This window comes from Rhipicephalus microplus, chromosome X (assembly GCF_043290135.1).
Source record: "Rhipicephalus microplus isolate Deutch F79 chromosome X, USDA_Rmic, whole genome shotgun sequence".
Classification (NCBI taxonomy): Eukaryota; Metazoa; Arthropoda; class Arachnida; order Ixodida; family Ixodidae; genus Rhipicephalus; species Rhipicephalus microplus.
The window spans coordinates 28,155,450-28,299,628 of NC_134710.1; the positions used below are offsets into that span (position 1 = coordinate 28,155,450).

General features: G+C 45.9%; 3 protein-coding genes across 4 annotated transcripts in view; 1 reads left to right on the forward strand and 2 right to left on the reverse strand.

Moving 5' to 3' along the window:
• Positions 1 to 26,536: 26,536 nt before the first annotated feature.
• On the forward strand, positions 26,537 to 90,064 carry LOC142774964 (uncharacterized). The gene is made up of 9 exons (XM_075876099.1): positions 26,537 to 28,122; positions 28,718 to 28,774; positions 29,441 to 29,484; positions 31,728 to 31,788; positions 34,308 to 34,360; positions 41,002 to 41,077; positions 57,941 to 58,132; positions 79,684 to 79,791; positions 89,779 to 90,064. Exons 1-9 carry the CDS (start codon positions 27,850 to 27,852, stop codon positions 89,788 to 89,790), a joined length of 876 nt encoding a protein of 291 aa, XP_075732214.1. The 5' UTR covers positions 26,537 to 27,849; the 3' UTR covers positions 89,791 to 90,064.
• A 4,189-nt stretch (positions 90,065 to 94,253) lies between these two features.
• Positions 94,254 to 103,546, reverse strand: LOC142775021 (uncharacterized). Its single transcript, XM_075876307.1, has 4 exons — positions 103,286 to 103,546; positions 102,706 to 102,844; positions 97,456 to 97,520; positions 94,254 to 94,421 (listed from the first exon to the last, which is right to left on the reverse strand). The coding sequence occupies exons 1-4, from the start codon at positions 103,544 to 103,546 to the stop codon at positions 94,254 to 94,256; spliced, it is 633 nt and encodes a 210-aa protein (XP_075732422.1).
• Positions 103,547 to 112,587: 9,041 nt separating this feature from the next.
• LOC119176597 (cell adhesion molecule Dscam1-like) overlaps positions 112,588 to 144,179 on the reverse strand; it is a 716,521-nt gene continuing 684,929 nt past the window's right edge. Inside the window, exons 22-26 of one of the 2 annotated variants that reach the window (XM_075876100.1) lie at positions 142,569 to 142,665; positions 126,356 to 126,395; positions 126,077 to 126,201; positions 123,156 to 123,242; positions 112,588 to 119,264 (exon numbers count right to left, since the gene is read on the reverse strand). In XM_075876100.1, coding sequence (XP_075732215.1) covers positions 123,178 to 123,242; positions 126,077 to 126,201; positions 126,356 to 126,395; positions 142,569 to 142,665 — 327 coding nt within the window. In that variant the 3' untranslated portion in view covers positions 112,588 to 119,264; positions 123,156 to 123,177. The remainder of the gene's footprint in view (positions 119,265 to 123,155; positions 123,243 to 126,076; positions 126,202 to 126,355; positions 126,396 to 142,568; positions 142,666 to 144,179) is intronic. The other variant, XM_075876101.1, reaches the window with a different exon arrangement.

Here is a 144,179-nt window from a genome sequence, read left to right on the forward strand (position 1 = left end):
GGCTTCAGTCGACGATAGATGATAAAAAAACAACAATAATTGCGTAATGATTCGAGACAGGAGGAAAAGAAAACTTGAAGTACAGAAACATTGAAAAAAAACTGAACTGCACACATTCTTACAAGGGCCATCACACCGACATAGAAGGCGTACCTAAACCGAGGAAAAGATCGTAGAAAGAACCTGCGTGGCTTTGTAATGGCTCGGGTGCTCGAACGGTCGGTAATCGAATTCCGGCCGCAGTGGCCCCACTTCGATGGCGATAAGATGCCGGAGTTCTTAAAGTTACATAAAAACACATGTTCAAAATTTCCGAAGTCCTCTCATGTATACCACCTCTCTCATGATAATATGGTGATTTCGGGACGTACACGCTCTTCAAGCTTCATTGGGTACGACACCGCCGCTGCGCAAAGCTTAATTCCCACAAATGCATGTTACGAAAAAAAACAAGGATATCATCTGCAGAGAAACACGTGTAATGTATATTTCATGATAAAGTTCTCATCGCAAACAGCGAAACCAAGAATGAAGGGCAGATACAGTACCAACCAAGAGCAGCAAGCAATGTTTACGAAGTAAAATACGCGATTCATGCACCCGAGAATCAAGCATACAGCCGACAGCGTGTCCGTTGCTTACACAAAATTGGTGCCGGCACATGTTGTGCATGCGGAATACCGGCTGGAAACTTAAGCGGCGAATGGATGATCTGCTTGTCGCATGCCACTTGTCATGTTTGATTTTCACTGTTGAAAAGGCCGTCATCTCGGGTCTCTTGGGAAACGATACAGCTTCCGGAGTTTCTGCAATGATTAGTGCAGCAGAAAGGGGGGTTGTATTGGGGCATTCATTCATAAAAGTACAGACTGGCAAAGGGTCAAGCAGGAGTGCAAGGAACATTTATGGCTAAAAGGGAAAGTGGCAGGGCAAATGACACTCCTTGGTTTCGTGTACTTGTGGACGGGAACAAAGGCTAGAGAAGAAAGCCAGGCTATGGTAGAGTGTATATTAAATGGCATTGAGGAGTTAGGAGGAGAGTGCGAGATAATTATACTAGGAGAGATGAATGCGCACATAGAAGATATAGATGGGTATACCGATCCAACAGGCAAACTGATTATGGATATGTGTGAAAGGCTTCATTTGATAATTTGCAAGTGTACCGAGAAGTGTGAAGGGCAAATAACATGGGAGGTAGGAAGGCTGCAGTCGACGATAGATTACGCACTGATGTCACATAAGATGTATGATATGCTCAGGGGAATGCACATAAATGAATGTGGCTCCAGAAGTCTGGGTAGTGATCACAAACGTATAGAGCTAAGTATTGGAAAAGCAGGGAATGGGGGAAGGAGACAAGATAAGCAACTGCAGGAAAATTTTTATTCAGAAAAGGAAATAGAAATAGCTACTAAAGAAATTGAGAAAGTAATCACTGAGGATAATGATACAGTGTGGACATACACAAATCTAATTAGACTGCTTGAGCTAGATCTTGCTAAGGCACGTGACAAGTCACCCCGGAAAAGAAGACACAAACCCAAGAGTTGGTGGGATGAGGAAGTTAAGAAAGCCATAGAAAAACGTCAGGAAGACTCCAGGGAACACAGACATGCTAAGCAGCGGGGTGAACCGACACATGATGTTAAAGGAAAATGGCAAATCTTTCTAAGCTGTAGAAAGGATGCATCCATTTTGATCAACGAAAAAAATTAGAAGAAAGGGAGCTCAGTGGCTGGCAGAAGTACATAAAAAAGATAAAAAGGCAGCTGCGAAATTTTGGATTCATCTAAACTCCCTAAGAAATGAGACGAGCCTAGAGCAGAGATTTATAACTACAGCCCAAGTTGCTAGGCTAGAAGGGGACGAAGCTATTGAATATATAAGAACAAAAGTGACAGAAAAATTTCAACAAAGAAGTACTTTATGCACCACAATAGACGAGGACGAATCAAGTGGTGCAATGGCTCCATTTTCACAACAAGAGTGGGAAAGGGCTGAGAAAAGGGTTCCTAGTAGTACATGAACAGGCCCAGATGGCATTCCAATTAGGCTGATAAAGACATTAGGTCCGAAGTCTAAGCAGGCTTTGAGAGAGGCAGTGAGCACAATAATAATCGATGGTGAAGTTGCCGATGGATGGAAACTTAGCAGGATGAGCATGATCTATAAAGGAAAGGGGGACAAAGCTGACATAAACAACTACCGTCCTATAACAGTGACATCAGTGGTCTACAGGCTGGCGATGCAGATTATAAAGGAAAGACTGCAGGCGTGGATAGAGGATGAGGGGGTGCTGGGGGAACTGCAGAATGGGTTTCGGAAACACAGGAGGTTGGAAGACAATCTGTTCTCACTGACGCAGTGCATCGAAATAGCAGAAAAGGAACACAGGCCCCTGTGGCTAGCATTTTTGGATATCAAGGGAGCGTACGATAGCGTGGTTCAAGAGGAATTGTGGGGAATACTGGACACACTAGGCGTTGAACATGTAGTCACTAATCTTTTAAAGGGTATCTATAAAGGTAACAAGGTAGTTATAAAGTGGAAAAAACAGGTATCCAAGCCTGCAGAGGTAAAACGGGGGCTTAGGCAGGGATGCCCCCTGTCACCCTTATTATTCATGATGTACCTACAAGGATTAGAGGCAAAATTAGAGGGAAGTGGACTGGGCTTCAACTTCTCTTTAGTCAAACAAGAAAAACTTATTGATCAGGCACTACCAGCATTAATGTACGCAGATGATATAGTGCTAATGGCCAACAACAAGGAAGATTTGCAGAGATTGATGGACATCTGCGGTAATGAGGGAGATAGGTTAGATTTTAGATTCAGTAAGGAAAAATCAGCAGTCATGATTTTCAATGACAACTAAGGTAGTGAGCTTAGAATACAGGAGGTCACGCTAGAGATAACAGATAAATACAAATATCTGGGCGTATGGATAAGCAATGGGACCGAGTATCTGAGGGAACACGAAATATACGTGACGACTAAAGGTAACAGGAATGCAGCAGTCATGAAAAATAGGGCACTGTGGAATTACAATAGGTATGATGTTGTGAGAGGAATATGGAAAGGGGTCAGGGTTCCTGGGCTTACGTTCGGCAATGCGGTCTTGTGCATGAGATCAGAAGTTCAAGCAAGATTAGAAATTAAGCAACGTGGAATAGGTAGGCTTGCTTTAGGAGCTCACGGGAATACATCAAATCAGGGAGTACAAGGTGATATGGGATGGACATCATTTGAGGGCAGGGAAGCTAGCAGCAAGATAAAATTTGAGAAGCGATTGAGAAAAATGGGGGAAGAGCGTTGGGCTAGGCAGGTTTTCAGCTACTTGTACATGAAGAATGTCGATACAAAATGGAGGAAGCGAACCAGGAAGTTGACTGGTAAATACTTAGAAAACAGCAGGTGGCCAAACCAAAAAGAACTATCAGTTAAGAAGAAAGTGAAGGAAACGGAGACTGACATGTGGAGAATGGGCATGATAAAGAAGTCCGCACTAGAGATCTATCGAACGTTTAAGCAGGAAATCGCCAAGGAAAGGATCTATGATAATACTCGGGGTAGTTCTCTACTGTTTGAGGCCAGAACGGGAGTACTGCGAACCAAGACATATCGAGCCAAATACGAAGGGGTAGACACAGTATGCAGTGCGTGTGGAGAGGAAGAAGAAACTGCCGAACACTTGATAATGTTCTGTAAAGGGCTTCACCCTATAGTTCAGGATGACGGCACAGAGTTTTTCAAAGCACTGGGGTTTAGGGACCGGGAGGGCAATATAAACTTTAAGCGGGTAGACTTAACTAGAAGAAGGTTATCTGGTTGGTGGCTAAAGTCAAGGCACGAGTGAAAATTAAACTCTTCACTGCAAAGTACGAATCCTCAAACTCTTTTTTTAAGGAAAAAAAATACAGTTTTTGGTTCATTAGGTATTACGGCTTGGTGGCGCTAGCCACCGCCCGATCTAAAGGGTACAGCCATATCCATCCATCCATCCATGTAGACTGGAAGTCGGAATGTGACATTCCGTTTGTGGTATTCCAACGGAAGATCAGTCGTAGATGAGAGGCTTTCTAGGGCGGTCTCCAGGTACGCCGGCTTGAGTCGGTCCAAGCTGACTGTCTCTTCACGGCCGTTCTGAAGTAGAGTGGCAGTTTTGGGGGTGCGGTGAAGGAAGCGGAATGGTCCGTCGTAGGCTGGTGTTAAAGGTGGTCTGACCGCGTCGTGGCGCACGAAAACATGCGTTGCAGTGGCCAGATCAGGGTGGGCAAATATGGTCTTGTGTTCGGAAGGTCTTGGTGGAGTGGGCCGGAGGTCTTGAACGCAGTCGAGGAGGCGTTGTAGGGATTGCTGTGGCTGGTCTGGTAGCTTCGTTGACGTGAAGAAGTCTCCCGGAAGCCGTAGAGAAGTGCCATACACCAGTTCTGCTGTTGAGCACTGCAGGTCTGCCCGGATGACAGCTCGTAAACCTAAGAGCACCAGTGGCAAGGCATCAACCCAGGTGGCTCTATTGAGGTGGGTAGTCAAGGCGGTCTTCAGTTGTCGGTGAAGGCGTTCCACCATGCCGTTGGCGCAGGGATGATAAGCCGTGGTACGGCAATGTCTGGCTCCGAGGATGCGATTAGGGCAAGTAAACAGCGAGGACTCAAACTGACGTCCACGGTCTGTTGTCACGGTGCCAGGACAGCCAAAACGGGATACCCACGTAGAAATGAAAACGCGGGCAACTGTTTCGGCTGTGATATCTTGAATTGGAACAGCCTCTGGCCAGCGTGTGAAGCGATCGACCATGGTCAATATATAACGGTACCCCTGAGACACTGGTAGAGGGCCCACAATGTCTAGATGAACATGGTCGAAACGACGGCCGGGTGGAAGGATAGGTTGGGGCGGCGTTTTAGTATGACGGGAGACCTTTGTCATCTGGCAGGGCAGGCACATGCACGTCCAAGCGCGCACATCACCGTTGATTCCGGGCCAGCGCTGGGTGAGAAGACGTTGAGTAGCCCGAATGCCAGGGTGACAGATGTCGTGTAAGGAGTGGAAAACGGTGCGTCGTAATGAAGCGGGAACGAAAGGGCGGGGAAGGTCAGCTGAGACATCACACCACAAGCGCTCAGATGATAATGGATGAGGCACCAGGCGTAGTCGGAGAGAACGGGGGTTCTCCCGAAAAGCGACAAGCTCTCTATCATCCTGCTGTGCCGAGGAGAATGAGGCCCAGTCGATGGTTGGCGGTGGAGAGTCAACCGCGGCTATACGAGAAAGGGCATCTGCGGCGGTGTTGTCAGCTCCTTTCACGTGGCGGATGTCAGTCGTGAACTCCGATATATAAGCCAGATGGCGTAGTTCACGGGGCACGTACTTGGATGAGTTAGTGCGGAAAACATACGCCAGTGGCTTATGGTCAGTCAGCACGTAAAACAAGCATCCTTTTTGGAAATGGCGAAAGTGCTGTATTGCAGCGTAGATGGCTAGTAATTCCTGGCCAAAGACGCTGTAGCGGGTCTCAGCAGGAAGTAGCTTCCGAGAGTAAAACGACAAGGGTCTCCACTCGGAGTTAATGCACTGCTGCAAGACAGCTCCGACGGCCACGCTGGATGCGTCCACCATCAACCGAGTAGGGGCGTTGCTGCGTGGATGAATGAGAAGCACGGCGTTAGCGACCGCTTGCTTAGCAGCAGCAAAGGCGGCCTGGGCCTCTGACGACCAAGGAATGGCGGAGGACGGGCCGGCGGTCGACCGAAGGAGGTCGGTGAGCGGTCGTAGCAGTTCGGCACAGTGTGGTATGAAGCGCCTGGAAAAATTCACAAGCCCCAGGAATTGGCGCAATTGGCGCAGTGTTGTAGGCTGAGGATAATCCTGAATTGCTTTAGCGTGGGACCGGAGAGGGCGTATTCCTTTGGATGACATGTGATGGCCCAAGAACTCGAGCTCAGATGCGCCGAAAGTACACTTAGAGGCGTTCACAACGAGGCCGTACTGCTGAAGACGTTGGAACAAAGCGCGTAGATGGTGCTCATGATCTTCAGGTGTGCGGCTGGCGATGAAGACATCGTCAAGGTACGCAAACACAGTAGGAAGATTCCGTGTGACCTCAGAAATGAACCGCTGGAAAGTTTGAGCCGAATTGCGGAGTTCAAAAGGCATCCGCACGTATTCAAACAACCCAAAGGGCGTCGTGATGGCGGTCTTAGGTATGTCGGCGGGCTCGACAGGAATCTGGTGGTACGCCTTAACAAGGTCCACTTTGCTGAAACTTGTGCAGCCGTCGAGGCGCGATGTAAAATCCTGAATGTGAGGTAGAGGGTACCTGTCGTGGACAGTCTTGGCGTTCAACGCTCGATAGTCACCACAAGGACGCCAGTCACCAGGATCACGCATTAGCGCCAAATGCAGCGGGGAAGCCCAAGCGCTTGACGACGGGCGGATAATGCCGAGCTGCAGCATGTGGTCAAACTCCCGTTTAGCAATAGCTAGGCGGTCTCCGAACAGGCGGCGTGGTCGAGCGGCTGTCGGTGGACCCCGGGTGACGATGTGGTGTGTCACCGTATGTGTAGGCGGCTGAATGAGGTTGCACGGTTTAGTTAACTCCGGGAAACTCGCCAAGATTTTTTCGAACGGTGAGGAGGGTATCAGCATGCGGATGGCCATTGGAGCGATGTCGGACAGGACTCCCGAGATGGAGAGACGAGTCTTACCATCTATGAGGCGGCGCCGCCGTACGCTGACGTCCAAATCGAAGTATGAGAGGAAGTCCGAGCCGATGATCGGTTGAACCACGTCTGCGATGACGAAAACACACCGGAAAATGCAGCGAAGGCCGAAGTCGAGGGTGAGAGATCGGAGCCCATACGTTACTATAGACGAGGCGTTGGCAGCACGAAGCACTTGCCCCTGTGACTTTGAAAGATCAGCCTTAGTCGGGGGCACAACGCTAATTTCCGCGCCCGTATCTATAAGGAACCTGGCGCCCGATAGCTGGTCCGTGACCATGAAAAGGCGGCTGGGACGAGAAGGGAGATCACACGCCGCCGTCAGTGATCCCGGCAGGCGTTTCCCTGTCACGAACATGGGGGTGTACACTTCGTGGCTCGGTGTCGGAAACGCCGGTGGTCCCAGCAGAGGGGTGGAGGGCTGGGACTCCGAGCATCTCGTGTGCGTGGAAGAGCTCGACGACCGGAACGAGGCGAACGAGTCTCCTGCAGGGGGCTCCGGAGTGCGGCAATGGAGGCGGCGAGTTCGTCGATGTGGGCCTCAAGGCGCGAAATCGCTGTGTCTGCTGGTGGTAAGACAGCGTTGACAGATGGGGAGGTCACTTCATGAACCTGATCGGCGAGCTCCGCCAGGCGGTCGAGATTGACGTCGCCGGCCGCCGCGAGGACGAGGCGGATTGGCTAAAAAGGCGTTGGAGGAAGAGCTCGCGAAGCAACGCTGAGTGGGTAGAGACGTCGTGTTTCCCAAGAAGCTGTCGCATTCGACGCAGTAGTTGGGAGGGGCGCCTGTCGCCAAGGTTCCCCTCTGCAAGGAGCTGCTGTAGGCGGACGCGTTCCGAAGGCATGAATCGTTGCAGCACCTTGGTTTTAAGGTGCTGATATGGCGTAGTGTCCGAGGGGTTGGAGAGGACGTCGGAGAGCTCGCTGGCAACGTCAGGAGGAAGGACGGAGGCTACGTGGTAGTAGCGTGTCGCTTCCGAGGCGATGCGGTACAGGGAGAATTGCGCCTCGACCTGATGAAACCAAACTTGCGGGTCCTGTGGCCAGAAAGATGGGAGACGCAGTTGCACGGCCGAGATGTCCTGCGGACGTGAGGCTTGTTCGGTTGAGGGTGCATTCGAGTCAGTCATTGTCTTCGTCCGAGGTCACCACTTGTAGGCTTATGCCACAGGAGCGAAAGAGAGACACGCCTGAACGATAACCGATGCCAGCCCGGAACGTGAGCCGTGGCTTCACGTGCCACGGCCTAGCGCCTTCTTTATTTTCTTCTGTCGCCATCGCGCGCTCTCCGGTTTGCGCGCCGCCCGAACGAGGGCGCTACAATATATATATATATATATATATATATATATATATATATATATATATATATATATATATATATATATATATATATATATATATATATATATGTGTGTGTGTGTGTGTGTGTGTGTGTGTGTGTGTGTGTGTGTGTGTGTGTGTGTGTTAGGACGGCGGCAGTGGCGGCGACGGCAAAAACCAGCCGAGACTGTTCATATAATTGCTATCAGAATAAAACGAACCCATGAACGGCTGTGGATGTCTCAGGCTGACGCAAAACATCGTCACCATAAAAATTTAGGCTAAGCTGTTGTAGTCTTTGGACTCTAAGCACAACCTCATTCAGTCCAGGTGCAGTTACAAGCAGCGTGTGTTTTTCGCAGCGCAGGTGCGCACTTATGGGTCTGTGATCGTGACTAGTGGAGCGACTAGTGACACAAGATGCGGCCTGGTGTCAGATATAATGATACAAGCGAAACTAAAGCAGCTGAAGACTGGCTGAAAGGGACATCTCAACACTTTATATATGCGGTGGACTATCTGAAATATTTTTTGTACAATAACTTTCTTTTGACTCCTAGCAACGGCTCTCTAGTGAATAGCTGGCATAAATTTCTGACAAATATTGCTGTTCAACACAGACTGTGAGGCTGGCTCTTTTCATTGCAAATCTAGATATCTGATTTGCAAAAGTCCTTTAGATTACCGAATTTCGATGTCACTGTAGCATAACCACTAGGGGCATGCACTTCTGTCAAGCTCGCGAGCCAAGTTCATTTTCCCAACACACGCACATTGGTTCGCGCAGAGGTCTCTTCAAAATCACCACGTGGACGAAATGGGCCAGTTCAAACTGATCCTGAAGGTAGAGTGGCCGGACTAATTACTAGAAAATGCTGGGTGTGCGTGAAATAAATTCGGCATTCCGAAATCAACGATCCAAAGCATCGCTCACCGGCAATAGGTTTGATTAGGCGTGGTAAAGAAATAGTTACATAGTTTCGCAGCACTGCACCTACAGTTGATATTGCCTAGTGATTACTATACAGTAATCATTACTGTATAGTGCATTTCTCCAAAGCAGTTTTATCTACGTGTATTCATATGGCTCTGTGATATACGTGACTGGCACGCAGACTGCTTTGGTTTGATTACAACTGCAACGGCGATTTCTATTCTTTGCCTCTATCGAGGTTTCCTCTGACATGGGCCTTTGAACGCTATCGTGTGAATATTCTCAAAGTCCATCTTTGCTATTGCTGTGTTCCTTTAGACGGTATAAATCGTGTCGGCGCATACCCGCATTTCCTGGGCTGCCATGCAAGGCGGGTATATGCCACACATAACTGAGGAAAAGTGTTTAATTACGTACGCGAAAAGCATGTCTTGATGACAATTTCATAATCTGTTGATTTCCTTCGTCATACACGAATGTCCTCTCTTGCTAATTTAGGTTTGTACCAAGTTAAGGCAACCACCATGAGAGCACGCAGACATCACACCCCAGACTCTCAATGTTCCATGTCCCAGCGTGAGCTAGTGTGAACTAGTGCTTCTTGCTCCTGAATTATCACTGTACACACCGTTATAACGCAGCCTTATGCATGATTACGCCATTTTTTTATCAACGAGAAACAGGAATGCATGTAGTACTAGTGTACTCTCCATCAATCTGCATTTTTGTATGTTTTCTTATTACCTGGGGACTTGTAAGGTGTAGCATTACGCATGTTTGTAGACATGACGTATGGGTCTTCGCATCCTTGTTTAGCCCAACGAACTTCCTCATTAGCTTTCATTCCAACATTCATTTAGGTAGTATACGCATCTTTACTCAGTGTTTTCTTTTAGCAAGACTAATGAATGATTGAATGAATGAATGAATGAATGAATGGATGAATGGATGAATGGATGGATGGATGAATGAATGAATGAATGAATGAATGGGTAAATGAATGGGTGGGTGGGTGGGTGGGTGGGTGGACGGATTGACGGATGGATGAATGAAAGAACTCATTTAAGGTCCAGTATGTCGCTATGGCGTCCTAGGCCTAAGCGGGCTGGTCACACGTTGAGACCGAGAGACCTAGCCTTTCGGCCGCTTCGCCAACCCTTTGAACTGCCAATAAATGTCCCTCTAATGTCCGAATGTGTAGAGCTTCCTCAAACCGTTCTCAAGAGTTTTCTTTGTCGCTGCGTAACGCACAGCAAATACAGACAGAGCATACAAGTGAGATCTAAGAAAGGAAAAATCGACAGCAGCCTTCCACCACCTTGCCGTTCTCCGCAAAACCAACTTGTATAAGTCAGATCTGTGTGTCGTGGCATCTATATCATGTTGTATGAGGGTATCTCTAGATAAATCTGGCTAATTAACAGCGGGCTTGCGTAGATTTTTGTTTGTAGGAGCTTTAGCGCCATGGCCTGAGATCTACTCTTTCTGGGCTGGTTGAGGAGAACATGCGTGGACGTGTCTTAGCTGGTCCTCACCGCCGCCATATCCGGCGACAAACCGAATTCACCGGCAGCGTTTATCAGCAAGCATAGCTCGGCCTCGCGGGAGTCACGCCCAAACTCGAGCTTAGGTTTCATATATGCAAACGACTATAAAACAGTGCTCGTACTTGTAATTTATTTATTTTCTCCCGTTACAAGTGCTATTTTTTGCATAAGTACGTACAACCGGCCTATATTAGCGCACAGCTCATGGAAAGGCGCTATACGACATTGGGTTGCGTATGGACGGAATCGTAGCCTTGCTCTATATAGCCAGCACGTCTACCTTTCGTATCGCTGTCGATATAGTGTTGATGTAACGGTGACAAAACTGCTGAGAATCTAAAGTACTGACAAAAATAAGCGCTTTGTGGCCGGCGGCGTTTTCATTGCAAAGTGCGACAGTTACACGGCATCGGCCCCGCTCCCATTGATCCCGGCGCGTGTCAACAAAAGTCGGCGGGCCGCGGGCGGGTGCACCGTTTTGAGAACTTCTCTGTGCGCCAGCATTGCTCGTGTGCGGCAGAAGGGAATTCTTTCAGTAATATTTGTCTAGTCGCCACGGCTCTTCGTTGCAAACGATGAATTCGCAAAGTAAACTGTGCGCCCTTCTCTCGACCATGCGTGCTGACGCAGATAGAGCCGGCATTGCTCGATGTCTGTCCAGCGTGGTCGTAGCTGCCGGCGCTTTCGAAGAGGCCACCGCTAGCAATTAAATATAATCTCTCAACGAATGTGATTTGCATCAAAAGAAACAGAACTCATCCTCTCGATGCTGTCACAACTAGTACTATATCTGATGCGACCCACGTATATGACCAGCTTAAATCCTTGGGTTCTACGTGCCCACAATGACAATGTACCACTGAGACATTCCGTAGTTTGGGATTCCGGGTTAATTTTGACCAACTGGGGTTCTTTGACTTTCACCTTTAGTACTGCTGTTTTCCGTTTTTCTTTCATCGAAGTGCAGTCGCAATTTCCAGTAATCGAACCTGTACCATAATGCTTAGCAGCACAGCGTCATAGCCCCTAGGCTACCATAGAAGGTGACTATTTGTACGCACGTACGTACGTATGTATGTACGTATGTATGTATGTATGTATGTATGTATGTATGTATGTATGTATGTATGTATGTATGTATGTATGTATGTATGTATGTATGTATGTATGTATGTATGTATGTATGTATGTATGTATGTATGTATGTATGTATGTATGTATGTTGGCATGCATTTCTGATCATGAAACAAAAAACGAGGGCTTCTTACACTATTGCTTGCATCAACTTGAAGGTGAAAGCCTCAACAGCAACGCATTAAAGAGCAAACCGTTACAACAGCACCCATGGCGCTCTAGGGGTAGTGAAGTACTCTGCAACAGAGCTAGGCCGGTGCTTGAAACTTTGCAGAAGTACCCTATACAGGCGTCACGTCGGGTGAATAATTGCGTAAGCAGATGTAATATTGCGTAACTGAAGATCAGAATCACACAAAGCGTCCCTACCACTACACAAGGCTAAACAATAGTCATTTTCATATTCATCCACAGAATCAACAAGATGTGGAGGTATGTGAGTGCGCGTATCTCTACACGGACGTAGTGGGTGGTGCCCTGATTCGCATAATTATTATCAATATGGCGTAGTGGGTGTTTCGCAATCGCCACCTTAGGAGAAACGTGTGTTAAGCGTATTCAGCACGGTACAGCGAGGACAGAGATCAAGAAGGAACACGCGAACACGAGCGCTCGCCTCACAACTTTATTAGCGCTGAAACACATATATCCAAGCACAACCTATAACCACGTGAAGACACGCCGATGATGTCAACAGAGGATTTAAAAAAAAGCTAGAATAAGAGCGGACTAAACATAACTGTATGAGGTGACAAAACTATTAAGGAAAAATTTCGCTGTCATGCAAGGCAATACACCGAGCTTACACAACTAGAGCCTTTTTTTTTGTGGATGTAAAAAGCTTCCATAATTTATAGCGTGGCCTGATCCGCATGCGAAAAAATACACGCAGTGTCTGCAAATATCGGCGTATATCAATGTTCATTACAATGTATTGCCAGATGCGAGTAAGTATTTCCTGCTATAGTGAGCGCTTATGTTTAACAACATCTTTAATTGCATCCCTCTCGCCCAAATGTCAGTAAGTCAACTCTGAGGGAATTTGCAACAGACGGCTCTATGAAAACCGCTCCTCCAGCTCACGCTTTAAGGCCGTTCCACGCGCTTCCCGCACAGCCGCAATGCACGTGCCGGGAGCCCTGTCGCACGCAAGCGAGAAACAAATAAGCCGATTGGCGACGCTCCTTCACCCTCTGCTTGGGTACGGCAGCTGTGCCGGCACATGCGCTGCGGCTGTGCGGGAAGCGCGTGAAACGGGCTGTTTCATTCCACGCGCTACCCGCACAGCAGTTGTGCACGTGTGGGGAACCCTGCCACACGCAAGGGGGGGGGGAAGTAAGTCAATGGGTGACGCTCTTTCACCCTCCGTTGGGTGCGGCAGGTGCGCCGGCACGTGCGTGGCGGCTGTGCGGCTAGCGCGTGGAACGGCCCTTACGGCGTGTGCCGCTCAAGCCTGGATGAAACACGTTTTGTGTGTACGTGCGTGTGTGTGTTCTCTCTGTGGATTTCACTAAATTCCTTCTTAGATTACTTACTAATGCCCTTCCACCGATGGGCCAGAGAAAGTGGGTTCAGTTCTCTGGTTTAGAAAACGCGTCATCAAAACTCGTGGCTATATTGAGTACTCATCTCGCCTATATGACTGTGTATTGGTCTTGCGTCATTAAACGCCATACATTATCATCAATGGTTTTCCAAACAAGCTGAAACGGACTGCGTCATTTTCTGTGAAGTGCTGCAACTCATCCTCAATGAGAGATGTTCGCTTGATATAATTTCGCACATGACGAAAACATCAAAAGCTCAGTCGTCGTTGTCGAGACAGTATATTTACTCGCTCATTTTGCGTCTCTTTTCAGCAAAATGGCACGGATGCTTCAAATGAGCAATGTGCTCAGTTGTGGACCAGCTCAAGACACCCCTCGCTTACAGGAGGCACAGAAGAGGACTTTGATGGTATGTAGATGATTTCTCACTTTTTCCCTCTCATAATTAAAATACGTCTCATTCGGCTCACAGTGAAAACTTCTTACGGGTGATAATTTTCACCTCCGGTACACCATAGTCACGACAGATGAAATTTTTTGTAAGAAAATAGGAGCTATATGGTAGCCTAAAAAGTGTTCTACTAATTCTTGAAAGCTGTCTTAAAACTATAAACATACACCTCATGATCGAGAGGAAATATTATTGTTACGATGCTGATGATGGTGGGGATGACGTTAATCTCAAGAGGAAATATTATTGTGACGATACTGATGGTGGTGGTGGTGGTTACACATGATATAGTGACACAGCTACTACCTCACAATCTAAAGGATATAATCTCTAGCGAGAATCCTATTTTTTGTTAAAAGTGCACGCATCAAACGTCAGGTATGACAGTCCTAAACTATATCCATGCAGAAATGAACCCAACCACCCACACCCCCACCCCCGTAACATCCAGCGCTCTTGAAAGTTAGCCTGCAAGTCAATTCACACGCGGTGTGCATTCAGGTGAGCTGAACTCTCGGCATCTGTTATTTATTCATCATTGTTGTTAGTTTCAAAGTGGCCGGTATGGTCTCGACACCACAAAAGCGTCGCACATAGCGTGCCAGCTTATTAGAAAGAACAATGCAGTACTCTAGGCACATGTCTTTCATTTGCGATTGCGATAATGACATCACTGTTGAAACCCAGCTTATTATAAAGCGCAAACAAGCTTATTTAGCGTTTCCCCATCTCACCTTCAGCTCCTGAGCTTACGCTGGAGCATTTAATATTGTCACGAACAAAACAAGACCTGCACCAGGAGTTCACTTGAACCAGAGCAACGAAGATGTTCTCTTCTTCTTCGCGCCCAAAAACGCGTATGAGCCACAGTGGCTCGTTCATCAATGGTGGCATTACCCCCTCTCCCAAGAAGCATCGTCTCGATGCTGTACATGAAGGCAAAAAAAAGAAAAGAAAATTAGATGAAAATTAGCATGCGAGCGAAATGAATGGCGTAAGGCGGAATAACGTAGTTGGTTGTGGGGACAAAAGTTAGAGAAATAAGAAAAATAGGAAAAATGTAAGGAAAAGACGAAATAAAAAGAAAGACGCGAAGTTACTAATAAAGTCAGTCACTCCCTGGGGATTCACAGCGCGAAAAGTATGGTTTGAGACGTGAAACGTGAATGACTTCAGTTTGCGGGGTGAAACGGGAACGTCTCGAATTGCCTTGTGGGAGAACCTCATAAGTGACGTCACTGAGACGTCGCACAACCTTGTAAGGGCCGAAGTAGTGGCGAAGAAGCTTTTCGGAACGTCCACGCTGTCGGATAGGGGTCCACACCCAGACTTCATCACCTGGCTTAAAAATATCTTCATGGTGGCGAAGATTGTAGCGGCGCGCGTCTGCGGTTTGGTGACGTTGAATGCGGTGAAGAGCAAGTTGACGGGCCTCTTCTGCGCACTGCGCGAATTTGGCGGCATCCGTGTGGTATATTCCTAAGTTGTCGGGCAGGAGCATGGCGTCGAGCATCGTCGTGACGTCACGACCGTGGACTAAGCGAAAAGGCGTGAAACCGGTACTTTCTTGAACAGCAGTGTTATATGCAAAAGTTACGTAGGGAAGTATGGTGTCGCCGTTCTTGTGATCGATGTCCACATACATTGAGAGCATGTCTGCAATTGTCTTATTGAGTCGTTCAGTCAGCCCATTTGTTTGCGGGTGGTAAGCCGTTGTTTTACGATGTTCCGTGCCACTTAATCGCAAGACTTCCTGCAGCATCTCTGCGGTGAAAGCTGTCCCACGATCAGTTATGACGACAGCTGGAGCACCGTGACGTAAGACGATGCTGTTAACAAAGAATTGGGCGACATCTGCTGCGGTGGCTTTTGGAAGTGCCTTGGTTTCACAGTAGCGTGTTAAGTAGTCTGTAGCGATGACAATCCACCGGTTTCCAGACGAAGACGTGGGGAATGACCCCAGCAAGTCCATGCCAATCTGATGAAAGGGCGCCTTTGGTGGGCCAATTGGGTGCAGTAGTCCCGCTGGTCGTAAAGGTGGAATCTTACGTCGCTGACAGTCGCGACATGTGCGAACGTAGTGCTTCACAGTCTTCGCGAGACGTGGCCAGTAGTAGGAGCGTTGAATCCGTTGTAGCGTGCGCGTAAGCCGAGGTGTCCGGATGATGGCTCATCGTGACACGCACGTAAAATGTCACCACGAAGCGTAGTTGGCACAACAAGCAGATACATAGCTTGTGTAGGATGAAAGCTCTTTTTATAAAGCACTCTATCACGGAAACAAAAGGAAGATAGTGAGCGCGCAAAGCTTCGAGGAAGGTGGGAATTGCGTCATTCCAGGTAGTCGATGAGCGGGATGAGCTCCGAGTCATGACGCTGTTGCTCCGCTAAGCTGGTCGCTGATACGGCAGAAAGAAAAGTGTCGTCTTCAAGGTCAGTGTTGGCATTTTCGACCGGCGCACGTGAGAGACAGTCGGCGTCGGTGTGTTTCCGCCCAGATTTGTGGACGATGGTGACATCGAAATCTTGTAGCCGAAAGCTCCATCGTGCTAGACGATCTGAGGGATCTTTGAGATTCGCGAGCCAACAAAGGGAATGGTGGTCGCTAACTACCCTGAATGGGCGGCCATGCAAGTATGGGCGGAACTTTGTTATGGCCCAGACAACAGCGAGGCATTCCTTTTCGGTTGCAGAATAGTTTTTCTCCACTGGGGATAACGTTCTGCTCGCATAAGCGATCACGCGCTCTATGCCATTTTGCCACTGAACTAATACCGCTCCTAGTCCAACGTTCCTGGCGTCAGTGTGTAATTCCGTGTCAGCGCTTTCGTCAAAATGACCTAGTACAGGCGGAGCCTGGAGGAGGTTTCGGAAGGTGTCGAACGCATGGCACTGATCGGGACCCCAAACAAACGAGACACCGTCTTTTGTAAGCTTGTTGAGGGGTTCAGCAATCTTCGAGAAGTTTTTGACAAAGCGCCTGTAATACGCACAGAGCCCCAGAAATCGGCGTAGGTCGCGCTTATTTGTGGGCACGGGAAAGGTGGCAGCGGCGCGGGTTTTCTCGGGATCTGGGCGGATGCCAGCATGGCTCACAACGTGACCAAGGAACTTCAGTTCTTCATATCCAAAATGACATTTGTCGGGTTTGAGAGACAACCCCGCTGTTCTAATTGCCTGAAGAACTGCATAAAGGCGTTGGACGTGTTGTTCAAACGCGTCTGCAAAGACCACGACGTCATCAAGGTAAACAAGGCATGATTGCCATTTGAGCCCCGTGAGAACCGTATCCATCATTCTTTGAAAAGTAGCTGGCGCTGAGCATAGACCGAAAGGCAACACTTTAAACTCGTACAGACCGTCGGGAGTAATAAACGCCGTCTTTTCGCGGTCGCGCTCGTCCACTGCGATTTGCCAGTAGCCGCTACGCAAATCCATGGAGGAAAAATATTTAGCGTTGCGTATACGGTCTAACGAGTCATCTATCCGGGGTAGAGGATAAACGTCCTTTTTGGTGACCTTGTTCAGTTTACGGTAATCAACGCAAAAACGCAACGTACCACCCTTCTTCTTTACTAGCACAACTGGCGAAGCCCAGGGACTGGTCGATGGCTGAATGACGTCGTCTTGAAGCATCTGCTGGACTTGGTCACGTATAGCATCTTGCTCTTTTTGCGACACCCTATAGGCATGCTGTCAGATGGGTCTCTCAGTAGGTTCCGTGATGATACGATGTTGAGCAAGTGGTGTCTGTTTAACCTTTGACGTAGTGGCAAAGCAGTCTTGAAATGAGCCGAGTATACGCAAAAGACTTTCTCGTTGAGCCGAAGGTAGTCTCTCGTTTACGTCGAGAGTGCTCACAAAGGCCTCGTCAGCGTGGCCATTCGATGAAAATGAAGCTAACGTAGATGAACCATCGGCATCGGCCAGTTCTTCACAATATGCAATGGCAGTGTGTCTCGTTAGGTGGCGATATTCGTCGCTGAAGTTCGTGACCAGCAGGAGAGCATGCCTATTGCTAGGCTGAATGATTCCTCGGGCAACACAGATTTGTTGTGAAATAAGGAGAGACAAATTGGCCTCTGCAATTACCGCGTCAGAAAAGTCCTGTCCCAATTCTACTTTGACAAAGAGGCTGCTTCGAGGTGGGAGAGTCAGAGAATCGTCGGTAACACGGAGCGCTCTTTTCCGGAATTGCATACTGTCAGTTGCAGCGCAAAAAGGATCCTCGAACGACACAAGTAATTCACGGAGGTCGATGACGGCGCCGTATTCACGAAGGAAGTCCATTCCTAGAATGACTGGCCGAGAGCACACGCGCGATACGAGGAAATAGCCCGCAAATGTTGACGTACGTATTCGAATGCGTGCCATGCACATACCAGTAGGCGTCACCAGATGGTCACCTGCCGTGCGCAACTGAGGTCCTTGCCAAGGCGTCGTAACCTTCCTCAGTTCAGATGCCAGTGTTGCGCTCATTACGGAATAGTCGGCACCGGTGTCGACGAGGGCGTTAACAGCATGATTGTCGACGAAGACGGCAATTTCAGCAGAAACAATCTTTTTGCTGTCGGGGAACACTGCAAAACCGGAATCGCCCTCGTCTGGTCGTTGCGTCAAAGGAGGGTCTTTTACAGTTTGCCGGGCCGCGACTTCACCCCCAGAAGTCGCCGTTCCTAGTTTCCCCTGTGGGGACTTGGTGACCGGCTCCTGAAAGGAGCGGAAGACGATGAAGGCAAACTGGGTGACGTAGACCGGCGAGGCGATGGTGATCTCGACTGGTGGTGCCGAATAGTCGAAGGAGTACGTTGGCCCGTGAGATAGGCTTCAATTTCGCGGGGGCGCTCACTGTAGCGCGGGCATCGAGCATCAGGGTGGAAGCCGCGGAGACCTAGTTGCCGGTATTGACAGTTCCGGTATACTTGAACCGCTTCGCCACAGTGATAGCAGAGCGGACGGTTATCCGGGGTGTGCCACGTGCTTGCCTTGCTACCACTTTGTCTTGAGATGGACGGCGGATAGGTGGGTGGGCTCGAAAATCTTGAGCCGAGAGGTGGGCTTGAAGCAGTGTCGTGAAATGGCTGCATAGCCTGGTACCTTGGCCGCATAACAGTATCTGTAGCCGGTGGCGCAGGGGATCGCAATGCCGCTGCGTATGTCAGGACTGGGGCCTCGGGAATCGGCGGTGCGATTGGGGCTAGGGGTGTGACGGCCTGCCGGACTTCTTGTCTGATTACATCCGCGAGGACTGACACGGGTGGATGGGATCCCACTGCCTGCAGCTGTCGCAATTCGTCCCGAACGATACTTCGAATGAAGACTGCGAGGGTCTGTCTCTCGCTGTCAGAGCCGACAGAGCATGTGGTGGCCGGGATCTGGCGTTCGTATTGTGACGACCGCTGCTGCAGCGTACGTTCCATCGTAGCAGCCTCACTGATGAACTCGGCGACTGTCGTCGGTGGATTGCGCACGAGCCCAGCGAAAAGCTGTTCTTTTACTCCGCGCATCAAATGGCGCACCTTCTTTTCCTCAGGCATGGCAGGGTCCGCGCGCTTGAAGAGTCGAAGCATGTCCTCGACAAACATGGATACACGTTCGTTCGGCCGTTGGTTTCTGTTGGATATGGCTTGTTCGGCCCTCTTCTTCCTTTCAGTGTTGCGATAGGCGTCACGAAGCTCTCGGCTAAACTCTTGCCATGTTGCAAAGGAGCCCTCGTGGTTCTCGTGCCACGTCTTCGCAGAATCCTCCAAGTAGAAATAAACTCGGCGCAGCTTGCGAACATCGTCCCATTCGTTGATACTGGCAACCCGTTCAAAGTGGTCTAGCCAGTCATCAACATCCTCGAAGATGTCTCAATGGAACGGCTTTGGTGTCTGTGGCACGTGAAAAACATGGCCGAGAAGCGAATCATGGCCATCGCTGGTTTGGACCGCCTGGCTTGTCGTCGCAGTTGCCATCATTCTGGGTGTCGATGCCAAGGGACCAAATTCAGGGGGTAACCCACGCAGGCGGCGGCTGATTCTTGCTCTGGGAGATGTAGCTGTCTCCACGATGGCCGACACAGCCGAAGTACACGTACCCAGCACCTCCACCAGTAATGTCACGAACAAAACAAGACCTGCAGCCAGGAGTTCACTTGATGCTGATGCTGATGACCTTTGATGGATGGCGCTTACCCACAAAGGGGGATTGGCCAAGAACCGGGCGGCAGGATACTTAAATGAAACTAAACTGAAAATGAAGCCAATCTGAAAAAGTAGCTTAAAATAATACTACCAAAAAACAAAAATGTGTGCTGAGCAAGCGGTCAAACCATCTTTTGTTTTTGAAAGACATAACTACGAATCATAAACTAAAGATCTGAAAAGGTAGTGGTTCACTAGCATGGTAATCTTTTAGTTGCGTTGATGTAATCAAACACAGCGGAGCATACATCCCTGTGGCAGTAACCAAATGAAGTTCCGCCAAGTGATAAAATTACTGGTAAATTTACTTGTATTCCGAGCTTTTGTAATGGGGCTACTAAAAATCTTTTTCTCTGATAAGAATAACAATGACAGAATAAAAAGAAATGTTCAATTGTTTCAACTTCGTTGCACCAAATGCATAGCGGTGACGCCTTGAGCTGAGCTTTATTAAGGTAATAATTTAGTTGTGGAACTGCACAGCGCAATCTGGTATAAGTGACCTCTAACTGGCGAGATACACACCACTGTTTATTCCAGCAATAGCTCAAATGCTCGAAATCTTTAAATTTATCCAAATTACCTTTTCCCCATTGCAGGCAAGCATTTCGGAACCTTAGCGCGGTTACGTACGCCGTATCTGGCAAAACTGGGACGGTGGGCCCACCCAGAGATACTGCTGCTAAAGAGTCCGCCATTTCGTTCAAATATAATCCGCGGTGGCTTGGTACCCATAGCAAATGCAGTTTTTTTACGTTTTTCGGTACTAAATGCCGAAACGTATTCATCAGCTCTGAATTTACTGCCGTAGAAAGTGCATTACAAACTGATAACGAATCTGTAATGATAACTGCTAATGATTCGCTTGAGGGTAATTTGCGTAGGGCAAGAACAATGGCCAATAACTCTGCCACGAATACCGGGGTATAATTTGGTAGTCGAATCGAAAAAGACCAGTCCAAAGAAGGAGAGAAGATGCCAACCCCAGCCTTTTCTTTTGACACAGATGCATCAGTCGCTATGATGTTGCTTATCTCTAGGTGGGCTAGATGATCTGCTAACTGGTCATTTAAATACCTATATGCCAATTGTTTCGCGTTATGAGGAAATATATCATCGAATTGTATGCTAAGCATTGACTTTAGGTTGTGTATTGGACCAATATGTCTAATTTTTACATTCAGTTGCTTTAGTAGCGCTTGTGCAAATACTATTTGCGGGGTGTGTAGTCGCGCCCAAAAACGCGTATGAGCCACAGTGGCTCGTTCATCAATGGTGGCAATATTGTCATTGCCTTCACACACTCGACACTTTTCCGCTATAGGTGCTGCAAGTGACAAGTGCGCGGGGCCCGGACAGTAAACAAAACAGAGAAAAATCATCTAGCGCGCAATCAAGCCGACAGACGAAACTCCCAGGCCAGACCCTTCAATCTGTCTAAGTTGCGAAATGTTCAACGTTTGCTTCTGACATGCAACGGAGCGTGCATTTTTTTGTACAGCTCGCATCGACAGAGCCCCTGAGCCCCAAAAGTATTTTCTCAAGCACTGTGCACTGCGTTCGTGAAGTAAGGAGAGGGGTAGGGGGGGAGGGGAGAAACTAATCAACGCTTCTGCCACGCGAGCCTTTCCACATAGACGCTCAATGAAATTTCTAGATTGTGAACCCTCGCGTTTGTGATTTGTCTTGTGCTCCTTATTCATGCTTCTTCACGACCCATTGCCCGACGCTGCTTTCAACAAACGTCACTGTGTTTGTGACGCGAGTATGTGCATCTGAAAGTGATATGTGGAGTTTAGCGTCCCAAAACCACCATAACATTATGAGAGATGCCGTAGTGGAGGGCTCCGAAAATTTCGACCACCTGGGGCTCTTTAACGGGCACCCAAATCTGAGCACACGGGCATACAGCATTATCGCCTCCATCGAAAATGCAGTTGCTGCAGCCGGGATTCGTTTCCGCGACCTGCGGATCAGCAGCCGAGTACCTTAGCCACTAGACCACCATTGCGGGACGCGCTTCTAAAAGTGATAGTTAGAACCAAACGGCATATATGCTTAATGCTGTGAGAACGGCGTGTTGCATTATTTTATACGCGGGGCATATTCAGACATGCTGAAGTTTCAGCGCTGTGACCTCTCAATTGACTTTTTCACGCCGTCACTTTTCCAACTATGTTATATACCTCTTCCTTCATTTTTTATTTTAATTGGTTTTACTGATCTTGAGCGACAAGCTTTATAACTGAGACATGATATAGCCCCGAATTAAACGACACAAAATGCCTTTGTTGAAACACTGCCTTTGTTGCGATATTTTGGCTGATTCTTGCCGTTGTCGTTACCGTCATGTTCAGAATATGCATATGTGTCAATAGATAATAAAATGCACAAAGAAAAAAATTCACGGCACCCCACCGGGGACTTGAACCAATGACTCCCCCCTCTGCTCCACAGCGCGCCACAGGCTATGCAGGCGCCGGCATAAAAACGGAAAGCTATTTATAGTTACCATTCACCACTGGTGGTGTGCAGATATTGGAAGAGCTTGATCGTATTTTCTACCAAGCAGCGCTTTTACATTTTTTTTTTTACAATTTGAAACCGGTCTTATAGACGCGCACAAAAAAGGTGACCCTTTCTGCAGCCATTTGTGATGTGAAACGGAGAAAACAAAATTAGCCCCGTATGTGCATGTTTCACTGCAAATGTCGTCGAAAGACGATAATCTTGCTTGTGGAGAGAGTAAACAAAACGTTTATTTTACGTTCTGTGCGAAAAAAAATGTGAATTGTATTCTAGAAGCGCTGCGTTAGAGAGTCGCAATCTGTGAGGCGCAGGTAGAAGGTATAGAAGTAGCGAAGGCGAACGAGCACATAAAGGCACGTTAGACACGAGCGCTATCTGGCAGTAACAGTCAAAAACGAAGGAAGACGTGCGCTCCCACACGGAGAAAGATGCGCGCATGTCTCGGAGGCGATAAGGTGTAGAACGCAAAGCGACGGGCAGGTGCCACCACCGTGTCGTCTTAGCGAAGCGTTGGAAACGCCTTGTTGAGGCATCGCGTTGAGCGCTCAGCGCAGCGTGGTAAACGCTACGGTCTTTAGAGTTATTTATGTGTGCCTTCTCTAGTATAAAGCCACACATACAAAATATTGATGTGTTGTTATGGTGCTTCAGATATGCGCATTAATTGTTTTTTTTTAATTGACAATCACGCAAGTATGAACGCTGAAACTTGAGCAATATTGGTGGTCGCTTCGAATGGGGTTGGCAGTTTGGCGTATCGCTTCGTGCCGTTTGAGTATCGTTACGGTGGACAAACAGACAAACGTACAAACAGACACAGACCAAAATTTTTGTTTTGAAGTACCCCAAGAAAGACTATATTGTCTTTGAAAAAAAAAGAACGTATTGTCTCAGACGCCAACACATGACAGAAAACGCAGAGGGGTCATTCTGCGCACCGCACTTTAAAATAAAAGAAAACATCAAAGAGCGTCGGGTTCTCCGTTGTCGACACCTGCACGCGCTGCTCAAACGCAACGGCGTAACAACTGTTCTAGTTACTTCGCGCTTGTCCTGTGTATACCTTCACGTCCTTTTGGAGCATCTTTCTTTGTTTTTCAGCGGAAAACTACAAGTATTGAGAATCTCGTCGATCTTCGTGTGGCACTTCACTTTCTGGCTATTGCATTCATTGCTTCACCCTTGCAGTGACACTGTGACTTCTTTGCGTGTGTTTTAATTTGAGGCTAAATTATGTCATTGAGGAAGTAGGCTACCAACTAGGCCAGCAGACAGTCTTATTAAAAACCTAATGACGTGGCAGTAATATATCCACGCCCCAGTTGCAACGCCAAGCTCGGCCTTGTTTCATATTTTATTGAAAAAAAAAACAGCAATTATACTTGAGGTCTCGTCATGAAGTTGTTCTTTTTTTGCACTGTTTATAACTCTAAGGCGCATTATTCGATATAATAAACGTGAACCACATTTTTTCGTTCTTTCTGATTACCTTCTATGTTTAAGGGGCACTAACGAGAAAACCTATTAGTAAATTACCATTTCAGTATATCTCGCGGTAAGGCACTTGGTAAACGAGAAAGCAGGCAAGAATATAATGCAAGTGGCAACGCCACCTTCAAATTTTTGCACAAATTTTGGGGGCATCACAGGCTTTGTCAGCATCTACTAGAGGTCTGTGTAGTTCTCATTCGCTAAAATTAAGCCCTGCATTGTCCTTGATGGGGCCAGAGATGTTTTAAAGAGACATTAAATTGAAAAGGTCAATCAGTTTATACAAATCGGTTATTCTTTCAGAACTCTATTGTGACTAATTTCGCATTCACGGGTAAATAACGAGAATATGAAAGGAAGGCAAAAAGTTACATTTTTGAAGTCTGTAATGGTAATGGCGTATGTACATGATTATCGAATATATGAAACTGATATAAAGAGTGGGAAGGGTGTGCAAAGGAAAAAATGAACACAGTTTATACAATATTGGTATTTTCTTATATGTAGATAGTGCTTCATGTATATGTTTATGCCAGTTTAATTGACTGTCCAGATGAACACCCAGAAATTTCGTGTGATTAACTTGTTCCAAAGGAAGGCTGTTGAAGTTCAATAATGTAGTGTTCATTAGTCGGGTGTTTTTGCACTGAAGATCATATAGTTGCTTTTTGTTGTGTTTGCATGAAGGTGATTTGTTTGGAGCAAGTTAGGTAGCTTTAGCAGGACATTATTACCTTTTTTTCCATTTCAGCTATGAGAAAGATATTAGTACTGTCCTCGTGTAAAATGCAGTCTTCTCAGATATAGTCGGGTAAATCATTCGTGTATACCAGAAAAAGGAAAGGGCCTAAAGTGGAACCCTGAGGAATTCCTTTATCATTTGGGATGATGTCGTATGATTCACAACCACATACTCTTGCCATTTTCTGAGATACATGATAATTAGGCTTAATGGTGCTTCACAAATACCATACTTGTCAAGTTTTTGCAGGAATATGTCATGGTCAACAAGATTGAAAGCATTCATTAAGTCCATGAAGATACCCATAGTTATTAGTTCTCTTTCTAAATTTATTAATATTTTTTTCACAATCTTAGTTAACATAGGAAAATTAAAAGAAATATTTTCTGTTGCTGTCATGGTTGTCTTCTGTGGGAGAAATTTGGGATAAAATTAAGATTTTATACAACAGACATCTAGTATATTTGTATAACATTCATCTATTTTATTTATTTATTTATTTTATCTAATTTATTACTCTACAGTACTGTATAGATGTGTATGTGTTTCATCCATGAGATGGTTCCAAGTTATGGCACTACAATAATACTTAATTTATAGCATTATACCTGTTTAAATTGTGTCTCACCTGTGTTGCCATGAGGCAAAGTGTTAGTTCCTAAACATTTTCTAAACATCTTATATATGTGCAAATCTATAAATATGTTGATGCGTTCAGTATGCCTAAAGGGACAATGAAGAGCAAAATGATTTTCTGCTAATTAGTGAACTATAACTTCACAATTCCAGAAACTCCACTGTTACTGCGACATGATGCTTGCTGAGCTAGAAAATGCACTAAAACCTTGAGATTCCCTCGCCAAACACCGCGACGTCATGGATTTTCAGGCGTCTACTGGAGCCTACGTAGCATCTAATCGAACCAGAGACCTTGCATACGGTCTTTCCGAAAATTTAATGGAGCGAATGTCTCAAAAATATGAAAAATACATTTTGAAATTTTCTACGTCACACACAGAAATTTAGAATGAAACTTCAACCTGAATTTTTGCCGTTAATAATCCACTTATGATAGGGAAGCATATGACATTAGAGTTCTCAGAGTGCAGTTTGTAAATCTAAACCAAGTCATTGTTTCTCTTTAGTGTCCCTTGAAGATGTAATGGTGGGCTAGTTGGTTAGCCATTACAGCTTATAGCAGTGAACATCAAAAACAAGGACTGCTCAGAAACATAAGAATAGACAGGTGGCACTGTCTGTCTGACAAAGAAATGATTTTGTTACTGAATGTGGAAATGTTACTGACCTGTATATCATCCATGTTTGCTCATGTGTGATGAATTTCTGTATATATCTTAAATTTTGTAATCTGTGCATCTTATCATGTCTAGGTTTATCACAAAGTAATTCAACACGTGTTTAAGAGAGTATTTGAGCTTGTTCGAAAGTAACAAACATTATTCAGGTAAAAAATTGCGCTGAAATAGAAAGGACACCACAAAGAAGGAACACTTAAACAGGTCGAGCGCAAACTACCAACTGTTTTTTATTGACTGTAGAACGTCGGTAAAATAGGGAACCCGTACATAGCTGCGCCGACGCGTCGAGGATCAACACGTGCTACTTAACGCACCTTATCAATCAAAAAGGACACTTCTGCACCGTAGAGCGATACCGAGGCCTCACTTACACAGCTATCACCTTTCATGTTGATGAAGAATGCTTCCAACACCTCACGAGCACACGTATCTCTGCTATGTCCCAGTATCTTATAAAAAAAAACAAAAAAAACAGTTGGTAGTTTGCGCTCGACCTGTTTAAGTGTTCCTTCTTTGTGGTGTCCTTTCTATTTCAGCGCAATTTTTTACCTGAATAGAATGAACCAACTAGCCCCTCAAGACGTCCTGATCGGTTAACAAACATTAGCACTTGCGTTGTTTGTCTATTCTTATGTTCCTGTATCGTCCTTGTTTTTGATGCACATTGCTATAAGTTATCATGCTTTGAAGCTCCGTTGCTGACCCGCAGGTCGCCAGATCGAATCCCAGCTGTGACGGCTGCATTTCCGATGGAGGCGGAAATCTTGTAGATGTTGCTCAGATTTTGGTGCACGTTAAAGAACCCCAGGTGGTCGAAATTTCCGGAGCCCTCCACTACGGCGTCTCGCATAATCATAGGGTGGTTTCGAATCATTAAACCCCACATATCAATAGATCAATCAGCGAACTTACCTGCATTTTATAAGTGCCCTGCTGGCCCTTTAACTCTTTCTGTGCTAACCTTTTTTTTCTAATTTTGACTGATTTATTGTGAACAATGTGCATTATTTTAATATCAATTGTTACTATGTTATTTCTCATTGTCATTTGCTGTCAGTTATTTTTCATATTTACGTGTTGCTGATAAAGCAGGGACACAGAAGCAGTCTGTATGAAATGTGATATTTCTTGAAATAAAAATTAGCGTTTTTTTGTTATCTTCACAGTGTGGAAAGGATGTTGCAGAGGTGCTGACATGGGGTGAAGCATGTTAGTTGAACAGTGAAAATAATGAGCATGGTATTAGCATGTGCAGGTAAACGCAAACTCATCTCACTGGATCACTGTGGTTACTGGTTTCACAACACTATTGCAGAATGAGCTGCACAAACGATGTGAGCAAACACATCAAGCTTCTTCTTGTTTCTGTTTCATATAATTTGAGCTGCAACATCAGGTGTGGAGAGATGTGGAAAGCAGTCACACAAAGTGACCGGCAATCCTGGCTTGCTAAACCTTTGGAACTACTGTAAATACTTGCAAACAAGTGTGGACCATTAACTTTTCAAGCTTGCTACTCTTTACAACTTTGATGCCTTGTGCCGAGCTGACTTGAGGAGAGACACTCATTTCACCTGCATCTAAAGCATTGTATCGCGTTTCATCGGCAATATTTTGAAGGTGCCTTGATGCACCTGAAAGTTAGCACAATGAATTTTATTCAAATTGGCTGTATAAACGTTTCTGATGACACAGTGGGCTTCTTTCACTTCAGTGATTTGTGGTGAATAGACAATAATTTAATCTTAGGCTTTAGTAAGTGGAGATGAAATATAGTTTATGTTATGTGTGTTATTTCTGTGGCTCAAGCACTTGCTAAATGGGGGCACATGTGTAGCTTCTTTTTTAAAATAATTAATTAGATGATTAAAAGTTAGTGCTCATGAGTTTTTGTTGTTGCCAGTGAAGATAACAGCCCTGGAATGATTATTTGCGTTGGTTTTTTGAACTTGCAGGCTTCTGAAAATGTTAGCAATAACACGCTTCTGGAGTACGTAATGATGAACTGTGTTTTTGAAGCCATTCTACAGGTACAGTTGTCATCATTTTTTCTTGAGCCAATTTTTACTTTCTTATTTCTGTTCAACAGCAATGCTTTCTTATTGCAGCTGCTCGCAGACAAACACTCTCGAGCACATTGCGGCTACGATGCTGTTTTAGTATTGACAATCTTTGTGAGCTACAGAAAATATGAGGTGAGCACTTTTTTGCCATGAAAATTTTGGTTTATCCAATAAGTGGGTATTATGGTTGACTTGCAGTCTGGGGCAGCCCTAAGGTGCCCTAAGTTTTTTTTGGCCAGGCCTCACCCACTTTTTATCTTTTTTTAATAGGTCCATGCCCTATACAAAATTATATTGTTTGCAGATCCAGAGTAGTTGCTTAATGCGAGTGTTTTGTCAGTTACGAATCTCGTTGCTTGAGAATATAGGCTCGGGATGTGTGCTACACTGAACTAAAGAAATCTAAAAATGCTTTGGGGTGCACAGGGTGCCCCCTTATTGATTGTGCCCTGGGTGACTACCCAGCTGGTTAACCCAGAAGGCTGGTTATAGTAGTTGCAAAGCAAAGGGCATTGTAGTGCACTCTGGTATTTACCCAAACCTAGCCTGGCCTAGAAAGCTACTTGTCCAACAAATAGTTTGAGATAACTATGCAGTCTGCGAAATAAATTAGGACATGAAAACATTGTGAGGATTTGTGCAAATATCAAAATATTTTATGATAAAAGGGAGAACACAAATCTGATTGGTTTGCCCATTTGGAGTGACTTGTTCTTTTTATGTGCAGGCAGCCAACCCGTACATTGTAAAGCTGTCTATTGTGGACAATGAACTGGCATTGAATGTGAGTAAGGCTGATGTCTGCAAGACATTTCCAGCTTACAAAAGGAACATTTCTTAGATTGTTCTTTCGTGCTTGGAAATCTGTTGTTGGTGTTGTTCTAATGATTTATCAGGTTGCACAGGCTATAATCTTAACCTAAGGGCTTTATCATCTTCAGACCGCCTAACTAGCATGCTTTAGTGAACTCACTAACTTCCGTCATGGAAGATTTAATGTGATTGTTGAAGCCACCATGAAGGGTTGGAAGAGGATTATATTGCTATAAGCAACATATCAGGTTGTCAGCTACTGTGGAAGTGCTTTGCCATCTAGTTTTTGTTTTGCCAGACAATTAGCCCTTGATTTAGTGGTTTGGGTGGTGAATTTGCTAATAGCCTAAACTTCTGACCAAAACTTGGGGATCACATCATACACTTACGTGTGTAACCTATTGCATCTAGCTGCCTGAACATTGTGATGTTTCAAATAGTTTGTGCCCGAATCCAGTTTTTTATTTGCTGGTATGATCTAAAATTTCTCTCAAGTGCCCATTTGTATATTTCACGGCATAATATCAGTATTCAAGGATTCTCAAAATGTGAGCTAAAGTTATGGAAGTCTTGCTAGATTCTTCTGTAGATGTAAATTCTTGTGCTTTTTTTAAAAATTGATTACTGTTTATTACAGGGATATGGAATGGTTGTATCCACAGCTCTCGCCGAATTTAATAGGTGAGACAAGTTGCCATGAAATAATTATTTTTCTAGTGCCTCATTGTGAAAGATGGTAAACATATTTTTGGTTGTAGACATATTTCCAATGATGATGTTGGCTGAAGACTAGCGGGTCTATTGAATTTTGCCTTTCAATTCAGCATAGATGGAAGCAGATGCACACGTGCAGTACATATAGCACAGACAAATTTTTCTGTAATACGTAGTAGGCTTGGGCGAGTAATTAAATGTTTTTATATATTGAATCAAGTTTTACGAAATATGTGGTTTTGGGACGTTAAACCCCACAAATAAATCAATCAAGTTTTACGAAATATGAGATCATTGGTATTCTTTTCAGTTATAATTTTAGTGTCAGAGCTTTTGAAGTATTGAAACGAACTAATATAAGTATTTTTCACAAAGAATGTACCTGGAAAGATGGCTCACATCAGTGTGGTGTGCGCTGCCGTCAGACTACTTCTTCAAGCAAAATTCTTGACTTCGTGAAGCCTCACTTAAATGCACAGTTTATGTATTACTCGCCAACTTTATTTTCAGGTGTGGCTTCCCAGCAGTGCAAATTCTTTTTGAAAACATAAAAAAAAAATGTTTTTATTACGCCTAAACAGTGGCAAGTTTTAAACTGGATTGCATTTTGCCGTGCATAATTTTCACTCCCAATAATAGGATGGAATAAAACGATCTCTGCTTTTCTAAATAACTGATGTTAACGACCGTATACATCTTGAAATATTTGCGCAGGCACATGGGGACAGAGAAGAGACACACAAATGGGTTCAACACAAACTGTATATAGTCACATTGCATTTGGCAAGCATTTTCAAATCATGAATGGTAATCTACCACAAACCCTCAAGAGGAAGGTATATATAAGACCTGCATCTTGCTGGTACATACGTACGAAACAGAAATCTGGACGCTTGCAAAGAGGGTTCAGCTTAAATTATGGACACTGCAGTGAGCGATTGAAATAAAAGTGATAGGTGTAACTTTAAGAGACAAGAAGAGGTCAGAGTGGGTCAGGGAACAAACTGGGGTTGAGGATATCATAGTTGAAATCAAGAAGAAGAAATGGACATGGGCCGGGCAGGTAGCACGTAGGTAGGATAACAGGTGGTCATTAAGGGTAACTGACTGGATTCCCAGAGAAGGCAAACACACGAGGTAACTGACTGGATTTCCAGAAATGGCAAACGCACGAGGGGGTGACAGAAAGTTAGGTTGGCCGATGAGATTAAAAAGTTCACGGGTATAACGTGGCAGGAGAAGGTGCAAAACCGGGTTGATTAGTGGATTATGGAAGAAACCTTTGCCCTGCAGTGGGCGTAGTCAGGCTGATGATGACGATGACAGTCGAATTTCTTATGCTGTACTTCACTTGATTTTTCAAACATTTCTGCATAGGACATGAAATTTTTTAATTTTTAGTCTAATTTCACTGAACAAGCTATTCACCTCAAATTTATTTTGAACCAAAAACTGATGTTTGCACAAGTCAAGTGAAGTGTTTTTTTTTTTTTTACTCTGCTGCTACCACACCTGCTTGTCACCTTGCAATCAAGCAGTTATATGCAGTCAACTGTACCATATCTTGTAGTATACTGGATTATAGTCATTATTTGATGTTATTTTGCTTGCTTTTTTCTTTATTTTTTCCCCCATGTCTGGATATTCATAGATAGAACCATGAGCTTATAATCAACTTGAGTTGCTGAACAGTCAGGAGGATAGCGTAACACAGTACAGTCACACTGTTATAAGCACTTTGTACAAAATGCATTTTCTCTCATTTTGCTCCTAGTGTGGTACAGATTGAACGACAGGTTGAGCACCTAATAAACAGTTAGAAGCTTACAATGTTGTGTAGATGCCTGCAAACGTCTAGAGGACACAGGTTCCATGAAAAATACTTAAATTAGACTCATTTAAGATGCGGTGCCTTCAATGTGATTACTATCCATGTTCAGGTTTCAAAAACTACTACAGATTACAGCTTAAAAATTGACCCTGTGTGCCCCATACTAGTGAGAATTCAGTTTTTTAGTCTATAATATTTTGGTACAATAGTACCATGTGATTTCTACTCATTCATCTTGGATGATTGGCATTTGTTCATAAGGGAATTTGCTTAATGTTTTGCATGTGGTTGTACCGTTGTGAATCATTGCTAATGTTATGCTAGCTGTCTTCAGAACCTTTTTGAAACTGTGACGTTTGTTGACTAATGTGCATTTCAGGCAGTTTGTGCAAGAACAAGCTGAACCTCAAGCTGGTCTTTTGTCTACAGTGACCAACTTTGTAAGTTGAGAGCTTTCTATTGAAGTGGCCAACAATACTTGATGAATTTAGTCCGAAAATGCCGCCAATGAGTAGTAAAAGCTCTTGCGAACATGTAAGCCAAATTTTATGGCACTGCACACGACAGGAGATTTGCCATTTTGTTGCAAAATTAGCCAAAAGTAGCTCACTCTCCTCTCGGCTGACTAGGTACATAGATGAAGGGACCGACTATTTTTTACTTATTATTTATTTGAATATACTGCAGCCTTAATGCAGGGCTATAGCAGGAGTGGATGAGTTATACAAAACTAATACAAACAGAGCAACGACAATAAAACAACAATAAAACAACAATAAAACTGAAATACATTACGGCAATACATAAGAAAACATCACTATGGTATTGCAAACACGATCTTTACTAATTTTCTAAATGGGCAATAGTGGCATCAATGAAATTTTGTAATGATAGTGAACGAATACTGCCCAGTAGGGAACTCCAGAGGTGTATAGTACGTGGGAAAAAACTAAATTTGAATGTGTTAGTACGAGCAAATAACTGCTTTATGTTCAAGAAGTGGGAGCTGCGGGTTCAAGATTCTTCCATAAGTGCGATGTAGTTACCACCAAAGATGCCAGGAGAGGAGTTGATGACTGTATATAATAGTTTTAGAGATTCGATGCAATGACGAGAATGTAATGGTGCAATGTTCACTGATTGCAGAGCCTGTGTTGGTGAGAAGTTGTGGCTGTAGTTACGGCATATGAACCGGATGGCCTTACGTTGAACGCTATCAAAGATTTTTAGGTCACCTTGTTTGTCAGGGTATCAAACAACAGATGCGTATTCTAGAATAGGGCAAATCAACTATGTAGTCATCAGGACATGCAGTCATTGGCTGTTGTCATTATTGCAAAAAGATCCCTTTATAATATTTGTGTTGCTTGTTTTAGGCTCAGTAATAAGAAAAATATATACAGTATGACCTCATTACAACAGACCTCCATAGTGAAGAGAATTTAGGTATGCTGTAGAAGGAGTATGTAAAGTCCATGTACTGTTTGTTACAACAGACTTTACACTAATGCGGAATGGGTCTGTTATAACCGTAGAGAATCAAGAGTCATAGAGGAATTTATTCTCAACGGGGCATAAAAAAGTTGTTTTTGGAAATCATTCTTCAGTGTCTGTACCATTTTTTCTACCCGATTCTAAAATAGTTTCTCTGAAAACTATATAGAAGTGCTGTAAAAAAGCTTTTTGCCCCCGCTGAGGTGGTGAAAATCATCGTAAAAGTAAAAAAAAAATGGCCCCGTATCTGCATGTTACACTGTAAATGTCATCGAAAGACGATAGTCATGTGTTTAGAGAGAGTGAACAAAATGTTTATTTCATGTTCTGTACAAGAAAATAGGTGAATGGTATTCTGGAGGCGCTGCGTTAGAGTGCCTCGAGCATGCAGCGGAGGCGAACGAGCGCATCAAGTCACGTCACACATGAGACATGAGCGCCGTCTGGCAGTTATCTTGGAAAACGAAGCGGGCGGCGTGCGCACCCTTCTCGTATGCGATAAAGTGTAGAACGCAAGGCGACGGGTAGGTGCCACCACCGTGTCGTCTCAGCAAAGCGGTGGAAACACTTGCCTTTTTGTGCAAGCGTTGCATCGTCAGCTCAGCGTGATAAGCGCTACGGTCCTTAGAATTACCTATTGATGCCTTTTCTAGTAAAAAGACACACATACAGAATATTGGCGCGATGTTGCGGTACCTCAGACATTCGCAATAATGGCTTTTTAATTTACAGTCGATCAAGTGTGAATGCTAAATCTTGAGCAATATTGGTGGGCGCTGCGCATGGGGTCGGCCGTTTGGAGTATAGTCTGGTACCGTTTAGGTCTTGGAGTATCGTTAATGGCGGACAAACAGACAAATATACAGACAGACCAACATTTTTGCGTCGAACATCCTCAAGAAAGACTATTGTCTTTAAAAAGGCGTTTTTCAGAAATTTATAGCTTCACGACGGCACAATTGCCCACCACCATTTTGGGCTCGTCTGTTTTTGTGCACGTGTACATCAAGTTTGTTTCACTCAAGGATATCAGTGTTACATTAAATGGCAATGCATGCCGAAGACTCAACATAGCCTCTGTTCAATATTTATTTCGTCTGTTGTTATTCCCCTCTGCCCCCCCCCCCCCTTAAAAGCTGTTTTATTTTCCGGCGAATGGTGGTAACCTTAGGCGTGATGTTAGCACATAAAAGTTGCTGTGTCCTTTCGGACCTGCTCACTAGATAGTTCAGAAAAAGACGAAGGCTACCTTTTAACTGCTTTATTTCGAAAGGCAATTCAAAGAAAAGTTCGAACAATCTACGTATTTATTTGCTTGAGTGCTCGTGATGTAAAGACATGAAGCCCTAACTATGAAGCATAAAGCTCCCGCATTGTAATGCCTCTTTGTATAGCATTACCTGTGTTTTTTCTTTCGTACAAAGAAATTTTTTTGTTATTGTAACCATTCACATTCATGTTTCAGGTTGGCACCATGTTTCTTGCTGATGAAGCAACTCCCAGGAAGGACTCAGGAAGGTTGGTTGATATTCCTTCTATGCTACCTTACATTTGCCTATAAACATGTGCAAGGTCAGCTACATCTAATGTGAACACCTCATTAGTAGAGGCAGGATATTTAGGCACTAAGGAAGTGTGGTTCAAGCGCCGAAAGTAGGCAGGCAAGATAGGTTTCAAGCCTGCGGTGTTGTAAATGTAGATGCGATATACTATACTTGCACACACAAAAATGATTTCAAAAGAAATATGTGCATGAACTGCATCTACCGCAGGGAAGCAAAAAAATTTTTATTAATGATGCCACAAAGATGGTAACAGTGAAACCTAGCCGTGCGATTGCGGCGTTCATCTTCGGAAGGAGCCAATATGAGAACGTGAAACTAAGTTTCATGAAAACAAAAAACACGCCTTAGTATCTTTCACACTTGGCATTTGTAATCAAAAGTGAGAAACTCCTGATTGTAATGAGGACTCAAAGAAGCAGTTTTGATTTAAAATTACCCTGATCCTGTGCCTGTTTAAATCAATCTGAGTTATATTCATGAAAACGGAGCGCGTAGACAACTGTTATCAATCCGCCGCGGTGGCGCACTGGTTATGTCGCTCGGCTGCCCAGCGAAAAATGCGAGTTCGATCCCAGTTGCAGTATTTTCATTTCTATAGAGGCGTAATGCTAGAGGCCCGTGTACTGTGCATGACCGGATGATCAAAACTTCAGAGCTGTTTACTACCGGATCCGTCAAAATCATTTAGGTGTTTTGGGATGTAAAACCCTAGATGTTAATTAACAATCGTTGCCAAAACAACTATTGTGATTTCATCCAGTCTGTTTCATTGGTGACCTTGTAGCTTCGTTAGCGTGCTTTCGCTCTAAATTTGATTTTTGGGGGCAAGCTTGTGCTTACTGAAAGACATGGTATTGTAGGGCAAAACTCAATTGGGAAAAAGTAGGAGGCCAACTTTGGTACTTCTGCCTGTTTGTTAGCATTTCTTTTCGAGGTTTGCACTAATGTACCATATCCATGTTTTGCTCAAAGATGGTATACAGTAGACTCTTGGTAATTCAAACTGATAATTCATACTTTCGGTTAATTCAAACAAAAATAATTCAAACTGCATCATTTGGTTAACTCATACTTTTTGCGGTTCTATACCAAAAAAATAACTGCTACTTTCCCACTGCTGTTTGAAAACTTGCATACTATTAATCCTAACAGTCTAAAAATGAAAAATAAGCACCTCAGGCTATAAAAAAAAGGCTTCGCTAGTAAACAAATGCTTGTGGAAGACTGCAGCAATGAAGTTCTTATTGGGCACCAATATAACAATTGAAGAAGAAGCCATTCTAAATGGCACATTGTAAATCCAGCTTAGAAACAGCTAATAAGCAATACACTAAGTGAGGCATGTCAAGGACAAAATAGTTCTCCTGTTGCCTGGAAAGAACCACTCGCTCTTCAAGTGTGTTCATTGACATTATGCCCATAAAACAAAGAATGACTCCCACAGAAGCGCAAAATTGTGTCAAATTTGTCACAAAATATTGCTACATCGTTCATGATTGACGCAGCACTACAAACAAGGACAAAAGGAACACAGAGTGCACAGGACGAGCACTGTCTTGCAGCTGAATTATTTATTTCGAAAAATGAAAAGGGGAAAACAATTCCAGGCATAGCAGACATGCACATAAGTCACACAGTAAAGCTAATCATTTAAGAACAATCAGACAAGTCACCTATTTCATGAACCAAGCAGATAAGCAAACTCCACGTCTGTCTAGAAATTCGATGCATGATAGACAAGGAGTCTCCTTATATGCTTGGCTCATGTAATATTAGGTGGCATGTTCGAATTTTTTTTAAGGATGCGCACATCTTGTTGCTAAGTGATTATTTGCTTTTACTGTATATTACTTGAGTGCATTTCTGCTACGTGCCTTGTTACTTAGGTGCATTTCTACTTCTGTTTTCCCGTTTTTGTTTTTCAAAATCTTTCAGTTGCGAGACAGCACTCATGTGCACTCTGGGTTCTTTTTCTCTTCCTTTCAAGTGATGCATCATTCATGCAAGCATTCCAACTAGCCCAACTTTCCATTCTACTACATGGCACATTCGCTGTCATCTAAGAATACTTTTTCAAAGCCATTTTTAACCCAAATGAAATGTCTCAGTCTATGACAGCCATATAAAAATTTTATTTCTGAATACAATTCATAGTTCACTATGTAGATTTTTGCTGCAATATAGGTTTCAAATTCATTGGTGACAGGAGCACACTGGAAAAAAATTGTTCGAGCAAGCCCGACTGTATTGTCAGAACTAAACAACAACCTCGTTTTTCTGATAATATATGGTAGCGCAGACAAAGGACACGGACAGGAGAAGGCACATTCATTGTCCGTGTCCTTAGTCTGCGCTCCCATATATATTATTATGCTACCATACCAACAAGCTCAAACCACCACCCTCATTGACCCATTTTTTCTGTTTCACTTTAAATGGACCTGGGTTAAAAAAAAAGAAAATGCCACAAATCTCTTTATCCTCCCAAAGTTCACAGAATCTGATTTATTCCTTTATTCGCTAGCATGGCCAGTCAACTCTTAGCTGTCGAATCAGCACACTCCTGCGTATCGTTCTTTTTGGGTATGGCTGAGAAGGGCAGTATATTTAGCAGGTGGCCAGACCACTAAAAACAAAAGTCATGTGCAAATGACATTTTTCTTTTAATATTTAGTCTCCTCTCCCGTGACAGCCCACCACGGTTTTGTATTCGCCATCTACTCACGTCATTGTTGCACGGCAGCATGTTGTGGCCAGCGCGTCGCAATTTGACCCGTGCAAGCATTTTTCCAGAAGTTGAATGAATTGAAAAACTAGTGTCAACTTCACAGATATCTGAATAGTCAGTGTTGCCTAGTAAAATGAACAACGGCGTCCAACTGCACTCAAAAACGAAATTTGAAGTTAAATAGTGTCCATATAGGCGCCGATGTCGGAAATAAGCATTTATAGGCACTTACGGGCATTTAGGCATTAACGCCAAAAGTGGGCATTAATAGGCACTATAAAAACACTAGCGTTACTTAACCTTTAATTTGTGCTCGTATGTCATAATGGGGCGATAGGAACGCAAGGAACAAAATAGGCATTTGTCTAAAATTCAGTCTCTATTCATTAATATTGGGGCTTGTAAAACTAAAAAGTATTTCATGTATAGTAAAACCTTATTAATTCAGACTAAGTTATTTCTAAATTCCACTTAATTAGAAGTATTGTGTGTATTTGTATTTGAAGAATTGTTGTGTATTCATTAGCTAAACAGATCTGTAAAATCATATCTGCCTGCCAGAATAGACATACGTATAGGGGCACTAAAGCAAAATATTGAGTTAATATCATTCCAGAAACCTTGCTGCACTGGTTAGTGCCAGAGAGGTGCTAAATTTAAGTGGATATTACATTTGAAGTATCCACATACCCTTAGCGTAAGCCAGATTACTTGCCCCAATGCGAAAAGAATAATGTCACATCCACCATCACTGCCCTTTACTGCATCACAGTGCTATGGTTTCTTGCTAAAATGCAAAAGTGTAATTGAAATTCGTGCCAGCAACATCGCGTGGATGCGGCATTTTCTTTTACAGTTAGAGTTCACTACCGAGCACGGTGATTGAAGCACGCCACGTTAATAAACTAAATGGGAGTGCATGGGCGATGAAGCATTATGCCCACCTGTGTCGCTTTATCGTTGCCGAAAAAATGGGGCCTTAAACTGGGGCCAATGACGTGTTTTTTGCTCACGCTATTAAATCTGACACTCACAGTACCCAAAAGAAGAGCCTTTGAGATTGGTGCTAGTTACTTGAATGAAATCATCACTGGGATGAGAGTTTGTGCACCACTTATGCTTAGTTGGGAAAGGTACTTACACCCAAAAATCGAATAGATATTCATAGCCAGCAATTTATGCCATTTTACAGTGTGCTGCCATGATTTTTTATTATGAGTGGTTGCATACTGGTGACAGAATTATAAGTAGCATGTGCTACATCATCAGGCTTGTACTGTGATGTCTTGCTGCAGTCTCATTTCGTATGGTACAGTTGCTTTAAAATTTGTTAGTGAAGCACTTTCCAAAAGAATTTTGATGTTTAAGACATTCTCAAGCATATAAATGTTATCAGTCAAGCCTAAATTGTTATTTGCCTTGGTTGTTCTTTCAATGCATTATGCAATGGCCTGCTTTCCTCAATCATTGCAGCAGTAGTTACAGTCACTGAGGCTAGAGTTACGCTTACTTTGAGTCATGTTCACTCACAGGAAGCGTGCTTGCATAAGCTGAAATCGTTGTTTAAAAACTCACCAAAACATTAGCATAGTTTGTCATGCTTTGGTAGATTTGCTGTTTTTTAGATAGTTAAGTAGCCATTTCTGTATTTTACAAACTACTAAATCAATAAGTAATGTCTTCAATATATTTTGGACATTCCTAAGAATTCCAGACATTGCAGCCTAGCTGTGTCCGATTCTCATAAGCTAACATTTGTTTGTTGTCATTATGAACCGAGGTAATATTTGCTTGCATCATTCTTTCTTTCAGAAGTGATGATGCTGTTCTGCTTGCCCTGTATGAGGCTGTTCACTTAAACAGAAACTTCATTACGATCCTGACAAATGTTAGATGCTGTGCTTCCTAGCTTTTTATTTAGTGGTCGTTGAAATGTTTTTTTTTAACTTGGGGTGGAACTTTTGTGAGACGGGCCAGACCATCTTGCAGACCCCCCTACCGCCTCTCTCTGACATCCACTCTATCTTCTATATTGATAGATTACCACCCTTAGACGTGTTAATGTTCAATGAAAAGTAATAGGTCATCATAAAATGTATCAATAATCATTACTGATCATAATTGTACATAGCTGCGTGCTAGGCAGTTGTGCATTGTGTACAGCAACCGTGTGCGAGGTACTATGATAGCAGCTGGGGCAAAGCTATATTGGACCTGTTTTTTTTTTCTTACAAGAAAATCTATGCGGCCTTAATTGTTGTACACTCTTAAACTTCAGTTTTTTTTTGCATCAGGTCTGTCATTAGCATAAACAAAGATGCTTAAAAATTGCGCTTTTCAAAGGATTAGGCAATAATAACCAAGGATGCTAACAAATGTGGATAGTCTTAGTAAAGGCTCTTACATGTGCACATCATGTCTTCACCTATTTAAAAGCACGCATTTTTTTGACCACTGCTGAATGATTAAACAAGGGATGTGTGAATAGTAAAGTTTAGGTTTGAAGGAAATAGTGATTTGGTCAAATAATTTCGAATCGAATAGTTTGAATAGTATATAACACATATTGTAAAGAAAAATGGACTTACTTGTTGTGACCCCATGAACTTGCATAATATTTTTTTTAATTGTGACAAAGTATGTGAAAATACTATTTTTCTTTGTTCAAAGTGAAGTTGACGCAACTTGAAATAGTAACAGAAATTGAATTTCCTTAGGATGCAAGTAAAAACTCATAGAATGCGTTAAGTTTTACAGTGAAAGCTGTTATGAGATCACAACAAAGGTCGATTCTGGCGCCGTAGTTGTTCTCTGCTGCTGCTGTTGCTGCCACCGGTGTCTGTAACCACTATATCACACAAGATAAGAAAAACCTAAATAAATAAAAAATTCCAAGGACACAGTGGGAGCCGAACCCAGGTTCTCTGTGCGGCAGCTCAGTACTCTAACACAGAGCTATGCTGGTGCTTGAAGCACCGTGGCAAATTGACCCTGTGCAGGCTTCACGTTGGGTAAGGAATTGCATTGACATGTGTAATGAAGCATTTTAGGACATTAAAGTAGCAACTAGGTGTCACGAAATTTGGATTAGATAAAAAGTGGGTGGTTGAATGCTCCAACCCATTATAGTGCCTCAGGCACAATTCGTCATCATCAGCCGCAGCATCAACAAAGTGCATATATTGCCTTACAAGTGCCTAGCGAGTACCACGCTGTTCCAAAGGATGATGAATAATGGCATTGTAGGCGCTTTCTTATTACACAAACGTTTTGACAATTTACGGTGAAGTAGGTACCTGCACGTGTGCTTGCAAAAGTTGCTCCAAGAGGTCGCTCTTTCAGCTTTCATTGTGACTGTGCTGCATGTTATGCACTGGCCTGGCGTTTTTTTTAAAAGTTTATTACACTTATAGCATATAAGCTCCATAACAAGCTTTTATAAGCTTAAATGTTGATTAATCATTTTGAGATAACATGCCTATTTAACCTTGAAGTGGGGCTTCACGGCTGTGAAGATTTTTTTCAATAGGTGTTTTTACATCACAGCACTTTCATGCTGCAGTGAAATCACTTTTACCGTGTGGCAAGGGGGGGAGGTTTACATGCAGTCTAATATTGCTCATTTGTCCGCACTTTAGTCATTTTGAATAATTTAAATTTGTGTAGAAGTGAATTTGAATACTGTAATATTCGCACTTTGAATATTCATACATGCCTGAATCAAACCTTTGCTCTGCTTAACAAAAGTCAATAGGAACCAATGGTTTACTGCACTCATATTATGGTTCCTTTCTTTAGTAGGCTGGAGGGGCCTTTGTGCGTCTTGCTTTTCATCTATCCTTGCAACTGTTGCCTTGTTCTCTCAGTCTCAGACAGAATCCTGTGCAACTGCAACTGCCCCAACCAGTGGTGCTGCATCTCCGACTGAACACTCTCCGCATGGTGAGCCAGTTACTAGTAATGTAGTATTCTGGCTACTCTTCTCGCTTGAGGACAGCACATGTTGCGTTTTATGATTGCATGTTTAGTATTTGTTTTGATGACTGTGCAGCCAAGTGCAACGATATATAGAACCTATTGGCATCAAGGTATTCATTATATAGAAAAACCTCTCAACATTGGTCAACTATAAAGATAATACATTGCAAAATATACAGATATGGGAAGTGAAAATAGTATCCACACCACACAATTCAAACCTGTGAAGTAACGAATGGCCTTTGTATGTGCAGGCGTCTACTATGCTCGCCATTGAGAAAAAAACAACAAACAACCTAATTTTTCTTATAGTACTCATTGTGCATGAATTACTCACAGAACAGCAGTTCACTTGGGCATGCTCTGTGGGGCAGGTAAAAAAAAAAGATGGACTTTGGGACCAGTAGGACAAGCTTGATTTATCTTCATTGACAATGCTATCTCACTCTCTGTAGAACAGTGACCTCTTTTAGCTCTTTCTTTTAAGCTTCACTAGTTTCTTGAGCTCTAAGTGAATGTTTGGCACTTGAATGAATAAAGAATTTTTGTGATGTAATTTACTGAGGGAATCACAAAATTTTGACACAAGATAAAGTAACACAAGGAGTCAGACAACGTATTAAATAGTTTGACATCTTGAACCTGCACAATAGGGTGTAAAAATGCAATAATGAAGGCCTTTGGATTAGCTTAAAGGGACATTAAAGAGCAAAATGATTTTTCTCGTAATAGTTAAGTACCATTTCACAATCCACAAAACGCCGCTCTTACCATGACACGATGCTGGATAAGCGAGAAAACGTGCGAAATGAAAATGCTCGTGGAGACGCCTCCATAAAATTCCCGCACCAAACTCCGTGACGTCATGCATTTTGAAGGCGCGTGTTGGGTTCTACATAACTTATAATCAATAAAATTGAAGTACATTGTCATATGTGGGTGCCAAAGACTTAGCATACGAAGTTTGAGAAAATTTCATCGCGCTAATGTTGTAAAGTATGACAAATACATTTTGAAATTTCTTACATCATGCACGAAGACTTGGCTGTGAAATTCAAAAATGAAACTTCAACCTTGATTTTTTCTACTAATAATGAACTTATGACGGGGGAAATGAATTGCTTTAGAGCTTTCAAAGTGCAGTTTATCAATTCAAACCGAGTCATTGTTTCTCTCTAGTGTCCCTCACGTAGCCTCACTTAGTAAACACAACATCTCAATGGTTAAAGGGACTCTAAAAGGGACTCTAAAGTCAAATAACAATTTACGGCAGAGTGAAATCTCAATGTATTACAGCATCTAAAACTACAATGTTATCAACAGCAGTGCCCCACTTACCGAGAAACTAAGGTAAATGCACAAGTACACAAGCACCGCAGTAGGACATTGTCAAAATGATCCTGATGACATCAGACGGAGCGCTTACAATTCTTCACTAGTAATCGATCTAACTGCACTAAATGAAGAACCCTTTGTGCATAAAGAGACGCAATAAAATGCTGCTTGTTTGTTTCTGTTTGATTCAAGAAAAAAAGAAGCGCCGGACGTTACTATGGGGAATGGCGCGAGTTGTTCAAAAATTCAATTTTTGCGCGTTTACACGGGACAGGTAATGCCTTCTAGTGGGGCACAATTGAAACATAGGCGTCTGCAATCTCAAAGCCAATGGTGGGAAATTGATCAAGTATAGCGGCTAGAAAGGTTTTTCTAGTATTGTGAACGAGGCGGCAAAGCTGAAAGATTTTACGATACAGCATCCAGAGGGTGCAACCGTTCGCTGGCGTGCGGCATATTGTCACGGGGTCGTGACGTGGCCGAAGACAGGAGACTTCTTGTTGGGATTTAACTGTTTATTTGGGCGAACCTGTGCCCGGTAAACAGAAAGTCCAATTACAGCAGCAGTCTCGCACAGATAGCAGTCTCAGACTGATAGCGGCGAACGGAGCGTCGGCCTTCGATCAACAACTCACTAGCGGCGAAGCGCGTCGGCATTTATACTCCCGCCGTCGAATGTTCTAGCGCTATCGCTGGCGGCGGCGTACGTTCCAGAACAATCTGTACCATTCGCACAGTGGGCGTGATCTTATCGAAATGATCTACTACAGTCCGGAACCCTCTCGAAAACTGCAGGCGCGGTTTGCGCTGAGAATCGTGTGGTGTTTTGGGACGATAAGAAAAACTTGGGAAATGGAGCGTGGCATTGCCCCCCTCTGAAAAAGGCATCGTCTCGATGCTTTAACTAAAGATGAAGGTACAATAATAATGCAAGAAAGTACAATGAATAAATACGATACAACAATAATACAAAAAAACACTGTTTCAGTTTGTTAACGCGCATGAAACGGCTTGAGGCGTGCGACATGGACGACTTCAGGTCGCGATCGGCGTCGTTGAGAGTTCGTGATGCCGTCGGGGACAACCTCGTAATCAAGTGGGCCGAAACGTCGAACCACCCTGTACGGTCCGAAGTACCGTCGCAGAAGCTTTTCACTTAGTCCACGTCGGCGTATCGGCGTCCACACCCAAACACGTTCACCGGGCTGGTATTCCACGAAGCGTCGTCGAAGATTGTAACGGTGGCTGTCGGTCGTCTGTTGATTCTTGATACGGAGCCGCGCAAGTTGTCGGGCTTCTTCGGCGCGATGAAGGTACTCGCTCACATCGAGGTTTTCTTCGTCGGTGACGTTGGGTAACATGGCATCGAGCGTCGTTGCCGGGCTCCATCCGTAGACCAATTTGTATGGAGATATCTGCGTCGTCTCCTGCACTGCCGTGTTGTATGCGAAGGTCACATACGGAAGAATGGCATCCCACGTCTTGTGTTCGACATCGACGTACATTGACAGCATGTCGGCGATCGTCTTGTTAAGCCGCTCGGTGAGGCCGTTGGTCTGTGGGTGGTACGCTGTTGTCCGGCGGTGGTTTGTTTGGCTGTATGCCAAGATCGCTTGAGTTAAGTCGGCAGTGAATGCCGTTCCTCTGTCGGTGATAAGGACCTCCGGGGCGCCGTGACGTAGGACGATATTTTCGACGAATAACTTAGCTACCTCGGATGCACTGCCTTTTGGCAGGGCTTTTGTCTCGGCGTATCGGGTGAGGTAGTCGGTAGCTACCACGATCCACTTGTTTCCGAGAGCCGACGTCGGGAACGGCCCCAGTAAGTCCATACCAATCTGCTGGAAAGGTCGGCAAGGTGGATCAATTGGCTGCAGAAGTCCCGCTGGCCTTGTCGGCGGTGTCTTGCGTCGCTGACAGTCCCGACATGTCCTCACATAACGAGCGACGTCGGTGGTAAGACGCGGCCAGTAGTACCTTTCTTGTATCCTCGCGAGCGTGCCAGAAACACCGAGGTGCCCTGCCGTCGGATCGTCGTGCAGGGCCTGCAGGAGTTCTGGTCGCAGAGCTGAAGGCACCACAAGGAGATACTTAGCCCGAAGCGGTGAAAAGTTTTTCTTTTGTAGAAGACCGTTTTGTAGAAGAAACGACGCAAGTGCGCGCTTGAATACCTTCGGGACTTCGGCGGTCCTGCCTTCGAGGTATTCTATTAGGGCCTTAAGTTCCGGGTCGGCCCGCTGTCGTTCAGCGAAGTCGTCGGTAGTTATCGTTCCCAAGAAGTAGTCGTCATCCGGGTTGTCGGGTAGCGGTTGGTCGACAGGCGCACGAGAGAGACAGTCGGCGTCGGAGTGTTTTTTGCCGGACTTGTAAATGACAGTAATGTCATATTCTTGAAGTCTCAGGCTCCATCGTGCGAGGCAACCTGAAGGGTCCTTCAAAGTGGCTAGCCAACACAAGGCGTGGTGGTCGCTCACAACTTTGAAGGGCCTGCCGTAGAGGTATGGGCGAAATTTCGACGTAGCCCAGATGATGGCGAGGCACTCCTTTTCTGTTGTGGAATAATTTGCTTCTGCTTTAGATAGCGATCGGCTGGCGTAACTAATAACCCTTTCAAGTCCGTCAGCCCTCTGCACAAGAACGGCGCCAAGACCTACGCTGCTTGCGTCAGTATGTATTTCTGTCTCGGCGAATTCGTCAAAATGGGCAAGTAACGGAGGCGTCTGGAGGCGATGTTTAAGCTCCTGGAAAGCGTGTTCCTGTGGCGTTTCCCACTTGAACTCCACGTCGGCCTTGGTAAGGTTAGTGAGAGGATCGGCGATGCGGGCGAAGTTTTTCACGAACCGCCTATAATAGGCGCACAGGCCCAGAAATCGGCGCACGGCTTTCTTGTCAGTGGGCGGCGGGAATTCGGCGATGGCGGCTGTTTTCCGTGGATCAGGACGAACTCCAGACTTGTTGATAACGTGCCCCAGAAACAAGAGCTCTTCATACGCAAATCTGCACTTTTCTGGCTTCAGTGTGAGTCCGGAAGTCTTGATGGCTTGAAGTACCGCTTCAAGGCGCCGAAGATGCTCGTCGAAACTCGAGGAATACACAACGATGTGGTCCAAGTACACAAGGCAAGTCTGCCACTTCAATCCTGCCAGTACTGTATCCATAACGCGTTGAAAAGTTGCAGGCGCTGAGCAAAGGCCGAAGGGCATCACCTTAAACTCGAAGAGGCCGTCCGGTGTTATAAACGCCGTCTTCTCTCGGTCTCTTTCGTCGACTTCGATTTGCCAATAGCCAGTCTTGAGGTCCGTTGAAGAAAAGTACTTGGCGTTATGGAGCCGATCAAGTGCGTCGTCTATTCGTGGGAGAGGATACACGTCCCTTCTTGTGATTTTGTTCAGGCGGCGATAATCGACGCAGAAACGTAGGGTCCCCTCCTTTTTTTCACTAACACCACGGGGGATGCCCATGGGCTCTTGGACGGCTGGATAATGCCATCCCGCAGCATTTCATCAACTTGTCTCTTGATGGCCTCCCGTTCTCGCGTCGAAACTCTGTACGGACTCTGATGGAGTGGTCTGGCATTTTCTTCGGTTATGATGCGATGTTTCGTGATTGGGGTCTGCCGAATTTTCGAAGACGACGAAAGCTCCGTCGCGGCGTCGTCGTCGTCGGAGGATCTTCGGTAGTTCGTCGCACAGCAACCGCACCTCCACCGGTTGCTGCCCTTAGTTTCCCGGATACGGGCTAGAAGACCGGCCCCGCGTTGGGCCAGAGTACTGTCGGTGGTGCGGTGACGTGCGGCGGCTGGGCGACGGCGAACGCGAAGGGCTTCGTGGTGTCCACCGAGTTCCTGTCAGGTAGTCGGCGATGTCACGTGGTCGTTCTCCTGGCTGTGGGCGCGGTGCATTGACGGCGAAGCCACGCAATCCCGTCTGTCGGTACTGGCAACGGCGGTATGTGTGTCCGGCCTCGCCGCAGTGGTAGCAGAGCGGGCGATGGTCATGGGTGCGCCAGACGTCAGTCTTCCTCGGTGCACTGCGCTGGGCCGCTGGCGAACGGTATGACGTCGGTGGGGCTGGCGGCGGCGGTGGCGTCTGTCGACGGAAGTGCGATGGGGCGGCGTTTTGGCGTGGACCGGGAGGAGCGTTGTGGCGCAGTGCAGCGGCGTGGCTCATAGCTTCCGGCTCGGGCAGCGGTGCGTGGGGAATTTGAAGCGATTGCCGAACTTCTCGCACAATGTCGGCGATCGAATCCACTTGAGGCTGCGCCAAAGGCAACATCTTGCGCAGCTCTTCCCGCACGATCGCTCGGATCGTTTCACGCAGGTCTCCGGAGTTACTGGCTTGAGCAGCAGCGCAGTCTGCAGTCAGGCGACGATTATACTGTCTGGTGCGCATGTCCAGGGTCTTTTCAATAGTGATCGCTTCGGCTACAAATTCTTGGACGGTTTTCGGTGGGTTTCTCATCAGCCCCGCGAAGAGCTCCTGTTTGACCCCTCGCATGAGGAAACGAACTTTTTTCTCCTCAGGCATGTCTGCGTCAGCGTGACGGAATAGTCGGGTCATTTCTTCTGTGAAAATGGCGACATTTTCATTTGGTAGCTGAACCCGGGTCTCTAATAAAGCAGCGGCCCTCTCTTTTCGAGCGACGCTCGCGAACGTTTGCAGGAATGCGCCGCAGAAAACATCCCACGTTCGGAGCGTGGACTCCCGATTTTCGAGCCAGGTCCTTGCGGTGTCTTCTAAATAGAAGAACACACGACGCAGCTTTTCGTCATGGTCCCAGTGGTTGAGGGCGGCCACACGATCGTATGTCTCTAGCCAGGACTCCGGGTCTTCGAACGATGACCCATGGAAAATTGGTGGTTCCCTGGGTTGATGCATGACCATCGTGGTGTAGCGAAACGTCGGGGTTGTTCAAGTTAGGCGCATCGGACGACCAGGGAGACGAATAAGTGTGGTTGAAACTCCGCGGAGGCAATCGATGAGACGTCAACACGATGAATTCGGGGAGCACTCATTGGGGGTTTATTTAGCTAACACAACTTCAAGTTACAAAATGCACTGGGTTACAAAGACAAAACATAGAAAATGGTGGCATACCCCTCGGCCCGCATAGCTGGTCTCCGGTGGTGAGATCCGCCGTTGACCCCGACTCCGCTCTGCTCACTTTTCAAGTTCAAACATCCTCTTTTAAACCCTTGGTCGAACAAAGAGTCTTCACAAAAACCAATCACATGTTCGGACTCGCAGCATCTCAACCAATCACAGAAACACTTTCATAAAAGGCACTACATTTGTAAAAACCTCCTTACCAAAATGAAACACGCAAAGGGAAAGGTCCTCCGCACGTGACACTCTCTCCCATACCAGACCGTGCTGCTTCCTTCGGCCGACTACCGTCGGCGGCCGTTCCCACGCTCGGGCCCCGTAAGTTCTTTCATTAACTGTTGCTTTCTAGAAGTGTCCTTAAGAGCAATGGGTACACCATTGCTTACCAGGTGTACATGCGACAGCGAGGCGCCCCGACATCCTAACAAGAGCGCGGGGGAATATGGTCGTTTACCGGCCGCCACTAAGTCTCGGTCAGGCTAAGTGGTCGCGTCCCCATGTCATTCTCAATGACACGCGTGCCTGTTAACAATGGCTTAGACTCGGACGGTGGCGCCGGACCTGCCTCTCGCTAGACGCTTTTCTTAGTAAGCTTTCCCCTTCTAATCCCGAACGGGGCGACCTTGACTGCTCGGTTTGTGAGCCGTAAAATGCAGCGTGTAGGCGCCTGTCCCAGGCTGGAAAACACGATTTATCCCACATTCCATTAAAGTCGAAAGTCGAAGCTCTGTAATGGCCAGAGAAACAAACACAAAGGTAGAAGAGTACAAAGAAAGACTTAAAAAAGAAGCAGGAGTTGGTTTTGCAAAAATTTCCTGAGAAGATACTGGAGCTGGAAACCTTGCTCTCGCGACACCTCCCCCCTACGAAAAAGAGTGCCCCACTCGTTTTATCTGCAAAACACGACAATAAATAGACTAATTATACAAAAAGGTTTTGCATTCAACAAGTGTGTGAGATGTTTTAAAAAATTACATAAAACAACAGATGAAAAACAAAACAAAATCATTGGACACAGAAATATATGGGTTCACTCATCGGTACTGCAATACAATTCAGTGTCCGTTTCGTAAGCACTGACATTCTGTTGTGCGTTGTTATTACTTGAAAATGTCTTCCAGTCCGAGTAAAGTTCAGTGTCCGTGTCGTAGCTTTCGCACTGCTGTACTGGAACACTGGTCTGTGTCCCGCGCGCACAATGTTGCAAACGGAGTTCCTGACCCACTCGCGAACCGCACTCGCGCACATCACCATTGGAGCCACACTCGCGCACAACACTGTGATGCAATCCGTGGTCATCTCTCCTTGCACTGCACTCGCGCACAACACCACCGAGATCGCGCACCTCATGATTATCATCAGACTCATCGTCCGCGTCGTCGGCATCGGAGCCCAATCGAACGTGGCAGGGCTTTAAACGCGCCACATTCACAACGTCACGTTTTTTCCCAGTTTGGTCTACCACCTCCCAGTTGTTCTCGGCTACCTGGCGCACAAGACGGAAAGGTCCGTGATATTTGTGAAGAAGCTTTGTCGTCTTCCCTTTCGCCCGGGAAGGAGTCCACAAGTACACCAAGTCGCCCTGATGATAAACAACGCTTCGTCGCCTAGCATCATAGCTGCGCTTGTTCTTCTCCTGCTGACGCTTCTCCCGTTCATTTACTATTTTTCGAGCCTGCTGCAGCCTGCGGGCCACTTTCATTGCATCCAGGGTGTAGTCGAATCCGCGTTGCGCGCCCGACCCTACATCCACCGGTAGTGTCGGTTCATGTCCGTGAAGAAGAAAGAAGGGAGTGAATCCAGTCGTCTCGTGGGTGGAAGAATTGTATGCAAATAGAACGTACGGTAGGAATTCATCCCAGTCGCGGTGGTGTGAGGAAACGTACATGCTGAGCATGTCAGCCAACGTGCGGTTAAAACGCTCGCACAAGCCGTTGGCCTGTGGGTGGTATGCTGTTGTGGTGGCATGCTCGCTACCCACGAGCCGGAATATTTCTTCGGTCAAGTTGGCGACAAAGTGCTGCCCACGATCGCTTATTACTTTCTCCGGGGCACCATGACGTAGGACGATTTGTTCGACGAAAACTCTGGCTGCTTCTGCGGCAGTGGCCGCTGGACACGCGACAGCCTCGACCCATTTCGTATGGTAGTCGGTAATCACGACGATGTAGCGGTTCCCTGCTTTGGATTTAGTGAAAGGCCCAATGAAGTCCATGCCCACCTGCTGAAAAGGTCGACCTGCAGGTGGGATCGGTTGGAGGAAACCGACCGGCCTCCCCGGCGGTTGCTTTCGTGTCTGGCAGTCGGGGCAGGAGAGAACGTACTTGCTTACGTACGAGAACATCTTCGGCCAGAAATATCGGCAACGAACTTTCTCCCATGTGCGCTTGACACCTAAGTGGCCTGCCGTGGTGGCGTCATGGCAGTACCTTAAAATCTCAGATCTCAAGCACTTGGGGACAACGAGCGCAGCACGATCCTCCTGAAACCCTTTCGCCCTTCGATACAGTACACCGTCGATCAACCGAAAGCTCCGTGCCGTTCTTTTAGTTTTCCTGACAACGGGCGCATCCGGGTGCTCGAGGTGCTGCATAATTTCTTTCATCCATGGGTCTGCCCTCTGCTTTTTTCCAACATCCACCTGATCCAGAACCAGCAACGGTAAGGGGTTTTCTTCGCTTACAGGCGCGGGGTCATGAGGAAGGCGGGAAAGCGTGTCGGCATTTCCATTGTTGAGGCCAGGGCGGTGTCGCAACGTTATGTCGAATTCCTGAAGCAACAGGGACCATCGCATAAGACGACCGTTCGGATTCCTTACTTTCATTAGCCAAGCCAGGCTGGCTTGGTCAGTCACGACCGTGAACTTACAACCAAAGACGTATGGCCGAAACTGTCCGCAGGCGTACACAACGGCGAGGCATTCTTTCTCAGTGGTACTGTAGTTCATCTCAGCCTTGTTAAGGTGGCGGCTGGCATAGGCGACGACTCTCTCTTGAGTTCCAATTTTCTGTACAAGCACGGCGCCAATGCCGTAATCACAGGCATCAGTGTGCACCTCTATCGGCTTTCCCGGCTCAAACTGACGCAGAATTGGGGCTGTGATCAGCTTTTCTTTGAGGGTTCGCATGGCCACTTCGCATGCCCCATCCCAGACGAAAGGAACATCCTTTTTGGTTAAGTTGGTCAGAGGTCGCGAAATGCGAGAGAAATCTTTGATGAATCGCCGATAGTAGTTACAGATTCCGAGAAAGCTCTGTACACCTTTCTTGTTTCGTGGCTTTGAGAATTTTTCGATCGCTGCTACTTTGTCTGGGTCCGGCCGGATGCTTTCACCTGTGAGAATGTGTCCAAGATATTTGATCTCCTGGCGAGCGAAGCTGCATTTCTCGGACTTAAGTCGTAAGTTTGCCACGTCCAAAGCCGAAAACACACTTTCCAAATCTTGCAAATGAGTTGCCATAGTCTTCGAAAAAATAACGATGTCGTCCAAGTAGGCCAAACAAACTCTCCAGAGAAGACCACTGAGGACTTTGTTAATCATTCTCTGGAATGTGGCAGGGGCGTTGCACAGGCCGAAAGGGACAACATTGAATTCGTACAGGCCGGGTCCACAGGCAAATGCGGTCTTTTGCTTATCTTCCTCCTTGATGCCCACTTGCCAGTAGCCTGATGTTAGATCAAGTGTGGTGAAGTATTTTGACCCCTGTAGCACGTCGAGAATGTCATCAATTCGTGGCAGTGGGTGCACATCTTTTTTAGTGACCTCATTGACTCTGCGGAAATCGACGCAAAAACGCCAAGTCCCATTTGGCTTCTTCACGAGGACGACAGGTGATGACCAAGGACTGTGAGACTCTCTAATTATCCCATCGCGCAGCATTTCTTCTACTTGTTGCTCAATCTGTTGTCTTTCAAAAGGGGAATGACGATATGGATGCTGATGAATTGGTCGAGAGTCACCTGTGTCGATCACATGTTCAGCGACATGAGTCTGCCGGATGGGGTTGTCACTGCTCGTAAATAGATGGCGGTATTTCTCAATTAGCGACAGCAGTTCATCCCGCTCAGATGGCTGTAGGTGATCCCCAGTCTCTATGTCAAACTCTTGAGGCACTTGATCGTTCTCGGGGACCGTGTTTGCCAGCTGTGCGTCATGAATAGATGAAGCCCATCCAAGCTTTGTTCCGGTGAGCAGGTTTACTGGCGACATGGTAGGATTAGCTATGCGAATAAGGCCTCTCCCATGCACGATCCTCGTTATTGTGCGTGCAACCTGAAGTCCGTTTTTGAGCGTGCTGTTCGGTTCGACGAGGTGAATTCCGTCCCTTGCGACCTTTACTTCAATAGCGACTTCTGTGCGAGGTTCAATGCGAATTTGCTCGTGGCACCGCACTGCAAGTACATCATTATGTTCGGGGGCACTTGAGTCTATACGTAGCCGGAAAATTTCACCGTTTAGTTGCAGCTCTTTTTTGGAGAAGTCAATGAGAAGCCGGGCTGCTCGACAAAAAGGAAGACCACCGAGTAGCTCGTACGGGCAATCCTTGACCACTAAAAACGTCTCGTGAACTTTGGTGGTGCCAACTTCAAGTTTTATTTCAGCTTCGCCAATGGGGGTGAGCAAGCCTCCGCCAATTCCTCGGATGAATAGGTCTTTTCTCGATTTGAATGAAGCACCTATTTTGTTAGCTAATTCTTCTGAGATGACATTTACGGCCGAGCCGGTGTCAATTACAAGTTTTGTTTCTGTACCGTTGGCTCGTGTGGGGACTGTGAGAAGCTGACCTTCCGACAATGTGCCGATGGGGCGGCCGGGCTGGCCCCCTAGGCCCGGCCGTTCTCGTTTCCCGAAGGATTAGGCTGTACATTCTGATTGCCTTGGAGCTCCGCCTGATCGTTCCTGCCATCTCGGAATCGCTGCCAGCACTGTTGTGCTATGTGACCTATGCGGCGGCAAATCTGGCATCGGGGACGCCCGTCGTTGGCACGGGAAGTTCTCTGAGGCCAAGGCATTGGGGGGCGACGCACCTCGTCTTCGATGCTTTTTAGCCGGTCAGACAGCAGGGCAACCGAGTCCGCAATCGTTTTCAGGTGTCTCTCGCGGTCGGCAGCCTCCCGCGGGCAGCGCAATTCGGCCGCGGCGCAGGGGGCGACACACGTAGGAGGAGGGTGCCCTGTCGCTGCGGCGGGTGCGAACCCTACGGGATGCGCGATGTTTTGCATCCACGACTGCGATTCGGTGGAATACTGGATGCCAATCGGTTGTAGCCCCGACACACGGCTCATCAAAGCTGCCAGATTTATTCGTTGCTAAATTTGGAGGAATGCAGTGCAGCTCTCCGGGTTTGCGATTATCATCTTCTCCAGAATATCCGGACGTAACCCGCGTATAAGGATCCGCAACCGATCATCTTCCGTCATAGACGGGTTCACTCTTGCACACAGCTGTACGACGTCATAGTAGTACTGCTCGGGGGTTTCGGACGGCAATTGAGTGCGGTTTTGTAGCCGCAAATAGGCGATCTCTACTGAGCGGTGACTCGTAAAGGACGTTTTTAGTAGCGTCGCCCATTCTTCCCATGTATTAGGGGCACCGGTTAGAATTTGAGTATTGTGCCACTTTTTCGCATCTCCGTCTAAGGCCAGATATAGAAATTTCACCTTCATGGCTTGATCTCAATTATTAAGCGATGCTACATGTTCGTAGCAAAGTAGCCACTCGGAAATAGATTCCTCCGGCGCACCTCTAAAGACTGGTGGTCCGATGAATGGTTTAGCTTGGGGGGTAGACATAGCAGAGAAGAAGGTATGGGGTTCCGTCATAGTGGAGCTGTCAGAGGTAGGTTCCTGATATTTGTTGTTGACTCGGGGCATAATTTCAGAGCAGGACTATCCTTACCGAGCAACCTCCACCAGTTTGTAGCGAAACGTCGGGGTTGTTCAAGTTAGGCGCATCGGACGACCAGGGAGACGAATAAGTGTGGTTGAAACTCCGCGGAGGCAATCGATGAGACGTCAACACGATGAATTCGGGGAGCACTTATTGGGGGTTTATTTAGCTAACACAACTTCAAGTTACAAAATGCACTGGGTTACAAAGACAAAACATAGAAAATGGTGGCATACCCCTCGGCCCGCATAGCTGGTCTCCGGTGGTGAGATCCGCCGTTGACCCCGACTCCGCTCTGCTCACTTTTCAAGTTCAAACATCCTCTTTTAAACCCTTGGTCGAACAAAGAGTCTTCACAAAAACCAATCACATGTTTGGACTCGCAGCATCTCAACCAATCACAGAAACACTTTCATAAAAGGCACTACATTTGTAAAAACCTCCTTACCAAAATGAAACACGCAAAGGGAAAGGTCCTCCGCACGTGACACTCTCTCCCATACCAGGCCGTGCTGCTTCCTTCGGCCGACTACCGTCGGCGGCCGTTCCCACGCTCGGGCCCCGTAAGTTCTTTCATTAACTGTTGCTTTCTAGAAGCGTCCTTAAGAGCAATGGGTACACCATTGCTTACCAGGTGTACATGCGACAGCGAGGCGCCCAGACATCCTAACAAGAGCGCGGGGGAATATGGTCGTTTACCGGCCGCCACTAAGTCTCGGTCAGGCTAAGTGGTCGCGTCCCCATGTCATTCTCAATGACACGCGTGCCTGTTAACAATGGCTTAGACTCGGACGGTGGCGCCGGACCTGCCTCTCGCTAGACGCTTTTCTTAGTAAGCTTTCCCCTTCTAATCCCGAACGGGGCGACCTTGACTGCTCGGTTTGTGAGCCGTAAAATGCAGCGTGTAGGCGCCTGTCCCAGGCTGGAAAACACGATTTATCCCACATTCCATTAAAGTCGAAAGTCGAAGCTCTGTAATGGCCAGAGAAACAAACACAAAGGTAGAAGAGTACAAAGAAAGACTTAAAAAAGAAGCAGGAGTTGGTTTTGCACAAATTTCCTGAGAAGATACTGGAGCTGGAAACCTTGCTCTCGCGACAGTGGGCTGGGACGCTGCGGTTGTCATTGTCGCTGCAGTCGCGGTCATGGCCTTGGTCTTCCGCGGCTTGTCGTGCAGAAGCCCGTACTCCGGTGGTAGCCCTTGCTGTCGGCGGCTTGTTCGCTGCTCCTGGTTGGCGTCGGTGTCTTCTCCGCGACGTGGGCTGGGTTCACGGCTTGACGGGGGCGTCCGGTACATGAACGAAGCAGCACCTCCACCAAATGTCACGGGGTCGTGACGTGGCCGAAGACAGGAGACTTCTTGTTGGGATTTAACTGTTTATTTGGGCGAACCTGTGCCCGGTAAACAGAAAGTCCAATTACAGCAGCAATCTCGCACAGATAGCAGTCTCAGACTGATAGCGGCGAACGGAGCGTCAGCCTTCGATCAACAACTCACTAGCGGCGAAGCGCGTCGGCATTTATACTCCCGCCGTCGAATGTTCTAGCGCTATCGCTGGCGGCGGCGTACGTTCCAGAACAATCTGTATCATTCGCACAGTGGGCGTGATCTTATCGAAATGATCTACTACAGTCCGGAACCCTCTCGAAAACTGCAGGCGCGGTTTGCGCTGAGAATCGTGTGGTGTTTTGGGACGATAACAAAAACTTGGGAAATGGAGCGTGGCAATATACAGGTCTGAGTCCACGCTCTTAGGCATTTCTCGCTTAAAAATAGGCTTTGTGCTAACAGTACAAAGATGCTGTGCTCGTCACACAGGGCACCGATAAATTGTAAACGAAGGGAAAAAAACTGATCTTCAGGGTATACTGCCAGGTTATCTTCATCTGAACAGCACATACAAAAATTAAGCGGGATACATAGCGCGCACAGAACAAAGATGTAGGAGATTCAGGGCTTTAGTCTCAGCTTATTAACATTCTTTTCCACACAGTTGTGCTTGAGTATAGACTTCAATATTCATATATATATATATATATATATATATATATATATATATATATATATATATATATATATATATATATTTATATATATATACATATATATATATATATATATATATATATATATATATATATATATATATATATAGCTGTTTATATATATTTATAGCTATCACGTAAAAAATAAAATACAACAACCAGACAGAAAGACGCAAGGACAAGTGTTTTGATGCAAAATGTTAGTGAACAGTGAAAAAAAAAAGAACAAGAGGTATACCTCAATGAAAACGAAAATGAGCATCAGCAGAAATTAAATTGAAATTCATGCACACATGAGGAAAATATTATTACTATTAAGAAGCTGCGACAAATGAAATAGATGTACTTACTTTAATATAATAAATAAGGAAGAACAATAAGTAAAAGCCAAGCAATAGCTGAAGGGAAATGTTGATTTCTCAGTGCCCCTATTTGAAACAAGACTTTGCAAAAACAAAATCAAAATTCCAACAGGATCACCCCCCCCCCCCCCCTAGTAACGACGGCTGTCCAATCCTCTTCCACGTACAACTTAAGCTTCACATACTGGTCTTCAAATAACTTTATCTCTGCCCTTTTTTTGCATACGCAGAAGAGCTCAATAATGCGGGTGCTTTTTCAAAATTAACAATTGGCAAAGACAATTAACTCAGTTGAAAAAAAAAGGTGCGGCTTGTTGCCTGTGTACTTTTTTTCCTTGTTGCTTTATCCGTGCCGCAGTTACTATATATGACCATTCCAGCCTTTCACAGCTCAAACATCCACCTTGGAGGAGGGCGGAGGTTCATCGCAGCTGCTTCCCTCCCTATTAATTTAATGTATGGAGCAGATTTGCCCCCCCCCCCTCTTTTCGACCTGCACACACCTAAGAAATGACGCGCTGATTTTCAAGGAAGTTTGTCGCAGCTACTTTCTGCATGCTTAGAGAGCACAATAAAGCGGGTATGTTTATCAAATTAACAATAATTGGTACAGACAGCTCTAAAAAAGAAAGGCGCGTACTCTGTTGTGTACTTTTTTTTTCGTTGGTGCTTCATTCGTCTAGCAGTTATTTGTTGACCATTCCAGCCTTTGTCAGCTGAAACATACACTTTCATTTTGGGGGGGGGGGGAGGAAAGACAGGTCAAACTGCATTGTGAGGTAGATGCCATCTTAAGACAACTAAAATTGTGTGTGCGCGGCAAAAATGCGTCGAACTCCTAGTTTGTGCATCGTAAAAGGCTATATGAATAGTAAAAATTATTTTTATTTTCTTGTATCGCTGTCGCGAAGATAACTAGTGATAATATCTACAGGTAAAATATAAGTGTTTCGGGAAGCAGTTTTGCAGCAGGGACGCGGTTTCACTGCCGCCAGCTGCAGCCCGTCGTCAACCTCCCACGTCACTTGCTAGTGCGCCAGCAACAAACAGCGCCGCATTGCGGTGCATAGAATCTGATTTCTCCGCCCCCACTTGGGGAGGCGCCCGGGTTTGCGACAGCAGAAAAACCTTTCTAGCCACTATAGATCAATGGCAATTGTTGCTGCTGTGGCTCCCGCTGCTTTCGGTCTGCTGCTACTTGCCGGGCAACGTTGAGCATGGCAACAGTGACGCGAGTCGGTCTGGTCGGTCTGCTTCTTCAGGCGGGTAATTTGAAGTGCGCTAACCTGATGCGAAGCACTGAGACATGATTTTATTTCAAAATAGGCCCTTTCTTAGCACAAAAGTAACACTACAAGGTTTCTGGAACCCCATTTCAACAATCAACTTTGACGTAATAGTTGACTTTAGTGTCTCTTTAAGAGGACAGGAATAGTTAACCAATTTTATTTGTTCACAGTCTCTTTTGCTAGAACAGTTCTGTGACACTGATTGCTCTTTTTATTTACTTGATATGCATTCAGACCTAGTCTCTGTTGATGTGAATACCATGGATCAGCCGCCGTCCAACCTGCTTGTCACATTCCTGGAGTTTTGTTCTATTGTAATGCAGAAAACAAAAAGTAGGTCGACTTTGCAATGCCGTTGCATATGTACCAGTAAACTGGTTCATAAAAATCACTACTTTAGTCATGAAAATATCCTGCTGATTTGCCCAATTAATTACTTTTTCTGAATGGGCATGTATTAGTTTTGTAGCTGCTGGCTTTACTACAGCGATGCCTAATTCTTTCTTCAACTTGTAGCAAGGCTTGCGTTGTTTATCAGCTATGGCACTTAGTACGTTACTCATTCACATCACAATGCAGTGAAGCTGCAACCAGTCTACTAATTGCTTGCTACTAGCAGCTACTAGCAGCTGGCCAATGCCGACACCCTGCTATTGTTTTATCCTTCCTCTCATATTTGTGGTTTGTCACCCCTCTTCCTATCTTTCCTGAGTTCTCCCAGCATGGTGTGTTTTATGTTGTGCAATTAACTGAGGTATTGCAGTCATTTTCTGAGCCTGTTTGCGATTTCTGGTTCCCAGCCACATTGCCAAGGGTGGAGCGGACGAGCGTTCCACACAGTGCCATCCAGCATCCTGGGTGGCCTTTCTGAGCTCCTGTATGAGACTAGCCTTAAGCGATTGGAACTAAGTGGTGCGCGTGGCTTGTCTCTCCTGCCCCTAACCGTGCCGATGGACCACCTGGCCGAAATGTGCCAAGGTTTGCGAGCACTGGTGGGTAGCTGTCACTTTATGCTCTTGGCACTTGATTTTCCTGTACTCTCATAACATCGTGACATTGATGAAAGCAGCAGTTAGCATATCCACAATAATACTCTGTTATTTGACTGCACTTGCGACCAGGAAGAACCAAAAGAGCAAATTACAGCAATTTAGCGACGAACAGAGCATTGCCCGTCGATAATCTGATCTGCAGCAAAGCACATCAGTATTTATAGATGCGGCATGGAATGTTCTAGTATTATTACTGGCGCTTGCGAAAGCTCTCCAAAAAAATTCAAACTTCTCAAGATTTGACTTTTTGTACCTAATCTTGACAGAATGATCTCGGACAATTGTAAAGTTTCACAAACACTGTGGCGGGGTCTGTACCGAGTGTTGATAAATGTTTTTGTGGGTAAAACTCGGGAGTGTCGGAATACATAAAGACAAAGAAAGAAACAGGTATGCAGTATATAGACTACTTCTAGTCCTGCGATTGATTACATATGGCACTTTCAAGAAATAAATGACAGTACAACTCTGAAAGAGAATTTTTTGTTCAGCTAGTTAGAAAATCATCATGTGTAACAGTGCACCACAGGCTTCTATTACATTTCTGCCACTTTCGTATCGACGGTGGTTTGCACCCTGCTTCACACATCGGTGCAGACCTCATATTCTTACTTCACAGCCAGCTATAAATGACACAGCTGGCTGGCCTCCTGTATAGAGGCTGCTGCATTTTATCCTATGCATTCAACTTCTAACATCATGTCGTGCTACCTGTGTATTTATGTTCGTGTCCGATAAAGCATGGGGTAATTTTTTTACAGTGAAAGCTGTTGCGAGATCACAACTCAGGTCTCAAGCAGCACCGTAGTTGTCCGCGGGTGCGACCGGTGTCTGTAATCACATCGCGTGTAGTTAGAAAAAAACCTGGTACTAATGGCACAGTGGGGCTCGAACATGTGTCCTCTTAGTGTCAGCCTATTATTCTACCACTGAGCCACGCCGGTGCTTGGGACTTGTTGGCAAACTTGCATTAGGCAGGCTTGATGTCAGGAAAGAAATCGCGTTCATACAAATTATAAAGCGTTTTAAAACAGCGAAAGAACAGCTAGTCGTCGCACAATGCGAATAGCGTAAAGAGAGGGCCGTCCAATGCTGCAACCCATTACAAAAGCTTGTCCTCGTTCTCCTATTAACTGTGGCGCATACTCACTTCAGGCGTAATTCCTCATCATCGTCAGCCACTGCTTGAACAATTGGCACAAAATTCCTCACAATAAGTTAGCGGGTACCATCCTTCTCAGAAAAATGACGAAAAGTAGTATAGGGAATGCTGGCCTACTAATCTAAAATTTTTATGATTATAGTCATAGTGGGCATCAAGTAAGTGTGGTGTGCTTGCAGGAGTTACCCAATGAGTGTTTCGAAAAGGCTCTGAAAGGCCGCTCTTCTAGCTTTCGCTGTGACTGTGCTGTGCCTTCCGAGCAGGCCTGGCGTTTTTTGAAACGGAGAAGTCTCAATGTGTCAGTCCATCTTTGTGTTACCGTGCTTCTGTGAAGCAACCCACATGACATTGTTCCAGAAGTGAACGGGTAACACCACCAGCCTTAAATTTCACTGTTATACAGTGTTATAATATGGCTTGGCAAATTTGCCCATGGCATTTTGACGTTGAGAATGACCACTAGCCCCTCAATTCATTCTTGGGCAAAATGGAGCTGGACATGTTGCCGCCTCGCGGACCATGATGACTCTGGTTGAAAGGTATTTGATCTCAATTCTGGATGCTTCAGCTGCTAGTGAATCTGCTAGCTGCAGCAAATACATTTTTTACTCATCACCTGCAGGGCCCAAGACGTGGAACTCTTAGCAGCTTAGGTAGTCCGCGGGACGTTAGAAGTCTTGCCACTTAGTTCAAGAGGTGTGTGATAGGCACGGGAGTCTGACAGTGAGTGCACGGCTTTCGCCTCTTTTTGCCAGCGTGGTTGTTCACGGCAGTGCAAGCTGCCGCAGCACCGTTTCACGTACATCTCGGTGGCAAAAGAGCTTTCTTTCCTTGGCAGTGTTTTGTCGAACAGCAGCTGCATACTCATGGTATTACCAGCAGTTTTGATGCTGTTGCATGAAGCTAATCAGGGTATGGAGAGGATCGAAGCCCCGCCTCGGGAGTCTGATTGCCGGGAATCAGTGGACATCAGCTGCATTATTGGGCCAGCACCCGCGTGACTCTTGCTAAACGTCTGGTGTCCACGATCTTACCTAGATATCTTTGGGAATCTCTTGGCGTGGACTTGTTCCAGCTAAATGGTCAGAAATTCATCTTGGTGATAGAAAAACTTGGAGGACGTAAGAGCTTCAATTTCAAGAGTAGAACATGATAGTCTAATCAGGCCCCGTGGCATCACCTTCTCAGTAAACCTTATGTGAAATCAGCAGCGCCATCTGATAGGCACCGTAGCAATCACCCTCGCCATCTTGGTTATGTCAGGCAGAGCAGACGACACCGTGCCCCGACCTACGAAGCACATATTTTGTGTACTCCATCGTGCATGCGGCAGAAAAACACTGCCATTCAACACGCCACAACACGGCTGTGTTTCTTTTTGCAAGCAACATGGAGTGTCCGATGGTGAAGAAAAGTATGTCAATTTATCATACACTCAAAGCTAATTATAACAAAGTTGCACATTACACTAAAATAGGTTCACTATATCCAAAATTTTGTTTTACAAATATATTCCCAGCATTCTATTCATATCAAGAGTAGTCTTCATTTACTTTATTATAAGAGATATTTAGTTATATCCGGGTCCTTAATATCGAGGTTTGACGGTGGATCGTATTGTAGAAGTATTTCACTTAGGAAAAAGCTGTTCAGTGAGATCATCCTCCTAGCGCTTATTAATGAGTTAGCGAAATCAGTTGTATCGAATAAATATCTGCTGTAGCGTATGCAGCTTGCGTTTAAAACACATTAGTGTACACATATGCGCCTTGTTTCACATTAAGAGCATCCTTGCTACGACTTTGTCACTTTTTTTTAATCCTATGTCATACAATTTATTGCCAGGATTTGTAACCCCAAAGATAGTCTATATACCGTATTTACTCGAATCTAGGTGGACCCCGATTTTTAGCCGACCTCCTAAAGTCGCCCGGAAAAAAAACCTTTCCTCGAAAAGTAGGCTGAATAAGGCAATTCGAAAAGAGAAAACATTTATTAATGGGGGATCTTGGGATCATTTGTAACTTTTTTGTTTCTCGGCCTAGGTTGATGAAATGTGCCATACACACTAAAAATCACATTAAAAAGATAAACGCAAATTTTCACAGAGATATCTTTACTAGTTCTCATTTTTTAAGAATTCCCAAGTTCATCGTTCGTGGAGAGTCTGACAAAGCAATGAAACTTACTAAAGTGCTGAAACAACTTTGTATGTGTGTGTACATACGGCTGTGCCAGACTATCTATGAGTCACACATCACAGCTACGAAACTTACTAAAGTGCTGGAAGAACTTTGTATTTTCTGCTGAACATTATTTGCATATGCATGTGCTTCATCAAGTTTTGTCTTTTAGTAATTGTGAAATTAAAAAAATAATGAAAGCTTGAACTAATATTTGAAGACTGCCTTCAAGTATGGCACTGTCTATCAATTAGAATAAAACAAACAGAATAAAAATCCGTTCAGCCATAGTCGCGCAATGCCTTCCACGAGCAAGTTGGTTGACGAAAAACAAAAAAACATCACAGAAAGTGGTTTCTGAAGTTTTGGAAATGCTGCAACATTATTAAAATACCCCAGGGCTTTAGTATTTGGCATCACTGCCAAGAGGCATCTTCTTGGACCTTGGTCTCTTGGTTGCTTCACTTTTACGCGCTTTGTTGACATGCAGGCAGTCTTTTTCACGAGGGTCAATGGAACCAGGATGTACACCCAATGTAACACAAATTTCTAAGTACATCCGCACACATTCCGAACTGTATTTTATTACTGCCTCATTCACCGCGGTCTCTACAGCAAAAATAGAGGCATGTTGGTACTTGGATAGTAGTGACCGAATCACAGAATGCAAGCTCTCAGCTGCATTTTGTGTCTTTCGTCCTTTACACCGCTCAAGCAGCTGTGTGTCTACAAGGCGTTCATACATCGGCAACAACGCTTTGGCAACTCAGCAAGAGAGCTTGTACTTGTGGGCTGGTTGTGCGTGTCCTTTTGCCTTTGCGACTCTGTGTGTACACCAGCTCGTAGGACAAGGGGGACATAGCTCATGGTGAGGACTCTCATCTGTGGTCGTGACATGGTGGTACGTCGCCATCACAGCCTTGTGCATTGCCTCCAAATCATTGCTGTTGTTGTGGAGGGCTATTCCATAGTAATTGGTAAGTCTCTTGATGAGGTTTTGTGTGAGGCCTCCTTTTTCACCTAGTGGCTCCCCTTTTCTTGCCTTGCTGACAACAGTGCAGAGTGCTGTGCCCATTCTCTTCACAAAATGCATACAGTCCTCCTTAGTTATTTGTATTGTAGTGAAGAAGATGAGTGCTACTCAGAAAGGCAGGGGGTATTACTCAGTCGGTGAACAAGACGACGTTTGGTTGGCTGGGTCTCAGGCTGGTTCCGCCATTACCACTTGACGTGTCGTGACCGCTCTCCTGTTTTATGAAAGAGTGCCACTCTAAAATGCCTCATTTTAATTGGTGGAGAGTGCTGGGTAACACCTAATCCTGGAATTGCGAAACCATATGTTGCCTCCAGTTGCTACAGTGTCCACGGACGACGATCAGCAGGCGGCCGCCACGGCTCCAACTACTGCAGCTCCTGTCTGTCTCGGCTCCTTTCGGCAACGTGATCCGCCTACCTTCAGTGGAACCGATGACAAAGACGCGGAAGACTGGCTCGACGAATACGACCGGATGAGCAAGCACAAGTGGGACGATGCGCACAAGCTTACTGTCGTCCAATTTTATTTGACCGACGTCGCCTGTCTGTGGCACCGTAGTCACGAGAGACCTGGTTGGCCTTCCGAACGCACGCGTTTGCAGACTTGTTTGGCCGTCCAGCGCTTCGCAAACTACGGACTGATGAAACATTTCAGATGCTTGTCGCCAAAAGCCCGAAAACGGTAGCGGAAGTGATCCAACTTTGTCAGAGCTATGATGAGCTCTGGAAACAGCGTGACACCACTCGTCGTGCCAGCGCGCCATGTGCAACAATCTCCGCTTTATGTCGGCGGGCACTGCTTTAGACCACACCGCTTTGCTTCTCGAAATCAAGCAATTTGTACGAGAGGAGGTCGCAGCCAGTTGTTCCTCGTGCCTTATACCTCCGAAGGTGCCCCATCTACTTTAGCGCCATCAATACAGCGAGTAGTCCAGAAGCAAGTGTCTGAGGCGCTACCAACAGCTCACGCACCACCTGTGGCTGCTCCATTGACCTATGCTGAAGCACTGAACGGAACCCGACGTCCGCCTGTCGCGAGCACCTACGTCCACGCGCCCCTTTGTCGTACCGACTGAGCCTATGTACCAGGCTGCCCGTCCTTTCTCCCGACCACCATCTCCACGCTTTCAGAACCCTTGGCGCACTCAAGACAATCGCCCCATATGCTTCGCCTTGCTTCGCCTGTGGAATTGCGGGTCACGGGGCACGATTTTGTCGACGGCGTGAGTTTTTCCTGCGTGACGACATCAGGCCCAACAGTTATGATTTCCCACAACAACCGGAGCCTGCTGTATCTGGCGAGACTGCCACCATGGACACATTTTCACCTCGCCGGAACTTCAACAGACACCGGTCCCCTTCACCTCAATGCCGTTCCCTTTCCCCTATGCTACGTCGACCTCGCCCAGTCCCTGAGGAAAACTGAAAGCCGCAGTTCCGGGGGCAAGAACTGCGTATCTCTCGAACTCCACAAGACCTTGTTTTTTGCCGTCCAACGTCGTTGCTGTCTCCGTTGAAGGTATACCTGTTTTTGCATTGGTTGATGCTGGCGCCACAGTGTCTGTAATGACTGAAAAGCTTTGCCGTCGACTAAAAAAAGTCACAATGCCTCTTCACGACTTTGTTTTGAGCACTGCGAGCGAGCACCGAAAAGTCGTTATTGCTGACAATATTTATGTCGTCGAGTTTGTAGTGGCCCCGCGGTGTTCCTATGACATTATATTAGGCTGGGACTTTCTCTGCACTCATCATGCCGTCATCGACTGTGCTCGCACCGAAATGGAGTTCGTGCCGTTATGCGACGCTGCTTCACTCGACTCGCCCCTTTCACCTGAAAAAGTTTTCTTTGCCGCCGACACTTCGATACCCCCATACTCATCCGTCCTAGTTCCGCTTTCCTGTGACGTCTCTAGTGGCTCAACTGTTCTTTTTACGCCTTCTGAAACCGCTGTTCACCGCAAGTGCTTCCTGATTCCTTTCGCCGTTCTGAATGTTCGCGATGGATCTAGTGCAATTTATGTTTCAAATTCGTTTCCCTCGCCTTCCAAGTTACTGTGCGGGGAGTGCCTGGGCTTTGCCGATGACATAAATCCTTCGAGTGCACGTGTAGTCCCTGACCACTCGACTACGCTACCTATTGACGCTGTTGATTGCTGTGTGTTATCCTCTTCCCCATCATTCACCGACGCAATTTCGCGCTGCATCGACACCAACCTTACGGCCCAGCAGTGCACCGACATCATCGCCCTCCTTGAGCGCTTCCGCGCCAGCTTCGACCACCAGCAACTGACTTTGGGCCGTGCTTCCACAGTATCTCACGAAATCGACACTGGTCTTCACGCTCCTTTACGTCAGCGTCTGTATCGGGTATCGGCATCTGAGCGTCGCATAATCGCGAAACAAGTTGATGACATGTTGAAGCGAGGTGTTATTGAGCCCTCTAACAGCCCGTGGGACTCCCCAGAAAAAGAATGGCTCAATAAGATTCTGCGTCGACTACCCCTGGTTGAATAAGATCACGCGTAAAGATGTTTATCCGCTACCTCGCATAGACGATGCCCTTGACTGCTTACAAGGCGCGGAGTTCTTCTCGTCACTAAATCTGCGTTCAGGTTATTGGCAGGTTCCCATGCTTGAGGTTGATTGCCCCAAGACAGCTTTTGTTACCCCCGATGGCTGATACGAATTTAACGTCATGCCATTCGGGCTCTGCAATGCGCTTGCCACTTTCGAGCGCATGATTGACAACATCCTCCGTGGCCTGAAATGGCAGACATGTCTTTGTTATTTAGATGATGTGATATTTTCAAGCGACTTTTCGACGCATCTTCAGTGCCTCGAGACAGTGCTTACTTGCCTCACATCCGCCGGTCTACAGCTCAACTTGAAGAAGTGCTGCTTCGGCGCTCGAAAACTCCTAATTTTGGGCCGTGTTGTATCTAAAAATCGCATTCTTCCAGATCCGACGAAACTCCGTGCCGTTGCTGAATTTCCTAAGCCGAAGACCTTAAAAGAACTTCGCAGCTTCCTCGGTTTATGTTCATATTTTCGTCGTTTTATTCGCAACTTCACCTCCATCATATCGCCCTTGAACGACCTTCTTGCCGGCAACAATGACCTTTCTAGTTGGTCGTCAGCTTGCGATGATGAATTTGCCACACTCCGCCACCTTCTTACGTCACCTCCTATACTGCGACATTTTGATCCTCTTGCCCCGACGGAAATACACACAGATGCTAGCGGAGTTGGCCTCGGTGCTGTGCTCGCCCAGCGTAAACCTGGATTTGATGAGTACGTCGTCTCTTACGCCAGCCATGCACTCACAAAAGCAGAAGCCAACTATTCAGTCACCGAAAAAGAGTGTCTAGCCATTATATGGGCCATAGGTAAGTTTCGACCCTACCGTGTTTTCGGGGGTATAACCCGCACCAAAAACCCAAAAATTTCAGTGGCAAAGTGGAGGTGCGGATAATACGTGGGGTTTTTTCCTGTAGTGTTGCTTCACAGCAATGCGTGCTGTGCTGTGAAGCCCCTTAACAATGTAGCGAAGGCTACGGAGGCAGTTTGCGCAAATTCGTGTTGCTTCGCAAGTAGCACGGCAGCTTGCGGCCAATTTTGCCCCGCCGCGGTGGTCTAGTGGCTAAGGTACTCGGCTGCTGACCGGCAGGGCGCGGGTTCAAATCCCGGCTGCAGCGGCTGCATTTCCGATGGAGGCGGAAATGTCGTAGGCCCGTGTGCTCAGATTTGGGTGCACGTTAAAGAACCCCAGGTGGTCTAAATTTCCGGAGCCCTCCACTACGGCGTCTCTCATAATCATATAGTGGTTTTGGGACGTTAAACCCCACATATCAATCAAGCTTGCGGCCAATTTTGGTTTCGCTTGCTTGCATCGTTGAAGCGTTTAGAAAAACATTTGGGGAGAGACAATTTGATTGTTCAGTGTAAAACCTCACTGTCACACCACAAATATATTTTTTGGACGTTCGCGGCCGCTCAGTGACCCTCCACATGTCCCTACATCACGGACGCCATATTTACTTTTGGAAAGGGCTTGCCGAAAAGGTGGTGCTGTCTAAGGAAGTTGCATAATAAATATAGCAGTATTTATTTCAGCAAGGCAAATGAGATATTATAGTGCCTATAGAGATATTATCAGTAAATAATGTACTACTTTTTGACACAGTAGCAGGCATGCATTTCGGTTCTGTTGTTTGCAGGGTGCTGTTACAGTGTACTAGAAGGGGTAGTGCTGTCAAGTTGTCGCCGAGTGTGAGCGTTCTTTACCTCGCTGATACCGCTAGTTCTCCGCATCTCGACCGGTTCGCCAAGCCTAAGTCGATCTGTTCTGTCACCTTGAGTAGCGTACGGCGGCAGGCCTTCACGGCACAGCAAAAGCCTAAGATCATCGCCGTCGCCGAGGCATTCGGAAATCGCGAAGCGGGAAGACGGCACGATGTGGACGAGTCCTGCGTGCGACTGTGAAGAAAGAAGAAAGAGAGCCTACAAGCCGCGCACCGCGACCATAGGTCATTTCGTGGCCCAAAGCCCGGTGCCTACCCTGAGCTGGAGGCGGAGCTAGTAAAGTTCATCGAAGATGTGAGAAGCAGGGGTCACGCTGTATCGACCGAGATGGCCCAAGTGGAAGCGCGGCGACTTTCGAGGGAGCTAGGCCTACCTCACGAGTTTCATGCGAGCCGCAGATGGCTGCACCACTTTATGAAGCGGCAAGGGCTCTCAATCAGACGGCGGACTACAATATGTCAACACTCTCCGGCTTCTTATGAGGAGAAGCTGCCCAAGTACCAGAGATATGTAATTGGCCTGCGAAAGCAGCACAATTACATTTTCTTGCAAATCGGCAATGCGGATGAAACTCCTCTTTATTTTGAAACGCCGTTGGGCACAACAATTGAGAAGACGGGCAGCAGTTCGGTGAGCGTGCTGACCAGCGGGAACACGAAACTGCGCATCACAGTCTTGCTTTGTGGCCTCGCCGACGGCACGCAACTGCGACCGTATGTCATCTTGAAAAGGAAAACTCTACCAAATGTTCATTTGCCTGCCGGTATGGTGGGGCACGCACACGAGAACGCGTGGATGAACAGTGACTTGTTCGAAGACTGGATCAAGACGGTATGGGAGAAGAGGCCCGGTGCTATGCTCGCAAAGAGGTCCATGCTTGTTCTTGACTCGTTCCGCGGCCGCACAACTGAGGAAGTGAAGGACCGCCTTTCACGCAACAGCACCGACTTAGTTGTTATACTCGGTGGCATGACGTCAATGTTGCAGCCTCTAGATGTGTCGCCTAACAAGCCCTTCAAAGTGCACGTCAAGCGCTATTACGCCGAGTGGATGGCCGAAGGCCTGATATTGCCCTAGTCTGCAAGTGGATTGCCGAGGCGTGGAAGGCCATTCTAGGTGAGATGGTGGGAAAAAGTTTCAAGAAATGCTGCATCACAAACAACATGGATGGAACCGAAGATGACCTTGTGCATAATAGTGAGGACTGCGGCTCAAGTGATAGCTCTAGCGAGAGCAGCGACAGTGCGTGAATTGTGACTGGCCTTGCAGACAGCGTATTCTGCTTTCTAAATAAAGCTTTTTCTGTCTACATATGTGCTATGTTGCTGGAGCAGTAGCTTTTGTACAGCCTTTCCTGTATATGAAATGTGCGGGCAATACGCGAGGATTTTTTTTCTTTCTCGGTGAGCTGAAAGTAGGGGTACGGATTATAGCAGGGACGGGTTATACGCGCAGAAATACCATATCTTTACGGGCGCCCATTCAGCGTGGTTACAGATCATCACGCATTATTTTGGCTCTCCTCGTTAAAGATCCCACCAGCTGGCTCGCCCGTTGGGTGCTTCGGCAACAATAGTACGACATTCACGTCGTTTACCGATCTGGCCGAAAACATTCCGACGCAGACTCTTTGTCCCGATCACCTCTACGATGTAGTGACAAGTCGCCGTCTTCGCCTGCCCCCGACGTATCTGTAATTAGTGTCAGCGACATGCTACAGGAGCAACGAAAAGATCCTTGGATCACTTCACTTATCAATTTGTTGAGTCGAACTCCCTCGCAAAACATCCCTAAAGGTATGCGCCGTCAAATGCAGCGCTTCGTTATCAGAGAATGTTTGCTATACAGACGCAATTATCTCTCCGAAGGACGCCAATGGCTCCTAGTCATTCCCAGACCTCTCCGCTCAGACATATGCGCCTCCTTTCACGCCAACCCACAATGCGCTCATGCTGGAGTGTTAAAAACCTACACCCGCCTGTCCCACCGCTACTACTGGCATGGAATGTATCGCTTCATTCGTGGCTACATACGTTCCTGTCTCGCTTGCAAACGCCGGAAGAATCCCACTCCAAGTTCTCCAGCTCTACTACAACCCTTACCTTGTCCTGCGCGATTGTTTGACCGTGTTGGTATCGATCTGTATGGACCTCTTCCGATTACACCGGCTGGAAATCGCTGGGTAATCGTTGCTATCGTTCACCTTACGCGCTACGCAGAAACTTCACCACTCTCTTCTGCGTCAGCCATTGATGTCGGTCGTTTCGTATTGCATCAGATCATTTTACGTCACGGTGCACCGCATGAACTCCTGAGTGACCGAACGCATGTGTTTTTGTCGGACGCCGTCGAATCCCTTCTCAAGGAATGCCAAGTCATTCATCGCACCACCACTGCGTATCATCCTCAAACTAATGGCATTACAGAACGATTCAACCGTACATTAGGAGATATGCTGTCAATATACGTCGCAACCGATCACACCAACAGGGACAGTATTCTCTCTTTTGTAACATACGCGCATAATACTGCTGTCCAGACAACCACTGGTTTCTCTCCATACTCCCTCCTTTATGGTCCCGAGCCCTCTTGCACTCTTGACACCATACTTTCTTACCACCCGGATGTTGCTGAGTCGACGACACTGTCACAAGCTGCTAAATACGTGGAAGAGTGTCGACAGCTTACCCGCTCCTTCACAAGTGCTGAACAGCAACGCCAGAAACACCACCGCGATAGCCCGACGCCTCCGGCTTCTTATGCATCGGATGACCATGTCTGGCTTCGCATCCCTTCAACCAGTCCTGGTCTCTCAACGAAACTGACGTACAAGTATGACGGCCCTTACCGTGTGGTTAAACAAACTTCACCCGTCAAATACATCATGGAGCCGCTTGAGCAACCCCATGATCAACGACGCCGTGGATGTGAGACCGTCCACATAGACCGCCTAAAACTCTACTGCACATAAGTTGCCAGGATGGCTCTTTTCCGGAGTGGAAGAAAATGTAGTGAAGAAGATGAGTGCTACTCAGAAAGGCAGGGGGTATGACTCAGTCGGTGAAAAAGACGACGTTTGGTTGGCTGGGTCTCAGGCTGATTCCGCCATTACCACTTGACGTGTCGTGACTGGTCTCCTGTTTTATAAAAGAGTGCCACTCTAAAACGCCTCATTTTAGTATAAATAATTATGCGGCTGCTCCTCACACAATGCCTGAAAAACTCTGCTGCCTCTATCACAGACTACACTGCAGTACTTTAGACCATTCTTGGTCAATGAGCGGCCAAAAAGCTGCAGCACGGCCTCCACCTCCATGCGACTAGATGCAACATCTGTGTTCTTTTGGCACTGATGGTTCTTCATCCACTGGGGATACTCAGGGTCGTCCTCTGCTGGTCCCGAATAGCACCCGAGGCAGAAATTGGATAAAGCAACTCTGTCGAGCACAAGCCCTGTATGGAACTACTTATGCAGCCTACTCTAGTATGTGACCAATGACCTCGTGTCATCCAAGTGCCATCGTAGAAAACAGTGACATTTTTAGAAAAACCAACGTCCATCTCTTTGTACACTCTTTTGACAGCATCTGCCAGTTGTCTGAAGCCACCTCAGCATCAGGCTTTAATAACCTTTTCAAATGGCCTTTGTAGGCTTTATGATGCAAGCCGCGTTTAGAAACGTTTAAGTGGCCCACAAGTCTTTGAGAGCAGTCTGTTTCTTGCCAATGGTTTGTCTTGCTTGCATTGAGCTAATTTTCACATGAAACACTTTGTATTCATCCATCCTTTGAGAGGATCAGTGAGAGGATATGCTGCCGCAGTGTGGAACACGTGTATGACTTGGCATGTCATCCATGTGTTCCATTCCAGTACAGTCGTTGGATATTCCACTGCTCCTGCGTACCGCCACCTTTTTTTTGCCATAGGAGGCTTCCACTTTTGTTTTCCGAACGCATGAGTCGTCTAAAACTTATCCTTGAACAAACGAGATTCCATAACGGCGTGTGTGAAACAAGTGTAAAAAAATGCACAAAATCTGATTCGCGATGCAGACAACAGCGAAGGCTACTCCTGTATTGTCGTCACAGCACCCAATGGGGAGCCTCTTTGCAGCGCGCCAGCCAATCGGAGGCCCTGTTTCTTTTGAATTGCCCATATGACCATGTGCTCCTTTTTTGTTTTTTGTGCATTTCTTCTTTGCCGGTGACATTTGCAATGCGTGAAAGGGGGAAGGTAAAGCATTGGACATTTCGAAGAATACCAAGATGGCGGAGATTGGTGGCACAAAAGAGGAACACTTGATTCGTAAACATTAGTGTTTTTGTGCAATTTTGAGCCTCTTTCTCGCTGATCGTGCTGAAAAAGATTTTTTTTCAGGCATTTAGAGTAGGTTTTCAGCCAAATTGCTTTGGTATGGCATAAAATATGCACTGCAGATGCTGAGATAAGTGATTTTTGAAAATCAATTTTTTTTCGTGATTTTCGCAAACTGATGTTTGTTGAGGCGCACGGTCTACGAGCCTGGCGTACCACTTCGATGACGGGCCACGTCATGGGAGTCGTCTTTAGGCTAAACTTCGCTGATGGCGAGACTGCGGGAAAGATGATGCGCTAGCGCACTCATAGTGACGTGCTTTTTTGCAAGCAGTGAAGCTGTAAGTGGATTCACGATCAGATTACTACGAGCAAGCGCATGGTCTACGAGCGCGGCTCGTCATCAAAGCCATCTTTAGGCCTTACTCCACTGAGGGCGGGACAGCGGGAAAGAACGATACACTAGCGCACTCGTGGCGGCATGCTTTGTCGCAAGCAACGAAGCATCTCACTCACTAGCTCCTTGGAACCGTGAACGGGCATTTTACGCATCGGCAGTGGACCCCACAGTCAAGCTCATCATCCCCACCCCCCCTTTTTCCTCCTACACTGCGAAGGATTGTCCTGAACAGTGGCTAACGTGCGTCGGCACTCCAAAATGTGATACGAAGTGCAGTGCATGTCGATGTTTTGTCATCGTAGCTACACATTTCGCGGATCGTCGCTGAACGCTGTTGTCAAGTGCGACACGTCACGGCTGCACTGTCCACACGGCCGCGCGCTTCACGGTCGTATGGAGTGCTGTCAATAAGCTCTAGTCTTGTGATTTAGACGTGCTTGGAGTCATGTGTCGTATCGTCACAAGCGTTCATGAATGTACTGAGACATTGAAAGATTAGCGTTTCCGCGACCGGCCGTATGATGATGTGTTTCACGGCTAGAGTGGCAAAAGAGCATGTATGAAGCAGGGGCACGAATTTTTTATATGCCAGTCTCGTGTCATTAAATAGACTGCTGAAAAATTCCTGTGCCAAGAGTCCCCTGCCCATAACTTTGTTATTTGGAAAGAAGGCACAGGCTGTCATGGTGTGAGCCAATCTTTTTGTCCAATAAACCTCTCTATATATAAAGCGTGGCAATGGCGGAAGTGTGGTGATGGCGTAGTGGTTAGAGCATCCGCCTCGCATGCAAAAGGTCGGTGGTTTAAATCCCGGTGCCGCGCAGTTCCCAACCAGATTAAAAAGAATCGGCGTAGTGATGGAACTGCATTAAGAGGCCTGTGGTGCGGCCTCACCGGCAACTACTGCTGGTAACGCACTCCCTCACCAGAGAAGGATTGGCCACCCTGGTGCATTATCTGGCCACTACCTCCCACATACATACGTCAAATAACTCACGGCCCTCAGTTCCCAGCCAGATCTGCAACGCAGCAAAGGGTGCTAAGAATCTCTGGATTCGGACAGGCCACCATTGGAACCTGAACTTGGCAACGTTTAATGCTAGAACCTTATCTAGTGAGGGAAGTCTAGCTGTACTATCCAAGGAGCTAGAGGGTGTTAAATGGGATATAATAGGCCTCAGTGAGGTTAGGACGACAGATGAGGCATATACGGTGCTACAGAATGGGCACGTCCTTTGCTATCGGGGCTTGGCTGACAGAAGAAAACTGGGAGTGTGGTTCCTAATTCACAGAAACATAGCTGGCAACACAGAGGAATACTATAGCATTAATGAAAGGGTGGTAGGTATCGTAAATAAACTGAATAAGAGATACAAGATGAAGGTGGTACAGGCTGACGCGCCTACATCCAGCTATGATGACGCTTTAGTTGAAAGCTTCTATGTAGACGTGGAATCGGCAATGAGTAAGGTGAAAACGCAGTATACTATACTGATGGGAGACTTTATAGCAAAGGTAGGGAAGAATCAGGCTGGAAACCAGGCAGTAGGAGATTATGGTATCGGTACTAGGAATGCCAGAGGAGAGCTACTAGTAGAATTTGCAGAACGCAATACTTTACGGATTTTGAATACTTTCTACCGAAAGCGAGGAAACCGCAAGTGGACATGGAGAAGCCCTGATGGCGAAAATAAGAACGAAATAGACTTTATATAGAGTGCACAGCCAGGCATCGTGCAGGATGTGGAAGTGGTTGGCAAGGTACGATGCAGTGTCCATAGAATGTTACGGTCTCGATTTCGCCTTGACTTGAAGAAGGAATGACAGAAACTGATATGCAAGAAGCCAGTCAATGAGCTAGCACTGAGAGGAAAAGTACAGGAGTTCAGAGTCTCGCTTCAGAGTGGACTGATGGGGTCGCGCCTCAATCCACTGTTGACCTCCACGGTGGCACGCACTCATGTTGTGGCTGGCTCAGCCAAACGTGCGGCACCGCTCATGTGGGGCTCAGATATAACATACGGCACCGCAGGAGTGCACAGAAAATGCCACCAGTGCCACCAGTCCTGATGCCAATTACGTTTTTTGTAGCGTCAGCTCTTGAGAATACGAACAACCATAAACTAGAAATATAAGGTCTCTGAGCTTGGTAGTTGTTGCACTTCTTTGAGGCCACGTATTCAGCCAATACACTCAGGACTGATAAGCCTACTTATGAACTGGAAGATTGTGCACGAAGATGGTTTGAAAAGATCCTGAGTGCTTGCTGTCAAAGTGTCTGAGGAATAAACTAAGTCAAACACAAGCATCAATTGGGAACTTGGGGTCACACAGAGCATGACGACTTAATAGATGCAAGACGGGCAGCAGCCATTTTGGCAGCAGCGACGAACGGTTATGCAGTGGAAGTCCCTGCCACGCAGGCGCTGATTGGTTCTCCATTCATCGAACTGCTTCCGGTATTAATGCAAACGCTGCAAATGTCTGGAATGTTTCAAAGTAATCTTTTCGACTTGTTTCAGCTACCATCACTGATAGCATCGCCGCTGAGTGTCGCCGGCATAGAATATGCTGGTAAAAACACTGCATATAGTTCGGCCCATGGAGGAAAAAAAGCTAAGAAAAGGCCCTCCCTTTTAGATGCGGAGCATCTTATACTCGCGCCTTGTAGTGCGCCGTCCGCACCGCTTCTCGAACATTTGACAGCTGACGCGCGCGCATGCGCCGTCGCGCCGTCGCCCACTCTTCCACCATCTGTGCATCCCTTCCTCCTCTACACACCGCGCGCGCTTCACTCCTCCACCATCTGTGCACCCTTCCTCCTCTACACACCGCGTTCGACATCTACAATTCTCCTGATTCTCCAGTGGACGCGCATGTGGCGTCGCGCTTCGAGAACATTCAACAGCTGACAGTGCATGCGCCGTCGTGCTGTATAATATACTCAAGGTCGGCGCTCGCTCGCTCAGTTGCCGCTCGTCGGTTGGTTTGTACGGCGCGTCGACGTCCAAGGTCGCGGTGAAATTAATTCCAACGAATCCACAAACACAATGATCGACGTCCCTTCGACCAGCGCCGCCCTTTCGCATACGTGTGTACGTGTTCACTCATTTAACACCCCCTCCTACAACCACGTTAACCAATTTAGCCATCGACCCAAGTAAGTCGCAATTTAACACCCCATTTCACAACCACGTTAACCAATTTAGCCATCGACCCAAGTAAGTCGCACTTTAACACCCCGTTAACCAATTATATGGTCCGCATCCTCCTCAGTGTTCCCTCGAGGGAAGCTGCGGGCAATTTTTTTCAGCAGGGTCTTGTGGGATTTCCTGGTTACACCTTCGTCAGCACTGTGACCTATACGACAGCATTGTTCAGAGTCGGCTCAAGTGCCAAATGGATATTTTTATGCAGCTTCTGCACTTCATAAATGATGCAATGTGTTAGAAGGAGGCTATTGTGAGCGTTGGTCTTCACAATTGTGAGTTTAGTTCATATCGCTTGCGGCTGAAAGTTGTTGCTTTTGAAGCTTGCAACTGCTCCGAATTCGGCACTACAGCTTCGTTGTTTTTCTGTTGTTTTTTTTTCGGCACCCACTCATCAGTAGACCTGACTATTGTCTCTCCATCCCTCCTTCCTTTACTGACATGGAACGTAATCAATAATCCTTACGGAAGTGACCGCTTTCCGGTAATGCTAGGCACACCCATATCAAATGAATATCGCCCACAGGTCCCCAGATGGATCACTGACAAAGCTGATTAGGAACAGTTCTCGCAGATTACTCACTTAAGTTGGACTGACCTATCTAGTTTAAACACAGATGCAGCTGTACAATACTTTTCAGCTTTTCTGACCGACGCTGCGATGAAATGCATCCCACAAACTTCTGGACTGCCTGGCAAGCGACGTGTCCCATGGTAGAACTCTGAATGTCGCAATGCACGCAAACAAAACAAAGCATGGAGGTTGCTACGGGACTTGCCGACAGCAGAGACTCTTGAAAGCTTTAAGAAAATTAAGTTCCAAGAAAAGAGAACGCGCCGGCAGGCTAGGAGAGAAAATTGGCATAAGTTTTTATCAGGTATCACTTCATGTACACAAGAAACTAAAGTCTGGAACATGGTTCGCAAGGTAGCAGGACAACACGCATTTTCACTACATCTCGTAGACACACTAGGGGACACCTTGGAAAACCACGCGAACTTCCTCGGTGCCCACTTCGGAGAGGTGTCCAGCTCGTCGCATTATACTGCAGCTTTTCAACGACACATAAGAAAAATCGAAAAAGAGAAACTACAGCAAAAATCCTCTAAACATGAGTCGTACAACAACCCTTTCTGTTTGGCCGAGTTAGAAGCATCACTATATATCTGCAATAAATCAGCTCCAGGTTCGGATCGTACAGTATACGAAATATGAAAACAACTGCCTCCTCAAACGCAAAGAACCCTGCTTTCCCTGTATAATGCTATTTTGTTAGTGAAATCTCCTCTGCCTGGAAAGAAACCATTATTATTCCGATTTTAAAGCAAAGCAAGGATCCATCTTCTGTAAGTAGTTACAGGTCAATCGCACTTACAAGTTGCATGTGTAAAACTTTTTGACAAAATGATAAATCGCCGACTTGTTCCTTACCTTGAAACAAACAGTCTGCTCGACCCTTTCCAATGCGGCTTCCGAGAGGGTAGATCCACCACCGACCACCTGGTACGTATCGAGGCACAGATACGAGACGCTTTCGTCCACAAACAATACTTTCTTTCTGTGTTCCTCGATATTGAAAAAGCCTAGGATACAACATGGAGATTCGGAATATTAAGAGACCTGTCCAATCTTGGTGTTCATGGCAGCATGTTTACTATCATCGAAAGATACTTGTCCAATCGTACATTCCGTGTCAGAGTGGGCAGTGTTCTTTCCCGAATATTTGTCCAAGAAACAGGAGTACCGCAAGGTGGTGTACTTGTACTCTCTTAAATGAATTGTCAAAATGAATTCTTTGCGTCTTTCTATCCCACAAAATATGCTTTACTGTACATATGTTGCTGACATACAGTTTGGATTCAAGTCTTGTGACCTGGCAATTTGTGAGCGGCAGGTTCAGCTTGGCTTGAACATGGTCTCCAGATGGGCTGGCGAAACGGATTCCAATTGAACCCCCAAAAAAGCACGTGTGTGTTCTCTAGAAAGAGAGGCACTCACCCCGACCTTGACATTCTATTGCATGGTCAACGCCTGTCTGTTAATGCCGAATACAAATTCTTAAACCTAATTCTGGACACCAAGCTAAGCTTCCCACCACACTCTAGGTATCTAAAAAACAAGTGCATCAGAACCATCTATGTTCTAAATGTGCCGTCACGCACTACGTGGGGGAGTGCCAAGAAGTGCCTAATGAATTTGTATAAAAGCCTCATACGTACCCGCCTAGAATATGGGGCAATAGCATATCACTCTGCGACACCTACCGTCCTAAAGATGCTTGACCCTATTCACCACCTAGGCAATCGCCTCTCTACGGTTGCCTTTGACACTAGTCCCGTTAAAAGCCTGTACGTGAAATCGAACGAATGGTCACTTCACTTACAGAGATGTTACATGTTTTTTCTATAATATCTCAAAGTGAAGGCAGACAAGGACCACCCTTCACATTTCACAATTGAGGACACATCTACTTCTGTTCTGTTTTAAAACCGTCCATCTTTGAGACAAAGCTATTCACTAGGTGTGAGGGGCCTTTTTGAGGAAACCGGTGTCTCCCTCGAATATCCTCTGATAGCTCCCGCAGCATGCCCGCCACCATGGCGGGGGCAATTCATAAATTGTAATGTGTCTTTTTTAGAGATTACAAAGCATGCAGCCATTGCACATATCCGTACATACTTCCTAGAACTACAGCAAAAGTACACATTCCCTGAGTTTTTTACAGATGTCTTAAAGTCCAACACTCCTGTTTCATACGCAGCCATTGGCCCATCCTTCTCAGATACTGGCGTCCTGCATCCTTAGGCAAACATTTTTACAGGAGAAGCCTACGCAATACTTGCAGCTGTTAAACACACTGCACATATAAAACTACAAAAAGCGGTAATTTACACTTATTCTCTGAGTGTGGTGAAAGCCTTGAAAACCCTTAAAAAACGTGAAAATCCAGTTCTTGAGTCCCTTTATTCACACTTATGCACAGCCTACTCTTCCAAACAGCATGTTGTAGTCTGCTGGGTGCCGCGGCACCGGGAGATACAGGGAAACGTTTTGGCAGATCAGCTGGCTGCATCCGCCAGCAACGATGCCGCTAATGCATCAATACCAATCGCTGCACTTGACATGAAACCTTTCCTGAAACGAAAGCTCACAGTTTATTGGCAAAAAATGTGAGATAGACACACAAGTAATAAACTACATGTTATTAAGCCACAACTTGGTCATTGGCCGCCACTATCAAAATTGCGACACAAAGAAATAACACTTACAGGGCTAAGAACAGGGCATACATACTCTACACATTCATATATTCTGTCTTCCGGTGATCCACATTGTGTGTGAGATGTGGAGAACTGCTTACGGTTCTCCACAGCCTAGTTCAGTGTAATGAGTTGGACGCTTTAAGAAAAAAGCACTTTTTACTGCCCTACCAACAGCAGCTCCCACTACACCCTGGGATGTTTATTGGTAGAGATCTGAATTTTAAAATTCACTTATTGTTTAATTTTTAAATGATGTATATAGTTTTCACTGCATATTTCAAGGTGATCTGTAGCAGGACCTGTGGTGACTACATCTCCGCCATAGTCTTATTATCATGACCTTTCGACGTTCACTCTCACTGCACATATTTCATGCCACTGTCATGATTTTAATACTTACGTTTTTACCCGTGTTAGCACGAGGAATTTTAAGGCCCCTTTACAGCCACGCATCATATCATTGTTCATATCTCTAGTCTATCGAAATGGCACTCTTTGGCCATCATAAGCCCTTGCGCCATTAAAAACCACTCATCATTATCATCATCATATACTCTTTAGTACTTCAAGCTTCACAAAATATGGCATTACGACCTCTCCTCAGTATTCGTTCCTCCTTGGTTCGTCCTCAATATTTCAATTAGAAGTCACGTGCAAAGAAATTACGAGGAGAGGGATCACAAGTTTGCGCTTCTCATAACCCATTCCATCCTTATTTTTTGTGCTAAATAGCCCCAACTGTGGCTTCTAATTGAAAATAAACCGACTAGCCCAACAACGTCCCCTTTATATTTTAGTTGACCTCAAGTGGAGCTTTGATCTGCGCTTTCGCAACAGCCAGCTGCGCTGTTCCTTATTGGTCCGTTCACGCGTGTCCCAAAACGACATACTCGAGTTCTTTTCACATAGTAAATATTTTGTGCATGTTTTTTGTATTGAAAACAGATTTAGGTAGTTTTTTTTATGATACAAATATTCTTTCTCCTCCTTTGTAATTCGCACCTGCTAGTTAGGAAACCGTACCCTCGTAGTGTGTTTGGCCACTCTCAACAACACTGATGTTTACATTTGTAAGGTTGTTCCAGAGCCCCCCCCCCCCTCCCCCCGTTTTCGTTGTGGAAATCTCTTGAGTTCAGAATCCTTGAACTTGGCAGGCATGTAATAGATCCGTTCGATTCGCCTGCATCACATGGACCTGTTCACAAGGTGCTACACCTTGCCATTTGTTTCATTCGTGCTGCACTGATGACCTCTGAACCCTACGATTTTTTTAAAGGTGCAGAAGAGGTGCAGCACTAGTTCATGATTTTCCTGCACTTCCTATGCTGACGGTGCCGGCTTGGTGCAGCCACACGTGCAACTGAGCAGATGACGTAGCACTTAGGCATAGGCGCCGTACCCAGCTCTACTAACGTGGTGTATTTTGCCTAGATGTTTGTGTCTTGTAAACTGTCTGCTTGTGCAGTTTGCCATTGGTCAGCGTTAGTTGAACAATGTAATTCAGGCGAACAGAAAAAAGGTAAGGCTCTGGTGCAGCTAAACAAAATAAGAACAAGCATTCGCCCCTATAATCTAGCGAAGGCAGTAGTATGATTGCACTAAAGTTTTGTCGCAACTTGCAGTCTTTGCTGACCGTGAAGAGCATGAAGCCAGCTACGGTGCTCCTCGTCAGCCGCCTGAAGGACCTGGTAGAACTGCACTTGGGTGACTGTGTCAGCTGGAGCGAAATGGTAAGCTCAGAGATTATTGTAACGTGCACTTCATGAACACACTGTAATGAAATAAAGTTGATTGGGCCTTGAAGTTTGTGCCTAAGCAGCTAAGTGAGTGTCTGCCTAAGTTTGAGAGAACAGTCTTCTTCCTTGACTTTTATGCCACTTCCCTTTCTTTTTTTCATCTTGTGTATGACTCGTGGGTAGCTATGAAGGCCTGGATCATGCAGACACATGCTAACTGCAGCATTTTTACTTGGATCGCATAGTAAATGACTAGAGGGCATATTCTTTAAAAACATCTTGTGTCAGTATTCTTTCTAAAATTATTCAGACAGAAATGACAAAAGTTGTCAGCTCTGCTGTCGACTTATTCTTTTGCCTAAGGATTGTGAATGTCAGAACACCGGAGAATAGCAATGACATGATCATGGCTATATAAATTTTTGTATGATACGAACGTTCGATTTTGCTCTGGTCCCAGCGAAGGCCCATTAACCTGCAACGTTCTGGGGTACAGGTTACAATTCTTGCGAATTTATTTGTACTCTGCATTGTTCCATACAAACCTAAGCTACTGCACAAATATGAACAGGTGCTGTCATGGAATATGGGGTAATTATACATGGATGTTGGAACCCTAATGCGAGCATCTGCAAGGCATTACGTCCCTCGAAATGTTGGGTGCATTCTCTGCTGTACTCACATGTGCCCTACACACAAATCTATGCAGCTTCGTGCGACTTCATTTTTAAAAATATCTGCTCTTCTATGGGCACATCCTAATCAAAAGCTAAGTACCTGTGTTTCACCAAAATTTTTATTGTATTGGAGCTGGCTATTTAGAAATCTAGATGTATTTCTGAATTAGCAAGTGTTTAACTTCACTTAACTCTTTTGTTGCCACACCTATTGAAATCGATCACTGGTGATAGATGCTTTGAATGGTTGATTTAGGCATGTTTGATACGTTTCTTGCGCACCCAGTACTTTCTGATAGTTAGTCCAGTCACTAAATTTTCTGAATCAATTTAAACTAGGCTGTTTTAGCAGCTTAGTGATTTTTGACAGACCTTGGCGCAAACCAATGTGCGTGTGTTGTGAGGAAAATACACTTGGCTGGTGAACGTGACAGAAGTTAGTGCCCGTCGTGGTCATGTTACAGTAACATCAAAGTTCTGTAATCAAAAAAATCTTTGCAAGTTAAATATCAAAAAAATGTATTAGCTTTGTAATCTGACAGTGTTGGGCAGTAAATTTGCTGTAAATTTATGCCAGCTATTCAATGTTTTGTGTCAGCCTGAGAAATGTGCAGCCATTCATGGGTTTGTTTTATTTATGTCCTCAAGTTGTCTTTTCTGCCGAAAGCCTGTAGCTGCTGACGTTTGTGTGCAATCTTAAAGCTAGTCAGGTCACAAACGAGGTCCACACGTCGCTGGGGTGCGATGTGCTGGTGCTGGCTGCAGAGCTTTTCCTCACGACTTATAAGGCCACCGGAGAACATCTTGGCCCTGACTATGAAGCTGTGCGAGATGTATTAAAACTGCATGCAATATTGTTTTTTTAAATATGTAGTGCAAAAACGCAAAGAAACATGCTTGGATGCATATCTTGGAACGCCAACCTATGCGGAGTGAGGTGGCTCATGGAGAGAGGCGATGCTGGACGAAATAGGGTTCATTGGCCATATCATTTATAAAGAGATTAATATTCACTTCGTGGGTATCCATCCTTTTTTTTTAACAAAAGTGTACGAGTTCACTTGTGTCATACAAAAAACCATGCAATGCTTCACCGCATGGCACGAGCAATGTAGCAGCACCTCGGTTGAAATTTGTTTTGTCTATGTGAATAGAAACATTTTTTCGAACATTTGTTATTTTTATAATGTTCTTGGGTGATTTATTTTTAAATGTATATTTTGAATTTTTTTGTTTTGAGTATTTTTGCACATATAGTGTTCTTATTGCACTGTTTACCTTCTGGCTACCAAAAATTACACACTTTTCACGTTTTTATTCATTTCAAAATATTTTTGTGTCTATAACATATTGCTACAGTATGAGCCTAGCTGTGTTGTGTGCCAGTGATATGGACGAGGAAGACGAGATTGTCTTGTGTGGCCTGAGGACTCCTTTTTTACTTATGATTGCCCAAACTCATCCTCACACTGTAAATGAACCCAGTCACCCTTTGTTCAACAGTAACAGATTTGTGGTGGAGGTGCGGGGTAATTAACAAAGCAACACGATTCTTCAAGCGCCTGATTGACGACGAAGCCACCACGTTGCTGGACTGCTCCTGTTACCACTGGCAGCTTAGATGTCTCACGACGAAGAAGGGAACCTGATCCCTGCAGCTGCAGACCTTTCACCAGTCTCAACATACTCGCTAGTGGCAGGTTCAGGCGCGGCTTGTGCCTGATTGAACAGGATCTGATAGTGCCTCACACATTCGGTGGCATAAGGGCAAGCGAGGCTATGGACACCTGGCTCACACACTACAAATGGTTGAGTAAAATACTACCAGTGGGACGTGGCGACCAAGCTGACTAATGTAGTATTTTCTTTAGCAGGCACAGCGCTTGTGTGGTATGAGAACCATGAAGATGCCCTCACATCATGGGATCGCTTCATTACTGAAATAGAGGTGCACGACACCGGTTGGCGCAAAATGTTCACGCCGCTGCTCACCTTCCAGATCGTGGCCTGTTGGGTTGCAGACACCGTTGGCCTGGGCGACTGCGCTTGGTCACCACCCGGTGACCTACCCGTGCCCATAGCGCCCTCAAGCCATCTGGATCAACCACGGATTTCGTCACCAATCGTCAGCCCGCTGATACCAGCCCGCGCCTGCAGCTACGCCTGGCAACGCTTCTCATCGTCGACGTCACCAACCACGTGGGGCCAATGCGGCCTACATAATCTTCACAACATCACCAAAAGCTCGGGGCACGACACCGGTTGGCGCAAAATGTTCACGCCGCTGCTCACCTTCCAGATCGTGGCCTGTTGGGTTGCAGACACCGTTGGCCTGGGCGACTGCGCTTGGTCACCACCCGGTGACCTACCCGTGCCCATAGCGCCCTCAAGCCATCTGGATCAACCACGGATTTCGTCACCAATCGTCAGCCCGCTGATACCAGCCCGCGCCTGCAGCTACGCCTGGCAACGCTTCTCATCGTCGACGTCACCAACCACGTGGGGCCAATGCGGCCTACATAATCTTCACAACATCACCAAAAGCTCGGGGCACGACACCGGTTGGCGCAAAATGTTCACGCCGCTGCTCACCTTCCAGGTTGGTTACCTTACCCATTCTAAACAATACTATACCAATAACTACTTCCTTGTCACGGTGTCGTGCCCCTACGACTTGAAATTGCGCAACTGGCTATGTACTTGTTACAATGTGTTCACCCTACAATTGTTGTCACAGTTGATACTCTTACTATCAGGGGATGTGGAACTAAACCCCGGTCCAACTAAAGCACAGATAGAACCTCTATCAGACGCTATCAAGAAGATCGAGCAAACCGTTTTAACCATTCGTGAAGATATTAATCAGCTCAAGGCAGTACAAACTAACCATGAAACAGTTCTCTCAGCACTAACAAACCGAATCTCAGCGCTAGAAACAGTCCAAATCGAACTCTCATCGGGCGCCGTACCCGATGACGCCGCCAAAATCAAACATGAAATTGAAACGCTAAAAGCTGCTAACACCGACGCTAGTAATCGACTGCGCCGCAATAACCTTCTCTTTTTAGGTATTGAGGACTCTGTTAAAGAAACTTGGGAAGAATCAGAGCTTAACGTCATAAACTTTTGTTCCGCCCAACTAGATATTACGCTCGAACCAAGAGCCATAGAACGTGCTCATCGGATCGGAAAATTTGCCCCAGACAAGAATAGGCCAATCATGATAAAGCTCGCTCACTTTAAAACAAAAGAAAAGATTTTGAGCTGCGGAATTAAGCTCAAAGATACGACCTTCGCCGTAAGAGAAGACTTTGCAGCAGCCACTCGCCTTGCACGCTCTAAATTACTCAAATTCATTCGGCCACAAAAGTGTGCATTTAAGCTGAGGGTTGACAAACTTATTGTTGGAAATAAATCATACTTCTATGACGCGAAAACTGATAAAGTCACAGAACTTCGGAACTCACCCGTCATTACATTTGAAAACAGCGCATCATCGGAAGCCACCTCTGTTGGCAGAACATGACGGGTTTGCAATCATTCCGCCTCGTGTAACACGTGTATCCGTCCTATGGCATTTCTAAACATAAACATTGCATTTACTAACATACGAAGCATAATTCCTAAACGCGACGAACTTTGCAGTTTCATAAATGATATCAGTGCTGACATGGTGATACTAACTGAAACATGGTTGCATGATGACGTCACAGATACGGAAGTGTTTCCATCCAATTTAAATTTTACAATTTTTCGCCGGGATCGCAAAAGTAAGAAAGGAGGTGGCGTGCTCATAGCTATTAAAAACACTCTAGCATCCTCACTTATTTTCCATGACGATAAAATAGAATTAATCTGGGTTCTTGTCTCCAACGGAGCCTCGAAATTTGTTTTTGGCGTCTGCTATAGGCCGCCAGACAGCCACCCCGACTTCTGCGACCTACTTCATCAATCCCTCCACACCATTACAAATAAACATTCTAATGCACCTATATTTTTGTTTGGGGACTTCAATTATCCTTCAATCAGTTGGTCGTTGCTTTCAGCGTCGAATGGGACATCATCTAAAGAGCAACAATTTTTAAACACTGCCCTTGATTTTAACCTTCACCAGGCTATTACGTGCCCTACCAGGGGCAATAACATACTAGACCTCCTGCTAACTTCGAGCCCTGACGACATAAAAACCATTAATACGCTCCCTGGTCTTAGTGACCACAACCTAATCCATATTTGCATCGCCTCCCCGCTTAAAAAGAAATCACCCACACGGAAGGTAATCACGGATTACAAGAGAGCAAATTTTGATGCGATTAATCACGAACTCGCCAACTTCTTAGAAAACTTTAGGAATACGCACCTAAAACGAAGTGTCAACTGTAACTGGGAACTTTTTAAGACTACAATGCTTAACCTCAAAAACAAATACATTCCTTCTACCCTCATTAAATCAGATTCAAACTGCCAATGGTTTAACAAACAGCTAAAATTACTCTGTAACCGAAAGAAACGCTTGTACAGAACGGCCCGCCTAAGCCAAAGTTCAACTGCGTGGGAGCGCTACCGCGCGTGCGCTAATCAGTACTTAACCGAACTAAAAGCTGCAAAAATCAAATTCTTTTCCCATGACCTACTATCAATTCTTCAATCAAATCCCAGCAAATTTTGGCGCATGCTGTCCCCCAAGTCACAATCTAATCGAATAAGCCTCACTAACGCTGACGGAGAACCAATACACGCTGACCAGTGCGCTTCTGCTTTAAATGACCACTTTACGTCTGTGTTTTCCTCTGCCAACACCACTGATACCGTAACACTGCCCGAATCTGCAGCTGTAGCGATGCCAGAAATTGAAATTACCCCAGAAGGAATATTCCTACTCATTAACAATCTTAAAGTTTCATCCTCGGCGGGCTGCGACAGTATTAACAGTAAATTACTAAAAAATACCGTTTCTGTCTCAAGCCAAATACTTTGCCTAATCTTCACACAATCATTACAAACAGGAAACGTCCCAGACGATTGGAAGAAAGCTCAGGTTATTCCCATCTTTAAATCAGGCAACCGCGCAATCCCAGCTAACTACCGACCTATTTCCCTAACCAGCATCCCATCTAAAATGCTCGAACATATTATAGCTTCAAACCTAATGACATATCTGGAATCCATCAAATTTTTCTTCGATCACCAACATGGTTTCCGGAAACAACTATCATGCGAAACACAACTGGCCGAATTCACACATGATATTCTTCACTTCATGGATGAAAATCTTCAAACTGACGCCATATTTTTAGATTTCTCTAAAGCATTCGACCGTGTTCCTCATAACCTCTTACTCTCTAAACTATGCAACCTTGGAATCCCTCCCAACATAATTTTCTGGATAGAAAATTTTCTAAAAAACCGTAAGCAGTTCACCAGCGCTAATGACCACGACTCACCTCTTTCCGACGTAACGTCCGGCGTCCCCCAAGGTGCCTGTCTCTCCCCGCTCCTTTTTCTAATATACATAAATGACTTACCCACCAATGTGCTAACCAAATTAAGACTTTTTGCCGATGACTGCGTTTTATACTCTCCAATCTGTACACCAGACGACAGCATTAAACTTCAACATGATTTAAATTTAATTGTAACTTGGTGTGATAAGTCACTAATGCCGTTAAACCTAACTAAGTGTAAAATTATGTCATTCACCCGCAAAAAGAGCCCAGAAAAATTTACCTATAGCATAAAGTCTGTTCCCATTAGCCCTACCCTATCATACAAATACCTCGGAGTGCATCTGTCATCGTCGCTATCCTGGTCAACCCATATTCAAATAATCTGTTCAGAAGCTTCACGCACTCTCGGATACCTGCGCCGCAACCTAAAATTAGCCTCACCAGACATTAAAAAATTAGCTTATGAAACGTACGTCCGACCGAAACTAGAATATGCTTGCTCAATTTGGCAACCCTCACAAACATATCTAACTAACGATTTAGAAAGGATTCAGAACCGCGCTGCCCGTTTTATTTACTCCCAATACTCTAACGATATCAGCGTTACTGCACTAAAAGAATCATTGAAACTGCCGTCCCTCGAATCTCGTCGTATCATTTCTCGATTGTGTCTGATGCATGCTTTCTATTATCACCCTCAATCACGGCACGTCCTCCTTCAACCATCACACAGAACTTCATCCCGCATAAACCACAGTCACCCTATCGCACCAATAAATGGACACACTTCTGCAATGATTACTTCCTTCTTTCCCAATGGGATAACACTGTGGAATAAACTACCTGATAATATAGTCACGTGTAATAACCGCCAAATTTTCCGCAGTAAGCTAAAATGTCACATGTCGCAATCTAACTGAATGTGCTGTTTTCCCTGCCAATGTTTAAATACTTTTTTTTAACTAATGTATAAACTGTCGTCACTTTTCTCTGGAAGCTTACCTTTGTACCATTACTTTTTTATTTGCATTTGGTAATATTGGCGTTTTACTTTGCATATTGTACCTTTTTTTTTTTCTCTTTGTTCTTTGAATGTTTACGTTTTGGAACCCTTCGAGTTTTGTTGAGTTGTTCGACATACCTTGTACGCCGCCCCCCCTTATGTAATGCCTCCGGGCCTTTAAGGTGGAAATAAATGAAATGAAATGAAATGAGAGGTGTGCTTAGAAGACTTCGTATCTAAGAAGAAGCAAGCAGAACAAACATTACTGCAGAGAGCTCAGATTTCAGGAAAGACGTGCACAACCTATATTGAGGTAATCTTGAAACTTTGTAAGATTGCCAACCCTTCTATTTCAGTAGAGGACAAAATTGGCCACCTGTTGAAGGGCATTGCTGAGGACGTATATCAGTTTCTCATCAGCAAAGAGAGTCTTGGCATGGTAACCAACGTCATAAGCCACTACCGCACCTTTGAGACCCTGAAGATGCGACGTATAACTCCCAAGTTTAGTCGCCTACCGAAAGTGGCTACTGTGGCGAGTGTTAGCGAATACATGCCGCTTGATATCACATGGACAATGCGCGAGATGATTCGAAAAGAGCTCACTTGACATGCTCGCCCAATGCCGTATCAAGCTACACCCGTGCCGCTTCCCTCTTGTCAGTTTGTGTCAATTGTCGCAAGAGGCCTGGATAACTACAAGTACAGGCCACCTTCACCACCAAGGCCACAGCGCAATAACTACCCGCGGCCGAGGTACGAAGATTGTTTCAGTTACCCCCACAAGCTGGCCAACACCTATCACAACCCGAATGAAGGTCTATATGTGCCACCTCCACGTCAGCCTAATGCCTTCCAGGAGTACAATGCGTACAACCAAGCCCCTGTGCACTACCGTTGCGGTATCGCCGGGCATATAGCTTGGTTTTGTTCTTGACAAAAAGAGCCAATATCACGATATGATTCCGAATCAGCGTTTTCTCTAGCTGGCACTGGTCACAACAACGGTCATTGGCCCGCCCATTCCAAGAGTACCTCACGACGAGAAAATCCCTGTGGCAGTTCTCCCACTTCCGACCGTAGTTTGATGCCTCCCTCTGGCCGACTGCCTCGCTCCCCTTCACCCCCCGCAGGGGCGCCTGCGCAAGTAGGCATTTGGTGGGTAGCGACACCACGGACCCGAGCTAACGGGGGAGTTTTGACTCCCTCCCACATCTAGCCGTGTGTGGCTGAGCCGTGTCCGAAGAAAAGGGGATCCTGGGGCTTGAGCTGACGCTTGGTGATTGGACCTTTAAGGCCCCCGGCAGATGCAAGCAACACACCCCTTTGGCCCCGGCTTTACGTAGGCGGCGCCCCTGGACTGACCCAACCAAGGGAAATCGGCAGTCGCCTTTTCCTATCTCTCTCTCTCTCCCTATCTTTATCGCTCACTTCTTACCTGTCCTGTCGTCTTCCCTTTTCCGTTTACTTCCAAATTTCCTGGCGGCTAGGGTTAACCCTGGGGGACTGACCTCCCTTGGTCAGGACCACAGGGTTATAGTAGCAATGTATCGCTAACGTGTGTATATGTTCCCCTTGCAATAGCTTCATTGAGACTGCAGTATGTAAAAATGCATAAGAAGTGTGCACCCAAGAGATGCTTTTTAGGGCTGTGCACGATGAGCTACGTCATTTAAAGGTAGCTCTTCCATCCTTCTGGTAAGTCTGGACACATGCTTAAGTATTACAATATGTCTTAATTAGCTGGCTTCACTAGCCCATTAACTGCTGAATGACATGGAGCAGTAAACCTGAGCGCAATTCGCGGTTGGTTTGCCCGATTATTGGGTTGATGTATCTGTGAATCTGGTTAACTGTCTCACTAATACTGACTTTTTGTTAGACATCTTTCAGTTTAGAAAGGAATTTAGACTGTTGGTACGGCCTTTTCTGCTTTTCCTGCCACCAACCTTTCACAAGCCATAACCTTTGGATTTTGTTTACAAAATTCTCCTAAGTCCATGTGAGTGACCTTCAACGGTGCACAAAAGTGTTGTGATTGTACCATATGTTGAGTCAGCTGCCTAAACTTTACTTTATTAATCTGACACTCAGGATATGATTATCTTGTTGTTTCTTCTTTCATGTAAGATCATGTGAACTGCTTGGTTAGCTTCATGTATGTCCACTGGATGCCGTCATGACCACCCAAATGACAGCAGTTATGACAGAGATTAAACATTTTGAATTAGTATAGATGGCACTGTCATCAATCCTGCTTGTGTCAGTTTTAGAGCTTCAGTTTCTTCTCAAAGCTTGACAGCATTTACTGTTTTACACATCAGCTAGTGGGATCCCCAATACAGATATTGCACCAACGTCTTTCGTGGAAGCTTCTGGGTGCCTTTAGGATGGCCAGTGCTTCTTTCTTTGTTGCCGTGCAATTCACTCTCGCTTTGTTAAACGTGTAGCTGTGGCAACCAACCACACAAAGTTAGAAACTACTTGGCAGTCTTTCATCTTGCTATTAGAGTATCGCTTCCATTCACTATTGTGATTCATGTTTACTCAGCTTGAATGATAGAGCAGTCTAGTAGACGAAATATAGGATTGCGTCACATAATTTTTTTAACAGTGCAAACCTCTCTCTGCTTCCATTCCTTGCGTTCAGTCTTTGATTTAGCCACTTGTGCAGCTGTCACTTTTGTACTCGATATTATGTTAGCTCTGTGACTTGCTCTGTGATGCTGCACACATAAAAGTTCAAACTTCTTCGCATGCAACTGTCCTAAAAAAGAATTATAAATGTCACTAGACAGTAGGACGCTGATCTCAAAATTTAAAACCATTTTGTTTTATTGTCTGCTACTTCTAGGCTGGCTCCTGAAGCAATGTGGATCAGTGACTGGAGCTGGGATGCCGCCGCGTACTGCTGCTCGGCTCACTGTGGACGAGTACTGTATAAGGACAGCATCCGCCTATGTGGACTTTTTCTGGAGGCGTTTAGTACACATAATTTCTCATTCTGTTTGACAAGAAACTCTTGTGCTGCATAACCTTTGCTAACATTCAAAAATGTAAAATGAATCCATGAATTGCCAGAGCAAACCTGCTCCCATGGAGACTTCATATGTACTTTGAATAAAAAAATTGAAAATACAGCTTGTAGTGCTGGATATTTTCGCTTTCACTTAGCCTAAAACAAGCAAAATATGGTCTGTTAGGTCATCTGGAAGTACAGTTACATCACAGGACTGCCTGTCATCAGAGGTGAAGTCAAAGACGAATCCACCTCAATTTTTCGAGGGCTGGGTGTACTTTCCACTGTGCAATGACTTCAATTTCTAGCACGTTCATAATCCTTGAATTGAAATGCTTTTCGCTGGTGATATTTTAAACTATGAAAATTCTATAGTGTAAGCCATTAGGTCTGTCCTGTCAATTTGTTTGCGGTGTTACAGCTATGTAGGTCAGTTGGCCAAAAATGTTTATGCGTTGCAAAATACGTAAACAAATATGGGTTAGTATATACAGAAGGAGGTCCCATAGCACAAGGATTAAAGACTCAAGGCTCCTGTGAAAAATATACATGTTGATAACTATAGAAAAATGGCAACTAAAAAGTGCCAAGTTATTATGATAGAAATATAGAGAAAGCAAACTTGTAATGTAAATTCCAGCTCAAATGATAATAAAACAAATCTTCAGTAATTATACATGTCTTTGAAAAAGATGGCAGTAGAATAATGAACAAAAGGGACTTCAAGTAATGATACACCAGACATCTCAAATCTACTTAAAAGTATTGAATGACAATTGTTTAGTGCATAGTGGTATTGAATACCAGAAATGTATGGCAGCAATTACGGTAGCGTGTTTGCCGTAGTTAGTGCGTGTATGTGGTAATAAAAAAATTGTTAGAGGGGAACCTGGTGGAATTAGCGTTTAATAATTGCAATTTTCGCAAGAAATTGGCTGTTATGGAAGCGTGAAAACACTTAAATACAAGAATCCCCAGTGTATGTTTGAATAAATTACACACTGTTAGTACACTATGTTGCTGAAGAAGCGGGGGCACGCTGGTGAATAGAGTACTGAATGTTAGGATGCGAATGGCTTCGTTTTGAAGGCGTTGAGGTGGGAGGATATGAGATGGATAGGTGTTTACCCATGACGTGATCCAGTAGGTAATATGACTGTGGATAATGGGGTAGCATAGCTTAAGCAAAGTTGAAGCATGGTCATCCTTTAAAAAATGTTCTGATACCATGAGCTATCCTCTGTCTTATAAGTGAAATGTGATGATAGTACTTTAGATGAGCATCTAGGAGTACTCCCAAGATTGTGAACTTAGTGGAACAAAGATGTCTGTGGCTCTTGATAGTAATAGCCGGGGTATGTGAAAAAGCATTATGACTCAAATGCAAGATAATGAACTGTGTTTTATTTGTGTGAATTGTTAAACCATTAGCTGTGCCCCAGTTCTTTATTAATAAAGGTGTCCAAGGACTTCTGCTGTGCAATTATAAGAGCTCTTTACATCCCATTGCTAATCTGAGAAAATGGGGGACCTCAAACAGGCCATTGTGACCAGCACGTCATTGCTGTCGCGTATTCAATACCATAGCCCTACACCAAGAACCTCCATGTTTATTTCTACCGCTCGCACCTTCCCATTTCTCTTTCTCTTTGGTTCTCCTGCTTGTTGTTGCGCGGTCACAATCTTCCGCAAGAATTGCCTCATTTGGAAATTGGTTTAGAAACCTTCACTCGTACACCATGCTAGACAGCTTGAGATGCAAGCTGCTTTAAAGATCAAAGGGCTTTGTCACATAGTCTCGATCAACAGTGGCACTTGTGTACTGCTCTGCTTCACCGAATGAATTCACAATAAAACAAAAAAAGGTAGCAGTTAGTATTAGACTTCATAGTTTTGCAGTTGTACATCTGCACAATTCTAAAAAATGAAATTTCAACTTTCTGGTTTTATAGATGTAAACACCTCTTGGAGAGACATAAAAACTAATATTGTCAAGTGGTCATGATGTTGAAGACAGCAGTAGTCGGTGGGGTAGAGACAAAACTTTTTATTTCAGTGAAACTTTGCCGTAAGTATGGAAAGCCAAACTACAAGCAATACGTAGTCTGCCCTGATAGCGGTAAACAATGCGTCGGCCATCAATATTCTGACATGCAGTACAGTGCATATGCTTTTATACAAGTGCTATTGAAAACTGTGAGGTTATTTCTGGTGGCTGCGTAAGCACTAGACTATTCGCATCCTGTCCACAAACTTAACAGTGTGATATCTCAAGTTATTCTGAAGCGCCTGAAAAACTGCTGCGCCGAGTGTTGCTTAGAGTCTTTGCGGGTGAAACCGGTTTTATAGAAATATAACGCACGTGGTAATACGCATGTACTTAGTTGTCAGGCTTGTCAATTATTTGCTAAATTTATCCCAAGTAAAAAAGATATTTTTATCCCGAAAGGCCAAAAAAACAACAACTGAATATGGCGTGTTGTGCTGCATGTGTTATTGCTGTGAGAAGTATATAAAGCAATTCACATACCTTCAATAACGGTATACGAGATTTTCACATTCCCAAAGCAGTTTGCAGTGGCAAGTAATTTTTTAAATTTTCAACACATCTTATGACAGCCTTAATTAATCTTCTCATATCCAGAATTCTCTGGCAAAACAATTAACATATGACATTTTCTTTTTTTTATTTCAGGACATCATTGAAATGTTGATGTGAGGTTTTACATTGGTTTTTATTATTGTTTTTCAACCAAGCACTCAAAGTATGTAAGCATTTGACTCAACTTGAGCCAGAATGGATGCTTCCAAAGCTTCTCAAAAATACATTTTATTGATATTAACAATTATAATTTATCCAGCTTGCCACTCGTGATTTCGGCAAGAATTCGGCAATGTATTGGCACTCACTGCATTTTCTCTCTGGCATGTGCTGAATATAAAAACGTACTTTTTTGTAGTTTGCTTAGTTAACTTTATTCCTATTTCAGCAGAGTTATTTGTGCTGTATGACCTTGTGATTTTATCATTATTACACAAATAATGCAATAATAAACAGGTAAGTTCTTATGAACAGGCTTATGGCTTGTTAAGTGATGTAAGCTAAGAGTAAAAAAAGATGTGCAATAAAGTGATCCTTCTTGCTAATGGACGGCAAGATTAAGAGCAACTTTCACCAAATACACTTGTGTTTTTACTAGCATTGCATGGCACGAATTGGCATCACTTGTAGCCAGGTGCGTTTTCTTTTTTCCATTTACATACCTTGAGGCATGTGCAAGGGTGTGTTCAATGACAGATGGGATACAGCACAAAAAAACAAAAAAGCACTCGTGATGTTTAAAGATGCCAAATCACACAAAAAAATGGTGGGTCATTGGTAGCAACAACACTACTAGGGGTATGCAAATATTTAAATAACAGACCAAATAGCATTCGCTAGTCAAATTTAATTGTACATACACAAAATACCTAATATTTTAAAAATAATTAGACCCGATGGGACAACCCTAAAGCAGCAAAACATGGGATCGGCTGAAGGTTTATTTTTTTTTTGTAATCCCTAAACTACCACAATAAATGCAGCCCAAGTATTGGCAGCACTATTGATTCTATAACCATTACCAGATAAAGCATTTTTGCTGCAAACTGCACTTTCACTGTTTTTACTGTAGTGGAACTGCATCGCATTAATCCTTTCCTGTTTTCATCATTGAAATTAGGGACTATGACTGGATTTAGCTTCACGAATAAAAACACATGCCAGTAAGTCGTTTGTTCACGTAAATTGTTCTTACAGATACAGATTTCAACACTTGATTTTTACATGCTCTCTGTGCCAGTGTATATGTTGTGAGAGTTTTGCCTGTTCCAATAAATGTTTAGCTGAATGCATGGTGTTCGGTTCAAAATTGTTTAGATTTTATGCCGAAATTTTACTTAAAAGCTGGCAACAGGGTTTCAACTTGAATAATGGAGTTGCTGAGGTATTTTGACATACAGTTGAAAAGAATTTCGAAGGCTCTGATTGCTGCTGTATACAAGCTTATCACAGTTTTCATAATTGTAGTATCATTTGGTGACAGCTCGTGAATATTTATTTCAAATAAACTGTTGTGGAGTTCTAAGATTATTTTTAAAAAGGTTTCCTTTCTATTTGAAAACTATCGGAAGAGTATAAGGTTAATTTAAGCGTTATACTTGGTTATACCGTTATTTGATTCATATTGAATTCGCTTTTGAAATTTACTACTCGCAAACCACTTGCTTGCGCGCGTCTGTAGTACGACAGTGTTCATGCTGTCAACGCTTCACCGCTCCACATGCGTGCCTCGCGGTGAAGTGAAAAAAAAAAAACGCTGTCTTGAGGCGGGTTCTTTACATGCACAGCATACAGTATACATTTCGAAGTGTAATAGGCCTAGAGGGAATACGCTGTCACCCACGTCCTTCTCTTCTAATAATAGCGCGGCCTCTCGCTCCTCATGTGAACGGAATTGCATGGCGTGTTGATAGAGTGACACTACAAAGACATTCGTTTGCAGGTCTATCGAGAAGCTGCTACAGATATTCGTGCTTCTCATTTGGCATCGCTATCATAATCAGTATTCACTACGAGTAGTATTGTATTCACTACGAGTAGTATCATAATCAGTATTCACTAAGAGTAGTATTCACTAGCAGTAGTAATCAGTATTCACTACGAGTAGCCTAAGATATGCCAGAGTGAGTGCAAGCTGAGCGATCGAGTGACGTGCGCGACGTAGGCACTCAAGTGCTCCGACACCGGCTCTTTGAGCTGCAACAAATGCTTATCGAGTTACGATTATTGTTATATAGTCCGCACATGAACTCTTCAAACCGTCATCATCTATTTTTCACTGCATATCTGCGCCGACTTCGATGCTTTCGGCGATCGTAGCAAACGGAGCGACGAATCTTGCGGCAGCGTCGACATAGGCGTGCGCACAGCGTTTCTACAGCACCTTGGTAGCACCAACTAATTGATAGCGCCGTCTTCCCATTCATCGTAGGCGGTTTGCCAGTTTGCGTGCGAGCGTCAACTTTGATCTCGCTTTGGTCGCGGTGTCTTCATCAGCTGTGCCCCCGCCCGACACACGAACCCTGCAGCCTCGTCTTGGGCGCAGCCATGTTTGCTGACGACATCACGCACGAACCAATGAGCGCGCAGCTTCCGGGAGCCTTCTAAGAGCGCCTGGCGCAGTGCATTGTGGGGGTGGGGGGGTGGGGGGGGTCTATCCGCTCGCCCTTGTCAATGCCTCCTAGATTTCCCGTGGCTGCCGGTTGAGCGCGAAACGCCGGTCATCTATGGCAGCGCTGCCTACGTAAGGATGAGGGTCTTTGTACTTGGCCTTTGAGATCTGCAATTTTGGCGTTTGCTACTAATTTCAGAGGATGCCTTGTATTAAAAAAGTTGCTCCTTGAATGACGACGTCACTTACATAAGGTTATATTAATTACGTTTACGTCTTTTTAAAACTTTTAACGTTATTTTTGTTGCATATAAGCTCCAAAAACGTAAAAACCTATTTAAAGACCCTAGAGTTTCTCAAAATGAACATTAAGAAATTCTATGTTAAAGACACCCCAATTTGATTGGCGCCACCACCGTAGTTCCGACGACCGCCGCTTCCCAAGTGACCGCCGATAATCCGGCAGGCACGGGAAATCGAGGAGGCGTTGCCTTTGTAAACTCGCGAATGGGGCACCACTCGGCGAGAGCTCGTGTCGGCGTCAGGAGATGGCGTAGGGGGAGCCCAGTCGGCCAGAGCTGCGCTGTCGTTGGAGGTCGCGGGGGGCACAACCGGTCGGCACGAAATTCAGCGAGCGAGTGAACCCCATTCCTACTCTCGCCCATCACCTAGTCTTCGCCTGTGCTTTGCGGTCATGGGGAAAAGAGCTCTTCGTGCAGTGCCTCACGACGGGAATATTATAAAGTTATTTTTTGATCATTTGTGTACACATACGTGGGGCGGCGTCTTGCATTCCTCGTAATCACAATGTGTGCGGTCACGCTGACTCTGTAAGTGATATGCTGTTTTCAGATAGTGTGTCGCCGTTCGTGGGGCTATGCAGGCAACCAATAAGGACGCGTCACGGTCACGCCGCTGCAGAACTAGCACTGTGAGGTCGCGACGGAATTATTTCCAGCCACAAAGAAGAAGCATGAAGGAACAAATCTGACAGACGTATGATATTGGAGAGGGTCACACGTCTATCGTGTTTCCGTGGAAAAGCATGAAGCACTGTGATGTGAGCAGCCCTACCTAGAGTTACTGTATATGCTCCCTACGAAAGCATATTAGTATATATATAAGGGAAAGAAGTATAGACTTAAAAGCTTGATTTTCCGTGTTTTGACACAATATTAATGAGATCTAACAGACAATAATACCAAGGAAAGTGTAGGGGAAGTTGTTGGACCAAATTGTAATGAATGTGAAGAAAAGTGGGTGAAAAGACAACTTGCCACAGCAACAATTCCACAGCAACAATTCCACAGCAACTTGCCAAAGCAACAATTCGTGGCTGATATGGAACCAGCGGCAAGATTACGATCCCAGCCACGCCGTGGTGTTCTAGTCGACTGCTGACCCGCAGGTCACGGGTCAGCACAGCCCTATATATATATATATACAAACGACACGCGGCTGGTGACCCGCGACCACCTGCGGGTCACCAGCCGAGTACCTTAGCTACTAACTAGAACACCACGGCGTGGTGGGGGTCGTAATCTTGCCGCTGGTTCCATATCAGCCACGAATTGTTGCTTTTGATCGCCGCGAGATGACGTGAAAAGAGACTGTTGTTGCTAACGCTCCCGCTTGAAAGCGCTGCCAGCAGCCGCCGAAGCTCGCAGGCCACACGTCGCCCTGTTCCCTTTCATAAAAATTGACATTGTACATAATACACACCTTTATATCTGTATATTTTGGGCCATGAGGCATTTGATAAGACTTAATACGAGTTTCGCTTATCACAAGCGTGCGCATTGTTTCTTTTCGGAGGGGGAGGGGGAATGTTCGTTGCAGCACTCCCTCCCTATCATGCCAATGTACGAGGGCGGCTTTGCAGCCCCCCTTCCCCCGCACCTTGCACATGCCTAGGGCAAAGTGCCAATTTGAGTTTCTATACGTGCACCATCACCGCTAAACAAGGAATAAATATAGTGCCACAGCTAATATTGCCTAAAGTGCCTACGGCGAAGACATTTATTTCTTTATGCCAATCTACAGACATGACAGGCATTCTCGCACGACTGTCCGATGGCAGGCGGGGGCCACACCGAAGAGCATTTCGAAACTACTGCGGGGTCCGGGATACGCAGCAACTGGCATAGCGACGACACGCACATAATCGGCTGTCCGCGATAAATGTGTACCGCAGTCTTTTACTTAGCATGAACTGACTTTGTTTTTTCTGTTCGAAGAAGCGGTACGGTTTCAGGCGGCCGATCGTCTATTGGCTAGTTGCGTGCAGCTCTTCGCCTACCTGACGTACGAGCCGCTTGCGCCCACTCCGCTTCAGGCTGTGCTCAGACATATGCAGCGAAAAGCCTGTTGCGTTACCGCGACGATGCCAGCTTTCTGCAAGCAAGCGATGCTCAAGCGGTCCTGGCAGCGGACGGAGGCGCGTTTGGGCTGTTGCCTCACGAAAGCATGCGCGGTGCCCGCGATTCAAAACGCTCAACTGCGCAACAGGGAGCTGCTTTCGTTTCTGCAAAGCGGTGCCCGCTGAACACGACGGTCCCGCGCAACGATTGAGGCGGTAGTGATCGGCGCCTCAGCGTTCTCAGGTAGTCGCCAACTATTTAAAGCGTGCAGCAGGCTTTTTGTCAGCCATAAGTCATCCTGGTGCGCCTTTCGGTAGTCACCATAACGCCTTCGTTTTTTGTCAATGCATGGTTATAAAAAAAGACCGCCGCAATCGCGCGGAAGTCGGAATAACTGATCAGCCTATTCCGTGCTTTTGCAGCAGCGTAACTGTGAGTAGCACACAAACACAAGATGGCAACGATCACGTGATATCAGCTCACGATGCCTGCTGTACGTCAACAATACTCTCGGTTCCAAAACCACCTTGTGACGCAGCAAAGGCGCAAAGTAGACAAAACGACCCTTTCGGAGCAGTATGGCGCAGTAATTTTCAGTTGGCGCAATTGGCGCTCACTAACCACCACTGCTTGAACATCCCTTTCAGTGGTAGATTGCGTTTATATCTCAAGTAATAGTAACATTCGGTGAGCTCCGTCCACCTATTCAGCAATGAACGGCGTCTGAGGTCTTTTGTTTTTTTTTTTAAAGAGCCGAATCCACTTTAAATGAAACTGAGAAAAACGCACTTTTTTGCTACTGATAATACCGTTGGGCCTGTTCAAACAAATGTTTTTCCAGTATATGTTCCTCGGGCAGGGGCCGGCCTCCGCCGCGGCTTCGGTCACTGTTGCTGATCGGCGGCGTCAGCTGCGCTTCCGCTGGGATGAGGCGGCACTCACCAGTGACGAGCTGGCCGACCAGCTTTGGGCCGTCCCGCAAGATGCCGCCCGGGCCCAAGGACTTCGATCGGTCACCTCAGGCACCGCCATCATAATCGACGCAGAGTGGGAAGGGACAGGGGTTAATCCCCTCTTCCCCCACTTCGCCCGGTGAAAACAGCCAGACTTTATAAATAAAGTTCATTCATTCATTCATCCTTGCGTTTTCAAGAATAGGTATAGATACGTATGCATATACGCTGAGTGACAGTGACGTCGATGCCAACGGTGCCGTCAAAATCCAGTCGAGAGTGTTCATATAGTTGCTATCGCAAAAAAAAAAAGAAAAACCTAGTACCAAAGACACAGTGGGACTCGAAGCCGGGTTCGCTGCGAGCGAACCCAGTATTCTACCGCTGAGCCTCGCTGGTGCTTCGGACTTGTTCGCAAAGTTGCCTTAGGCAGGCTTGATCTCGGAAAAAGAATGGCGTTGCTATGACTAATAAAGCACTTTAGAACAGCAGAACAACCAGGCGTCGCACAATGCGAATAGCGTAACGAGTGGGTGGTCCAATGCTCCAACCCATTGCAAACACTTGTTCTTGATCAACTATTAACTGTGGCGCATACCCACTTCAGACATAAAGCCCTAACCACATGCACGCGATTTCCTAGCAACAGCGACAAACTTGCTCCTTCGCATTGTCGCGTCACGACGTCTGCAACCGCATGTGGGCGACTAAGTGTCATTGTTGCTTGAATGGAAACTATCGCGTGCATAACAACAGATTGTGAATAGAAGTTTAAAAGTCGGTCGATGACAACGTGTCAAGTTTATTACTGTCTTGTGTGACATAAGGAAGCCACGAAAGAATTCCAAGACCTTCTTTTTTCGCAATCTCTAGTGTAACCACGACAGGCTGCACAGAAGCGTATGGTACAATGGCTGCGACGCACTTCGCACGACGTTTTTGCATTGTAGCAACAAGCTACCATCGAGACATCAAAACAAAGCTTCGATAACGATATTACGACAAAACACGGCCACTCGCTCATTCTTCGCGTGAGATGAGAATTTAAAAAGTGTAGTCGATACCTTGCATTCTTCGAAGCACGCGCAGATAACAAGCATTGAGAGCAAATCGCAAACTAAGCGAGGAACAGGGCGCAGTCATGTTGATGGATATCGCCAAGCTGGCTTCCGGGTGACAAGCGATCTTGTCTATTTTTCCAGAAATGAGGCACGCGACAAGCTGCGGCGAAGGATGGGCCTTCGCGACAGCAAATCTTGTCGCTCATCACTGTCGCGAGTAAGTCGCGTGCAGACGGTTAGGTCTTAATTAATCATCCTTATTAGCCCAATGGGCACACTGCATCAACAATTGGCACAAAATGATTTGCAAGTGTTTAGCGGATACCACGCTTCTCAGAAGAATGACGAAAAATAGCATAGCGAATGCCGGCCTACTACCAAGAAATTGTTATTAATGCCGTAATGGGTGCTAACCAAGTGTGCTTGCAGCAGTTACCCAGGGAGTGTTTAGAAAATGCTCTGAAAGGCCGTTCTTCTAGCTTTCGCTGTGACTGTTCTGCGCCTTCTGTGCAGGCCTGGCGTTCTTGTTTTTGAACTGACCTTTTTCATTTAAATAAGCCCTCAACAGCTAGCTCCACCTCATCAGCCTGCACAGCAATGTCTTCCATGCATACAGATCGAATAGAAGCGCTTCTACCATGCCCGTCCCTATTCCTAGCCCCCTCCCTTCGCATCTGAATCTGAACTGCCTTTGTTCTTCGACGCGCTTTCACAGTCATAAGTATGAACATTCCAGTACCGGCTTTCCACAACTGTTCGTGTACTCGTCATTACGTGTACTCGTCAGCCAGAATATGGGGACAATCCTTGGCAAACACCATCATTGGCACTGTCACTGACCAAGATTTGCTTAACTACAGCGAGCTCGAAAGTAGCTTGAAATTCACCTTTAAATGGAATCCAACACCACATGTTCACATTTTTAGGGGCGCTAGAGTTTTTTTTTTTTTTGGCACTCAAGTGCTGCGACACCGGCTCTTTGAGCTGCAACAAAGGCTTACCGAGTTACGATTATTGTTATCTAGTCCGCACAGGAACTCCTTACACCGTCATCTTCCATTTTTTCACTGCCTATCTGCGCCGACTTCGATGCTTTCGGCGATCGTTGCAAACGGAGCGACGAGTCTTTCGGCAGCGTCGACACAGGCGTGCGCACAGCGCTTCTGTGGCACCTTGGTAGCACCAACTACTCGATAGCGCCGTCTTCAGTAGGCGTGCAAGCGCCATCTTTGTTTTTGCTTTCGCCGTGGCGTCTGCGTCAGCTGTGCCCACGCCCGACGCACGAACCCTGCAACATCGTCATGTGTGCAGCCGTGTTTGCTGACGAAATTAAGCACAAACCAATGAGCGCGCAGCTTCCGAGAGCCCTCGCGAGGCCGCCTGGCGCAGTGCATTGTGGGGTGGTCTGTCCGCTCGCCTTTGTAAAATCGCGGCCGGGACAGACGTACGGATGATGATGGGTTGATAAGTTACGTGAGACTCTGGGACAAAGCACCCCGGCGCCGCGTCTCCTTCCTGTCTGACAACGGCACCAGCCCACCGATTCGTCGAAATGTTCACGCGGAGTGGACCACGCACACAACCTCCGGTGCGAATTATGAATCACAACGTGGTGTCGACCCATTTTCTAGGGGAGGGGGGGGGGTACTGTAGCGCGGTAAAAAGGCACTTCTGCGTGCGAATGCCAACAGCGCAAGCACGAGGAACCACGTGACTTTGCTTCGTGCCGTTGAAGGGAAATTAAAGTTCATTTGTTGTTTGAGATGCGTGTCGCTTATCTCGCTTGCATGACCTGCTCGGCCTAGCATTGCGTTCTTCGTTTCATCATGCGCACATTAACGTATAGTCATGGGAGAAGGAAATTATTGCGTGTAGTGAATCGAAACTAGATGCGTGCGCACGCATTTTTAAATATGGCGCGCATGGCAGTTCGGTCCTGTGATATCTCTGCTAGACAGATTTTACTGCCGGTTGGTAGATTGGCGTTCGGATTATTAATTTTGGGGGGTTTAATGCCCATATAATTATGGGAGACGCCATTGAGGAGTGCTTCCAAAAATTCGACCTCATGGCCGGTGTTCCTTGACGTGCACCTAAATCGAAGCCAGTGTTGCAGATTTGCCACTCCGGAATGGAAATGAATCAGGAATCACTCCATATTTTCGCGACCCCATAATGTAATGGGAATGGAATGACGACAAAGCTTGGAGGAATGGAATGGAATTAGGCGCATGTTCAACGGAATGGGATGAGAATAAAATTGCGCCTTTTTCCGGATATAAAGCACATTCTCGTCGAGGCGCGTTTTTTTGCAAGTCAGACCCTCGAACTTAGCAATAAGCAATCTAAAAAGGCATGGCTGATTACAAGCATGGTGCATTTGTAAGCAACGTACCTGCTATAATTCTTTCCTTATATACTGTGTTACTCCGAAGTTTTTCTGTATTCTTCGCGTGACCACGGCTCTATATCATGGTATCCGTCTTGTAGAACTATATGGTGGCGGCAGACCCACCTTAAACCTTGTGATGTTTTCCCCCTTTGTGGCGCCTCAGCCACCTGACGTTTCCCAATCCTTCAACTTGTTTTTTGCTTCTGCCACAGTCGTCGACTCGGACGCATATTTCAAAAAAGTGTTTGTTTAAGTTATGATGTGGTGCGATGCTTGTGTTTACTGCAAAGTTTTGCATACCAGCTTCCGCACCGTCTTAGCAAATATTACTCCTCCCTCTCCCCTTTGGGAGATTATGGCGAGGAGCAGCCTTAGAAGTAATTGAATCCGTCGAGGTAGTAAGATACTTTATTTACAGGTATGAGACTTAGAGGACCCTGCCAATAGTTGGAGGACCCAGTTTATTCTCTCGCACTTGTTCGTCCTTCCTCTTCGTCTGGTGGTCCGCCGGCACTCGCGACAGAATTAACATTCCCGGCCACGCAGTGAAGTTGGTCGCGCAGTTTTAGGTGTTACAACTTCCGGGCAGGCATTGTTACGATAGCACATTGTGTTGTCTCGCTGTGAAAAAAAAAACAGACGTCACCACCTGAGCTACTTAACTGAATGTTCTCTGAGATATTCCACAATCGCCAATGCTCACTGTCTTGTCACCATGAGCCGTCTATTCTTCAAACTGATTCTTCGTTTTGTCGAGCTTCTGTCTCCACTTGGTATGCAGACCAAGGATCTCTTTCGCCGCCAGCTTGCGGCAGTTGGCGATCATGTCAACGGGCCTCTCAATTTGTTGCTTCGACATTTCAGCGTGCAGGCGGCTTTTCCCAAAAATGTCCCGCAAGGTCTTGCTGTCTAAGATGCCATTCTGGTGAGAGAGTTCTGTTGCTTTGTCACCGATGCTCGTGGTATAATCATGGCATGCGTCTTTGGCGAGCTGGAAGAGATAACCCCGCAGCTACTGCATAGCAGATACGCCTTGTATGCTCAATCGCTCATTGGTTCTTTCTTTCTCGGGTGATTCTGGTTGGTGGCTTTCCAGCTTAGGCAGTTGTGCCTCACATGTAGTCGTCTCCTTATTCATGGATCTCTTTATATGCCCTGGCGGCTTGCTTTCTTCCCCAATTTCAGTCTGGTGCATCTCCTCAACCAATGTCTGTTGAATCTTGGGTACTAAAAGGGTTGCATGCCGTGATTTCTTTTCCGCTGCAAGCAGCAGCCTCCGCACATCGTACAATTATCTAGTCAGTTCCTGTACTTTTGCATCGTACGTCATAACCAAAACTTCTTGAGCAGCTTTCCTCATTACTTCTTCAAATTTATGCTCCAAGTTTTTACGATGTTGTCGCTCCTCAGAAAGCAGATATTCTAGTTTGTTCAGCCTGGTCGCATTGTCACTCTGTTGACGTTCACAGTGCATTTGCTCCTCACGCAACTTCTCTCGCAACTCGGTCATCTTGGTGTCCAGTGATGCTGCCTGCTTTACGTCGCTCCGAAGTTCTACAACTTGACGTTGTGCAGCGTCCTTCTCCTGGATGAGCCGCTTGCAGCTATCGCATAACGCAGTCATCGCGTGGGTCTTCTCCTTCGAAAGAGTGGACGCCGTCTGTATAAACACACTCGTATCATAGCGTTCAGGAATTTCACTCGGTATGGTATAGCCAGAGAAGCTTGCTTCTTCTCGACCATCAACCGTTGATGCCTTCCTTGGTTCCGACTTCTTTGTGCTTTTGTTCTTAGTAATTATTTCTGGGTCACACATAGTCGAGGTATGGCGGCCTTTTCACTTCTAGCACGAGATTCTCCGCTCACAGTCGCGTGCCCTGTGGCTTTTCGTGGCACATCGGAAGCACCATTTAATACCCGACAGCACTTCTTTCTTCTTTGTCAAGGACATGCCGGTAGGACACTCTTCCATGGAGTGCTGCTTCGATGTGCAGAACACACAAATATTTCTTTCGCCTTTGAAATCTCTAGAGGAGTTTGTTAGCAGAACCGGGTGGTCCCAGCTGCTACTTCGGGCTGGTTGGTTTGAAGAATGTTGACCACCGCTGTCTGGTCTGCTGCTATCTTTGTAATCACTCTTTTCCAAGCTCTCCAGCTCGATTGAAATGACGGTCAGGAGGCCGTCAAGCCCCGAAGAATCAGCAGCATGGTCCGTACACTCTAAGGCAAAATTACCTGACAAAAGAAGTAACGGAGCCCAATAGGCGTACGCGAGGAACGGATAGACCGTTGAGGAGCAACCACAGAGGGAAGCGTGCGGCGCGAAACCACTTAGTCTCCACTATGGATGAGCCGCCCGGACATTGCAGGCAGCGCGAAAAGCGTTGCCAAGGTGACCGCCCTCCTTCTCCACAGAACACATGTCCTTCTCCCCCTCTGCTGGCTCAGTCTTTTTCCGTATTTTGCCGGCGGTGGTTGCGCAGCGGTGCGCTCGGAGTGCTCGACCACGGCCGCCTAGATTCGACCATCTAAGAACTACGGGCAAGGTTCTTCTGGCGTTGCATAAGTGGTTGCCAGACTGAAAGGGTGGTTGTTGCCAAACTGCCGCTAAATTTGGCAAAAATTTTTTTTCTGTAGCTGTGGCTTTTCCGTAAGAATTTGGTGCTATCCGCGGTGCATTTTTTGGCTGAAAACTTTTCTCCTGTAGTTGTTGCTTCTCCGTAAGAGTTTGGTGCTTTCCGCGGTGCAATTCTTGGCTGAAAATTTTTCTCTTGTAGTTGTGGCTTCTCCGTAAAAATTTGGTGCTATCCGCGGCGCATTTTTTGGCTGAAAATTTTTCTCTTGTAGTTGTGGCTTTTCCGTCTTTTCCGTAAGAGTTTGGTGCTATCCGCGGTGCATTTCGCGAGTGCATGAGCAACGCTGGCCGTTTTAATTAACGTAATGAACCGAGCCTAGCAGAAGTCGAGCGTGGTGCTGCCGTGCAATTAAGAGGCCGTTCTAATTACGTTTTAATTAACGGAATGAACCGCGCCTAGCAGAAGTCAAGCGCGGCGCTGCTGCGCAATTAAGAGGTTGTTTTAATTAACGGAATAAACCGCGCATTACAGAATTCGTCTAATTTACGGAATGAACCGCACCTAGCAGAAGTCGAGCGCGGCGCTGCTGCGCAATTAAGAGGCCGTTTTAATTAACGGAATGAACCGCCCATTACAGAAGTCGAGGCGCGTTCTCTTGCTGTGTGCGCAGCTGTGCGATTAAGATATCGCGTCTCAGTATTAGGGATTACGGGGAAAACTGAATAGAGTCGCAGGAGGTGATGCGCTGCCCCCCCTCCCCCCTTACTTTTCTTTTTTTTTTGTCTCTCTCAGCTGATCGTGTCGCGTCGACCGCGCGCTACGACGGGGGACGCTACGCTTCCCCTAGCTGTGTCAGCACAAGACATATCGTTCGGACTCGTATATACATGTGATGAATAAGCGTTCCAAGGCTGGTTAATCGGTGTACGTCGGATATGCTACAGCTATGTACGCCTGGAAGGCTGCTTTATCGAAGCAGATGGAGCGAATTAAGCGCGACTTGCGCGTACCTGTAAATGGGACCCGGCCGACGAGCCGCCGTCGCTTACAGGGCCCCACTCACAAAAAGCACAAATTGTCTCTCAGCTCAAGAGCGCAGTATAAAACAATAGGGTGGGTACATAAGAATAAAATGGCATAATATGTCTCACTACACGCTCATGACTCACGATATGGCAGGGATCCCTAAACGGTATGTCGGCGAGCGATCACCTCCATTAATCGAAGGAAAGGCTCTTTCACGTGGAGACGTGCAACGACCAAGTACGTCTCGAGAGGCAAAAAAAGGAGCCTTGCTTCTGTCTACCCTGCATCGTGAGTGTCCCGCGGAGCTGGGACAGCTAGCTGTTTCCTGCAACCATTGTACCTGAAGTGTGGGTCTGCTAGTTTTAGATGCGGAAGCATCTTATACTCGCGCCTTGTAGTGCGTCGTCCGCGCCGTCCGCACCGCTTCTCGAACATTCGACAGCTGACGCGCGCGCATGCGCCGTCGCGCCGTCGCCCACCATCTGTGCCGCGCGCGCTTCTCCTTCGAGAACATTCGACAGCTGACAGCGCATGCGCCGTCGCGCTGTATATATACTCAAGGTCGGCGCTCGCTCGCTCGCTCAGTTGCCGCTCGTCGGTTGGTTTGTACGGCGCGTCGACGTCCAAGGTCGCGGTGAAATGAATTCCAACGAATCCACAAACACAATGATCGACGTCCCTTCAACCAGCGCCGCCCTTTCGCATACGTGTGTACGTGTTCACTCATTTAACACCCCCTTCTACAACCACGTTAACCAATTTAGCCATCGACCCAAGTCGCAATTGAACACCCCATTTCACAACCACGTTAACCAATTTAGCCATCGACCCAAGTAAGTCGCACTTTAACACCCCATTAACCAATTATATGCTCCGCATCCTCCTCAGTGTTCCCCCGAGGGAAGCTGCGGGCAATTTTTTTTGCCGGGGCGATTGTACGTGACGACTTACTGCATAGTGGGTCACCGTAATTAAGCCGAGGTCCTTGCGAATTCCCCATCACTCGGATGTCGGCGGCTGCTTCTGCGCTGTTCCCGACTGTCTGCAGGTCGAACTGCCGCTCGAAGTGATGGCGTCTTCGACAGTCCTATAACGCGACGGCTCCTGAAATGGTGACAAAGTACTTTGCACAACTAACGTTACGGCATTTCATAAAAATCACGATTCTAAAGGTTACGGATTGCGACCGAGATAGGGAGCACCAAATAAGGAAATTTAAGAGGTTTACGTGCGCAAGTTTGACCATGTCTCGACGCCCAATGCACCGAGGTGGAGTACGTGCCCTGGGTGGTGTACTGTTTACGTGATACGTGGGTCACATCACGTAGCATCACGTAACGTCGTTCGCACTCCCACTCAAGTCACCGTTGCTGTGGAGAAGGAGGGGCACCGAAGTGGAGTACGTGACCTAGGTGTCGTACGATTCGAGGCGTCTTCGCCTATCCCGTATTTTCACACATATGCTCGCGTCGCGTCAGCGCCGTGACCCACCCCCTCTTTCTCCGCAGACACTCGCGTCGCGTCGGGTCAGCGCCATGTCAACCAACGTTAGAGGTCCAAAAAGTTTTTTTATGTTTTTTTTATTCCAGGCGTCTTTGCCCATCCTGTCTTTCTCCACAGGTGCTCGCGGGGCGTTAGGGCCGTGGCCCATCCACTCTTTCTCCGCAGATGCTCACGCCACGTCGGCGCCGTGACCCACCCCCTTTTTCCCCGCTGATGCTGCATCACGTAGGCGCCCTGTCAAGATTAGAGCGCTCTATCCCCCTTTCACCTCATGACCCTTATAAAATGCCGTAACGTTAGCCATGCAAGCTACACTGTTACCAGTTCAGGAAGTGTCTCGTCATGGCCACGCCTCGGATAGACCCCAGCATTGTCGAAATCGCCGACATCATAAGGTACCCTGCCGCGGAAGAGGCCTTCCTTCGTGAAATCGGACTGTCGCCTGCGCCATCGCTTCGACCGGCAGCACATTCTTCCCGGGACGACGGTGTACAGCGACGAGTGGGCCGCGTACCAGTGCATACCCAGACTTGTGGATGCCAACGGAACACCACTAAACTTGGACTGGCACACCGTGAACCACAGTGTCAACTTCGTTGATCCTACGACAGGCGCCAACACGCAAAGGATTGAAAGTGCATGGCAAAAGGCCAAGCGCCGTCTCGTTCGCAACAGCAACAAGACGACTACCTCACTTATGCCGTCTCACCTCGCCTGGCTTTGGTGGAGATCAATTAACGCACGTCCCAACGTGAAAGACCCTTTTCTTCGATTAATGGAGGTAATTGCTCACCGGTATCCAGTTTAATTGTGATGAGCGCGTAGTGAGACATATTGTTATTTTATTCTTATGTTTATGTTGTCATTATGTTGTATTATTATTATTGTCATTATTATGTTTATTATGTTATTTTATTCTTATTGTTGCATACTAAGCTCTTGAGCTAAGAAACAATACACAATCATTATTCGGAATTTTGGTAGTTTGTGCTTATTGTGGGTGGGGCCCTGTAAGCGACGGTGGCTCGTCGGCCGGGTCCCATTTACAGGTACGCGCAAGTCGCGCCTAATTCGCACCATCTGCTTCGATAAAGCAGCCTTCCAGGCGTACATAGCTGTAGCATATCCGACGTACACTGATTAATCAGCCTTGGAACTCTTATTCATCACATGTATATACGAGTCCGAACGATATGTCTTGTGCTGACACAGCTAGGGGAAGCGTAGCGTCCCCCGTCGTAGCGCGTGGTCGACGCGACACGATCAGCTGAGAGAGAAAAAAAAAGTAAGGGGGGAGGGGGCAGCGCATCACCTTCTGCGACTCTATTGAGTTGTCCCCGTCATTCCTAACACTGAGACGCGATATCTTAATCGCACAGCTGCGCACACAGCAAGAGAACGCGCCTAGATTTCTGCTAGGCTCGGTTTATTCCGTTAATTAAAACGAATTCTGTAATGCGCGGTTCATTCCGTTAATTAAAACGGCCTCTTAATTGCGCAGCAGTGCCGCGCTTGACTTCTGCTAGGCGCGGTTCATTCCATTAATTAAATTGGCTTCTTAATTGCACAGCAGCGCCGCGCTCGACTTCTGCTAGGCGCGGTTCATTCCGTTAATTAAAACAGCCTCTTAATTGCGCAGCAGCGCCGCGCTCGACTTCTGCTAGGCATGGTTCATTCCGTCAATAAAACGAATTCTGTAATGCGCGGTTCATTCCGTTAATTAAAACGGAATTAAAACGGCCTCTTAATTGCACAGCAGCACCACGCGCGACTTCTGCTAGGCTCGGTTCATTCCGTTAATAAAAACGGCCAGCATCGCTCATGCACTCGCGAAATGCACCGCAGATAGCACTAAACTCTTACGAAGAAGCCACAACTACAGGAGAAAAATTTTCAGCCAAGAAATGCATCGCGGATAGCACCAAACTCTTACGGAAAAGCCACAACTACAAAAGAAAACTTTTCCGCCAAGTTTAGCGGCGGTCTGGCAACAACCACCCTAAAGTCTGGCAACAAACTTATGCAACGCCAAAAGGAACCTTGCCTGAAATGCATCGCGAAGGTCAGCTTCGGCGTCTGCAGTTCGCCTGTGCTTTTCGACCACCTGAAAATTGGCCTCCATTGCCGTCGGCCTCCCGTACGCTCGCTCATCGAGTGATCGCCTGTCTTCGCCGCCGCGATGCGCTCCGTGCTGACGATATTGGGCTGAGACCTCGTCGTTGTGTTGGGAGTCGTCGAGAACACGTTGCGGGTTCTCGTAATGAGCTTGGTTGTAGTATGTCGCGCGCTGTAAGTGCACCAGCATGGGCTGGCGGGGCTTTCGCTAGCGTCGGAACTCACTGAAAATTGGTCGCCATTACAGTTGGCTTCCCCGTCAATCGGTCGCAACAGCTCGGCGCAGTCCATTGGCCGCGGCGGCGGACTCGCGTTTGCACGCTGCACTCGCTCGAGTTTGGGGAAAAGGGCCGTATTACCGTTGATTTCTTCGGCGCGAGCTCTAAACCAGCTCGGTGCTGTTCGTGGCGGCGGCCAAGCATACGCTCGCTCTCCTGTTCGAAGTTCGCTGGTGGCAGACACTCCGCGTGCAGTGCAGTGTTTGGTCTCGGGTTCGCTTGCTCGAGCTGAACGTCGTCACTCGCTTAGGACTCGCCGACTTGTTAGCGGCACGGTGGTTCACGGAGTTGTGACTGCGGCTGCCGCTCCTAAGCTGTTGCGCTACGGGGATCGAAATGAGTCTTTGACGATGTGTGACATCACGGTGAAATTATTAGCATGTCATATCTCACATATGTTTTCATTTCGCCTTGCACGTATTTCTCATATGCACTTGTATTCATCCTCTGTCCCGTGTGACTCACCATTTTACATGCAGCCGTGGGCACACACGGTGCTGAAGACTGTGTGCTGGCGTCTGCGATGCCCGTCAACCATCTCTTTCGTCAGAGCAGCTTCAGAAGGACTGTGCTGCGAGATGTGAACGTAAAGTTATTTTTGTGTCGTATTTTAACGCTTGTTTTTATATTAACGTGCACGTATTTGTCATATGCGTGCATCCTCATCTTCTGTGACGTGTGCCTATCTAGTTTTACTATATTATTGTACGTGCAGTCGTGGGAACACCACAGGCAGAAGGCTGCATGCGCTGGCGTCTGCAATGCCTGTCATCTATCGCTTCCGTCGGAGGAGCTCCCCAAGGAGTGAACAAGATTTTACAACGAGACCAGACTTGAACACTTCACCATGAATTCACTTAAAAGAATGGGGAAACTTCATGTGTATGTAGAAAAATAAAAGATTTCGATGTCTCACTTTGTCTTTCGTTGTTGCTGTGACTGTGAAAGCAGTTACACATAGGTGGAGAACTATTTTTCGCGTGCTCTTTTCTGCGGAATTTGTTGGTCACTGCGCAGAAAACCAGGCGAAAAAAGTATTCGGCCTGGCGGAAAATAAACAAAACCAATGTTTGAACTGGGGACAAAAAAAGTTCATCCGATTGGAGTATTTGAGTGGATCAACCGATCGTCCGGCAAGGTGCAGTTGTGAGGACTAACGGTTGCCCTGTAAGGTGTAAATGTGGGGATTAACAGTTGCTCTATAAGGTGCAAATATGAGGACTAAATGTTAGTACTTTGGGGTTAGACCTTTTCCCACAATGTCTTCCTTCTTACCTAAGAAGGAAGACATTGTGAGAAAATGATTTTGAAGATTTGGCGCGACGAAAAATGGTGCGTATCCTAAGGTATAGTGCACACTGCACAATATACTTTGCATGCATGATACTGATTGATATCGATTCATATGTGGGGTTTAACGTCCCAAAACCACCATATGATTATTAGAGACGCCGTAATGGAGGTCTCCGGAAATTTCGACCACCTGGGGTTCTTTAACATGCACCCAAATCTGAGCACACGGGCCTACAACATTTCCACCTCCATCGGAAATGCAGCCGCCGCAACCGGGACTTGAACCCGCCACCTGCGGGTCAGCAGCCGAGTACCTTATACCACTAGACCTCCGCGGCAGGGATGCATGCATGATACTGAAAACGAAAACACACAGCCTAACAAATACAGGACAGATGCTTTTTTCTGTGTGTTTCTGTATTCAATTTGAAATTTTTTCAGCACTCAAACATAGGAAAAAAATTGCAGCATATCCACGGAGGGAATGATCATGAGTGGAGTGAAGCGCTAGTAGGTTTCATCGCTAAACCGGGAACCATACGCGAATATCACCCACTACATCATAAAAGACGTGACAAACACTGTATATAGATGAAATTTTATTATTCGTAAGTGGCAGCTACACGTCGCTTTCATTCCTCCTTCATTATAACGGATTTGTGGTCGGTGGATCGATGGATCGGTAATGGGGCATAGTGGGATGTTTGCAAGGACGAAGTAGTGGGCAGTTTGCAAAGGCGAAAGTGTAGGTGGTCACGCACATACAATGATTGGACAGACCCACGCTTTTAGGAGCTTCGGCCCTAAAAACCAGCAGGCCTGTGCGGAACGCACGGCACAGTCACAGCGAAAACTCTAAGAGCGGCCTTTCAGAGCCTTTTCCAAACACTCTTTGGATAAATGCTAAAAGCACACTTGCTGGGTACCCACTACGTCATAAATAATTTTTGTGTAGCAGGCCGGCATTCACTATGCTATCATTCGTCATTCTTCGGAGAAGTGTGGTATCCGCTAAACACTTGCAACGAATTCTGTGCGAATTTTGTGTTTCATGCCGTAGCTGACGACAATGAAGAATTACGCCTAAAGTGGGCAGACACCATAGTTAATAGGTGATGAACGAGCTTTTGTAATGGGTTAGAGCATTGGACGACCCACTCGTTACGCAATTCGCGTTGTGTGACACCTGGTTCTTCCTCTGCTGTTCTAAAACGCTTTATTACTCACATTACCGCGATTCCTTTCCCGACACCAAAGGCAAGTTTGCGAACGAGTCTCAAGCCCCGGCATGGCTCAGTGGTAGAATACTGGGCTGGCACGCAGTGAATCCTGGTTCGAATGCCACGATGTCCTTAATGTTTTATTGAGTCTTCTTATTTCGCACGATAGTGGTTACGAACACCGGCAGCGGCGGCGGCGGACAACCCTGGAGCCGCGCGTGAGCCATGTTGTGATTTCGTAACAGCTCTCGCTGTGAAGAGAGACATGATAGAGTGAAAGAATGCTGTAAAAAAGAGACATGGTAGACAGAAAGAGCGCTGTACCTTTTTTCCTATTCTCGCATGCTGAAAAAAACTTGCAAATACGCACCAACTAGCCCAAGCTCCGAGTCTCGTGAGTTACTTTTCCGTATTCTAGCGCTGTAAATATGCCAAAGTACTCACATGTATCAGTTTCATGCCTGGGAATATGCTTCAGGTTGCACTTGACAAGACACAAGCGAACACTGCACTAGAAGTGTGCAAACGCGGGCTCGTTGGTGATTCAGGATCAATGCCAAGCACAAAAACGCGTTGTTTGAGCTGCTTCGCGCTGAACCAACAGCAACGATGCATTACTCTTCGTCGAAGAGAAATGGCGCACAGAAGCCAGTGTAAGCCATGAATACTGTATATTTCTAATTCTTCCAAGAAAACAGTGGTCTCCCCACGCGCATGAACATATACAAACATACACCATCAAACACTGGATACGGTGTTGGTTTCTTTCTCTCTTTATACACAGTTTATCAACGAGGTCAACGAGTGGCCATCTTGCACATCTTCTTCCGCAAGTGTGGACCACATATGCAACGCTTCTTCAACAAAGTTCAGCACAACGCGTAATTTGTGGTCACCTGTGTATACTCTGGACGCGGCGCAACAGTCCGCGCACCTGGAGCGATGCGTCGTATTGATCGTAATTAGCGTAAGCTGAAATTGCCAAACACCAATGACAAAAATAACACAAGCAAGGCCGTTGTGTTCAAGCTTTTCTTTTTTTAGAATGACACAAAAGAGAAAAGAAAGATGGTTTATGAAACAGCAACGACCAGTATAAGCAAGCACTCTACGAAAAAAAATGAAATATTTGGGGAGTAGTTCTGCCACGAAACAATAATCGTCATTTGACCTGCTCGTGTTTCCTTTCTTGAAAATCCGGCACTGGCCACTTTCCTGTCGAGAAAGCTATGCCACACTGACAACACGCGTGTCGTTTGCGGCCGGGTTTTCAAGAAAGGAATTGCGAGCAAGTCAAATGACGAATGTTGTTGTGTAGGAGAATAACTCCCCGAATGCTCCATTTTTTTAGAGGGTGTGCAAAGGGAATTCTGAATTCGGAGGTTCGTAACCCATGAAATCTAGGGGATGTACTAGAGGCGTACATTTTGCCACGGTCTGCCTTTATGTGAGCTAACGAGAATTTGAAAGACCTTAATGTGCATCTTACAAGGACCTTCAAAGAAAACTGAAAAAAAAAGAGAAGAATTAGCAAAGAGGAAAATGAAGCTGTAGGTTGGGCTTAAGACTTGCATCAACCACGAAGACGCATCAAAAGTACAAAGAAATCACAAAATCGCATTGCTTATAATTCAAACGTACGGTTATATACTTTACGCATTGTTTTCTAACAGTCTGTAATGACATTCCAGGCAATTAGGGTGAAAATGAAATAACTAATGTAGTACCAATTGTCTTTTTTATTAGGAGAGCTGGCAGTAAGCAAGCCTTTGGCTTAGTTGATTTATTTTAAAAGTGTTATCCCATTGACGCAATATAATACTGAGAAATAATGTTACGAAGCACGGAAACGTAGTTTCCGTTGGTCATGGCATCTGGAGTTATAAACAGCCGCTTTCTGGAGCCCCGCAGACAAACCCATTTCGATTCCAGGGGATGCGCAATGAGTGTTTGGTGGTTTTAGCTCGTGCCCTCCAGAGATTCAGGTGTGTCATGCCGGTGGACATCGCCAATGAAAGCCTTCACATTAGTGCCACGACAGGAAAGAAAGTTTGGGGGAGGCGTGGGGAGGGGGGTCGTAAAAGGCACGAACGACACAACTAGCGTGTGGACGTTCATGAGGTGTTTCAGCTGTCCTCACTTCCAAAGGTCAAGTATTTGTAGCAGCGTAATCCCAGCACACACCTTCTCCACTGGAACCAACGTGATGGTTCAGACCATGATGATACGACCGAGAGGACAGAGTTCGCGTTACACTGCTTAGGCACAACAGCGATTTTTTCGCAAATGCGAATTCAGATCATACAGACGCAGACCGCATACGGTGTGCATCTGCAATAATGGCGTACATGCCGTTACTCGTTTTGTCTGTTTCCACCGCTCTGGCAGCCTTGGGTCAAGCCAATAGAAAGGGCCTATATTTTGTCGTTTTAACTTTGCAGGGGCATACTACAAAGTGCATGTTGCACAATATCAACTAAAGGACGCCAAATAATTTTATACAGACCTAGGAGGTGCATGTATACTGCAGTAAAGAACCAGTGTATCAACTTATTTCTAACCAATTGCGTTTGCAGCCAGGTCGGGAAAAAGAATAGTGAAACAAAGCGTGGACACAAAAACAGAAGAGTGGCGAGGCCACTGCATGTAGAGCCCCATACCGGGAAAGTGAAATCCTTTAAAATTTGACGGCGTCCTTGTCATGGCTCAGCGTACAACAAACTGAGAGTTAGCACGGCCCATGGCTTGAGTAATCTTGCAGGCATTTGCCACCCTAACAAATGCCATTTTCTCGCACCAAATGAAATGTTCGTCCGCAGCGATTCGCGAATTTCTATTTCTCTATAAGCAGAAATATGTCATAATAGCACCCAATTTTCACGCACGACACCCTTCGGCCTTAATTATGACTGCGAAACAGCGAGAGATATGTACCACAAGCATTGAAGATAACGCAAAGACAAACTTAGACAAACTTGTTTCAAGCCAAGTGCGCGTCAAAGACGAAAGCGAGCGACACCTTTACTGTGAATTTTGTCGCGATTATATTCAGGCAGTGACGGGAACAAGCGAGAAATGAAAGCGACGCAAGTTTTCCTTGTGCTTGTCGCTAGTATGAGGTGGCTCATCACAGTTATAGTAGAGTGATTTTAGCAGTGCACATATACCGTATACCGTTTAAGCATTGGTTTTACCTTTAAGTTTTAGCACTACGCGATATGAAAATGTTTAGCCGCGTTATGGTTGCTCGATGCGTATGGCAACATGAAGAGATGATGAGAGTGGTCTCTCAAACAAAAAATGGTTGCGTACCAAGCACGATGGTACGATATCGAGTACTTGCCGTATGATAGAAAAGCACTGCTAAAACACTCTAATAACACGTGTAGGGCTAAAAGAGTTAAGTACACGCGATCTTGCATGTATCGCCACTGTAGATTGCGACTGTGTGCGGTGCTCTCACTTCACCCTCGGGTACTGCGAGTTGGTGACCCGAAATCATTATCCGGCGACTTCAATGGCGTGACCAGTCCACGCGATAGTGGCACATGCACACTGATACTTCAGGGAATTAGTAGCGGCCGGCACGTCAGAGAGGAAGACGCTGAAGTTTGGGAAAATAAAAAAAACGCGAAGAAAAGTTTACGTAACCTCCCTTTTCCGAAGAAACTCGGAATGTTAAGTTAAAACAGAAAGCATTTCTTAGACTACTAGGTACGTTTTAACGCATTTCCTGCATGCAGGTTGTGTCGTGCTCCGAAAGTTTATTGCGAGTTATTTTAAATGAACAAACGGTGAATGCACGCGCACATTCCTGCAGTGATGACAAGCAAGTCAGAACGTGACTGCAAGCGCCAAAAGAACAAAAAAAAAAACCAAACAAAACTACCGCAGCGTGACGCCTCTGAATACGCTTAAAGTATATAGTGCGAGGAATGAAAACAGCTATACGTGCCCCAGGTAACGCTTGCCACTGCGAGATCAATTAATGAGTGAGTGGAAAAGCAACAATTTTGATCACGTGCCATGAACTTCCTTTGTAAACGAGCCAACAATACCATTATATACTGCACTCTCTTTCCACACGACGTATATACACTCAAATTTCGCGCGGTATACGACTGCAGTATAGACGTCACGGCAGTCGTGTTGGATGGTTCCGAGCCGTTGAATTTGATTGCTAGTAGGGGAGCGCGGGCTAGCGTTTTGCATTGGAACCAAGACTACCAGCCAGAACCGACAAAAGGGCTCCAGCGTGCGCGTGCGTGCAATTGTGAACTATTAGTAAGACAAAACTTGGATATATATCTTGTGTATACATATGTATATAACGCCAGCTTTCGTGGCATGACTGGGAGAACACACATGACGCGAAGTATATGTACATATATATATGTCAGACAAGTTGCTCAAGGAAATAAGGCACTTTCAGACACCAAGAAACAATTACGCGCGCATCACACCACTCACACTCGCAGAAACTGCACCGTACACTCCGGACAGTCAACGAAACACAACTTTAGACACACTGATTATGCAGTCTTCTATACTGAGAGCTGGAGCAATTTCTCTGCCGGATCACCAACTTCACTGGATACGGTGGCGCTGAACCACTGGTTCAAGTTATCTCTTGTCGGTTAGGGAGACACTTTGTGGGCGTGATGGTCTCAACTATGACGCCTCTGGATTTTACCAGCCGCAAGGGAGAAGCTTGCAGTACGAATAGCTTGTCCAGGACGTACCCCTAATTCGAAGTCGCTTGCAGCTCCCTTTTTCAGCACGATTTCACACGATCACAGTGATGAACGGGCTTCGCAGATCTCCGGCGCTTCGCGTTGGCTCTCATGGGAACGAGTGTATAGACGCTTGCAAGTACAGGCCGTAGCCAGTACGTCATGTTAGCCAAAAGTGAGAGACACACAACCCCCGAGAAGATACACATGCCGCCCAAAGCCCCCCTAAAATTCAGCATCGCCAGGAACTATGGTTCACCCGTTGTGAGGACGAGTAGCGTTTATAAAAATAGCTCCTCTCGGGCGCCTGTACAGGACACACAGAGCGTGCAAGCTGGCCGCTGAAAACTAAGCAAAACACCCACACGTGCCTCAGTGTGGCATCGCGTGTCATGAACCTACACGTATACTATACGGCTGCGGTTGCCGCAGGGATTCTGCGGACAGGACTGCTGCGACATGTCAGTGGTGTGTGACACAGTGCAGATGAACGCGCTCCAGGCACAAGGCTATCATGCCTTCAGGATCACCATGCTGTGAAGCCAGCAAGTGCGGTTGGCACTGACGGTTCCATGCGAAACTGTTCAAAACGGGGAGGGGGGAAAACGGTACTCGGTGTGGCCAGATGATGCAGTCGTCTCAAAATACAAATTTTACAGGGTATAGAAGATGAGCTATTTGTTTAACGATTCTACTGCCGATGAATTCAACACGATGACAACAGTTGTAAGCCCAGGAACACTGACAAAAAAAAAAGCGGCTTCTACGTAACCGCAGTCCCAACGTGCAACTCGCTCCCTGTTAACGGCAACTGCGGTTTCCAACAATACGTAAAGAACGAACAAGCTTCGAGTGTTTTCAGTTCAACTCCTATACGAGCACGCATTACCACTATGAGTAGTAGCGACATTGATGAAGACACAAGGACTAACTTGCGCAAGAATGCCAGCTCACTTGATAAGACATTTAGAATATTGTCCTACCTGGTGAATTTTCATAAATCTACAAATGAAAACATTCACGCCATCCTCCCTCACGCGGCATACCACCCATGTCCTCTCGCAATGCCGGTGCCAACAATATATCTCAATCGCGGTGTGTGCCTATCGCGCATTTTTCACTGCAGACAAAGGGTATTTCGAGAACATCTTCTACGCGAAAAGTCCCGTATTTCGCGATATTAGCGCAGTCCGACTAACCAAGCTGCATCATTTCAGCACACTGATCGTTTTTACTTCCTGCTCTCCTACGTGGACAGGCGTACATTTATTTCTAAATAGGGTGCAAAAACACTCATGAACGTAGGCGTGCGCAAGGTCCTCCATAGGGGTGGGGAGGGTGGTGGAGACAATGGGCAATATCTATCACAGCCAGTGACAACAGCGCCCGCTGGAGTTCACACTTTTCAACCATCTTTCAGGAGTAAGTGGGGTTTCGTCAACAAAGACGCTAGAGAACCATTAAAAGAAAACCCAATGACACCACTTGGGCAGTCTTGATTAATGGAAGACATCCCTTACGCCGAGCATTATGTCGCACGACGTACGTTCCTGTGTGTATGTATATCTATGTACGTATGTACATATGTATGTACGTACGTACATATGCATGTACATATGCATGTACGTACGTACATATGCATGTACGTACGTACATATGCATGTATGTATGTACATATGCATGTATGTATGCATGTATGTATGCATGCACGCATGCATGCATGCATGCATGCACGCACGCACGCACGCACGCACGCACGCACGCACGTATGTATGTATGTATGTATGTATGTATGTATGTATGTATGTATGTATGTATGTATGTATGTATGTATGTATGTATGTATGTATGTATGTATGTATGCATGCATGCATGCATGCATGCATGTATGTATGTATGTATGTATGTATGTATGTATGTATGTATGTATGTATGTATGTATGTATGTATGTATGTATGTATGTATGTATGTATGTATGTATGTGTATGTATGCGATGCCGCACACCACAACTTGCGCACGCACTTTCAGGGTACAATGAAAAGCAGGCGAAACTCCTATTGACCATTCCGTCGCCAAGTGCTCCATTCATAGCATTTGAAAAAAATTGTTGCAAAGTGGTATTTCGCGACGAACCTCAGCGACAGCGGAACCGTCGAGCTCGTGTCCCACCGCTGCTCCGGTGTTTCGTACTCTCCTGACGCAACGCGGGCGTGCACGTCCGTACGAATCCCGTGCAAGACGAGGAATGCGCTCAAGTAACAATAACGGCCAGATAAGTTCCTTTTCTGCGCATCCTCTGCGTTGCGCCGCCGGACGACGCGGTGTGTGGACACTTTCATTACGTGCGGCAAATGCCACACGCAGTTGGCTCGGGACCTTCCGTGCAAACGCTGGTCCTTAGTTTTTTCCCTCTGGTAACCTGCAGCCTTGGCCAGAAGACAGCATACAGCGAGGCGAGCTTGCGCAGTCCCACTGCTAGCGAATGATCAAGACATCTGTTGACGCAGTGCTGTCGAAGCGCAATTAACAGGCATTGGATCGCAGCAAGACGTTCTTCGCCGAGGATGCATCAGCCGCCAGGTTCAGAGTCAGCTGTCTGCAAGCATCAGGGTGGGTATAGGGGGACACAGGCGACAAAATTATAGAACATCTTTGAAGAGAAGAAAACAAAAACATTCTGCATTTATGAGACTGCATGTGTGTCGAGAATGCATTCTGTGATTGCTAAATTTCTGTTTTGGGTAAAGAAAACTTCCGCGGTACTACAGATAGTAGGTGTACACTTTGCAGCATCTTTATTTTGGAGCCAAAGGACAAACATACGAGAGCCTACAAGATAAGAGATTCTGTTTTGGTCTTGACGTGCGTCAACCATAGTATTTCGCTGAAACACAGATTTGGGAACCAATATATAGAGTCGTCGGTTTCTCCATCTTTCTAAATGTGATAATCTCCTTCAAACCAAAAGAAAATTACATGCTGCACAGTTTTGTGAAAACAGTAAACAAACTCTCATCCTGCACTTGCTTGCCACGCAAATTAAATAGCTTTTGTGCCTTCTTGAACAGGATAGTTTTCAATTAGGAAACGCCGATTGCAGTATAGAGCAAAGGTACACTTTTTTCAGTGTATAAATGAGGAAAAAATTTAAAGCCGTGTGATCTATCTCACGGTGCACCGAATGCGGATTGCACTACACTAAAACAACGTCAAAAAAAATATGCCACGAAGTTCTCATTACTTTTACGATGCTCTCTTTATCTAAGTCAAATTCACGCATTAACAAAAACAGTGCTTAAAATTGAAACTTCTCGTGATTGTGAGGATACCGCATTTGAAATTCTGCTGAACTGTGGTTACCATTATCTTTAAATGTTGGAAACGCAACGTCTACGCAGCCTGTAGTGATTCACGTCGCTCTTGCTACATTGTCACGGGGTCGTGAAGTGAACGAAGGCAGCAGACTCTACGTCAAAAAAGAAACTATTTATTCAGGTCGAACTTGTGGCCACGCAAAAGTAAGACACTAGGGAGTTTTAGAATAGCGCACCGCGAGCCCTTGCGGTGTGGTCGCTGCCACTGCGCATGCGTCGTAACGCGAGTCGGCGTTCGCGTTCGCGGACTGCACGTAAAAAATCCGAAATTGCGTGCGGTAATGGCGGCCCGCATGTGGCCCGCAAGCGCTGGTTTCGAGGCTACGGTGTCGCTGCGATCGTGCGTTGCAAATCGCAGCAGGGCAAACGCTATTCTAAAACTCATATGGCGCCCGCTACACCCGCAACGCCCGCAGCGCTTGAAAACGGTATTCTAAAACTCTCTAATGACACTGATAGCGGCGAACACAGCGTCGGCTGTCGATAAACTGACAATTCATAGAGAAATATACTATATAAAGAGTGGCCACTGGCGCCTTTTCGTGGCCCAGCAAGAAAGCGTCTGACCAACCACTAGACGGCGTGCCCATGCTCGCTTTTACTCCTTTGTTAAGGGATGAAATAGCCTCCTCGAGAGGACAATTAATACCCAAGATTGGCGTCAATTTTTGGTAAAGAAGAAATTTTATTAACTTGTGAAATTTTTCTTATCCGCTCTACATCATGTTCCGCTTAGGACATTTAATGCCTTACAACATAAAAACAGCAATGTATGACTGGAAAGTGTTGTCTTTCTGCATTTGTTTTGCACAAAGAGGCACATTCATGTAGTTTAGATGTACTGTACGTGTATTCCCTTTGTGGACGAATGGGCCTGGAGCCTAGTGGTAAAGACACTTGCCTTCGAAGCATGAGGGTACGGGTTCAAATCCCAGCGCCAGAAAAAAAAAATTGTTACTGTATTTATGCTGAAGACATTACCGCGTCTGACCAACCACTCGGGGCCCTGAAGGCAGCGCAGTAGCTGGGCCGCAGGGCCCTACGGGAGTGTCCGCTCTTTATGAAAGTATGTTTCTCTATGGACAAGCGGCGAAGCGTGTCGGCATTTATACCCTTGCCATCGAATATTCTAGCGTTATTGCTAGCGGCGACGTAGGTTCTCAAACAATTTGTGATGCTCCCGAAGTGGGCGTAACCTTAACAAAACGATCTACCAAAGCCTCGAAGCTTCTCGAGCGTCGTAGGCGCGGTTTGCGCTGAACGTAGTGTAACGGGGTGATAACAGAACTTGAGGAAAGGAACGTGGCAATATGCCCACGGAATCCTGAAGGTGGCACTGGCAAATAACTAACAGAGAAATGTATACAAGCTGCTAGGTACCGTTTTTCCAGATTTTAGATGTAAATGGAATAAAATAATAACTATCTCTAAGTCAAATCAAGCATTATGCTTCGAAGCTGCTAGGTACCGTTTTTCTAAATATTAGAAGTAAATGTATAGTAGAAAAGAAATACCTCGAAGTCAAACAAAGCATGACACATTGTCTGGCTTGCTCGTGCTGGTTAAAACAGTGAGTAAATTTTGTTTCTCTTCTGTCCAGTCATCTTTTTCTCTTTGAAGGCAACTGCATAACTAACAGTCAAGTCAGATGCTTACGTGAACGCAGCTGGATCCAAATATTTAAAGGGTCTGACAAACACCGAGAATATATGATGAGATGCCGATTAAAAAAAACACAAGAAAAACATCACAAGGGTACCAATTAGACTTATTACTTCATCGTAAACTGGCTTGTAGCATAGCGCGGAAAACAAAGGAGGACGGAAAACGAACGAACACAATGAACATTTGTTCGTTGCGATGGTTTCGTACTAGTTTGTTTTCATTTGTTTTCCGTGCTATGCCACAAGCCAGTTAACAATCAGAAATTGTATTGTACTGACAGAATTGACTTTGCTACTCACGATATAAGTAGGAAGCATAATTTGCAATTTCCATAAGAAGTCGCAAAAACTATTATAGGGAGGTGTGTCGTGCCATCTTTCAAGAAGACTGTACTGCGTAATGGAGGCATTCAAATTAGTCGGTTGTAATTTAATGCCACGAAGCGCTTGAAGCCATCCATTGCACAATGGCTTGGGGCAGGGAGTGAATTAGAGGCCACTTCACCCGAGGTCTCTCTGTGATACCTCTTTTAGGCACAAAAGGCCACTGACTACTGCTGGAAGCGAGCACAACAGCCTAACATGAATTACAGACTTAACCATCATAACACTTCTAGAAAATGACAGCGCATAACGTTATCACAATTCCCTGCATACTTCATGCTTGTGCCTTCATCAAGCATAAAGATAAATCATCGCCGCTGCCTTTTAGGATTACCATGGTGTCGATGAACGCTATATATATTATCGATAAGCCTTGCGTCACACTCAATATGAAGGACACCAAAAAGAATTGGTTGGCAGTCACTTGAAGGGGGTTGAAAAGAGGTATTTTAGGGTAGTTATTTAGGTACAACTTATTTAAACATAATTATGTTTCGTATGGTATAGCGGCCGTCTAGTCATTTCTCGCAGATCGAAATTCACCGCAATTTCCTGTTTCGTTTCTTAACACGGGCATTATCTGGTGTGCTGCTCATTTTTGATCTTGTTAAACAAAATTTAGGACAATCTTAGCGTACTCGTCATTTTGAATTCGGGCCTTATTGCAATCCCCAATCACCGAGTCAGTATGAGGCAATATGGGCGAAGCGCGAAGACTTTTGACCTATTAGGAAGGGGTAAATGTGAATTTGAAACAAAACACAATAGTATTACGTTGCACCACCCAAGATTGCTCCTTCTTTCCAACTTATTATACTAAAGCTAACGCCCATTTATCATACTGCATCGAATACGAGCTGGTTTAACCAGGGGTGAAATAGAAAGTAGAGGGCTTCTGGTGGCGATCCTTAACGTAATAGCTAATTACGTTGTGGAACATGTTGTCTACAGTGGTGTATATTGCTGTACAACGTTTAGTCAGGCAAAGTGACGATTTGCCTCGAGGGCAGAGCGGTCTGTATAGCAACAACAATGTTGTAACTGAACAGTTGACGGTGGTCTTACCAAATGCAGGCTCGTCCATAAATTACCCTTGTAGGGGCCACTGATACACTCCGTCGATATTCGAGCTCTGGCGTGCAAAATTTTTCACTGGAAAACAGAAAAAAAAGCGTATGAAAATAAGCGCCCGGCAGATGCTCATTAGCTGAAACGCAACACCAAAAGACGCTCCACATTTTCAAAGGTTGTCTCGGGTACACCTCTCGAATGCAGTTGGATTTTATTGTGACTCCGAAGCTTCGTATGAAACATTGGCGGGGCTTGTTTCAGGCAATTTCAAAAATGAATGTGTTCAGAAGAGCATTCATCGTAACTGCACAAATAATCGAACTACTAACGACCGATTAGAGTTGCACGCTTCAGAATGAAGACAGTAAAATTTATTACGATATAAAAGCTTCACGAAATCGCGGTTAAAGTTTTGAAATGAGCACAATTGAAGATGCGCAAGCTACAGCAGTGGAGCTTCTGTTGTGTCTGGTATGTTGAATAACAACGCATTTAAACAAATCTTATAAGAAAGATATACAATATAGTAGGAATATTAAAATAACGTATCTCTTAATAAGCTTCATGCGACCGTTATACGGTGTAAATACACATTTTAGGTTACTAACGACTACATGCCCTAGAATATTCAGCTTCAGGGAACGTGGTTTCAGCTGTTCATATCCCCAAACAGCACTTCACGTGCTTCTGCAGAGAGTAGCAGGGCCTGGGATGAATTATAAAGACCCGCATGGTCCAGCAGTGGCTTGTGATGAGGTGCTTAAATTGGTGCAAATCAAAAGCGTGGCTCGGCAGCACCTTCAAAAGTTCTAGTCGTATTAGGGGTGTACAAATATTCGAAAACTTTCAAATACGAATCAAATAGCTTCCTATTTGATTAGGTACTCGGATCGAATAGCACATATTAAAAATATTGAATATTTTGCGAATAATGAGCGACGAGAAAACATTTCGAATGCATGAGACGCGGGATCAGCGAGGTGTAACCTGTTTTCATCATCGAATTACCAAGATGCATGCAGTCCATGTACTTATGGCACTATTGGTACCATATTGATAAGAGGATGAAGACGTTTTGCTTTAAACTCGTGAGTCGCCGGAGGAACAGTGTCAGCAATCACTGACTATCTTCACTGTGAAATATAGGATGATGCTAACTCATGAAGAGTGCCTATATTTGGGTGTCGGTTTTTATTTTAAAGTTGTTGACAAAGTACCACCTTGAATACCCTAGTCTAGTCACTTCTATGATCTAGCCTGCAGTTAAAAAACAATTCAATGTCTCTAATTGATCTTTAGCCAAAATGATTATAGGATTTCATGCTGGTCAAAAGTAATTGTAATGTTGCTTTATTAAAGCTTGTGAATACTATTTTCTTTTTTAAATAAAATGCTGTAGAATTATCAGGCTGTACTGAAAATTACCACCCTACTAGTCTGGATCTGCTTTGAAAACTGTTGCTTACTAATGAAAACTATTTTAATAGTATTTGACTTGTTCCCATCTCTGTACAATTCGCATTCAGTTCGGTTTTCTAATCCCCTATTTGCATGGCGTGAACGTCGTGTAGCAATCACACATTTCTGCGGAATACACGGACAGCGCTTGACACCAGGTCTCCAACACCCCCCCCCCCCTCCGCAAAAAAATACAAAAAACACCAGAGTTTTTTGTTGACGTCGCAACAAGAACAGGCACGTCTCTCATCGACACTTCATTTTACTTAGTTCGCGCAGGGTAGAATATAGGTCGAATCATAAATCACCGAAGAAAACCAGGAGGGTTTTTTTTTTTCCACAGACCAAATCTCACTGCCATGCGGGCGACGCTGCTGAATAGAAAATCTGTAGAATTATTGTGAGTGAACAATAAGCGAGCCTTTCTTTCTAAAATGTAGTCAGTGCTCGTTAGTGGTTACCCAGTCCGAATCCAAGCCTTCGCTCGAGTGCGCGAAGTCAGCGAGAAAATATTTAGAGCTCACTTGCGCAGCAGTCTAATTGATAACAGCCTTTGAGGTGATGCCTTCGATTGCATCATTACTGAGCTAAGGCTAACTTGGATGACGTACCTACATACCGTTGAAATTGTAGCATGCATACACGGTCACAAATGAATGGGAACAAACAACACGAACGCCGAATCGTTTTTCTTTATGAATTCGTGAGAGCAATCCCAGCTTTGTGTGGTTCTAAAAATATATATGACATATTGCAGCATGTTTTTGACAGGGAATTTCCGAATATGGAGCTTGTCTTTGATTACATTGTTTTTCATTCTTTTTCACCTCAGCATGACAGACGTGAACATTTAAAAATAATCTGGAAGTACATTTCAATCAGTTTTTCGACTACCATTTCTTCTCGCTTCATGAAATAATAATGCCGCACTTATGTAGCTTGCGTAGTTGAAATAGAATATTCCCCCAAAATAATTGATTTTGAATAGTATATGCAGACTTCTTCCTTCAAATGTTACCATGTAAATGAGTGTTTTCTCAAATTCATTTATGATGTAGTACGCCACTATAGCTCTTGCTATTCCCGCTAAACTCTCCGAGCTTAAAAGCTAAGCTATGGCGCACAGTATAGCATGCATTTCGTTCGTGGGCCCTCAGTTTTTAAGCCCTAATCGTATTCGGCTTGGTGGAACTCAGCGCAAATCTGCCAAGAGCTCATTTGAAGCTTATTCGAATAACGTCATTCGAGTTCGAACAAAATATACACAATATCAAAATCGCATTAAGCTTAATGGCAGTTATGACGTTAATCCAGTGCTGGTTCCTATGAATTACATCAACATTGCGGTTGGGCTTTCCCCTCTACAAATTGTGGCAAGCGGCAAATCATGGTCGCACTGACACATGCATTATGAATAAGATGACAAAAAAGGCTATTCAAACGTAAGGACGTCATACCATTATACTGGTACAGATTGTGGTCTCTGTCACACTCAGTCTCAGACAACTCCTCTGGTTCGCCTAAGTCATCGTAAGGGACTTTTCGGCAAGTGCCTTCTTTAAACCGCGAGGAGAGGTTGCCACTGGAATAGAAGAAGTGACAGAGGAAAAAAAAGGGGGGTTTACTGGCAGCCTCTGGTGTCATCCATCCATACTGCATAGACGGTTCTGCACACTCATGCCCACAAACATTACCTCGATGTGAAATTTAGGGGAATAATTGGTCAGCAGGCTTACCTGTACGTCTCCTCCCTGTACTGCACCGGAGATGTGGCATCTGGGCAGAAGAATCAAGCCAACATATTAAATAGACATGTTTGTGGAGATGCACGCAAATGGAACGATACTGTTACATCTAATAATAGTAGGCTTGTGCGAATATTCGAATGCTTTAAATATTTGAACGAATAATAGAGTATTCGCATTCGCTTTGGTTTGAATTTAAATTATTGAACATTTCGAAGTACTCGCAATGAATAAACGCCACAAATAACATTTTTTTAGAAGCGTACATTATTTTTTAAATATTCATACGACAACCGAAATGTATATTAATCCACTTGTAACCGCCTGTAAAAATAACTTCACTGCAGTGTGAAAATTCGAAACCGTGAAAGCACATTTCAAGAAGAATCCGTTCTGCCGCGAAGCCCCCGTTCAAATTTAAAGGGGCCCTGCAACACTTATTGAGAATGGTCAGAAAACGCTGCCGATCGCTAGTCGAGGCTACCGAGAGCACGCGAGCCAAATAATATAGCACCACTCACGGCCTGCCGTTCACAATTATTTCTCAAAGTAAACTAAGAATTGCTTTCTCTTCTCTCGACAAATGACACTACAAGCTCAAAAATCACTTGTCACAGCCATTGGCTCATTTGAGAATGGCACGCTCGGTCATTACTGGGGCCGCCACGGAGGCCGCTACTTGTCCGCGTCTATATGCGCGATCGCACTGAAAGGCCGCGTATTCGAAGAAAAAATAAGAAATGCCGAAGGCCACGAGGCGCACGTGACGTCCCCCCCCCCCCCCGTGCCATCCCTCCGTGCCTAACTTCCAGCTCTCTCGTCGGGACAAGAAGGGGATGCAATTGCAGCATGCGACAAATTTTCGGGATTCCACTCATAGTGGACTGACGATAAAAATTTTGCAGCGGCGAATTCGTGAGGTAACAAGCTTCTTTAGTGGCTCAATGGCTACTTGAAAAAGTGTCGCAGGGCCCCGTTATATGAACATGTTACCCTCAAATCCGTTTATCATTTTATTAAGCTGAAAAGCTTGTTATGACAACCTACATACTATAGGTATAATAAATTTTAAAATGTTACGCATTTTACAAGTGTAATCACTCGTATCCTACCGAAACTCCGATCCCGCTACTACTCGAGATTGTCTTGACTTCCTTTGAACGAAAAAAAAAAGTGATTTGCATAGAGCTTCTAGGTCAATAAAAATATTGTGCAGGTTAGTTAGCTCATGATAAGTATTCCCATTTGTTATATGTCATACATACCATTCGAATTCTATTCGAAAGTATTCGACCTAAATAACTATTCGCTTCGAACCGAAAATTCACTATTCACACAAGCCTAAATAATAGTATCAGGGGTTTTGTGACCCACATCGAGCGGGAATAGTCAGTTAACCAGAGCGATTTGTGAACTATGCGGAGCTTATGATTTAACACAGATGGTCTTGCAGCCAACACGGGGAAACAATATATTAGATCTCATGCTTGCAAACGCCCCCGTGGCAGTAAAGTCTACTCTTGTGCTTCCCGGCATTAGCGATCACGCGGTTGTTCACTGCGAGTGCAATTTACAGTATGCAAAAGTTGCAAGTTGCGCTAGACGACGAATCTATAGCTATCAAAACGGCAGTAAAAGTGATCTTCAAAGTTTTTTGCATGCATTTTGCGATGTTTTTGAAACTTTAGCGGAAACCAAAAATGCGCATGAAATATGGGACATATTTAAACAAAAACTTCTTGATTTACGAGATCCATATGAGCCGTTATGGCTAATTACCCCACGCACAGCAGATCTAAGCCATGGTGCTCAAGGAAAGTGCGGAGCATTGCCAGAAAACGAGTAACTATATTTACCCTGCTTACAGAAAAACATAATCATCACACTCGAGCCGCCCCGCCGCGGTGGTCTAGTGGCTAAGGTACTCGGCTGCTGACCCGCAGGGCGCGGGTTCGAATCCCGGCTGCGGCGGCTGCATTTCCGATGGAGGCGGAAATGTTGTAGGCCCGTGTGCTCAGATATGGGTGCACGTTAAAGAACCCCAGGAGGTCTAAATTTCCGGAGCCCTCCACTACGGCGTCTCTCATAATCATATAGTGGTTTTGGGACGTTAAACCCCACATATCAATCAATCAATCAATCAATCATTCAATCAATCAATCAATCAATCAATCACACTCGAGCAAAAGACTTGAGTTAATAACGAAGCAGATGAAAAGTGTGATAAACACAGAGAAAAACAAGTTCTTCGATTCTTTTGAAATAATGATTCAAAGAAGTGCTAAAAAACTATGGCAGCTAGTCAAATTGAATGGCAAGGATGCAGTGTCCATTCCTCCACTCGAACTTGACGGAAACTTACTTCATAGTGACATTGAAAAGGCTGCATATCTTAACCAATACTTTAGCTCTGTGTTGGCCGGCCGCTCAAAAGTCAGTGCCATTTTGGCGGAATCCTGTGCAAGTGGAGAGCAAATAGATGACATTGTTTTTGATCTGCGGGGCATCCAGAAATTTGTTAGAGAAATGCGCCTCAAAGGCCACTGGCCTACAAACTGCTTCATTTTTCTATGTGTGCACATTCGATATCAAAATATTTGTTTTGCAACGAGCAAGGTTGCGTAAAAACACAGGTTATTATTCCAGAAACGTTAGCCGCAACAAGCTGGTACAGGCAGGAACCCGGCAAGCACGAGCCACACACGGACGTCAACGTCTTCTTTCACGCTGGCACAGAGCTGGCGCCACTATGCTTCGGTACAATTACTCCCCGCGCAGAAAGGAGCCAACCTTGCGACCTAGGGAAAGGACATGACAAGGGGGTCATAGCACGGTTTGAGGCGTGATACGTGTACTGTTTCACGCCCACGGCAGCGTTGGTCCGAAGGTGGATCAATGGGCTCAACTTCATAGTTGACAGGAGATGTTTGCCGCACCACACGGTAGGGGCCATGGTATTTCGACGAAAGCTTCGGGGAAAGACCGGGAGGTGTAGACGGGACCCAGAGCCAAACCAGCATTCCTGGGTTATAGTGTACAGTAGACGCAGAGGAATCGTGGTCAGTTTTCTGGCGCCATTGGTCTTGTGCGGTAAATGAGCGAGCGAGTTGACGACACTCTTCGGCATAAGCAGCTGCTTCGGAAGCAGGCGTCGCTTCGGAAACATCAGGCCTGTAAGGAAGAATGGTGTCCATGGAGCATGATGGCTCACGTCCATACAGAAGGAAGAAAGGAGAAAAGCCAGTGGTTGTTTGTGGCGCAGAGTTGTACGCGTACGTGACAAAAGGGAGCACTTGGTCCCAATTAGTGTGGTCGTCAGAGGCGTACATGGCAAGCATATCTCCAAGGGTACGGTTAAAGCGTTCCGTCATGCCATTGGTTTGAGGATGGTATGCCGAAGATTTCCGATGGACAGTGCGACATGCCTTGAGTAGCTCGTCGACGGCGTTCGAGAGAAACACGCGTCCACGGTCACTCAGTAATTCACGAGGTGCACCGTGTCGCAAAATGAGATAGTGAAGAAGAAAGGACGCAACGTCTTTCGCAGTGGTAGCAGGCAGCGCAGATGTTTCAGCGTAGCGTGTCAAATGATCCACGGCGACAATAATCCACCGGTTGCCTCGAAGAGAGTTGGGTAGAGGACCATAAATATCAATTCCGACGCGGTCGAATGGTCTCGCTGGGCAGGTTAAGGGTTGCAAAGGGCCAGCAGTGCTGTGAGAAGGCGTCTTGCGTCGTTGACACGTGGTGCATGACCGAACGTACTGGCGAACGTGCCGATACATGCCGCGCCAGTAGTATCTTAGACGAAGGCGAGAGTAAGTCTTAAATACTCCAGCGTGGCCACACTGGGGGTCATCGTGAAAGGCAGCGCAGATGTCCGAACGCAAATGACGAGGGATGACAAGGAGCCACCTACGGCCGTCCGTCACGTAATTGCGGCGATATAACAAGCCTTCATGGTCAGCAAAGTGTCTTGCTTGACGAGAGAGGGAGCGTGAAGTCGTTTCTTACGAACTGTGAGAGAGGACGTCGAGCAAAGAATTGATCCAGGGATCCATCCTTGCGCTGTTCGGATGGCATGTCAGTGATGCTCAACGATGACGAATCGCAAATGGCAGTTGATAAGCAGGCAAGGTCAGGAGGCAGTGGAGAACGGGATAGTGCATCAGCGTCTGAATGTCTGCGTCCTGAGCGATAAACAACACAAATATCGTATTCCTGAAGGCGTAAAGCCCAACGAGCGAGGCGGCCAGTAGGATCTTTCATGGACGCTAACCAGCATAAGGCATGGTGATCTGTGACAACATCAAACTGGCGTCCGTAAAGGTAGGTGCGAAATTTTCCTATAGCCCAAATGATAGCCAAGCACTCCTTTTCCGTGACGGAATAGTTGGACTCTGCCTTCGTTAGTGTACGGCTGGCATAGGCGACAACGTACTCGTCGCAGCCATCCTTGCGTTGAGCGAGAATGGCACCGAGGCCGACACCGCTTGCATCCGTGTGAATTTCAGTGGGTGCATTGGGATCGAAGTGGCGGAGAACTGGCGGAGAGGTGAGTAGCCGGCGTAGCGCCGTGAATGCCTCATCGCAGTGGGAATTCCAGCCAGAGAGGTCCGCGCTACGGGAGAGAAGCTGAGTCAGAGGGGCAATTATAGAGGCGAAATTGCGAATGAAACGCCGAAAATAGGAACACAAGCCTACGAAACTACGAAGCTCCTTTAGGGTAGTAGGCTTGGGGTACTCGGCAACGGCACGCAGTTTGGCAGGGTCAGCGATATTCCTTCTTTTGAAACGACGTGGCCGAGAATTGTGAGTTTGCGGGCGCCAAAACGACATTTCTTGAAGTTTAGTTGCAACCCGGCTGCCGTAAGGCACTGGAGAACTTGTTCCAGACGGGAAAGGTGAGTTTCGAAATTCGCCGAGAATACAACTATGTCGTCTAAATAGCAAAGACAGATGTGCTATTAAGTCCCCTGAGGACACTGTCCATCATTCTTTCAAAAGTCGCAGGCGCATTGCAAAGACCGAAGGGCATTACATTAAATTCATATAAGCCATCAGAGGTCACAAACGCCGTTTTTGGACGGTCTGGTTCAGCCATTGGCACTTGCCAATATCTAGAGCGCAGATCCAGTGAAGAGAAAAACTGAGCACCTTGAAGGCAATCCAAGGCGTCATCAATACGTGGCAGGGGATAAACATCCTTGCGTGTGATGTTGTTTAGTCGACGATAATCCACGCAAAACCTGATTGAGCCATCCTTTTTTCGCACGAGGACCACTGGCGAAGCCCAAGGACTGTGTGAGTGCTGAATAACACCACGTCAGCATCTCGTCGACGTGTTGAGTGATGACGTCACGCTCAGCCTGCGAGACGCGGTAGGGGCGCTGACGAAGTGGAGTATGATGACCGGTGTCGATATGGTGAGCGACAACTGACGTGCGTCCCAAGGGAGGTTATCCGTGGTCGAAGGAGGCGCGGAAACGGTCAAGTAGTTGAATGAGCTGATTGCGCTGGTCTTGCGTAAGGCCGGTGTCTATGCTGCGCAACAGAACGTCTTCGTCAGGTAGTGAGGGCGCGGTGTTAGCTGTGACAGCATCCACGGACATCGGTGTCGTATCAGAACGGGCTTCAAAAGGAAAGATGTCTTCGTAAGTGTCAAGATTCCCAATGCAATCGCTATGCAATAAGGTAGCGGGACAAGGGAACGGATTGCACACGCACACGGCACTGGAGCCATCGGCAAGTGTTATGACGGCAAACGGGACGACAAGGTTCCGGCGACGAGCGCATTCTTGTGACGGCATAAATAGGGCAGTTGAATCGGAAACGGAGTTGCACAAAAGAGATACCGCGGCGACCGAAAAATCAGAAATGACGACGTCAGCGGCGACGATCACCTTTTTGGGTGAGCGAGGGAGATCTATGAATGTCGTGCTGAATGGAAACAAAACGAGTTGAGCACGAGCGCAGTCAACAACCGCATGATTAGCGGAAATAAAGTTCCATCCGAGGATGATTTCATGAGACGCATGCGGAAGGACGACAAATTCAACGATGTAAAGCACTCCTTGAATCACAACACGAGCAGTGCATGTGGCAGAAGGTTGGACGTGTTGCGAACTCGCTGTGCGTAAAGATATTTCAACCAGTGGAGTCGTCACTTTGTTCAGTTTGCGACATAACACTTCACTGATTATACAAATAGCGGCACCTGTGTCGACAAGAGCAGTTGTGGCGAAACCGTCCACAAACACGGCAATCTCGTTAGGGGGCAAAAGATGAGGCCTTGGAAATTTCGTCGGTGGCGCAGCTCTTGCCTCAGGAACTGCGACTGTTAGTTTTCCTCCTGGGCGTGGTTGGAACGGCGAAGCATGGGGGAAGGAGACCGAAGACGGGGTGAAGGAGATCGACGTCGGCTGAAGTCTGGTCGACGTGAGCGGGGGTCATGTGAATCAGGTGTCACATGCGATTCTGATTGCCGAGGTATGTTGCCGGAATGCTGCACATCATTACAATAGAATCCACGGCGACGACAGTAGCGCGCGACATGTCCTGGGATACAACAGTTGTAGCAGACGGGCCGGTTATCCGGAGTACGCCAAGAGTGTACAGGTGCTCGAGGTGGTGGAAAGGGCCGATTTACCGGATAAACTGAAACTGGGGACCTGTAGTAGTTGGTGGCTGGACTGTATGAAGGGAGCGGCGGTTGGGCAGGAGGTCGGCGGACGGCTTCTGCATAAGTCAGCGGTGCAGCCACTGATATTGGGGATGCGGGCGAAGGGAGAGCCTCGGCAACTTGCGTCTGAATAGCACGGCGAAGTGAGTGGTCCAGTGTTGTGGGGGTCTCGTTGATGGTGGCGACAAGAGAGAGCTGTCAAGCAACTTCCTCCCGGATGTACTGTTGAATTTGAGGCATTAACACGCTGTAGTCGGGGCCACTGCTTTCGCACTCCAAGGCCGAAATATCAGCTGTTTGCGTATTAGCGCGACGTGTAGAAACTCGTTGCTTGCGCAGCTCATCGAAACTTTGACATAGCTGAATCACGGCCGTGACGGTCTGTGGGTCTTTGGCCACAAGCGTATGAAAAGCGTCGTCATCAATGCCTTTCATTATATTCTTAATTCTGTCAGCCTCCGTCATCCTGGCATCAACTCGCCTACAGAGGCTGATCACATCCTCAATGTAGCTAGTGAAGCTCTCACCATTTCGCTGAAATCGTCCCCGCAGTCCCAGTTCGGCGCGAAGCTTACGCATGGCTGCACGACCGAAAAACGAGGTGACGGCATCTATGAAAACCGACCAGGTGGGGATGTCGGCTTGGTGGTTGGTGAACCATAGGTTGGCCAAATCCGTCAAGTAGAAGATGACGTGAGTCAGCTTCGCAGGGTCATCCCACTTGTTAATCGCACTGGCATGCTCGTACTCTGCCAGCCAGTCCTCGACATCTTGATCTTCAGTGCCGTTGTATACTGGTGGGTCACGCAGACGAAGTACACCAGAACACATGACAGGTGGCAGCGTGGAAGAGCCTTGTGGGGGATCGACGCGCTCGGTCATCGCGGACTGAGATGGTAGCATACGGCTGCGGAGCTCCAGGACGTTACCCAGCACGTTTCCACCAAATGCAACGAGCAAGGTTGCGTAAAAACACAGGTTATTATTCCAGAAACGTTAGCCGCAACAAGCTGGTACAGGCAGGAACCCGGCAAGCACGAGCTTGACACGGACGTCAACGTCTTCTTTCACGCTGGCACAGAGCTGGCGCCACTATGCTTCGGTACAGTTTGTTATCTTTTCAAAGCCACTGAGGGAAAATGTCTTGGCGGATGATTGGAAAATTGCTAACGTTGTGCCTGTGCACAAGTCTGGCCCACGCAACATTGCGTCAAACTACCAGCCGATTTCACTTACTTGCATCAGCTGTAAAATTATCGAACACATCTTTTTTACAAACATTGGGAATCACTTGAATAATTATTCCTTATTGCCACCTCAGCAACATGGTTTTCGACCTGGGTTTTCTTGTGTTACACAGTTGACTGAATTCACACATGATTTGGCTACTGCATTAGAGAACCGGTAGATAGTTGACTGTTTGTACTGAGATTTCCGTAAAGCGTTTGATTTAGTTTCTCATTCATTACTCATTCAGAAGCTGTCCTGGTACAACATAAACTCTTCCGTTATCTAATGGATCAAGGCATATTTGAACTTCCGACGTCAGAAGGTAGTTTTAAATGGAATGCAGTCCGATGAAGTGGATGTTACTTCAGGCGTACCGGAGGACTTAGTGCTGGAGCCGCTTCTTTTTTTTATCTACATGAATGATATCTGTTGTAGTATTTCCTCCAGCCTTCGTAGGTTCGCAAATGACTGCGTATTATACAGGGTCATTCATAGCGTAGCCACAAAAAAGTTGATTTGATTTGCACCTGGCGCAATACCTGGTGCATGGACATAAATGTGACAAATACTGTGTATATGTGCTTTTCCAGAAAAAGATGCTGTAATGTTTTTAGTTACATTATAAATGCAGAACAGCTGGCCCAAGTGTTCGAGCACAAATATCTCGGTGTATACTACACTGCAGAATTATCCTGGCGTCGTCATATTGAGTATGCTACACGCAAGGCTTCAAGTGTTTTAGGCTTTTTTGGAAGAAATGCAAAAAAAAAATGCCACTTGTCGCAAAAAAGCTCTTGTATGAAACCAATGTTAGACCAATACTTGAATACTCTTGTCGCGTCTGGGATCCTTGGCAGCAGGAGGACACTTAGCTGTGAATCTCATGCCAAAGAAGGCACGAAGCAGGCTGGACAGCAGGCAGTAAACGAATATGGCGTGTTTCTATGAGCAGAAGAGCGGAGTTGTTAGTAGCGTTTGTTGATCGCAATAACTTGAGTGTTATGAAAATCTAACAGAAACGGAGTATCCAGAAGTGGGCGAGGGGGATCTCTAATTACGAGACTGGGAATCAGACTGCGTACTGGGCGTCCACCATCATTCAGGACAGGGAGCTGCTCGGCAAGGTGTGGTGTAGTGACCATAAGAATGTAAGATTTCCAATGCGACGATAGGCTTGAAATAGGAACGACAGAAACTAACCAACAAAGTCAATCAGCAGACGTAACGTAGCCGACATAACCAACTATGTCACTGGTCGTAACATCGAAGAACTGACCCACTGGAATGGTCTAGTGGCTAAGGTACTCGACTGCTGACCCGCAGGTCGCGGGATAGAATCACAGCTGCGACGGCTGCATTTTCGATGAAGGCGAAAAAGCTGCAGAGCCATGTGCTCCGATTTGGGTGCAGGTTAAAGAACCCCAGGTGGTTGAAATTACCGCAGCCCTCCACTACGGTGTCTCTCATAATCATACGGTGGTTTTAGGGCGTTTATTCCCCTATATCTATCTATATAACATCAAACAACTCAGTAGCCGTCAAGTTCAAGACGAAGCTTTTTATTTGCGTGAACTTGTGGCCGCAAAACGAAAAGTAAAACTACACTCAGCACGCAGATAGCGGCGAGGCAGTCGATAGCCGGATCATCAGCCAGCAGCCCTCCTGCGCTATCGCTCGTGCTAACGTAAGTTCCCGAATAAACTTGACTACTCACGTCGCACACGTAATCTTCAAAAAGTGATGTCAAACCATCGCGAAGCGAATTCCCAAGCACTGCGGCGTAGTGAGCACGGAGTGTTGCTAACAGTTACTCGTGGCTGAAACTTGAATACGTCAAATTTAAGCGCATAATTGAACACTTTCTAAAGAGAGGCAGCGAAGCACTGGAAGCGAAAAACCGACAGCCATGCGTGGCACTGTCCCAGCGAAAGCTGGAATATTGGCGTTTATAATATTTGTAGTGTAGCGTCCCAAAACCACCGTATCGATTATGATAGACGCCGTAGTGGAGTTCTCAGGAAATTTTGACCACCCGGGGTTCTTTAACGTGCCATCGTCAACGTGCTAAGCACGCGGGCCTCAAGCATTTTCGCTTCCATCGAAAATGCGCCCACAGCGGCCAGGATTCGATCCCGCATCCTGCGGCTCAGCAAAGCGCCATAACCACTACACCACCACGGCGGGTGGAAGAGCGGCCTTTCGGGGCCTTTTTTAAACCTTCTTTGGTAACTACTACAAGTACACTTGCAGGGTACACCCACAACGCCATAAATCATCATTATGTTTGTGTAGTAGGGAGGCTGATAGATTGATACGTGGGGTTTAACGTCCCAAAACCACCATAGGGAGCTGTTCGCTGTGTCATCTTTTGTCATTCATTGGAAAAGCGTGGTACCCGCAACAAGCTTACAAAAGAATTTTGCGAACTTTTTTATGCTGTGGCTGACGACAAAGAAGAATTATGCCTGGGGCTATTGTAATGGGTTGGGGCATTCTACGACTCGCTCCTTACACAATACACATCATGTGACGCCTGTTTGCTCCCTTGCTGCTCTAAGGCGCTTCATTACACACATTAACGCGATTCCTTTCCCGACATAAAGCGCGCCTAGGTAGGGTCAGTTCGCACCAGATTTTCAAGCATCAGCGTCGCTTAGTGGTAGAATATGGGCTGGCACGTAGGCGACCCAGCTTCGAGTTCTAGACTGTTCTCGTTGTTTTCCTATTTACTAACTTGTTTTTCTTAATTTATGCGATAGTTGTTACTGTCAACGGTGGCGGTTGCGGAAAACTACGGTGCAAGGACCTTTGTGATCGCATAACAGTTTTCACTACAAAAAATTGTCTACGTAGGGCAAATAGTGACCACAGATCTGAATCATCAGACTTACGCAATTGGAAAAAGAGTAGGGCGGAGCGCGTCTGGCAGGTATTCTCAGATTATGAATGTTTGTTTTTCTCAAGTGTTTTTCTCAAGATGAAAGCATACTACAGCAGCATCTTTCCGGTACTTGTCCACGAGGAATACACCTGAAGGCTCACGAAAAAGGTTTAACACAAATTGAGAACGACACAGCGAGTCGCGGAAAGAAAAATGATTGGTCTAACCTTAATTGTCAAGGAGAGAGCAGAGTATACGTCAGGAACACGTGTTAGGACAAACGCGTGTCAAGGGCATCTTAGTCGAATTCAAGTCGAAATGGGCATGTACCAGGCACGTAGAGAGAAGCCAAGCTGACCGCTGGTCAGACTATTTCCAAGAGGAGGCCAGCTTGCCAGAGGGAGGCAGAAAGGTGGGTAGATAAGATTATTAAATGTGTGGGGATAACGTGACTACAGCGAGCAGAGAACCGAGTTAACGTAGCAGCGGCCTTCAGCATAGCCAGCTCTGATGATCTTCCTTCACTCTGAGATAAACTCTTCTAAAGCTCGACCAAGACTTTCCTATGAAGTTCTGCGCACCCCACCAAAGCGTCGATCTTGAAGGGACAAAAATGTACCATTGTTATTTTAATACCCTTCCGTATGTGAACTAAAAACGAAGCTGAGACTTTCATTCTAAATTTCTTACCAAAATTTCAGCACATGTTTGACTTGACCGAGTTGGTACACACTTGGATAGCCTTCAGCGCGAATCATTGCCTAAGACAAAGAAGACCAAAAGAACACAACGCTCGTCTATGTTCTGTGTGTCTTCTTTGGTCTTCGTCAAATTCGTGCGGAAGCTTATCCGATTATGTACGTAGGCGTGTCGTAAAATGTGTTTTCCGGTTTTGGCCTCACTATCTCAACAAAATATTTCGAAACTTGCTACACTATCAAGAGACACTAAAAGTAAAAACGATTGTTGTCGCATTAGTGTATTAGAATTCCTCATTACAAAAATAACTAATCTTACCACGAGAGGCTCCTGGTAAGCGACACAACGTGCGAAAATAAATTACTAGTGCCGACGGCGCCTTGAAGTTTTTGCACCCGCTGTCGTGACATAATGAATTTTTGAAATATTAATTGATATGTAGGGTTTAAGGTCTAAAAACTACTATACGATTATGAGAGACGCCTTAGTGAATAGCTCCGCAAATTTTGACCGCCTGTTTTTTTTTTTTAACGTGCACCCAAATCTGAGCACACAGGCCTACAGGATTTTCGCCTCCATAGATTTTGATGGTATCTGCTATAGGGGCCTTTATACGTAACCCTTTATCAATAAACATGGTTTACATTGTGTTCCAAGAAACTCAAGCTTCTTAACATACAAATTTTCCGAAAATTTCATTTAACCGTTGTGGTAAAAATGGCAACAAGACTTTGAAACTTGTGACCTCTCGATGACGTCAAAACGCTGGCGTTTCGGAGCGAACTTCAAAAATGTAACTTTTTGCCTTCCTTTCATATTCTCGTTATTTACCCGTGAATGCGAAATTAGTCACAATAGAGTTCTGAAAGAATAACTGATTTGTATAAACTGATTGACCTTTTCAATTTAATGTCTCTTTAAAACGTCTCTGGCCCCATCAAGGACAATGCAGGGCCTAATTTTAGCGAATGAGAACTACATAGACCTCTAGTAGATGCTGACAAAACCTGTGACGCCCCGAAAATTTGTGCGAAAATTTGAAGGTGGCGTTGCCACTTGCATTATATTCTTGCCTGCTTTCTCGCTTACCAAGTGCCTTACCGCGAGATATACTGAAAGGGTAATTTACTAATAGGTTTTATCGTTAGTGCCCCTTAAACATAGAAGGTAATCAGAAAGAACAAAAAAATGCGGTTCACGTTTATTATATCGACTAATGCGTCTTAGAGTTATAAACAGTGCAAAAAAAAACAACTTAATGACGAGACCTCAAGTATAATTGCTGTTTTTTCAATAAAATATGGAACAAGGCCGAGCTTGGCGTTGCAACTGGCGCGTGGATATATTACTGCCACGTCATTAGGCTTTTAATAAGACTGTCTGCTGACCTAGTTGGTAGCTTACTTCCTCAATGACATAATTTAGCCTCAAATTAAAACACACGCAAAGAAGTCACAATGTCACTGCAAGGGTGAAGCAATGAATGCGATAGCCAGAAAGTGAAGTGCCACAAGAAGATCGACGAGATTCTCAATACTTGTAGTTTTCCGCTGAAAAACAAAGAAAGATGCTCCAAAAGGACGTGAAGGTATATACAGGACAAGCGCGAAGTAACTAGAACAGTTGTTACGCCGTTGCGTTTGAGCAGCGCGCTGCAGGTGTCCACAACGGAGAACCCGACGCTCTTTGATGTTTTTTTTATTTTAAAGTGCGGTGCGCAGAATGACCCCTCTGCGTTTTCTGTCATGTGTTGGCGTCTGAGACAACACGTTCTTTTTTTTTTTCAAAGACGATATAGTCTTTCTTGGGGTACTTCAAAGCAAAAATTTTGGTCTGTCTGTCTGTTTATACATTTGTCTGTTTGTCCACCGTAACGGTACTCAAACGGCACAAAGCGATACGCCAAACTGCCAACCCCATTCGAAGCGACCACCAATATTGCTCAAGTTTCAGTGTTCATACTTGCGTGATTGTCAATTAAAGAAACAATTATAGCGCATATCTGAAGCACCATAACAACACATCAATATTTTGTATGTGTGTCTTTATACTTGAGAAGGCACACATAAATACTCTAAAGACCATAGCGTTTACCACGCTGCGCTGAGAGTTCAACGCGATGCTCAAAAAGGCAAGTTTCCAACGTGTCGCTAAGATGACACGGTGGTGGCACCTGCCCGTCGCTTTGCGTTCTACACCTTATTACTTCCGAGACAGGCGCGCATCTTTCTCCGTGGGAGCGCACGCCTTCCTTCGTTTTCGACAATTACTGCCAGATAGCGCTCGTGTGTAACGTGCCTTTATGTGCTCGTTCGCCTTCGCTACTTCTATACCTTCTACCTGCGCCTCACAGATCGCGCCTCTCTAACGCGGCGCTTCCAAAATACAATTCATCGACTTTTTCGCGCAGAACATCAAATAAAAGTTTTGTTTACTCTCTCCACAAGCAAGATTATCGTCTTTCGACGACGTTTGCAGAGAAACATGCACATACGGGGCTAATTTTTTTTTCTTCGTTTCACATCACAAATGGCTACAGAAAGGGTCCCCTTTTTTGTGCGCGTCTATAAGGCCGGTTTCAAATTGTAAAAAAAATGTAAAAGCGCTGCTTGGTAGCAAATACGATCAAGCTCTTCCAATATCTGCACACCACCAGTGGTGAATGGTACCTATAAATAGCTTTCCGTTATTATGCCGGCGCCTGCATAGCCTGTGGTGCGCTGTGGAGCAGAGGGGGGAGTCATTGGTTCAAGTCCCCGGTGGGGTGCCTTGAATTTTTTTCTTTGTGCCTTTTATTATCTATTGACACATATGCATATTCTGAACATGACGGCATCGACAACGGCAAGAATCAGCCGAAATATCGCAACAAAGGCAGTGTTTCAAGAAAGGCATTTTGTGTCGTTTAATTCGTGGCTATATTATGTCTCCGTTATAAGGCTTGTCGCTCAAGATACGTAAAACCAATTAAGATAAAAAATGAAGGCAGAGGTATATAGCATAGTTGGAAAAGTGACGGCGTAAAAAAGTCAATTGAGAGGTCACAGCGCTGAAATTTCAGCATGTCTGAATATGCCCTGCGTATAAAATAATGCAACACGCCGTTTTCACAGCGTTAAGCATATATGCCGTCTGGTTCTAACTATCACTTTTAGAAGCGCGTCCCGCCATGGTGGCCTAGTGACTAAGGTACTCGGCTGCTGACTCGCAGGTCGCGGAATCGAATCCCGGCTGCAGCAACTGCATTTTCGATGGAGGTGATAATGCTGTATGCCCGTGTGCTCAGATTTGGGTGCACGTTAAAGAACCCCAGGTGGTCGAAATTTTCGGAGCCCTCCACTACGTCGTCTCTCATGATCTTATGGTGATTTTGGGACGCTAAACCCCACATATCACTTTCAGATGCGCATACTTGCGTCACAAACACAAACAGTGACGTGTGTTAAAAGCAGCGTTGGGCCATGGGTCATGAAGAAGTATGAAGAAGGAGCGCAAGACAAATCACAAACGCGAGGGTTCACAATCTAGAAATTTCATTGAGCGTCTATGTGGAAAGACTCGCGTGGCAGAAGCGTTGAACAGTTTCTCTCCCCCCCCCCCCACCTACCCCTCTCCTTACTTCACGAACGCAGTGCACAATGCTTGAGAAAAAACTTTTGATGCTCAGGGGCTCTGTCGATGCAAGCTGTACAAAAAATGCACGCTCCGTTGCATGTCAGAAGCAAACGTTGAACATTTCGCAACTTAGACAGATTGAAGGGGCGTGGCCTGGGAGTTTCGTCTGGCGGCTTGATTGCGTGCGAGATGATTTTTGCTCTGTTTTGTTTACTGTCCGCGCCCCGCGCACTTGTCACTTGCAGCATCTATAGCAGAAGAGTGTCGAGTGTTTGAAGGCAATGACAATATTACATGCCCAGCGTAAGTACAGGAGCTAAAGGTCAGATGGGGAAACACTAAATAAGCTTTTTTTGCGCGTTATAATCAGCTGGCTTTCAACAGTGATGTCATTATCGCAATCGCAAATGAAAGACATGCGTCTAGAGTACTGCATTGTTGTTTCTAATCAGCTGCCACGCTATGTGCGACGCTTTCGTGGTGTCGAGACCGTACCGGCCACTTTGAAACTAACAACAAAGATGAATAAATAACAGAAGATGCCGAGAGTTCAGCTCACCTGAATGCACACCGCGTGTGAATAGACTTGCAGGCAAACTTTCAAGAGCGCTTGATCTTACGGGGGTGGGGGTGTGAGGGGTTGGGTTCGTTTCTGCATGAATATAGTTTAGGATTGTCATACCTGACGTTAGATTCGTGCACTTTTAAGAAAATAGGATTCTGATTAGATTATATAGATTGTGAGGCAGTAGCTGTGTCACTATATGGCGTGTAACCACCACCACCACCACCACCATCAGTGTCATTACAATATTTCCTCTTGAGATCGACGTCATCACCACCATCATCAGGATCGTAACAATAACATTTCCTCTTGATCAAGACGTCTATGCTTAAGGTTTCAAAACAGCTTTCGAGAATCAGTAGAACACTTTCTAGACTACCGTATAGCTCCTATTTTCTTGTAAAAAATTTCACCTGCTGTCACTATGGTGTACCGGAGGTGAAAATTATCACCCGTAAGAAGTTTTCAATGTGGGCCGAATCAGACGTATTTTATTTTTGAGAGGGGGAAGAGTGAGAAATTATCCACATACCATCAAAGTCATCTTCTGTGCCTCCTGTAAGCGAGGGGTGTCTTGAGCTGGTCCACAACTGAGCATATTGCTCATTTGAAGCGTCCGTGCCATTTTGCTGAAAAGAGACGCAAAATTAGCGAGTGATTATACTGTCTGAACAACGACTACTCAGCTTTTAATGTTTTCGTCATCTGCAAAATTATATCAAGCGAACATCTCAGAATGAGTAGCGGCGCTTCACGGAAAATGACGCAGTCTGTTTTAGGTTGCTCTGAAAACCATTGATGACAATGTATGGCGTTTAATGACACAAGACCAATATGCAGCCATATAGGCGAGATGAATACTCAATATAGCAATGAATTTTGGTGTCGCATTTTCTAAACCAGAGAACTGAAGCCACTTTCGTTTGCCCATTGGCGTAAAGGCACTAGTAAGCAATCTGTAAAGGAATTCAGTGAAATCGATAGAGAGAACACAAACGTGCAAGCACGCACAAAGCGCGTTTCATCAAGGCTTGGGTTGAGCACGTAGTAAGAGCCGTTCCACGCGCTAGCCGCACAGCGCACGTGCCGGCGCACCTGCCGCACACAACGAAGGGTGAAAGAGCGTCGCCAATTGGCTTACTTGTCCCCTGCTTGCGTGTGGCCGGATTCCCCACACGTGCGCAGCGGCTGTGCGGGTAGCGCGTGGAACGAAACAGCCCATTCCACGCGCTTCCCGCACAGCCGCAGCGCACGTGCCGGCACACCTGCCGCACTCAAGTAGAGGGTGAAGGAGCGTCGCCTATCGGCTTATTTGTTTCCCGCTTGCGAGCGGCAGTGTTCCCGGCACGTGCGTTGCGAGTGTGCGGGAAGCGCGTGGAACGGCCTTAAAGCGTGAGCCGGAGGAGCGGTCTTCATAAAGCCGTCTGTTGTAAAAACCTTCAGAGTTGGCGCAATGATGTTTGGGCGAGTGGAATGCTGTTAAATATTAAGCACTGACTATAGCAGGCAATACTTACTCGCATCTGGCAATACATTGTAATGAACATTCATATACACCGATATTTGCAGACACTGCGTGTATTTTTTCGCATACGGATCAGGCCACCAGATAAATTATGGAAGCTTTTTACATCCACACACACACAAAAAAAGGCTCTAGTTGTGTAAGCTTGATCTATTAGCTTTTCCTGAAATTTTTCCTTATTAGTTTTCTCACCTCATACAGTTATGTTTAGTCCACTCTTATTTTAGTTTTTTTTAAATCCTCTGTTGACATCATCCGCGTGTCTTCACGTGGTTATAGGTTGTGCTTGTATATATCTGTTTCAGCGCTAATAACGTTGTGAGGCCAGCGCTCGTGTTCGCGTGTTCCTTCTTGACCTCTGTCTTCGCTGTACCGTGCTGAATACGCTTAACACACGTTTCTCCTAGGGTGGCAATTGCGAAACACCCACTACGCCATATTGATAACAATTATGCGAATCAGGGCACCACCCACTACGTCCGTGTAGAGATACGTGCACTTACATACCCCCACATCTTGTTGATTCTGTGGATGAATATGAAAATGACTATTCTTTAGCCTTGTGCAGTGGTAGGGAAGCTTTGTGTAATTCTGATCTTCCGTTACGCAGTATTACAT

Coding starts and splice junctions, on each gene's coding strand:
- LOC142774964 (XM_075876099.1), top strand. CDS start 27,850: ATGATTATTTGCGTTGGTTTTTTGAACTTGCAGGCTTCTGAAAATGTT. Junction 28,775..29,440: donor ACAATGAACTGGCATTGAAT/GTGAGTAAGGCT, acceptor TGTTTATTACAG/GGATATGGAATGGTTGTATC. Junction 58,133..79,683: donor GCCAAGGTTTGCGAGCACTG/GTGGGTAGCTGT, acceptor CGCAACTTGCAG/TCTTTGCTGACCGTGAAGAG.
- LOC142775021 (XM_075876307.1), bottom strand. CDS start 103,546: ATGACTGCGTTATGCGATAGCTGCAAGCGGCTCATCCAGGAGAAGGAC. Junction 97,521..102,705: donor GGCGGCGAAAGAGATCCTTG/GTCTGCATACCA, acceptor GTAACGCAACAG/GCTTTTCGCTGCATATGTCT. Junction 94,422..97,455: donor GCAAGCGGCTCGTACGTCAG/GTAGGCGAAGAG, acceptor TCACATGAGGAG/CGAGAGGCCGCGCTATTATT.